General features: G+C 44.5%; 1 protein-coding gene across 1 annotated transcript; it reads left to right on the forward strand.

Annotated features, from left to right (window-relative positions):
• The first annotated feature begins 5,920 nt into the window (after positions 1–5,920).
• On the forward strand, positions 5,921–77,079 carry MRPL1 (mitochondrial ribosomal protein L1). The gene is made up of 10 exons (XM_033963408.1): positions 5,921–5,958; positions 7,613–7,894; positions 11,247–11,328; positions 21,680–21,968; positions 42,847–42,930; positions 43,165–43,236; positions 46,851–46,962; positions 64,292–64,392; positions 70,474–70,555; positions 76,569–77,079. The coding sequence occupies exons 2-10, from the start codon at positions 7,849–7,851 to the stop codon at positions 76,682–76,684; spliced, it is 984 nt and encodes a 327-aa protein (XP_033819299.1). The 5' UTR covers positions 5,921–5,958; positions 7,613–7,848; the 3' UTR covers positions 76,685–77,079.
• The last annotated feature ends 67,100 nt before the right edge of the window (positions 77,080–144,179 follow it).

The raw sequence follows: 144,179 nt of genomic DNA on the forward strand, positions 1-144,179 counted from the left end.
CTTACACCCCAGTACACTTCTCAGGAACAGACTTGGGCATGCACTATTTTGGGCCAGTCTGTCCTGAAAGGGGGGTGGATACAAAATGCGCCAATTCAAGTGCCAATCCAGACCCACACACTGATACTTCAAACGCAATCACAGCACCCTCATAGTTATTCCTCAACACCTGGCCCTCACGATTGTCAAAAGATGCCATGATTTGGCACACTCTGGAGAACCCGCTATGAAAATTGACTCTCAAGAGACATTTCTTTATCAATCACCTTGATCAGCTAGTCCGGAATATGGTCCGACAGTGTGTTGTCGGTTCTAGAATAAAATTCCCAATCAGATGACTGCCACCTCTTGGATACCAACCTATTGGAACATATCCGATGCAGGTTCTGTCTGTAGATTTTACCCACATGCCCATTTCCCGTTCCCTCAGTCACTTCCTAGTCTTCACAGACACCCTGACTAGATGGGTCAAAGCCTTCCTTACTTGCACTGAACGCGCCAGAGACGTAACCAAACACCTCCTGAATAATTCCGTGCTTTGGTCTCCCTGTTTCTATAAGCAGTGACAATGGCCCTGCTTTCATTGCCGATGTTGTCCAACAAATTGCTCAGGCCCTCCAAATTGAATAGAAATTATATGCTGCTTACTATCCTGAGAGCTCTGGTCAGGTCGAAAGAATAAACAGAACTCTTAAGACCCTTCTCACGAAATGAATTGAAGAAACTAATCTATCCTGGCCTGTCCTGCTGCCTGCTGTTCTTTTTCAGATTAGATGCACCCCATCTAAATCCCCATTTGAGCTCATGTTCGGCCGGCAACCACCCATTGTGAACCCAGATCCTGGTTCCTTTGCTACTCTGGGATCAGATATCCTCCAGAGTCAGGTCCAATCTTTAGCTAAAGCCCTTCAAGAGCTCCATAAATGGGTCCTGGAAAGGGCCCCATTACCGATAGCTACACAAATCCATGGGTATGTCCCTGGAAATACAGTATGGAAGTCAGACCCCCCTGAAACCTAGGTGGATAGGTCCTTTTACTGTCCTAATTTCTTCTCTTACAGTTGTCAAGGTGTCCGGACATGAAACTTGGTTCCACTACAACACGGATCTTCAGCTGAAGCTTTCTAAGACCTCAAAAGTTCTGAATATTTACCATTGTACTTAGCAGGTGTTCTGAATATAATTCTTTATAAGTGTTTGAGTTTAATTGACTGCCTGTGGTTCACCACTGCTTTTAGCAAGTGCCTTGAGTTTAACTGTTTGAAGTTTTCTAAGTTGTGCCTGAAAGAAAAATGAGCTTCCTATGTTAGTATATTTATATCTGATATTTGTGTTGCCCTTACTTATGCTTCTTTCTTCTGTATTTCTTTCCTATTGTACTTAACAAGTGCAGCCCCTTTTGCCTGATGTTTGTTTGCAAGAAGTTAAGTACAGAAAGTGTCAAACATTTGAGGGTATTTTCTGTTTCCAACCTACTGGTGATGAAGTTTAAAAGTGGGCGGAAATCTGCATTTATAATGTTGAGGGTCCACTTATCAATTAGACTCTTATTGTAGACCCCACTCGCCCGGTGTCTTTGTATTGTGATACATGTGTGTTATTTGATGTTTCTCAAGGTCATGGTACTACCCCTAATACAGTTTTGTGTGGCTCCCTAGATTGACAGTGTTATTATACCAAATGTGCTAAGTATATATGTCTGTATAACCTGATGCCTTTAAGAACTGCCCCTATGAGGAAACCTTCACTAATGGTGGAGCCTGTCCTTTATGAGAAAGTGTCTTGTGGGCTACCTACAATAACCCACACAAATACCCCGTCTGCCTCCCTTACTTTAGGTCCTAACTCTGGCCCCTTGTGTACTACAGGCTACTGTAATCCCATGGTTTTCACTCTCACTGACCCATATAACTGGAATGCCAATGTCCAAGTCCAGAAGGCCAGAGACCGCATGGTATTGTATATTGATGGTAAAAGGTGAGACTCAGGTACTGTTGTATATGTCCAAATTCTATCCCGCTCATGTGCTCCTGTCCATCACTCTTTGGTGTTTCCCCAGTTTTATGAAAGTAGATACTGATATCCTGTAATCACTAGAAATCTGTTTATACAGTTTGTTGAAACTATAGGTCAGACTCTTAATGTTAGCAATTGTTTTGTATGAGGAGGGACTGGTATGGGAGAACAGTGGCTATGGGAGGCAATGCAGCTGGACATGTTAAACCTGACTTCACAGACCCTCACTTTTACGTCAGGTCCACAACCTTCACGATGGGCTTTGTGAACCTCCATTGTTGCTTCCCACTATCTTCAGCGCCCTTCAGACACTGCTTAATGAAACTTCCTATGAATGATGGTCAGTTCCTGATAGTTGATATTGGCTCTGTGATCTGTTTGCCTACTCTTGGTTGCCTGCTAACTAGACTGGTACATGTGTACTTTGCATGATCCGTTCCAGCTTCTTCCTGTTACCGCTGGCCGATGGTGAACACCTGGGAGCCCCTGTATTCAACACCAGGGGTTGCCAAAAGCGGTCTACTTCCACCAATTCCCTTAAAATAGGTGAATGGGGTGATGACTGTCCTGCAAAATGGATCATTGCTGCTTATGGACCTGCCACATGGACTGAGGATGACACCTGGGGCTATCGGACCCCAATCTATATGCTGAACTGCATTATTCGTCTACAAGCTGTACTCAAACTGATAACTAATGAGACTACCTGAGCTTTGAGTACCATTGTCAGAGCGAATGCTAAAATGCGCAATGCTATCTATCAGAACTGCCTAGCTCTAGACAGAAGGTGGTGTCTGTGGTAAATTCAACCTCTCCAACTGCTGCCTTGAACTTGAGAAAAATGATTGAGGACGATGTGGATCGTATCACCAAACTGGCTCATGTTCCTGACCAGACCTGGCGTGACCTTACTGCAGACTGGATCTCTGGTACCTTCAGCTCCTGGTTGCCCTCTGGTTCAGCACTAAAGATCATCTTGCTGGTTGCCGCCCTGTCTTCTCTGCTCCTTTGCTGCCTGCCCTATGTGGTCCCCATAGCCATAAAGCTGCTCCACTGAACTATGGACTCTGCTGTCAACCGTTCCACTACTGCATTGGCCCTTGCCCTCTCCCAGTATCGTCTCTTACCCACTGGGAACCCTGACTTTCCTGACCCCTAACTTTATTTTGTCAGGCTTGGCTCCTTAGGTACGCCAGCCTGAAAGGGGGGAATGTAGGGTCATGAAATGGTTAACTGTTGTTTAAAATATTGCTCTGGTCTACATAGCTGAAGAAAGTTTACAATCTATTGACTTCATCTGCCTAAAATGTATGTCCCTACCTTACCACATTGTAAGCTGAATAGATAAGAGTTTGAGCCATGATGTGCCCTGCCCTTCTGTACATGTAGCATTTAGACCTGTAAGATTTAGATAAGCAGAGAAATGAGCTAGTTTCCTATAGGACTATAAGTTGTACCCCTGAACCTATCATAAGTGCTGGCTTAGGACCAATAATAATTGTAGAAAGTTATAGAAGTAACAAATGAAAATTGTAGTTTTTGCATATATTAGTTTGCCAAAAGGGCATAAAAGTCCGTGTATTTCCTGTTTCTGACACTCTAGTAGGCAGGCTATTAACTGCACTAGAGTCCCGGCATGCTGTGAATAAAATTTCTTGTACTTTCTTCACGCCTCTGACATTGTGTGTCCAAGTGACCTTGTTGTTCCCTTCTCAATAAAAATGATTTTCAAAAAAAAAAAAAAAAAATATGAGCTGAGCTTCTGATCCCAATAGTGGTCTATTTTGAAGCCTGTTTTCTGGTTTTGAAGCTTGTCTTTTTATAATAATTGGAGAAGCAGTGAAGAGAGGGAGGAATAGAGACACAAATAGGTGATGCTGGATAATGTGAAGGTAATAGGAACACAGAACTTAGGAATATGCTGGGCATATATGAGAGATATGGGAAAAGAAGGGCCACGCTGGAGAGAGGGTGAGAAATATAACACAGAGGGAAGATGCTCAACATAGCAGGAGTATAGGGGGGGGGGGGAGAAACACAGAAGATCGATGGTGGACATGGAAATAAGGAATGTCAAATGAATAAGGAGACCATGGCAAGACAGTTAAGAGAAAACATAAGAAAATACCAGAGGCTGGGTCAAACATAATTAGAAAAATAAAATTACCAGACAATACAAATAGAAAAATAATTTTATTTTATATTTATTGATATGAATGTTAGTTTTTGGAACTTACTTGAATGGATTTGAGAGAAACCTTACATTGGCCTTCAATCTCCAGCTTTGGGTGACTCTGGGCCAGGGATGGAGCAGGGGGAGAAGACTGGTTAGGCGCTGTGCAACATACTACTACTCAGTGGCGTACCAAGGGGGGGGGGGGGCGGGAGGGGCGGTCCGCCCCGGGTACCAAGCCCTGAGGGGGTGCTCCCGGTCCAGTTTCTCCCCCCTGCGCCGGGTGTCGCGTCTGGAAACAGCCTGCAGCAAGATCGCGATGCCAGAGATCTTTGCCTGCTTCGACTGTTTCCTCGCCACGGTCCTGCCCCTCCTCTGATGTCAGAGGAGGGGCGGGACCGCGGCGGAGGAAACAGCCGAAGCAGGCAAAGATCTCTGGCATCGCGCGATCTTGTTGCAGGCTGTTTCCCCAGGGCAGTAGCGTACCAAGGGGGGCGAGGGGGAGGTCCATCCCGGGTGCCGCCTTAGGGGGGGGTGCACAGCTGGCCCGGTCCCTATCGCGCTCCTACCCTCCCAGCGAAAGCAGCATCGGCGCCATTATCGAAAAAGGTAATGGCGCCAGGCCTTGGAGCACCAAGGCAGACCGCTTCTCCCCCCTCCCAGCCGAAACCCCGCTGACCATCCTATCTCTTCTCCCCCAAGTGAACCTTTCCGACCCTCCCAGCGAAAGCAGCAAACCTCCCTCCAGTAGCGTCGGCTTTATCCTCCCTCTGCCGCATCACTGATGACGTCATCAGTAACGCGGCAGAGGGAGGAGAAAGCCGCGAAGGAGGTTTGCTGCTCTCGCTGGGAAGGTCGGAAAGGTTCACGGGGGGGGGGGGGGAGATAGGAGGGTCAGCGGGGGTTCGGCTGGGAGGGAGGAGAAAGCCGCGAAGGAGGTTTGCTGCTCTCACTGGGAAGGTCGGAAAGGTTCACGGGGGGGGGGGGAGATAGGAGGGTCAGCGGGGGTTCGGCTGGGAGGGGGGAGAAGCGGACTGCCTCGGTGCTCCATTACCTTCTTCGGGCAGCAGCAGCGTTTACAATTCGCTGCTGTTGCCGGCTTCAGGCCTTGTTCTCTGCCTGGTCCTGCCTACTTCCAGTTTTCATGAAGACAGGACCCGACAGAGAGGAAGGCCTGAAGCGGGCAACAGCAGTGAATTGTGAATGCTGCTGCTGCCCGATGAAGTTCAGGACATCAGGACATCGGGGAAGGAGCAGGGAGAAATCGGCTGCTGGCTTGGGGGTGAGGGTAGGGAAAGAATCGTGGAAGTGGAGAAATCGGCACGATGGCTTTGTGCGGGCTGGGGGAGAGAGAAAGAAAGGAAAAAATAAAGAGGGGGGGCCAGGGGGAGAGAGAAAGAAAGGCAGAAATAAAGAGGGGTCAGGGGGAGAGAGAAAGAAAGGCAGAAAGAAAGAGGGGGACCAAGGGGAGAGAAAGAAAGGCAGAAATAAAGAGGGGGTCAAGGGGGAGAGAAAGAAAGGCAGAAAGAAAGAGGAGGGCCAGGGGGAGAGAGAAAGAAAGGCAGAAAGAAAGAGGGGGACAAAGGGGAGAGAAAGAAAGGCAGAAATAAAGAGGGGGGTCAAGGGGGAGAGAAAGAAAGGCAGAAAGAAAGAGGGGGGCCAGGAGGAGAGAGAAAGAAAGGCAGAAATAAAGAGGGGAGCCAGGGGGAGAGAGAAAGAAGAAGGACCAGAAGAAGGACCAGAGACTCATGAAATCACCAGACAAAAAAGTAGGAAAAATGATTTTATTTTCAACTTAGTGATCAAAAGGTGTCCGTTTTGAAAATTTATATCTGCTGTCTATATTTTGCACTATGGCCCCCCTTTTACTAAACCGCAATAGAGTTTTTTAGCGCAGGGAGCCTATGAGCGTCGAGAGCAGCGTGGGGCATTCAGCGCAGCTCCCTACGCTAAAAACCGCTATCGCAGTTTAGTAAAAAGGGAGGGGGAATATTTGTCTATTTTTGTATAGTTGTTACTGAGGTGACATTGCATAAAGTCATCTGCCTTGACCTCTTTGAAACCCCGCGGAATATAAATGATAATTAACATTTTCTCTGCGTAAAGCGTGCTTTGTGTTTTTAAAATTTTATTGTTGGTAGATCATTTTGACTTGGCCACAAAGGTAAGGGGGAGGGAGGGAGGGGAACTGCTGAAAGACATCTAGTAATCCTTGCAGGCTTGACTGCAGGGAATTATTTTTGTAAAATCATGTTTTGTTATGTGACTGGCATTATCTAGACTTTAATTTCTATGAATGAATAGAATGAAAATGATATAAAATTACTTGCTTGTTTTTATGTGCGTGCGCTGAAGGAAAGTGGAGAGAGAGTGGGCTGAGGATGCTGAAGGGAAATGGGGAAGAGAGTGGGGAGAAGACGCTGATTTATAAATTGACAATTGTACAGAATATTGTTTCTTTTTATACTTTAATATAAACAATTCAAGGCTTGTGTGGATGGAATCAGGTGGTTTGCGGGGATGGGGACCGAGCTTACGGGGATTAGTCCAATAAAATGGTATTTTTTTATTTCTCATTATTTGTTTTATTTTTATTTGTTAATTTATAAAGTGGTGATTGTTATGTATCAGTTTTTTCAAATTTACATCTACTGTCTTTATATTTTGCACTGTATTAGAGGACATGTGTTACTGTTTTTTGTGGTGTTGCATTGTATCCAGGGTCTGGTTTCTTGGCGGATCAGTTTAACTTTTGTCTACATATTTCTATTTTTAGTTTGTGATTATTCCATTTTGGGCGAGGGTGTATCTCTGTTCTGTGTGTTCTGAAAAAGACATAGTTTTCAGTTGGCATTGACTACAGGACCAATTGACTGTGCGGGATCTGGCTTGTTTAGTTTTACAATGTATGTGTTGGTGTTCTAGTGCTCACTGCAGTGTTTAAGATGCAGCCTTTTCCTAGGTACACTCTTGTGGTGCGATATGTAGATTGGTACTAAAAATCATATTTTTCATATAGATGGGGGGGGGGGGGGGTGTCAAAAAATGATGGGCCCCGGGTGCCACATACCCTAGGTACGCCACTGCTACTACTAGTATTTCTATAGCGCTACCAGACATACACAGCACTGTACAGAGTCACAAAGAAGAAAACAGTCCCTGCTCGAAAGAGCTTACAATCTAAACAGCCAAGACAGACAAAAAGGATGTAATGGATACAGTTAAGGGGAACGATTAATGAGCTGGCTGGGTTGGAGGGCAGAGGAGTAGGGTTAAGGATCGAAGGCTATATCAAAAAGGGGGGGAAGGGTTCAATCTGCTTTTAAACAAGGGAAGGGGCTTGGAAGACAAACTCAGGTAATACAGATAGCTACTCCGTTCTGTGCCCTCCTGCCATTAATCTGAACTTTCTTATGCTTTCAGCCATCCCCAGAGGTGGAGGAATTTGCTTCCTGACTTGGCACCACAGTGAAGAGCCAGAAGACGCAGCTCCGCCTGACAGTCTATGTTGCTTTCATTCACAGAAAGGAGATTAGCAGGGCGAAACCAGTGGTAAACAGCCGGAGCCGCCCGGCGGCGTCGCTCAGTAACAGCGGGCGGAACGCTAGTGCTGCTGGTTCCAGTTTCCCGTCGGTCTCATTTTCGCGGTGCTCCTCAGCATGGCGCTGCCGGCGGCTCGGGCCATTCCTCGCTTCCTGCGCACAGGTCAGAACCTTGCGGGGAAAGGGGTGGGATGCGGTTAATAAACAGAGACGAGGGAGCTTGGCTACGTTTTGATGTTAAGAAGATATAAGTAGAGAGAGCCTACGAGGCCAGATCCTGGTGGGCTACTGCTGCTGCTGGAAGTCTTGGTAGAAAATCAGCAAGTGAATGAATTCACTCGGTGGGGTGCTGTGCTGGAGTTTAGGGTGCCTCTTTGAACTTTCAGCCTTGTGCCCCCCTCCTTTACATGTTAGGGTCCTAGGTTCTCCCTTAGATTTTGCTAATTACGCTCAGCCTTTAAATACTTGAAAAGTGTAGCTATTGAACAGATCTTTTCCAGAGAAGAGGAAATGATAAAACTAGAGGACATGAGTTGAAATTGTGGAGTGGTAGTCTTAGGAATAATGGGCTAGATTCACTAACCTGGAGATCCCTGCCTGCAATCATCATGGGTGATTGCAGGCAGGCAGGCTGACTAATTCACTAAAGGCCTGCATGCAAATGGGGGCTATCGTTGGCATGCCCCCCCCAATGACCGCATGGATCACTGGAGAGCGATCCTTGAGCATGCGCAGACCATCTTCCTAGACCAGGGATGCCCAAGTTTGGTCCTTGAGATCTACTGGCAGGCCAGGTTTTCAGGATATCCACAATGAATATGCATGAGAGAGATTTGTCTGCACTGCCTTCTTGGTATGCAAATCTCTCTCATGCATGTTCATTGTGGATATCCTGAAAACCTGGCCTGCCAGTAGATCTCGAGGACCGGACTTGGGCAGCCCTGTCCTAGACTGTAGATGGTCTGCATATGCGCTGGCTCTTCATGCCGGGCAGAGCTTTTTTACTTTTGCGAGCCCATGGTTTTAACCTGCTTTAAACCCGCAGGTTTAAACCATAGGCTCGCATTGCGGGAAGGGCAAGAGATTCGGGACTGAACAGGGCAGGTGAGTCGGGGCAGAATGTCAGGAGAAGTAAGACGAGAGCAGGAAAGGTCATGAGCGACTGGTCCCCAGCAGTCGCTTTTTGGATTGGCCAGCTCAGTTGGTGTTCCTGGAAGAGTTTAATGAATTGCGTCCTTCCTACTTTGTATGCCATTTACCCTCATTTGCATGTGCGAAGCGGATCGGTCACGAGGTTAGTGAATCGAGTCGTGGTTGCAAACCGATCGGCTTGCTTAATGAATCTAGCCCAATGTCAGGAGTCTGCTGAGACAAAAAAAAACCCAACAATGAAGAAATTCAAAAAGATGTGGGATGAACACAGAGGATCTCTAATTGGAGAATGAATGGAATAAAAAATAAAACTTAAATGGTTGTGTGTGTTTTTGATGTGTTGTTGAGTAGTGCTTAGATGCCAACTCTGGCAGTGAAGAACTAAGGCCAATATTGGGCAGACTTGTTTAGTCTGTGTCCTGTATATTGCAGTTTGGTTTAGGATGGGCTGGGGAGGGCTTCAACAGAAACACCAGTAATTTAGAATGTGAGGACAGTGCTGGGCAGACTTTTTACAGTCTGTGTCCCGCAAATGACAAGATGGATTTGCATAGGCTGGAGTGGGCTTTGATGTAGGGTTACCAGATATGCGGATTTCCCCTGCAATGGCTTCTTTTTGAGGACTGTGTTGGAAGTCTGGGCAGATTTTCAATTTAACAACTTTTGTCCAGGGAAACTGAACATCTAGTAATCCGATAGAAGCTCAACCTAGATAGGTTGTCCTCCTTCCCACGTGTACCTATCCGGAGTCTTCCTCTCCATGCACCTATCTGGAGTCCTTTTGCCTCTCCAGCTCCCCACCCCCGCCACCGCACACCTATCGAGTGCGGTGGATCCTGTGCTTGCTCACTCGGCACTTTTGTAACTCTTCGGTCGTCGTCAGTGTCAGTGAACTAAACATACTTCCTTCGATGACCCAGAGGTTTTTTCTCTGTAGAGAAAAAGCTTCCAGGTCGCCGAAGACAGCGTGTTTAGTTCACTGACACTGGTGAAGACGAAAGGGTTATAACAGTGCCATGTGAACAAACATAGGATTCGGAGGGAAGGGAGGGTTGTGGAGAGAGGGAAGAAAAATGCTGGACTGCGTGAATGGGGAGGAAAGTAGAGAGTTGCGTGGGAACAGAAATCCCACCCATCCCCGCTTGTCCCCACAAGGATCCTGTCCGTCCCCACCCATCACCGCCAGGATCCTCTCCGTCCTCACCCATCTCCGCAAGGAATTACTTCCATCCCCGCCCGTCCCCATAAAAAGCAGCAATTACTTCTGACAGGATCATCAATTCCACAGTTTCTTTTGTGTTTGAGCTACTGTTTTCCTTGTGGAATCTCTTTGGTGGAACCCTTTTTTTGTTTTCTGTTCAGGTAATTAACTTATAAACTCCCTCTTTTACTAAGGCTGATGTGTCCATTATATTATATGGACGAACCCTGCTTCCAAAGCCTTCCATCCCCGTGGGAGTCCCGTTGGCTAGAGGGGGGTCCCCGTGGGAGTCCCGTGGGCCAGAGGGGGGTCCCCGTGGGAGTCCTGTGGGTTGAGGGGGATTCCTGCGAGACTCCCGCGATCCCCGTTCCCATGCAGACCTCTAGAGGAAAGGGAAGGAAAGATACCCTAGAGCTCTTTTATATCAGACATAGAACCCAGCCTGATTTTAGTCCTGGATCTTAAATATCTTGTGTTAAGCAACTTAAAGAATGTGCTTTTAAGATATAAGGAAAATTAGCATTTTTTTTTCTCAGTACATTATCATTTTTATGGTGGAAGATTGCCCTGGGGATACCCTGCCCAAGTGTCTCAGTTTTGGAAACCAAAAATCTGGTAACTTTATCCTAAGTGACAAACTAGTATAGAGATCTTCACTATTTTTCAAGTGAGGGCCAGTTTGTCAAAAAAGGTCAATACAATAGCCAAGATCTTCACTGGAAAAAATGCCAGGCACCCCCCATCATTTTCAAGTTGGTTCTCCCCCTCTAGATTTTAATCCTCCATTATTATTTATCTAGAGGTCTGATTTTTGTGCCAACTTTTGAATAGCTGTTCTATTTTCTTCCAGCACCACATAGCTTGCATTGAGCTTGAATTGCATGGTGCCTTGTCTCAAAGTGAATAAAGTGGAATTTGGGGCAACACATACATACTGAGAATTGTACATACAGGTATTAAACATAATAACTGATATTGAGATATGCCAGCAACAAGTCTGAGGAAAAGGTTGGGGGAGGTTCAGACTTAAAGTTATTGGAAGCCACTATTGACTCACAGGCCTGGTTTGGTATATGCCTAACAGTTATGCAACTGGAGGGAGGGGACTGGTGTAAAAGCTTTCTGAGCAGCAGCATAAACTTAAACCACTCTCTCCTGCCAGCTGGAAACTGGAGTCAGGCCATAGATTTCCCCTGGGTGGATGGAGGATCTCTGGTTATCCCCAGCAGACACTATGCTGCCAGGTAAGTCTCTTTTTCTCTGCCCCACTGCTATTGGAAGAGGGAATTCCCCCCTTCCTTTTGACCTTTAAAGGCAGTGCATGCTTTGTAATTCTCTGTGACCTAGCTTTTTCCTTTTCATTATCATTTGTTATCAGTACCTGTGCAGGTGTATAGTACTTTTGTTCAAAAATGTAAAGGTAGTGATGAGTGAAGGACAGAGCTGGTGGAAAGATATTAGCCACCATAGGCTAACCTGTAGATAATTGGGATGAGTACTAGCATTATTTTTGGGAGATCAATGCCATACCTAGTGTTATGTGCAAACCCAAACCTGCTTGAAGATGCTACCAATAAGAGTAATTGGAATTGAATTTAGGTACCTTTCAAAATCAATGCTGAAGGTGAGTTCCATTCAGGTGTAGTAGGTATTTCCATGTCCCTAGAAGGTTTATAATCTAAGTTGCTACCTAATGCAATGGAGGGTAGTGTGACTTGTGCAAGATCACTAAGAATCTTGGTGGGAGAGGCAGTCCTTGAACCAGTAAGCTACTTCTTCATTAACAGTAATGTAACAGTAATCATGTCAGACAAAACAAAGAAAACAGCTAGGAATGTGTTTAGGTATATATATAGAGATAGTTCATCATAGGAAAAAGATAACATTGTGTTTGCTTAGGTACCAGTCTTAAGTACTATGTTGTTTTGAAGATTATCCTAGGACAAGCAGGCAGCATATTCTCACATGTGGGTGATGCCATCCACGGAGTCCAGTGCAGACAGTGTTAAAAGTGAACTGTCACTTTAAGTTTTAAGAAACCTTGCGACTGCCTGTACCGCGCATGCTTGAGTGCCTTCCCACCTGGTGATGGTTCATGGTTCCTCAATTCTTTGTTTTCCACAGAGCAAAGAAGTGCTTCTTCTGGACTTTATCCAGTCTGCTTTGCCTTCAACCCATAAAGTTTTTCTACCAAGTGGCCTTTGGCCATGTTTTCTTCACTTTTTCTTTACTTTGTTATTCTTGGTAAAAAAAACCTTTTTTAAAAAAATTATATATATATATATATATATATATATATATAATTTTCTTTTCATCACTTGGGCTTTCAGCCTTTGTGTTGTTTTCTCGGTGGGCTTTTCTGTTTCTCATCATTGAGTTTAATTTTGCCACTGCAATTTTTCCATCCATGTCGAAACTGTTGACTGGTTTAAAAAATTGCTATCAGTGCCAGTGGCCTATCTCAATCACTGATCCGCATAGTTGGTGTTTGCAGTGTTTGGGCCCTGAGCATTGTGTTGACACCTGCACGTGCTGTTCCACCTACAAAAGTGCTCACTAAAGACTCGTCGCATTCAGCAAGAGAAACTCTTTGGTTCAGCCTTGGACACCGGAAAACACTCTGAGCCGGTGGTACTGACATCAGCATTGACATCAGACAAGCTTCTAGCATTGGGAAAGCCAGCTAAGAAGTCATCTTCCCAGCAAACGTCTCGGGCCTCTACAACATCGAGTCCTTCGATGTAGGCCAAATGACGCCATTGCTCTTCATCTCTGCAGGTTGTGTCTCCAGGGCATGCATCATCCTCGAGGTCACACACCCATAGACACCCTGCCGCACCGGTGGTAACGACTGTTGAGCCAAGTGTACCGGTGCAGCTCTTCAAAGAACAACTCAATGAGTTTTTCAGGAGGGAGATCAGTGACATGTTTAAATTACATGTGACACAGGTGCTAACTAGAGAGTTGCGCAGGGCTAGAAATTCCACCCGTTCCCATCTGTATCCACCAGAATTCTGCCCATTCCCACTAGAATTTTCTCCGTCCCCACGAGGAAGCCCCTCCGCCCCCCCCTAAAAATTACCTGTCCCCATAAAAAGCAGCAATTATTTCTGACAGTTTTGATTTTAGTTTTAATTGAGTTTTACAGAAAATTCAAAACAAAGACAGACATCTGCCAGAACAGGCATAAAACCAATACCCCTTCTCCCTCCCTCTCCCCAGTCGAATGCTGTTGGCATATCAACAAAATGCTATCCCAAAGAAGATTTAAAGCAGAATTTGATGAACAGAAAGAAGACGCTAAATGCAGCAATTCTCTCCCCCTCTGCTCTTTTTTTTTTTTTAAAGTTACATATTTAATGTTGGTACCTGCTAGGCTGAAGCAGTTTAATGCAGGGTAGACTGGCTCTGGAGCTCCACAGTTATACTACCCAGTCTCTCCTGTGCTCCTCTGCACAGCCGCAGTGAGTGGTGGCAGGCTTGAGCCAATGAGATTCTTGAGGGGAGGTCTCACGCCAAGGCTCACTACTGGGAGAGCTCTGCACAACCACCAGTCTGGGAGCACTTCTACAAGGAAGTACTCATGATTGACCATCAAGCACCAGCTCTGTCTCCCTGATTGGTGGATGTACAGAGCTCTTCCATGTGAGTGGCAATCAGCAACTGATGCACTGAGTGATCAAAGAAGTTTAGAGGGACCTATGGGGATTCCCCGCAGGAGTCCCGTGGACCTACGGGGGATCCCTGCGGGAGTCCCTTGGATCTAGGGGGGATCCCCATGGTAGTTCTGTGGACCTAGGGGGATTCCCGTGAGGTTCCTGTGAGACCTGCGGGATTCCCGTAATCCCCGTTCCTGTGCAGACCTCTAGTGTTAACATCTACTCCCTCGGTACCGGCCCAGCTTAAGCATAGCACCTCGAGGCCATGGGGTACCAATTCTGGATCTCCATCGAGGCGTCAGTCTAATTCTCATCGATCTGCCAGTAGACATTAATGCTCTCCATCAAGGCATCATCATTCTATATCACATCGATCCCATGTTTCTAGGGATAAGAAAACTTCCCATTGTTACTCTTCATTGTCCTCATCAGATCAGTACTGAAGACATTAAGGAGCATCGACTTGTCGTTCTCATCATTCTCTTTCCTAAAGAGAGTCAGCTGGAGTTCCTGCAGTTGATTCTGATTTCTCATGTCACCATATTGACTCTTGATTGTGAGCCCACTTTGTCTGTCTGTAAGTCATATGGCATACCTTCAGATCCATCTCCTCCTCCAAGAAGTTTTCCTCCTGAAGGACTTTCTTTTACTAAATAGATTAGACAATTGGACAGGGCTCTCCTGTCAAATTAGAGGCTGACACTGAGCCCAAGACTAGCTCCTTGATGTCTTAGACTATGACAAACCTCCTAAAGAACTTCTAAAGTTACTATTACATAATCTTCTTAAGGAGGCTGTCTTTCGAAACTGGGAGACTTCTCTTTCTGTTCCTGCATCCACAAGAAAAATTGATTCACTCTACAGAATAATTTCTTGCCCTGAATTTGACAAACTGCAATTACAACACTAATTGTTGCTTATAGAATCGACTCTTAAAAAATCCTCCAGCAGAATGTATAGACAAAAGTTACATATTTAATGTTAGTACCTGCCGGGCTGAAGCAGTTTAATGCAGGGTAGTCTGGCTCCAGAGTTGCACAGTTATGCTACCCAGTCTCTCTTGCGCTCCTCTGCATAGCCGCAGTGAGTGGTGGCAGGCTTGAGCCAACGAGATTCTTGAGGGGAGGTCTCACACCAAGGCTCACTACTGGGAGAGCTCTGCACATCCATCAATCTGGGAGCATTTCTACAAGGAAGTGCTCATGACCATCATGCTCCAGCTCTGTCTCCCTGATTGGTGGATGTGAGTGGCAATCAGCAACTTATCTTCTTTGTAGAAAAAGAGAATTATTATTTCAATTTTCCTGGATGTCTCCAGGCAGATTCAAATTAGATGTAAGGCCTTTCTTTTGCTGAGACCTACTTCAGCTGAGTGTCAGGGATCCAATTCCCTTGCACATCTTTCCATCTCTGCTTACTCAGAGTCAAGGGTCTTTTTTACACCCCAATATGCAATTGTTACACCTCACAGCTTGGTACCTCTCGGCCTAACTTCAACAAATCCTAATCTCTCTGACGCAGTACAAGCCATTATAGCTGCTTCCAGAAAACCACCTACTTCTTCCCTATCCTCAGTATTGGATTACCTTCTCCATCTTTTCAATTCTGGACTAAAAACCACTTTAGTCAGAGTTTACCTCGGTGCTATTAGTGCTTTCCACGTTCCTGTCAACAATCTCTGGCTTCTCATCCTCTTGTTTCCAGGTTTATGAAGGGACTTTTCAGTTCCAAACCTCCACTCAAGCCACCTCCAGTTGTCTGGGATCTTAATATAGTCCTAACTACTTTGATGAAACCACCATTTGAATCAATGGCTTCAACTCACCTCAAGTTTCTCACTTGGAAAGTGGTCTTCTTGATCTCTCGCACTTCTGCCCTTCGAGTGAGTAAACTCCAAGCATTGGTGTCTGACCCACCATTGACATTATTCCATCATGATAAGGTGGTTCTCTGCACCCATCCTAAATTCCTTCTGAAAGTGGTCACAGAATTTCATCTCAATCAATCCATTGTGCTACCAGTTTTCTTCCCAAAGCCTCATGTTCATCCTGGAGAAACAGCTCTTCACACGTTGGACTGTAAACGTGCCTTGGCTTACTACATACAATGAACTAAGCCACACAGGACTTCTCCACAACTGTTCATCTCCTTTGATCCTAACAGCAACCCTGTAACCAAAATAACTATTTCCAAATGGCTAGCGGCCTGTATTTCTTTCTGCTATGCTCAGGCTGGGCTGCAGCTCAAGGGTTGTATAACGGCACACAAAGTCCGAGCTATGGCAGCATCAGTAGCTTTTTTATGTTCCACTCCCATTGATGAAATTTGCAAAGCAGGTAGTTGCTCTTCAATTCACACATTTTTTCCTCGTCAAGGAGAAGAAAAAAAGCATTTATTTCCTACAACGAACGGAGACTAGGAAGCTAAACTAGAACATAGGGCGAGGTCTGCAGCGGTCAAAACGGCAGTCAGGGAGGCCAAACTTAGAGTGGAAGAGATTCTGGCAAAGAACATGAAGAAAGGGGACAAATCCTTCTTCAGGTATATTAGTGAAAGGAAAAAGAACACAGATGGGATAGTACGCCTTATAAAACCAGATGGGAACTGCGCAGAATCAGATTCTGATAAAGCAGAACTACTGAATGAATACTTCTGCTCGGTCTTCACCTGCGAGGCACCGGGGCATGGTCCGCAGTTGCAGACAAGGCCCAGCGTGGAAGATCCGTTTCAGAATTTCGAATTCACACCTGGCGACGTCTGCTACGAACTGGCAAGACTCAAGGTGAACAAAGCCATGGGACCGGACAATCTACACCCCAGGGTGCTCAGTGAGCTGCGTGATGTCCTGGCAAAACCGCTATCAGGATTCTTCAATCTCTCCCTAAGTTTGGGGAGAATCCCCATAGACCTGAAAACAGCTAACGTCGTTCCACTGCACAAAAAGGGTTGCAGGGCAGAGGCTGCAAACTACAGACCGGTGAGTCTCACATCAATAGTATGCAAACTCATGGAAACACTAATCAAATGTAAATTAGATGCAATCTTGGATGAGGAGAATCTACGGGATCCCAGTCAACACGGATTCACCAAGGGTAGGTCCTGCCAATCCAATCTCATCAGCTTCTTTGACTGGGTAACAAAACAGTTAGACTTGGGAGAATCCGTGGATGTCGTATACCTATACTTTAGCAAAGCTTTCGATAGTGTCCCGCATCGCAGGCTGTTGAGCAAGATGAAATCAATGGGGCAGGGAGAAACACTAACTACATGGGTCAATGACTGGCTGAGTGGCAGACTTCAGAGGGTGGTAGTTAACGGTACCCTCTCTAAAACATCAGAGGTGACCAGTGGAGTACCGCAGGGCTCAGTCTTGGGCCCGCTCCTTTAAACATATTCATAGGGGACCTAACTCAGGGGCTTCAAGGTAAGGTAACGTTATTCGCTGACGACGCCAAACTATACAATATAGTGAGAGACAGCAATTCACCCGATAGTATGACACAGGACCTACATTTGTTGGAGCTTTGGTCCTCGACCTGGCAGCTAGGCTTCAACGCTAAGAAATGCAAGATCATGCACCTCGGCAGTAGAAATCCGTGCAGAACTTACACCTTGAATGGCGAGACCTTAGCTAGAACTTCAACAGAACGAGACTTGGGAGTGATCATCAGCGCAGACATGAAAACTGCTGATCATGTGGAGAAGGCTTCACCTAAGGCAAGACAGTTGTTAGGTTGCATCCGCAGGAGTTTCGTCAGCCGGAAGCCTGAAATCATAATGCCATTATACAGAACCATGGTGAGGCCTCATTTGGAATACTGTGTGAAATTCTGGAGGCCACACTACTGAAAAGATGTGCTGAGAGTAGAGTCGGTGCAACGGATGGCTATCAGGATGGTCTCGGGGCTCAAGGACCTATCGTACGAGGAAAGGCTGAAAAATTTGCAGCTGTACTCACTCGAGGGAGAGAGGAGACATGATTGAGACGTTTAAGTATATTACTGGCCGTATCGAGTTGGAAGAAGAGATTCTCTTTCTCAAAGGACCCTCAGCCACAAGAGAGCATCCACTCAAACTCAGGGGTGGGAAATTTCATGGCGACACCAGGAAATATTTCTTCACCGAGAGAGTGGTTGATCCTTGGAACGAGCTCCCGATGCAGGTGATCGAGGCAAACAGCGTGCAAGAATTTAAGAACAAATGGGTTGCCCATGTGGGATCCCTTAGAGGGTTAAGCCAAGGGAACCTGTCACCAGGAGTGGGATCCCTAGGATAGTAGACTTGGGGGTGGGTCAGTAGAGTGGGCAGACCTGATGGGCTATGGCCCTTATCTGCCGTCATCTTCTATGTTTCTATTCACATCTCACTACTGTCTAGAATCCTATTTAAGACGATATGGTCATTTTATCCAAGCAGTATTACAGAATTTATTTTCTTCTTAATAGTCAACTCTTCCTTCATCCCATCAGTAAGCTAAGGAGTGATAAAAGTGTATTGCCACTTTAAATTTCACTGCACATGCATGTGTGCCTTCCCGCCCGACACTGGCTTGCAGTACCTTAGTTCCGTAAGCAAGCTAAGAAGCCAACCAGGGGAGGTGAGAGGGATGTGAGAATATGCTGCCTGCTTGTCCTAGGATAAAGCACAGTTACTTACCATAACAGGTGTTATCTGGGTACAGCAGGCAGATATTCTCACATCCCTCCCACCTCCCCTGGTTGGCTTTTTAGCTTGGTTACGGAACTAAGGTACTGCAAGCCAGCGTTGGGCGGAAAGGCATACATGCATGCACAGTGTGGGCATAAGAACATAAGAATTGCCGCTGCTGGGTCAGCCCAGTGGTCCATCGTGCCCAGCAGTCCGCTCACGAAGCGGCCTTTAGGTCAAAGACCAGTGCCTTGAGTCTAGCCTTACCTGCGTATATTCTGGTTCAGCAGGAACTTGTCTAACTTTGTCTTGAATCCCTTGAGGGTGTTTTCCCCTATAACAGCCTCCGGAAGAGCGTTCCAGTTTTCCACCACTCTCTGGGTGTAGAAGAACTTCCTTACGTTTATATGGCATCTATCCCCTTTTAACTTTAGAGAGTGCCCTCTCATTCTCTCTATGTTGGAGAGGGTGAACAACCTGCAAAGTTTCTAAAAACTTAAAGTGGCAATACACTTTTATCACTGTACTGGGTTCCGCGGATGACGTCATCCACATGTGAGAATATCTGCCTGCTTTCCCCGGATAACACCTGTTACAATAAGTAACTGCTTTATTGTGGAAATGACCCAACATGGCCAGGTTTCAGCATAAATGTCTACTTTCCACCTTCAAATAGTTTGCATTTAGCTATAATTCAAATATTCTCCCTTTGACGTTGTCTGATAGATGCGAACAGCAGCAGGGAGTAGTGCTGCCCGATTTGCCAATTCAAATTGATTTGTTTGAGAAAATTAGACTCACCAATTCAGTAACCAACACCCCGACCCCACCCCTCTTCCCCCAATGAGATCTTGCATACCTCCAAGGCCTCCTAAAGCAGCGGCGGTGGCGGTAGACAGTCAGCAGCGGCATTATTCTGAATGGGCTGCTCTGTGACCTGACCTGCCAGGGCCTTCCCTCTGCCACGTCACTGATGATGTGGCAGAGGAAATCCCTAACGGAGCAGGCCGCAAGTAGCCTGTTCAGAATGATGCTACTGCTGACCATCCACCGCTGCCGTGACTGCTGCTGCTTTAGGAGGTCTTGGAGGTATGTCAGGTCTCATGGTAGGAGAGTCGGTGGGGTGCTGCTTCACAGGGGGAGGGGAGGGGAGGAAAGATGCTGCACATGGGGGGAGAGAGGAAGAATTGTTGGGGTGGAGGAGAGGAAGAGAGAGAAGAGGTATAAATGAGTGAGAGGGAGAAATCCTGCATATGGTGAGGGGAGGGAGACATGCATGGAGAAGAGAGAGGGAGAAACGTTGGACATAGGGTAGAGGGCACAGAGAGATGGGGCAAGAGAAAGAAATGTTGCACATCATAATGGAGGGGAGGAAGGGAAAGATGCTACATGGAGGGGAATAGAGAAGTTTGACCCAGGGCACAAGACAGAGAGGGAGAGAGAGGTAGACACTGGGAAATAAACAAATTTGGATATTATTATTATTTTATTTCTTATATACCGCCAAAGCCGTAGTAGTTTGAGGCGGTTTACAATAAAGAAGGGATGGACAATCAGCGAATAGTTACAATCAGTGAATACAGTGGAAGGTAGAAAAATAATTTTATTTTCTATTTTGTATTACAATATGTCAAATTTCAAATGTGTATCCTGCCAGAACTGGTGTTAGACAGCAAGCATGAGCTAGGACCTAACAGAGAGGGGAAAAGTCTTAATTGTTTACACCACAGCAGCAGTGTGGAGCTGGAGAGGGAAAAAGGTATGTGGTGGGTGGAAAGGCTACAAAATATAGCCGTTAGGGCAGTGGTCTCAAACTTAAACCCTTTGGAGGGTCACATTTTGGATTTGTAGGTACTTGGAGGGCCTCAGAAAAAATAGTTAATTATTATTAAAGAAATGACAATTTTGCATGAGGTAAAACTCTTTATAATTTATAAATCTTTCCTTTTGGCCAAGTCTTAGTAATAATATTGTAATTTATAGCTAAAGAGATATATGATCAAGAAATTGGTTTTTTTTTACTTTTGTAATAATGATAAACATACTGAGGGCCTCAAAATAGTACCTGGTAGGCCAGATGTAGCCCCCGGGCTGCGAGTTTGAGACCACGCTTCTCCCTCGGTATTCGCGGGGAATAGGGGCAGAGCCAGACCGCGAATGGATAAAAACTGTGAATATCTTCTCGTCCGGCTCTGACCCACCTCCGCCTCTCTCCCGCCTTCCCCCCGGCATCCCGGCCTTACCTGGTGGTCTAGCAGACTTTCGGGGCAGGAGCGATCTTCCTACGCTCCTGCCCCTTGCAGATCGCCAATAGGAAATGACTGCCGTGAGTTCCCGTAGTCTCTCGAGACTACGGCGGGAGCTCACGGCAGCCATTTCCTAATGGCGATCTACATGGGGCAGGAGCGTAGGAAGATCGCTCCTGCCCCGAAAGCCTTCTAGACCACCAGGTAAGGCTGGGATGCAAGGAGGAAGGCGAGGGAGAGGCGGGAACATGATAAAATATGGGGGTTTTTCTCCCCCCAAAAAATTGTGAATTTGTGAAACCACGAGTGTAGAAACCACGAATGGGGAGGGGGAAGTGCATTGCGTTAGGGCGTTTGAAAAAAAAAAAAAAAAAATGCCCGATCAGGCAGGAAAAGCAAATCAAATTGAAAAATTGATTTAATAGGCCAAATTGAATTGAAAAAGTTTTCCCTGAATCGGGCAGCACTAGCAGAGAGTAGCATTTAAATAGGGCAGTGGAGATTTGAACACATTTTTCTCCTACTGAACAGGACCTGCTTGTGCTTTACAAATTTAATTTGTAATCCCTTTAAGTATTCGGAAGCTGCTTCTTTGTGTGGTAATAGCACTGAAAGTGGAGACTATTTGAATTATAGCAGAATATGAACCATTTGAAGTTGTTTGGAAATTGTGGGACTCCTGATGCAGGCATTTATATGCTAAAACCTAGCCATGTTGAGTCACTTTCACAATAAAGATTATTGATATATTCTGGTTGGCCACCTCTGCTCTTCTAGTGTGCAGATATAAGCTGAAACATGGCCATGACATGTTTGACTAATTTTGTGCTGCTTTGAGTTTTTTGTTAAAAAAATGTTTATGACTTTTGGTGACTTATTCCTTTGCTTTTGTTGGCTTAAAATCATTGCTTCTCTGACTTCTTTTTCTGGCATTTTTATTTCCTGCACTTGTGTCGGGAGCACTGAGCAGCCCTGTGGACAGAAGGTCTGCTGTTGGCATTGAGGGACTCCTGTTTTTTTCACTGTGCTTTGGTTTTTTAAAGGGCCACACAAAAGGCTACACAAAAGAAATCGACTGAGGGGAAGAAGCAGCGAAAGCCCTCTCAGGAAGAAAAGGAAAAGTTGACGAATGATACTAGACACTCTAAACCTTATGGGTTGAAAGCAAGGGTGCCTGTGGATGATGTGTATGTGGTCCAGTACTATCCAAAACCCATCTATGAAATTGAGACAGCTATTGAAATGCTGAAACAGTTTCAAAAGCTGGACTTCTCTGATCCTAGTCAGGCGGTGCATGTTGAATTAAGACTTGATATGACACTGGACAAGAAGGTAAGAGGTTGTATGTATGTATTTATTTATTGCTTTTGTGGGTTTGTTTTTGATTTTTTTTCCCCCAAATGATAAATTTGCCAAATAGACGTTTTATTCTTCTAATGTGCAAAAACTTTGCCAAATTCAGGACTTGGGAAAATTGGATAGCAATTAAATATTTGGCAGTTGTTTTTACTGAATAACAAAATACTGTGTTAAAAGTCAAACAAACTATGACTTGGATGTTCTGGATAGTTGAGGAAAAGCAAATAATCCCTTTTCACGTAAAGCTTTAAGATGGGTACTTTCTGAAATTGCATAGAATATAGCAAAGATACTGCAGGTGTCCTTCGAGGGCAGCAAGCATATATTGTGTTTCCTCGAAAATAAGCCCTACCCCAAAAATAAGCCCTAGCAGGATTTTCGGGGTAGGTCTTAATAAAAGCATGCGCACCCGCCAGCAGCCGAATCCCCATCCTTCCCTCCCTCCCATTGGAACCCTGCCGCGAGCCCTACCGTACTTACCTCCCTAACCAGCGTCGGGTCAGCAGCACTCTAACAGGCTTCTTCAGCCTTGTCCGCCCGTGAACTCTACCACGTTACTGATGACGTCATCAGTAATACGGCAGAGTTCATGGGTGGACAAGGCCAAAGCAGCCTGTTAGAGTGCTGCTTAGGGAGATAAGTAGGGCTCACTACCGGGTTCCGATGGGAGGGAGGGAAGGATGGGGATTCGGCTGTGCAGCGGGTGTGGGTGCTGGGGAGGGGTGGTGCTCGCTCAAGGGTTCTAAGAACATAAGCAATGCCTCTGCTGGGTCAGACCTGAGGTCCATCGTGCCCAGCAGTCCGCTCTCGCGGCGGCCCAACAGGTCCAGGACCTGTGCAGTAATCCTCTATCTATACCCCTCTATCCCCTTTTCCAGTAGGTAATTATCCAATCTTTTCTTAAACCCCATTACCGTACTCTGCCCTATTACTTCCTCTGGAAGTGCATTCCAGGTGTCCACCACACGTTGGGTAAAGAAGAACTTCCTGGCATTTGTTTTGAATCTGTCCCCTTTCAACTTTTCCGAGTGCCCTCTTGTTCTTTTATTTTTTGAAAGTTTGAAGAATCTGTCTCTCTCCACTTTCTCTATGCCCTTCATGATCTTGTAAGTTTCTATCATATCCCCTCTAAGTCTCCTCTTCTCCAGAGAAAAGAGACCAAATTTCTCCAATCTCTCAGCATATGAAAGGTTTTCCATACCTTTTATCAGACGTGTCGCTCTCCTCTGGACCCTTTCGAGTAACGCCATATCCTTCTTAAGATACGGCGACCAAAATTGGAAGCAGTACTCCAGATGCGGATGCACCATTGCCCGATACAATGGCAGAATAACTTCTTTCGTTCTGGTCACAATGCCCTTCTTGATTATACCAAGCATTCTATTCGCTCTCTTAGCGGCCGCTGCGCACTGTGCCATCGGCTTCATTGTCATGTCCACCATTACCCCCAAGTCCCTTTCCTGTGTACTCTCATTCAATAATATCCCTCCCATCGTATAGTTGTACCTCAAGTTTCTGCTTCCCATATGTAATACTTTGCATTTCTCAACGTTGAACTTCATCTGCCACCTCGTCGCCCATTCCCCTAGCTTGTTCAAGTTCCTTTGCAATTCTTCGCAGTCCTCTATAGTCCGAGCACCACTAAATAGTTCTGCTGCACAAGGGATTGGAGGGAGAGAAGGGAAGCTGGGCAAGAGTCCTGCTGCATGAGGGATGGGAGGGAGGGTCCTGCTGCACATGTGGGGTAGAGAAAGGAAAGAGGAAGAATTGAGGTGAAGGAGAGGAAGGGAGAGCTAATCATGTGCATACCCCAAAAATAAGACCTAGTGCCTTTTTTGGGCTTAAAATTAATATAAGACACTGTCTTATTTTCAGAGAAACAGGGTATTAATAGTAGGGTGGCACGTATTCAAATAATCCCCAAATGACTTTAAACCATACCTTGATATCACCTTACTATTAAAATTTGAATTAAAAGTTCATGCTACTACTATAAATTTTCTGGATCTTACAGTTATAAGGGAAGATCAACAATTACATACCTCAGTTTAGACTAAATCTACAGATAGAAATGCTTTGCTTGATTATTCTAGTATGCACTCAGCTCAATTGAAGAACAGTCTGCCTGTATCTCAGATTGTACGATATTGTAGAATCTGTGATTCTACCACTGAGTTTTGTATACAGATGAAGAAACTGAAATCCAGGTTCATAGAGGGGGGATATCCTCCTTCAGCTGTATCTAAAGCAAAAAAGAGAGCTTTATGTAATCCTCATGGGGTAAAGAGTTAAAGGTCTGGATCAATCTATGACCCACAGCATTATGAGGTTTTCTATGCTGATCACTGGTCTTAGAGATTATCAGAGAGTGTTACAAGATAGAGTTCACTCTCCTTCTCTCCAACTGGTTCATGGATTCGCAAGCGGGCTAGCCAGATAAAACAGCAAAAGTCTGGGCAATGTTACAAAGGTTGCTAGATATTCAAAACAAAAAACTGTGGAATTGATATTCTTGATGCAAAAGTTTATTAATACATAAAATTTAGCAAATAACATAAATATCCAGGCAATGTAAATCAAGTAAATATCCAGGCAATGCAAATCAAGTAAAAGACAATCTGCAAATGATGTGAACCCAACATGGTCTGTGTTTTGGCTGGAATAGCCTTCTTTGGGGTCCAAATTCAAATATCATACCGTGGATAGAAGATAAACACAGTATAAATATGGGCCAAAGTTAGCCAACTGCTCGAAGAAGTCTACCACAATGCAATGCAAAAAAACCATAGAACCAGGTGCTTCAGAGGACTCAAGCTCCAACAGACTCAGTATGCATACTTTTTCATGCCCAAGAAAGGGCTCGGAAGAGTGGAGACCCATCCTGGATCTCAAATGCGTCAATGAGATCCTGACAATTTCTCGGTTCCTTTTTTTTTTTATGATAAATTTTTTTTTGATGAGAAATTTAGGTTGGAAGTCAGAGTCCTAATTTAGTAGGGAATGATTTGGGTTCATTGGAATTCAACCCATTTCTTTGTTTTCCTTTAAAACTAAGTGAGTTAAATAATCAAATATGTTTCCCCATTTTGAGGGCTTGTAAAGGATTGTTTTTGTAATATTTGGTGTCTTGAAAATTTTGTATTGAAAATTCCTTTTTTTCTTTGGTATCTTTTGATATTGTAAATGTATTAAATTTCATAAATAAAAAATTACAGACCTGTTGATCAAGCTAGCACCTACTGTGTAGCATTACCTTTAGGTCCTTGGGACGATGGCAGCTACGATAGAGGTGGTGCCCTGGACGAAGGTGCTTATGTGTCCCCTCCAGGATGTGTTGTTGTCTCACTGGTCACCTCAAAGAGACTTCCTGCAAGTTCCACTCCCTTGGACAGTGGCAACACAAAGCAGCATGAGCTGCTTGCTCCGACACAGTCTCTAACAAAGGGATTCCTGGGTCTTCCTAATGACAGATGTCAGCTTGTTTGGCTGGGGGGCTGATAGAGAGGTCTCAAAGTATCAGATAAAACAGAGATGAAGGGAAAAAAAGGCAATTGAAATCACATGGCCTAATTTTCTCAGTTCCCGGTTAATTCAGTTGAAACAAAGTTTTTCTTAAAAGAGTTAAACTGTAAAGAAATGAAAAACGAAAACTAGTACAGGAGATTTCTCTGATTTATATGAATTTGTTTCTTTACTCTCTAGCTATGTAGATTTGAGAAAGTGATTTTTCAACCAGGTTTTCAGCATACTCACATGAGATAATTTTGTATGCACTACTTCCATTGTGTGCATGAGATAAATTTGTATACATTACTTCTGTTGTATGCAAATCTGTCTCATTGCGGGTATATTGCAAACCTGACTGGGTGTGTCAGTTAAGGGAAACTCAGTGCTGCCTGGTGGAGGATTGGTAGCAATGAAGGAGCAGCAGTATCAACAGAAGCAGCTTAGAGGCAGCAGTATGCTATAGTTCATTACTTTGATTCTAAAAACTGATTACAGTAAACTGCAAAACGGTCAAAGGCAGTGAAACAGGCTTGCTGGCAGTTTTGCATCATGGACAGGCCTGTTAAGTGACTACCTATTCAGTTACATGTACATAGCATTAGGTGATCAATCCTTGTTCTTGAATCACTTGCAGAAGGGTATTAATTACATCTTTCAGCTCCTCCTCCTCCACCAACGGATCTTCGAGGAGGAGGGGGGTACTAGTGGCTGAGGCAAGAATGGGTGCACATAAAATGCGCCTTTAACACACAAATATTTGGCCCTCCTCTCATATGATGATAAGTGTTATTTCAATTTCATGGCAGACCTGTCAGTAACACACTTACCGGCACCTCCAGACTTGTCAGTAATTTTGGGTCGTTTGAAGTCAGTGCTACATTTTGTGCTCAAAATTAACTAGGATGGACTCCTCAGGCAGTTCTACCCCATATCATACGATTTTTGTGCTGGATGGTCAGCCAAGGAGGGTCTGTGTATCATGGAGTGTGCGAGGGAGGGACGGGAGCCTTGAACTTAGCCTCCTCCGTGTCCTCTAGGGTTGAGGAACCACATGTTGGTGCTGAGTAGTAGGGAGAAAATCCCTTCCAGAGTCATCAAATAGCAAAGACATGAAATGCAAGTGCACGGACACCGCAAAGCCCAAGCGAAGCCAGTCTGAGGTCCTTCAAGGGTCCTTGGGGCCTCCTGTCCAAGGATTGATTCCAGAATTTGTAAATCTTCTGTGGAAAGCTTATTTGATGTGTCCAGGACGCACTGTACTGCCTGGGGGCGTGCTGGTATCGGACTGGGGACAGATGTCTTTTCAGGAGTTCTCTCCACTGCACAGGAGGCTGGCTTCCAGTCTGCATGCCTTTATTGTCTCAGGACTCAACTTCCTTCCTGGAGGATTTTCGGTTCCCTGTCAGGGACCAGGAGTCAAGAGGCGATTGTCATGCCGCTGTACCGGGCCATGGTGCGCCCTCACCTGGAGTACTGCATCCAGCACTGGTCGCCGTACATGAAGAAGGACACAGTACTACTCGAAATGGTCCAGAGAAGAGCGACTAAAATGGTTAAGGGGCTGGAGGAGTTGCCGTACAGTGAGAGAAACTAGGCCTCTTCTCCCTTAAAAAGAGGAGACATGGTCGAAACATTCAAAATACTGAAGGGAATAGACTTAGTGCACTCTCCAAGGTAGGGAGAACGGGAGGGCACTCTCTAAAGTTGAAAGGGGATAGATTCCGTACAAATGTAAGGAAGTTCGTAAGGAAGTTCTTCTTCAGCCAGAGAGTGGTGGAGAGCTGGAACACTCTTCCGGAGTCTGTTGTAGGGGAAAACACCCTCCAGGGTTTCAAGACTAAGCTGGACAAGTTCCTGCTAAACTGGGACATATGCAGGTGAGGCTGGACTCATTTAGAGCACTGGTCTTTGGCCTGGGGACCGCCACGTGAGCGGACTGCTGGGCAGGATGGACCAATGGCCTGACCCAGCAACGGCAATTCTTATGTTCTTATAACATTTGTGGCCTACGCTAAAGTCTAGAAAGCTTTCCAGCTCTAGTTCACCAAAAATCAGGTTGAGCGTTTCACGGTGCCAATTTCTGTGATCCTGGCATTTCTTCAAACCGAATTAGAAAAGGGCCTAGCCTGGAAGAACAGGTGGCAGGCCTCTTGTTCTTCCAGGGTCAAGAGGGAAAACAATCTCTGGCATCTCACCCTAATGTGACCCAGTCCTTGAAGGGAGTGCTCATATTGCAATCTCCCTTACGCTGGCCTTTTCCATCCGAGAATCTTAATATCATTCTGAAGGGCCTGTCCAAGCCTCCATATAAGCCTCTCCATGAGGTGTCTCTTCTGGACTTCATGGTGAAGATGGTATTCCTGGTGACAATAGTCTCCGCGAGATGGATATTGGAATTGTAGGCCCTTTCTTACAGAAAGCCCTTCCTAAGGATCTCAGAGGTTGGTATTTCTCTTTTATTTTTATTTTTTTTAATTTTTATTTCAAATTTTCATAATATACAACAAACAATGAACATCAATCATCAGTCACATCAATAGTATAAGCAACAACTACTAAAAATGCTCAAAAAAGAAATGCACATATACCATACAATTTTCACCCCAGAACCCCCCCCCACCCCAATCCCCTCTCATCTCATATATCCCCAACTCCATACCCCCAGCAAACCCCCCCAGAAACCCTCTCACCATCCATTGAGCCAACCAGGCAGAATAATCTAAGGAACCCCTACAGAGTGTCCAATAAATCTCTTATTTTGATCTAGGTCACAGATCGGTTCAGGAACTTATGACGACGAGTAGCCACCGCCATCTCCATCCTCCCAATGGACAAAAGTCTAGTGGTCCAGTCAGGATAGAGGGAGCCCCTTTATTTTTCCAGTGATTAGCTATGAGACATTTAGCAGCAGCTAGACCCCAACGAAGTAGTTTAGTCTGCCAAAGATGTTCCCTCTCATTATAGAGACCCAAAAGGCACGACTGAGGAGTCACGCCCACCGGATCTCCAAGCAAGGTGGACAAAGTACAAGCCACTGCCGTCCAAAAGGGACCAATTACCACACAGTCCCACCAAATGTGTAAAAAGGATCCCACTTGCTCACCACAGCGCCAACAGTGATCGGTCACTCCGGGAAACATTTTGTGCAACCGTTCAGGGGTATAGTACCACCTAGTAAGTACTTTGTAAGCATTCTCCTGAACCAAAGCACAAGTAGAAGCCCGGGAGACCTCCCCACAAATAACGTCCCAATTCTTAGTAGTGAAGGAAAACTCTAAATCCCGCTCCCAATGCTTCTGAAAGGAGAATTGAATAGGTGAATACTGGTACAACACGAATAGAGGCCGGGGTACCTGTCGGAGCAGCAACCAGAGATTCTCAAAAGATTCCTGCTCAATGCTTAAAGGCGTTCCCCAACCTTGAGCCTGCAGGAAATGCCTTATCTGGAAATAGACCAAATAGTCCTTTTCGGGCAAGTCAAATTTTTTCTGGAGCATGGCAAAGGGTAAGATCCCAGAGGTCCCCAACAAATCTCTAAAGACCCTCAGACCCTAGGCCCACCGATGAAAAACCCTATTATCGCTCCCAACTTGGAATTGGGATTCAAATTGTATCGGAGCCAAGGAAGATACCGGTGCTCCATTGCCCAACTGAGCTCGAGCTCGGTTCCACACCGTGGCCAAATGTTGCACAAAGGGATTAGAGATACTTTGGATCCAAGAACGATGGGATCCAGAGACCCAAAGCCTATGTTTCAACAACAGTAGTAAAGGGCCACTACTCGGACTGGCAAGGGGTCACGAGCGGGGTTCCTCAAGGGTCAGTGCTGGGACCGCTCCTGTTTAACATATTCATTGACGACCTGGAGGCGGGAACAAAATGTGAGGTCATCAAATTCGCAGATGACACCAAACTATTCAGCAAGGTTGAAACCACGGTAGATTGCGAGGATCTCCAAAGGGATCTTACGACACTGGAAGAATGGGCGAAAAAGTGGCAAATGAGCTTCAACGTGGGGAAATGCAAGGTCATGCATATAGGGAGAAGGAACCCGATGTTCACTTACAAAATGGGGGGATCAATGCTAGGGGTCAGTAAGCTGGAAAGAGACCTGGGAGTGATGGTAGACACGACATTGAAGGCGTCGGCACAGTGCGCCACAGCCTCGAGGAAAGCAAACCAAATGTTAGGTATCATTAAGAAGGGTATCTCGACCAGAACGAAGGAAGTCATCCTGCCACTGTACCGGGCTATGGTGCGCCCGCATCTGGAATACTGTGTACAGTACTGGTCACCGTACCTCAAAAAGGACATGGCAATGCTTGAGGGAGTCCAGAGAAGAGCAACTAAACTGATTAAGGGTATGGAAAACCTTACATACACTGACAGACTGAAGAAGCTGGGGCTGTTCTCCCTGGAAAAGCGGAGACTCAGAGGAGATATGATAGAGACCTTCAAGATCCTGAGGGGCATCGAAAAGGTTGACAAGGACAGATTTTTCAATTTGAAAGAAACCACAAGAACAAGGGGTCACTCGATGAAATTGAAGGGGGACAGGTTTAGAACAAACGCAAGGAAATTCTTTTTCACACAGAGGGTGGTGGACACATGGAACACCCTTCCGGAGGCCGTGATAGAAAATAGCACAGTACAGGGTTTCAAGGAAGACCTGGATAGGTTCCTGGAGGACAAAGGGATTGAGGGGTACAGATAAGAGCAGTGGAAGGTTTAGAGATAAGTGTAGAGGTAGGTATAAAATTAGTCAGGGACCGCTGCTCAGGCAATATGCCTGATGGGCTGCCGCGTGAGCGGACCGCTTGGCAGGATGGACCTCTGGTCTGCCCCGACGGAGGCGACTACTTATGTTCTTATGTTAACAGCCTGTCTCCCGAGACCTGTTCCAACAGTACCCCACTTTTATGTTCTCCCAATTCCCAATCTAGTACCAATTTCAACTGAGCTGATTGATAATACCATTCTAAATTTGGAAGGCCCCTCCCCCCCGCAACTCTAGCCGCCCACATCAAGGATTGAGATAACCTAGGAGACCTGCGTTGCCAAATAAAACTGCGCAACTCCTTCCCTATCCCCCGTAGCTCCCGGGCAGGGACCTGCACTGGTAGTGTTTGAAATAGGAACAACAGCCTTGGAAGCACATTCATTTTCACTAGCGCTATCCTGCCCCACCAGGACAACCAAAGGCCGTGCCACCTTTGCAAATCAGCTCTAATGCGACGATAAAGGGGCTGATAATTCTTCTCATAAAGTCGGGTTATATCTTTGGGGATATAAATGCCTAGATATTTAATCCCGTGAGTTGCCCATCTAAAAGGAAAACAACCCCGAATGTTCTCCACCTCAGACGGGGTGAGGGTCAAATTCAAAACTTCCGTTTTATCCAGATTGATTTTGAACCCAGAGATTCTTCCATACGATTCAAAGAGCTGTAAAAGATGTGGAATGGAGACATCAGGCCGTCCCACATAGAGTAAAATATCATCCACAAACAGCACCACCCGATGTTCCACCCCATTCAACACAATACCACACAGATCCGGATGATCCCGAATACTCATCGCCAAGGGTTCTATGGAAAGAGCAAACAATAGAGGTGAAAGCGGGCACCCTTGTCTGGTCCCTCTACAGATAGAAAAAAAATCAGTATAAGATTGATTAATACGTAGGCAAGCCCTCGGATCATTATAAAGAGCCCGAATCCATGCAATAAGTCTGGCCCAATCCCATGCGATCCAACACGTCCCAGAGAAATCCCCAGAGGACCCTGTCAAAAGCCTTGTCAGCGTCGACCGACATCAAAACCAATTTATCCGACCGGAGACCAGCTTCCCATAACAGATTAAGGGTCCTCCTAATATTATCGCTCACCTGTCTACGCTGTATGAATCCCGCCTGATCTTGGTGAATTAATGACGGCAACACCTTACCCAATCGCAAAGCAAGCACCTTAGCCAATATTTTTGCATCTAAATTCAGCAATGATATAGGGCGATACGACCCACAGGATAAGGGATCCCTCCCAGGTTTCAAAAGAATGGTCACGCCAGCCTCCCCCATTGTAGTCGGAAGGCGGGATCCCTGAGAAATCCCGTTTGCCACTCGTGCCAGTAGAGGCCCTAACTGTCTTGAGAATTGTTTATAGCAACATCCAGTGTAACCATCAAGTCCCGGCGATTTCCCGTTCTTCAACTTCCTAATCACACCCAAAATTTCCGCCAAAGTAACTGGTTCCTGTAAACAGGCTCGGTCCGATTCTGATAAACTCGATAAAGGAAGTGAGTCAAGGAAATTAGCCTGAGCCTCCAGATCCACCGGGTTCGGAGGACCATATAGATGAGAATAAAATGCCAAAAAACTCCTGTCGGATCTCCGAGTCCACCACCTTTAAGTCCCCCAGCAGAGCTCCCCGAATCCGAGTTATTGTAGCCCTGTTCTGTTTAATCTTGATATATCTAGCCAGTTGAGCACCGGTTTTATTACTATGTTCGTAAATTTGAAGTCGGAAACGTTCTCGCATCTTGTCAATATCTTCAACCTGGAGTTGGTACAGTTCATCTCTTACCCTCTGTAATTGGGCCCATACCTGTGCCTCCCGTGTCTCTTGATGAGTCCGTTCCAACAAGGACAACCTCTGACGTAATTGGAAGAATCTCTGGGTTCTTTGACGTTTATATCTAGCCCCCCATTTAATAAGTTCCCCACGAACCACTACTTTTAAGGCATCCCATAATACAGCATCGGAAACCTCCCCATTATCATTCTGATCTAAATATTCAGTTATAGTGCGTTCCACTGCTGCAATTACTGTCGGGGAGCCCAAAAGAGACTCATTAAGCCTCCAGTACTTGCGCCCTCCTTGATCCAATACACCAGTGCAAGCCACCCAGACGGGAGCATGATCTGAAATATGCATCGGCTCTATTTCAGCCCGGGAGATCCCACCCATCTGATTTCGATGAATCCACAACCCGTCCAGTCTAGTATAGGTATTTTGAGCATGAGAATAGAACGTGAACGATTTCTGGGATCCACGAAGTAAGCGCCAACAGTCTACTAAGCCTAGTGAAGACATCAATTTGCCTAACGCCTTAGCAGGACTGTTTAGTGATCTATGCCTCCTCGCCCGAGTGGTCCAATACGGGATCTGGGGGGATTAAAATCACCCCCAAGGTAGACTGCCCCTCTGACAAATGAACTCAAGGTGGATTGAAGACCCTTAAAAAAGGCAGCCTGAGCAGAGCACGGCCCATAGTTGTTAATAATGGTCAACGGATGACCCTGCAATACTCCTTGCAAGGCCAGGCAGCGCCCTTCTGTATCCCTGTACAGTATATGTGATCCATCTGAAGACCTAAGCCCTTTCGCACCAGAATGGCCAGCCCTCTCGCCCTTTTAGTGGCACCCTCTCCTTGATGTGTCCAAATCGAATCAAATTGGGGTCTTTGAAGAAGACCAGTATCACGGGGTCTCAAATGTGTCTCTTGTAGCAAACAAATATCCCATTTCATACATTTTAAATCTCGAAACACCATGCTCCTCTTACCGGGACTATTTAGCCCATTGACATTCCAGGATCCAATGAGAATCTCCGGTTCCCCATCCCCTCCACTCTGCCTAGCTAGCTCCCTCCTTCTAGCCAATCCCCTCCCACCCCCCACCCCCCTCCGATTAACCGATCCGCCCAATTTGGAATCAGCCATTATGAGAAATGTACGTCATATCAAAGAGGCTCATCTTGATTGCTGTCAAGTCTCTACAGTCACACAATCCATTCATCTCCCTCCCCCACCCTCCCAGCATATCTCAGCATTCAACCAACATGCATACTATCCCAGTACTAGAACTATAATAGGAAATATTTAAAGTTCAACCAACCCTCATACTGAAATAAAATTATGTGCAGGTTTCCATCTAAGGAAAACATCTCAGAATGAAACAGGCTAGCCAATGACTAACTCCTACCAAAAATATCATGCGGAAAGCTTGTTAAAACAGTAAACTGGAATTCTAAATGAACCGTCAGCTGTAGGTAGGAATAACAAAGAAAAGCAATACAAATGCAATGAGAGCAGTTCAATCGCCTGAAATGGATGATCGAGGACTGCCCAATTTAAAAGCAGCCAACACAGGAAATGTAAATCAAAACGATAAGACGCACCCTAAAAGATGTCTTTTTCTCCCCAATCATACAAACCACTCATCCCTCCCCCCAACCGTCCATCAGCACTCTCCATACAACAAATAGTCATGCATTCATCAAAAGTAAATAGTTAAAGTTCAACAAACCCTCATAGGGAAGTCAAATTATTAGCAGTCTGCCACCTGCCCCAGTCACCTCATAACTAACCAAGCTAGCCTAGAATTAACACCCACATGTATTATCATGTAGGAAGCTGGTTAAAACAACAAATGAGAACTCCATATAAACCAACTGTAGTAAGTAAGCATAACAGGAAAAGTCAATGCCAAGGAAAGTAGAGCAGTTCAAGTGCCTGATGTTGATGGCTGAGGAGTCTCAGATAAGGCTCCCAAGTCCCTGGTACCAGACTCATCAACCGAGCCCGGATCGCAACAGTCCACTGGCAATCGGCATCCCAAGTCCTTCAGGGCAAGCCAGGCATCCGCCAAGGAATCCACGCGGCAATGTTTCCCATTCACTGTGAGCAACAATCCAAACGGAAAGAGCCAGTGATAACGATATCCTCGGCCCGCATGAGTTGAGTCACTTCTTTAAAAGCACGACGTTTTTGGAGGGTCACAGTAGCCAGGTCCTGATATACCCCCACCGTTACTCCTTGCCAGGTAAAATTAGGATGACGCCTGGCTGCTTGAAGAATCCGTTCTTTGAGCGGAAAGTCCCCAAAGCAAGCTATGATGTCTCTGTTGCCCGTGCCCCTGGCTGGACCCAGACTCCGATGAGCTCGTTGTAAAACAATAAGACTCCTGTCCTCCCGGTCCTCTTCCAGGAGCAGGTTGGTACAAAAGTCCTTTATCACTGTTCGTGCATCTTTATACTGCTTCGTATCCGGAAAGCCCTTAAAGCGCAGATTATGGCGCCGCGATCGGTTTTCTAAATCTTCCACTTGACTCCGCAGTTCTTCTAGCTGGGACACCGCCACATGCAGCTCCGTGGAATGTTCTTGCATTGTGGATTCCACTTGAGTCACACGGCCCTCAGTCGCCGACACCCGAGTGCCCAGCTCGCTCACCTCCGAATGTATCTCAGCCAGGGCCACCCTAACATCCGAGCGTAGCCCCACCATTTCCTCCTTAAGTTCCCGAAACCACCGCTCTAGGTTCCCTTCCAGCTGCTTGTCTCCCGATTCGGCGCCGGCCATCTGAGATCCCACTTGCTTGGGCCCAAGCTGCTGCGCCATCTTGATAGGAGCCGTCGGGGATTCCAGAGCGTGCGATCTCGTTTTTACATTCACCGCTCCCAGATACTGAAATTTCATCAGCTTTTTCCTGCTCCTCATACATTCACGAATATAATGTACCAGCAAAAATACTCCCACTGAACTGTAGAGATATTTGATTAAACTGACAATGTCGAGCCCCTCCGGAGCTCGAAAATTAAGCGGCCATGCTTCTCGATGATGTCACTTCCTCCTCAAGGTTGGTATTTCTCTACGCACGGTACCTTCTTTCCTACTGAAGGTTGTGTCAGCCAGGAGGTTCGTTTACCTGCTTTTTATCCTACAGGTTCGAACAAGTAAAATGAAAATTTAAAAATGACTCAGCATACCTCCTGGCTCTGCCTGGAAAGAGAACGCAAGCACTTCTACACCCACTTCCTCCCAAGACTGATGGACTTCAGAAAGGCAGTGAAAGCCTTCCTTTTCCAATGACCCAGCCTCTGACCTGATGTGCTGCATCTATTCTAGAGAACTGTCCTCGCATCCACTCTCCCCCGATGAGACCTGCAGTCCTGAACGTGTTTCTGCCTTGCCCACCCCTATGTATAACCACTAGCTGTTATCCCTGTTCTGTTCCTTGTTGATATCTACACTTCTCCGGTCTTGTTGATACTATGTTCCTCCATGTTACCCAAGATTATGCATGTTAGCTTGCAACCCGTCCTGAGATTTCTGGGAGGATGGGATATAAATAAATAAATGAGATATTGCAGAGGCTAGATGTGCAAAGAGTTCTACTCCACTACCTTTAGGTTGTAACAATTTTTTTTTATTGACATGAAAAAATATAAGGCACGCATTAGTGAATACAGCAACAACAAACGCCAGCTCAGAGAAACAGATACATCGGCTGCATACACCAAGACAATCATACCAAAGCATGTCACAAACACCAACCCAGAAAATCTCCCACCATCTCAAGGTCCCGCCTCCCCCCAAACCTACCCCCCATCAACACCCCCCCAACCCCCCTAAGGGAGTGGAACACCGGACATAGAAAAGCACAAACCCAATTCCCCCCCCCAGGGTCTGAACTCTGATGACCCTAGGGCGACAAACCCAACTAGGCATCCCCCTCCCTCTAAGCAGAGCCCCTCCAGCCCTCTACAACCCCCCTCCCCCCCTCAAACCTCCCCCCCAAACCCCAGAGCAGAGAGACGTCGAGATCCAGAGCTGGCCAGGAGAAAGCCGCTTCAAGTCAAGGTGTTCAGGAGCAGGCCACGCCCCCTAGGAGACAAGGAGTTGACATATGGGTCCCAGATCAGCAAAAAGCTCCGCCGACGCTTAAGGGAAACCCCCACCTCCCGGGCCTCACAAAGAACCAACTCATGGAGAAGAGCCCTCAAATGCCAAAAAGACGGAGGACTCGAGGAAGTCCACTGCTGCATGATACAACGCCGGGCCAGGAGACACACCTTACGACACAGCCATCGAGCCCCCGGAAGCAAGGAACGAAAAGCTCCCGGTAAGTCCAGTACCACCTGCTCAACCGTGCCCTCTACCGACGACTCCAAAAGCGAGCTCAAATAGGAGACAACCTCAGCCCAAAAAGCCTGCGTACACCAACAAGTCCACAAAGCATGCGCAAACGTGTTCGGATCTCGACCACATTTAAAACACAGGGGAGAAGCAACACCCCCAAATTTGAATAGTTGAGCTTGGGTGATATACCCTCTATACAAAATGCGAGCATAACATTCCTGCAACACAGCTCCTTGAATTAAACGCGGCAAACCTGCCAGATTCCGGAAAACCTCCCAAGCACCAAGGTCTAAATGGAGCTCCGAGGCCCAACTATCCCGAACCCCCGGACAATGCCTAGGAGCCTCAAAAGGAAGCAAAGCCCGATATAAAGCGGACACTGAAGTCTGAAAAGGCTCCACCTGGGCATACAGATCCCTAATACGAGCCCCCAATGGGTGCTGAAGGGCAGTCCGGGAAAGCGTGAGAATATAATGTTTAACTTGACAGTAAGCGAAAGTGTCCCCCCAGCAGTGCCCCAACCGCTCCCTCAAATCCGCTAAAGTGCTCAGGTCCCCATCGATGGTCAGCAGATGTTCTACCAAATAAAATCCCAACGTTTTCCAACGACGGAAATTCGAATTGTCCGAGCCCGGTACAAAATCTGGATTGCCCATCAGGGGCAACAGCGCAGTCACCCGCGGGTCCCCCCCCCAGGCGCCGAACCAGTCCCTCCCACGCCCCACGCATGGAAGCCAAAAGAATTGAGCCCCGAACCTCCCGTGGCAAGGCCCCCCCCGGCAGGTGAAGCAAGGCAAGGAGAGAATACGGGGCGTATAGAATAGTTTCAAGCGAGGTGGGGGTATATTGAGAATCCCCAAGCAACCAATCCTTAAGATGCCGCAAAAGACATGCTAAATTATATAAACCAAAATTCGGAATACCAAGACCTCCCTGCTGCCACCCCCCCACCAAAAGATCATAACGCAACCGAGGTTTCCTCCCACGCCAACAAAACCTAGCCAAAACCCGTCTCAGGCTCCTCAAGTCCTTCTTGAGAAGACGCAGTGGGAGAATCCTGAGTACGTAAAGCCACTGGGGAAAAATGACCATGCGAATCACCGCCACACGCCCCAACAAAGAAAGGGGGAAATCTTTCCATCAATCCAACTGCTGCGACGTGCGATCCAAAAGCGCCCCGACATTCAAAGAATAAAGACGACCAAGTGAAGCTGTGAGCCGAACCCCTAGATAACAAAAGGAATCCGTCGCCCAACGCAGCGGAAAGGAAGCCCCCCAGTTAGTCCGCAGGATAGACGAAGTGGGCAAAGCCTCCGACTTCCCCAAGTTCAAACGAAGACCCGCAAAGTCCCCATACTCCTGAATCGTTTCCAATAACGCCGGCAACGAACGCTGCGGGTCCGTAAGATGAACAAAAAGATCATCTGCAAAAGCTGCCACCTTAAAGCAAATGGAACCAAAAGAAACCCCCTGCACCTCAGGAGTCGAATGAATCGCGCGTAGCAAAGGATCTAAAGTGAGAATAAACAAAAGCGGGGACAAAGGACAGCCCTGTCTCGTTCCACGGGAGATAGCAAACAACGAAGAACTGCAACCGTTCACCAGAAGGGCCGCTGTTGGAGAAGCATACAAGGCCCTCAACGCCAAAACAAAACGGCCCGCAAACCCATACTTGGCCAAGGTGGCAAATAAAAAATCCCAACGAACCCGGTCAAAAGCTTTTTCTGCATCAAAGCTGACCATAAGCGACGGCAGTTGGCGGCACGCACACAACTCCAAAGAGGCTAGAATGCGTCTCAAATTCTTCTCGACCGAACGGCCCCGCACAAACCCAACCTGAGCCTCATGAAGAAGCGCAGGAAGAACACAAGCCAACCGATTGGCCAGAACCTTAGCCAAGATCTTCACTTCGCAGTTGAGCAGAGAAATAGGGCGATAGGATTCCACCCTAGCGGGGTCACGTCCCGGCTTAGGCAGAACTATAACGTGAGCCAAGTTAAGGTAAGCCGGCATAGCCTCCGCATCCACCAGGACATTGAACATAGCCGTAAGCGGCGCGACAATTTCTTCCCGCAACAACTTATAAAATTCTGCCCGAAAACCGTCAGGGCCCGGCGCCTTCAAGGTCGGGCTCTGACGAATAACCGAATCCACCTCCTCTTCCGACAGTGGGGCATTCAGCGTTTCCAAATGGGCCGGGTCCAAACCAGGTAAATCCAAAGAATCCAAATACAGCTCCCCCGGGAGACCCTGAGTCGAAGGCTCTGCATACAGCTCAGCATAATAGTCCCGAAAAGCCTGACAAATGTCCGCATCCGCTGTAATAGGCCTGGAATCCGAAGAGGTAAGGGCTACTATTTTCTGTCTACTCTCCCTGTGAGAAATCAAACGAGCTAATAGGCGGCCACATTTGTTACCATAAGCATAAAGACGATATTTGTAATAGGCCAGGCTCTTAGCTGCCCGCTGGTGAAGTTTCTCATTCAGAGCGACCTGCACCTCCAACAAGGCCTGCCGGTTGACATCAGTGGGCTGACGTCCATACGCTCGACGAAGATTCCCCAACAACCGGGACAAACGAATAATTTCCCGATCCCGAGTCTTTTTGGCTTGCGAAACATAACTAAGAATATGCCCACGAAGAACCGCCTTAGCGGTTTCCCAAAAAAGAACAGGGTCCTCCCGGTGCTGATCATTATGATAGCAATAATCTTTCCAGCGCGCCACCAACGAATCATAGAATTTGGGATCCTGGCCGAGCCAAAGAGGATATCTCCATTGACGGGACTGCGAGGACTGCCCCGGGGGCGTCCAGTCCAGCCACACCCAAGTGTGATCTGAAATCGCGTAAGGACCAATCTCCGCTCGCTCCACCTGAGAAAAAACAGCCCGCGAAAGAAGCAAGTAGTCAATACGTGACTGCGTGGAATGCGCCCGTGACATATGAGTAAAATCTTTCTCAGTCGGGTGCAAAATCCTCCAAACATCCTCCAACTCCAACATCTGACAGAAGGAGGGGAGCCCCCTGCCGTCCTGAGCCCGGCGATTAGGGACCGCAGATGATCTATCCAGAGAGGGGTCCCAAACCGAGTTAAAATCCCCTCCCAACAACATCCACCCACCCTGATGGGGCGCAAGAATCGCCTGTAAACGCCTATAAAATCTCCGATCATACGTGTTAGGAGCATAAACACTACCCAAAAGAACCACAGACCCCGCGATCTGAGCCCTACAAAAGATATATCGGCCCTCAGAGTCAGCCCCCACAGAGTCCAGACTAGCAGCAACCCCCTTACGAACCAAGATAGCCACCCCGCATTTCCGGCTGGAGCCAGCCGCCGGCTCGCACACAGCCACCCAACCCCGCCGGAGTTTAGCATGCTCCGCCACAGTAAGGTGTGTCTCCTGTAGCAAGACAATATCAGCCTTGAGGCGTTATAAAGCTTGAAGAATTTTAGTGCGCTTCACCGGGGACGTGACCCCCCCAACATTCCAGGTCACCACTCGAACCATGGAAAAACAGAAAACAAAAACACCAAACAAAGGTGAAAAAATTCCATGGGCACTCCAGAGCACCGTCCCAGCAAGCGGGCTCCTGAGCACTGCGGTGTCCCACCAAACCAACCTCCCCCAAGCCACTCCGGATCAAAAGAGAAACCGACATCCCCCTGCACCGAATCAAAACCCCCCCACTCCAACCTCCCACCCCAACCTCCCCCCCCACCGCCCCCCAAACCCCCACCCCCCAAAAACCCCCCCAGTGCGATCCTCCAAAGAGGACCCATCACATGAAGACGCCAGCCTACCTGGACCACCCCCACTAAAAGCCCCCATGAAGCACCCTACCCCCGATACCAAGAGCAAACCCCCCCCATCCATACCCTCAAAGAGCAACAACCCAACCCCACCCGCCTCAGGGTCCCCCCCACCCATAATCTGGGAAAAGGCCACCACATGTCCAGCCCACACAAACCTTCCCCCCAAGGACCCAGCCACCCCCTCATAAACACTCAGCACTCTAACTCCCCCTTGCACTCCCCACACTCCACTACCCCCCGACCCCCCCAACCAAACTCCCAAAAACTCAGCCCCCCCGTGTCTCCCGAGCCCCCCAACAAAGTCCAATCATAGTCCAAAAATGGATCCCAACCAAGAACAAAGGCAGACAAAGGCAACCCGGGGAACAGGGCAAAAGCAGCAGCCTGCCCACCAGAGGACCGCAGAGGAAGCAGGGCACTCCCAGAGCTCCGTAAACTCCCCTCCAAGACTCCAAGCGGGGGGCAGAGGGCCCCACAGAAAATTGATGAAAAAGCGGAGGGGGGGAAAAGCCAATATCATCAAGGCTCCCCAGGTTCAAATGTCACTGCCCGCCAACAAGCAGCCGCGTCTTCCGAACAGTTGGTCAAGGGGCAGTAGATGACGGAAGGCCTCCACCGCCATCCAATTGGGCCAAGTAATCCCGGGCTGCTGCTGGGGACTCAAAGAAGCGAACCGAGCCCCCCTGGGAGACACGGAGTCGAGCAGGATACAGTAGAGCAAACCGGATCCGACGAGTGAATAAGGCTGAACAAACGGAGCTGAAGCCCCGACGCCGCTGAGCCACCTGGGGAGAATAGTCCTGAAAGCACAATACTTTACGGTTCTCATAAGTCAGCTGACGACCTCCTCTCAGCGCCTGCAGGATCGCGGACTTGTAAGCAAAGTTGAGCACTCGGATGATAACCACTCGGGGTCTGGCTTCCGCGTCCCGCCGAGTTCCAATCCTGTGGGCCCTCTCCACCCGGAAGCGACCCAGCGCAGTCGAGAGCCCCAAGGACTCTGGGATCCAGCGCTCCATGAAGGACTGCAAGTCTGACTCCACCAAAGACTCTGGGAGCCCCACAAAGCGAAGGTTATTTCTTCTGGCCCGGTTTTCCAGCTCATCCACCTTGAGCTCCAGAGCCTCCAGGCGCTGCAACTGCTGGCTCTGTGCTTGCTCCACTCCACCCACGCGGTCCTCCACCTCGCCGACCCTGCTCTGGAACTGCTCCAGGTCTCGGCCCACTCCATCCAACTTCCCCTGCAGCCGCTCCAGCTTGTCATCGAGCGGCTTGAGCCGCTTCTCCAGCACGGACTCCAAAGCCGCCGTTACCTCCGTGGTGATCTCCGCCACCCACGACGGAGAAGCGGAAGGCCCCGCTGGGCTTGTGACCGCCGCCATTTTTTCTTCAGCGAGCCGGGCGCGTTCTCTGTGCGGTCTGATTGATTTTGCCGCCATACAGCCCCGCTCGCACTCCACACCACCGGCGCCGTCTCCAAGTAGCCCCAAGCAGGGAAACAGCGGTCTGATGGGGGCGAAAAGTCAGCTAAAGTCGGGCGATTCCAGGTAGGCGGCAGGAGAGACGCGAATCACCGTCTGCTCCTGAGCATAGCGTCACGTGATCTCTACTCCACTACCTTTAAAGAACAAATGAGTCTCACCTTTCCGACCATCTTTTTGTGCTAACTAGTCAGTCTAGACTTGGCAGACCAGCTTCCAAGGCTTATATCGCCAGATGAATTTGCATGGCAATTTCATCAATCTACATTGGCTGTGGCAAACAGCTGCCTTTCTTTCAAAGCTCATTTGACTAGAAGTGTGGCACCTTCATGGGTGGAGTCACAGGCAGTTCCGCCCGAAGAGATCTGTAGAGCAGCTGCTTGGTCTACTCTCCATACCTTTACAAAGTTCTACAGAGTGGACATGACAGCTCAAGATAATTCCACTTTTGAGTTCTCAGTCTTATGGGCAAAATGATCTGTCCCTCTCTAGATGTCTAGCACTCCTTTGTACGGACTCCTGTGTACAGTATCTTAAACAGAATGACAGATTAGGTTCTTACCTGAATAATCTTGTTTCTGTTATTGTACACAGGAGTCTGTACAGCCCACCCTGTTCATTCTACAATTTGCCTTCTTTCTGCCTTGGACAACTCTATGGTCCGTAACTGGAGTTCTTCTTCCGTCAGTTGGAAGAACATGTATGATAACGTACTAAAAAAAAGTACTGAGTTATTGAGCTTTGGAGTTCCTTATATGTTAGTGCTAGTTACATACAACAAGAGGTTAGTTCTTTGATACACCTATGTTGCAAGTTCATGCTAATAATTGTTTTTTTTCATGAGTTACAGAGCAGAACAGAAATGCATGTTATTTCCGGGGAAGTTTCCCGTGCCCCTCCTCTTTTCTCTTGTTACAGTGGAGCTTTATTGCTTTGGTATAAACTGAAGAGGGAGATGTACTCCACTGGTGAAGGAAGAGGAGCTGAAAGATGTGATTGATACCCTTCTGCAAGTGGTTCATGAGCATGAATTGATCACCTAATGTACGGACTCCTGTGTATGTTAACAGAAACAAGATTATCCAGGTAAAAACCTAATCTTTCATTTTTTCTTCTTTATTGTCTTCAGAAAAAAGTGGATCCATTTGTCAGTACCATCCATCTACCCTATCCATTTATATCAGAAACAAACAAAGTCTTGGTGTTCACAGAGGTATGTGTACCTTCCTGGTCCTTTCTAAGTAATGCAAGAATCCTCTTCTGAAAGAAAAGAAAACTTCCCTTTATATACTTTCATCCTAATTTTGGTTTGTAGCTATCTCCATCCTAAGAAAATTATTGCAATAGACTTTTCTATGTAACTTTTTTTTTAAGCATTAATGGCAATATAAAGCAGATTAGAAATTTATTTGAGAGGGGTGTCATGTATTGATGTTTTGATCGACAGAATGAAACACAAGCTAAAGTTGCAGAAGACAATGGAGCTGCTTTTGTTGGAGGTGCTGAGTTGGTTAAAAAGGTATATTTTGTTATTGTCTCTCACTTTAAAAGATTTAGAAGGATTATGTTTTCTCTTCTTTTTTTGTTCATTGCTTAATACTTATGTCAGTAGCAGTAAATCAAGAATAATCAGTGCAATCCAGAATAATCTAAAGAAGAAAATCAACTGCAATTCTTTGAATTAGTCATTAATGTTTAACCCTGGATAGTACCATGAGAGTTTGCATATCATCTAAATGGGATTTCAGAGGCATACTTGCTGAACTTACAACAGCAGTGTTCTACTAAAATTGATATTTTTAATCAAACTGTTCATATGAAGGGCGATTCTGTAATTAAGTATTTGCATTTAGAACATAAGCATCGCCTCTGCTGAGTCAGACCATAGGTCCATCATGCCCAGCAGTCCGCTCCCGCGGTTTCCCCCCAGGTCAATGACCTGTAAGTGATCTATTACTCTAAAGCAGTGGTCTCAAACTTGCAGCCCGGGGGCCACATGCGGCACCCCAGGTACTATTTTGAGGCCCTCAGTATGTTTATCGTAACCACAAAAGTAAAATAAAACAGTTTCTTGATCATAAGTCTCTTTAGCTATAAATTACAATATTATTATTAAGACTTAGCCAAAAGGAAAGATTTATAAACTATAAAGAGTTTTACCTCATACAAAATTGTCATTTCTTTAATAAGACATTAACTATTTTTTCTGCGGCCCTCCATGTACCTACAAATTCAAAATGTGGCCCTGCAAAGGGTTTGAGTTTGAGACCACTGCTCTAAAACATTTGTACTGTATAGTACTCCTCTAATTGTACCCTTCAATCCCCTTTTTCTTCAGGAACTTGTCCAGTCCCATTTTGAAACCCAAAATCGTACTCTGCTCTACCACATCCTCTGGAAGCGCGTTCCAGGTGTGCACCACCCTCTGAGTGAAGAAGAACTTCCTGGCATTTGTTCTGAATCTGTCTCCCTTCAATTTTTCCAAATTTCCTCTAGTTTTTGTTGCCCCCGCCAGTCTGAAGAATCTGTCCCTCTCTACCTTCTCTATACCCTTCATGATCTTGTAAGTTTCTATCATATCCCCTCTAAGTCTCCGCTTTTCCAGGGAAAAGAGCCCCAGCTTCTCCAATCTCTCAGCATACGAAAGGTTCTCCATGCCCTTTATCATTTTTGTTGCTCTTCTCTGGACCCTCTCCAGTATCGCCCTATCCTTCTTAAGGTACGGCGACCAGTATGGAACGCAGTACTCCAGATGCAGTTGCACCATCGCCCTATACAGCGGGAGGATAACTTCCTTGCATCTGGTAGCGATACCTTTCTTGATAATGCCCAACATTCTGTTCGCCTTTTTCGAGGCCGTAGCACATTGTGCCGCCGGTTTCATTGTTCTATCCACCATAACCCCCAAGTCCCTTTCTAGGTTGCCTTCCCCCAATAATATCCCCCCCATCGTGCAATTGTACATCGGGTTTCCTTTCCCCATGTGCATGACTTTACATTTCTCTACATTGAAGCTCATCTGCCATTTATATGCCCACTCACTCAGTTTGTTCAGGTCCCTTTGAAGTTCTTTACATTCTTCAACTGTTCTAACCTTACCGGAGAGTTTTGTGTCGTCTGCAAATTTTATAATTTCGCACTTCGTCCCTGCTTCCAGGTCATTAATAAATATATTGAACAGAAGCGGTCCCAGCACTGACCCCTACGGGACACCACTCGTGACACCTTTCCAGTCTAAGCATATAATATTAACACTTACCCATGAAAGTGTCAGTAAGGCACCTAAGCACTCTTCAGTAAGGGCACAGCTAACAGATATTATGTAAATACAAGGGGAGGCATACACTAGAGCTTGACTGAAACCAAGATCTTCCATTTCCACCAAAACTGAATCTGCAACCAAATTGGCTACTCAGTATTGGTAGAAGCTGAAAACAAAACTGGCCTCGCCTCCAAAAGCCCCCATTCCTTTCCTCCACCTGTCCAAAAAGTGCTCCCCCTCCTAGGGTGTGAGTTCAAATCCTGCCCTGCTCATTGTGACCATGGGCAAGTCACTTAATCCCCCAATGCCCCAGGTACATTAGATAGTGTGAACCTACCAGGACAGATAGGGAAAAATGCTTGAATAATTTGTAATCCGCATAGAATTGTAGGATATGCGGAATATAAATAAATAAAATAAAAATAAGACCATTGATTATTTGTCGAGTGCACAAGAATTACAATAAACTGTTAAGATTAGCGGTAGTTTAAAAAAACTGTGAGGTGGAACGACACCTAAACTTTGTTTCAAGTAAAATTTTGTGTGTGTTTCATTTTTTCATAAAGGAATAAAATTAGTCTTGTGGACAAACGAAAAGTGTTAATCAATAATTTTTGGACAATCCTAATGCACATACAGCAGAATACTTACAGGAAGTATCAGCAAAAGCTATAATAAAGTGTGAACAAAAATTCAAATGTCTAGTACACAGTTTAGTCACAAACAATGCTGCAAATGTATCCAAGATGAGAAGAAATTTAGAAGACTATGAAGAGAATACCAAGCTAATAACAAATGGTTGCAGTGCTGATTTGATGCACCTCCTAGCTAAAGACTTCAGTGTCCCAGAAATAAGACTAATGTTGTTGAAATTGCTAACTACTTCCATAATAATCATTTAGCAGCAGCAGCTCTGAACAGAATGGGTGACACCAAGCGAATGCTCCCTGTAGTGGACTGTTGTGAGCAATATGTCAAGAACTGGCCTATTCTGATGATATGTGGTTGTATTAAGATTATACCAGCAAGAATGAGTCTGTAGAAAGCCATGATTTAAATCGAGTCTTTATGACAAGTGATTTAAATGTATTTGATTTATCAAATCCACCCTGGGGAGCAACGTCTTTAAAGAAGTTTAAATCTCCTGCCGCCAATGATGTATGTTTTGTTCCTATTCATAGTATCACTGATTGACTGTTGCTTTCCTTTCCAAAGAATTGTAGTTCTGTTTCCTAATGTGTATCTCGTTTTTAGACTGTACACCGCCTTGTTCTGTATTACTATTAAAAGCAGTATAGCAAATCTCCTAAATAAATAAATTAATTAAATATTTTGCTTTACCTTTTTGTAAAGTGCTTTCAATGGTTGCCAGGAGGGTGGTATATTTATAAACTTTCAGCACTCGCAATTTTGATTATTTGCGTTTTTTAACATGCTGGCTCCTCCCCCCAAATTATTTCATCCATGAGTACTGATAAAAATTGGCGCATTTTTCCCAGCACTTTTTACATGCACAGAGAAAATCACTGTTTCCCAGCTTTCACAGAGAAAATCGCTCCTTACCAGCGTGCACAGAGAAAATTGCTGAATAATTTTTTTATATGGTATTTGCGGTTTCATCTTTTTTAACAGAAAACCGCGAATAACATGAAAAAGTTATTTGCGGTTTTTTTTGTATCCGTGGTTCTGTTCATCCCTAATCACCGCAAATACAAAGGGAGAAGTGTAAAATTTTATATTTAGATGCCTATTCTGACATGAGAAAAGGGGGTAGCTTCTGAAACTAATCAATAAACATTCAAAATTAGTCCAAGAAAAATGTATTGTTTTCATTTCTTTGTTTTTATTAACCACATTTTTGTGATTTGCAGATTTTGGATGACGAGATCCAAGCAGACTTCTATGTAGCTGTTCCAGGGATTCTGCCTAAGCTGGATCCTTTGAAGAACAAATTAAGAAAGAAATTTCCAAAGAATAAAAGGGGTAGGTATGCCTTAGTTTTATCAAATGTGTACTTCTCTATGGTTTGCAAGTAGTGCTGCATGCAGTCCGTATATACTCAAATATAAGTCTATCCGAGTATAAATCGAACCCCCCTTTTTCCCCAAAAAAGGAGGAAAAATGGTTGACTTGAATATAAGTCGGGCAGCTTAATATTCAAGTGTCCTGCCCCATCAGGCTCTGCACCCAGCCCCCTTCCTTCCTACCCTCTCTTGTCAGGCTCTGCACCCAGCACACCACTATCCTCCCCTCCCCTGTCAGGCTCTGCACTCTCCCTCCCAGGTTCTGTCCTCTGTCCTCCCCCCCGCCCTATCTTCCTACCGCTGCCGATCTAGTGGAGGTGCAACAGGTCCTCTGCCGATGATTGGTGGAGGTGCAGCGGGCAGGAGCAAGCTTTCTGAACTCCTGCCCCGCTGCTAATTGGCTGCACGGATCCACTTAGTCCAAATCAGCGGCACAAGCAGCAGCGCAATTTGGCGCTGCTTCTCGGCCCTGAGTGGCTTCCTTACTGGCTCCCTTATTATGTTTTAAGTGTTTAAATGAAAGTTTGTTGGAAAGAGAGCAGGTGTGTAAGGAAATCCAAGAGGATCTGGTGAAATACTTCAAAATTAATGAGCATGGGGAGGTGGGGAAGTAGAGAAGTAGAGAGTGTGGGAGAGAATGAGGATAGGGGAAGGGGATTCTAAATTGATTCCTATAGCTAGCCATCTCAAGAAAGAGAAATTAAAGAAAGAGGAGGGATTGAGGCAAAAAATAAAATGGGTAGAAATTGAGTATAAGAGCACCCTTTCAGAGAAGGCATTGCAAATGCTTCAGAGGATAAAGAGGGAGTGCTAATACTAAAGGCATAACAAATGGGACATGCATGAGCTAGTAAATGATTTTTTTGAAGAGGGTAATAAAGTGAGTAGATTATTAACAAACTGAAGAAGATAACTGCTAGAGAATCACGAATTAAGTAGGGGATATATATCAGAAGGATGAGTAAATATAGCACTGCCTTCAGCTTTTTTTATGAAAAGTTTTATATGGTGGCAAGGAGAGTACCCAAGAGAGGGAAGAAGTAATCTGCTACTTAAGGTTGAGCTGCTCAGGCTAGACAAAAAAAGGGAGTGGTGGCTGGATAGGGAAATAACTGACAGCGATATGTAATTTTTTAAAAAAAAAATTCAAGAATATTATTACGCTAAGTGGGTGGACCTGTTCAATGGGATTTGGGAGGGGGAGGCAGGGGGCATTTTGGAATCCAATTGAAAAAGGCAGGGGTCACTATATTATCAAAGCTGGGAAAAGACCAAACTTCACCCCCCTCCCCCTTTTTACAAAGCCATGTGACAAAAGCCCCTTTAAATCCCTATGGGCTTCAGGACCGTTACCGCAGTGGCAGCCATTAGTGCTGCTTTATAAAAGGGGAGGGAGGCAGTGTAGTTCTTACAGGCCATTCTCTTTGAATATGACTATAAAAAAGGCTATTGACTTTCATCATTGGCTTAGCGCATGGGAGTCAGACCAGCTTTAAGCTTGGACAGTATTTTGGGGATAACATTAGAAATGCCCTAAATAGGAAAAGGTTCTATCAATATTGGTGGTCATAGACCCTGAGAAGGTGCTGAACCAAGTAAATTGGAAGTTTATGCTTTATATGATGATGAAAATGGAGTTTGGGGAGAAGTTTTATAGGATGAATTCCCAAAAGGTATTATAATCCAAAGGCAGAATAAGGGTAATTCTTACATTTACTCAGGAGTTCGTACATTAAAGTATTTAATCCATTCTCACAAACCGGGTTTTGGAGAAGTCTCACTAACAACTTTTAGCACCTCCCATATTGCCAGTGGAGTGGAGTTCCCCCTTCAATTTTTCCTTCTGCAAGCGAACTGTGCAGAGGTGTTCTGATCTGCTTTGCTTAGTTTTTCTTATTTTCAGTTATAAGTTTGTTTTTTCTGAGGCTTTGATATCCTGAGGCCCCTTATTTGGGGATTCTGTACCTGGGAAAGAATGCAGGTTCCACGGAGTTGGACTGCAGCTCGCATGGCAAACCTTCAGGTGGACCTGTAGAGGCAGCCTGCTGTGTGCCATTTCAGGGCTCAGGGTTCATTTCCTTGGAAGCCAGCTTCTGAATTTTTCAAAGGCTTGAACGCAGGCTGTGGGTGCCCTGCGTAAGAACCCTCGGGGTATCATGGAGCCAGCTGAGTATTTGCTTCTCCCCTCCTGCAAGTTGCATTCTTCTGAGGTTCCATGCGGTGGAGGTCGGGGTTGATGCATCTGGCAGCCCAAAGATTTCCTGGTTTGGAGTCGTGTATTTGAAGTTTCTGAGGCAGAAAGTCCTTTCCATCAATCTAGCTGGGGGGGGGGTCCAAAAATTTCATTTTTTGAAGGTTTCTGGGGTCAGAAGGTTTTGAAGGTTTCACACCTCCAAAACCCCTATTTCAAGGTTTATTTTTCTAAAATGCCTCCATGGGCTGTTTTTGGTGTGATTTTTCTGGTAGCGGCCATCTTGGATTTTAAACAATCTTTTTTTTTTTTTTTTTTTTCTGAAGCCCCTATCTGCATGAACACTCCTTGGTTTTTACAAAAATTGACAGGGATGGACTCCTCGGGGTATGTTGACACCATTTCATGTGAAGTTTGGCAGAGTATACATTGCACACAAGGGAGGAGCAAGAGCCTTGAGCTTAGCCACATCCATGTTCTCCAGCCAGAAAATGTGCCGCTGCTAGTCCAGGGAGCGTCTTCGCTTCCTGTGATTTCTCCACAGATAAAGGGAGTGTGTGGCACAACATGTAGATCTACAGCCTCAGCACCCTGAGGTTGTGGATTCAAATCACATGCTGCTTTCTTGTGATTCAAGTTTCAAGTTTTATTAGGATTTTATATACCGCCTATCAAGGTTATCTTAGCGGTTTTTACAATCAGGTACTCAACCATTTTCCCTATCTGTTCCGGTGGGCTCACAATCTATCTAACGTACCTTGTGATCTTTGGCAAGTAACTTAATCCTGTACCAATACCTCCAGAGAATCAATTTCAATTCTGTTTATGTGTCTTTACTTCAATCTGCTTAAACATCAATTTACTCAATGAGGAAAAGAGCCTCAGAACCCCGTATGCTGCTGATATTGTATTAAGCAGACATACTAGAAAGGGTAAAAACCTCACTGGCTCAAAAACCTCCTATCCCGACCTAATTATTAATAATGTGAACTTTAGTAGGTGTCTTTACATCTGCTACTCAAATTCTTACAGTACTCTCCCCAGAAATTTTTTCCAGCTGGGTGGCATGAAAAAGTAGCCGGGTAGGGCGGGATGGGGAAATTTGGTGGTGGGGAAAATTAAATGTGTACTATTTTTATTAGTTAATTATTATTATTTTCCAATGCTCAATATGACTTCCTTTTTTAAGGTTTGACACTTGTGTCAGAATATTTTTACTAAATTTAAGAAGTATCCAATTCTAGAAGTGAATAATTAGATATTCTCCCTCTTTCAAATGGTATAGAGGTTTAAAAAAGAGAAATGTGTTAATGAAGTCATTAGGTTCAATCTAGCCATTTATTTTCTGCATGAATTTAAACAACTAAAAAAAAAAGGTAAATATAGCTCATCCAGTCATACAAGAAACGGCTCTACAGCACCTCTAATAATGTTTTGATCACTAGGTTCTTTCTTGAGGTCTCACTGAGAATATGAAATAGATGAGATCCCCACTTCCAGACCTCTTCCACATAATTTATGGAGAGGTGTTACTGAGCCTTGAAGGAGACTTGTGTGATTGCACTACAGCAAAACAAAAAAGTAGCAGATAAAGATCAAAAGTGAGAGCTTGGGCAAAACAGTTTAGGTAAAGATGCAGGTAATAATTAGCAATGTATTAAAAATATTTTGGTTTTATTTGCTTATACTGTTATAAGCTGCTTGATGTTAATACAACTTTAATTTAATTCTTTATAGTGTGTGTGTGTGGGGGGGGGGGGACGGGACAACACCTGCATCAACAGTAAAGTTAGAATAGAGTCATTAAATCCAGTGGCGTACCTAGTATATAAGACAGCCAGTGCTGATCATTTTTTAACAACCCCCTCCTCTATATAAAAAAAGTTATTTTTAGTAATAATCCATGAGTCACACAACAAGGGTGAACCTTGGAAAAGGCAGCATCTTAAACACTGCAGTGAGCACTAGAATACCAACACACGCATTGTAAAACTAAACAAGCCAGATCCTGCACAGTCAATTGATCCTGTACAGTCGATGCTAAGAGAAAGCCATGTCCTTTTCATACACACAGAACACAGATACACCCTCGCCCGATATGGAATAATCACAAACTAAAAATAGAAATATGTAGACAAAAGTTAAACTGAACCAAGAAACCAGACTCTGCATACAATGCAACACCACAGAAACAGTGACACGTCCCCTAATACTGTGCAAAATATAAAAACAGCAGATGTAAATTTGAAAAAACTGCTACATAACAAATCACCACCTTACAAATTAACAAATAGAAATAAAACAAATAAATAATGAGAAATAAGAAAATACCATTTTTCAATTAGCTTTCAGAGGCCAAATCTTGCTTCAGGACAGTACAGTATACTGCTGTTATAATATCCTGTCCTGACCTGAGGAAAGGGGTTTAGTCCCTCCAAAATTGCCTTATTTCCATTTCCTATTTATAAACTGTAGTCAATACAGTAACAATACTACTTGATTCTATGTAAAGCAACAACAAAAATTTTTTTAACTTTTTGTTGTTTCTGCTTTAATCATCTTCTCTTCGCTCTCTTCTTTCTATTCAGAGTTTGCCCTCGCTCCCTTCCATGCAACATCTGTCCTCTCTCTTCCCCTTCCACCCAGCCTCTGCCCTCTCTCCCCTTTCCATCTACTGTCCACCCTCTCTCTACCCCTTGCATCCACTGTCCACCCTCTCTTCCCTTTCCATCCAGTGTCCGCCCTCTCTCTGTTCCATATGGCATCTTCCTTCTTTCTATGTCCCTTCAATAAACTATATATCCTGTGCCCTTTCTCTCTTTTGTACATTATTCATTTCAGCTTCATTTTTTGTCTCCACCCCCTCCCCTATGCTCTGGCATCTCTCTCTTCTCCTTTCCTTCCTTCCCACTCCACCCCATGGTCTGGCATCTCTATCTCCTTCCCTTCTCTCCCCCATGCCCTGGCATCTCTCTCCTCTCCTATCTCTCCCTCTCCCTCCTTCTCTGGCATCTCTTCTCCTTCCTTTCTCTCATTCCTTCCTTTCACCTAGTCTAGCATCTGTCTCCTCCCCCTCCCCCCATATGCCCTGACATCTCTTCTCCTCCCTCCATGGTCTGGTAGCTCCTTTCCTTTCCCTCCCTCCCATGGTCTTGGCATCTCTTTCCTCTCCTCTCCGTTCCCTGGTCTTCCTTCTCCTCGCTCCCCTCTCTCTCTCCAATTGGGTGCAGCAGCAGCAGCTTTTCTCTTCCCCCTCCCCCTCCCCAATTGGGTGCAGCAGCAGCACTTCTTTTCCCATCCCTTCCCCCAATTGGGTGCAGCAGGAGCATTTCTCTTCCCATCCCTCCCATCTCACACACCTGTCGGCAGAGTTGCTACAGACTAAGGCAAGTTGTAAGCTTCCCTTCATCCCACCATAAGTCAGCGACGGAGGGAAGCTTACAACTTGCTGCTCGTGCTTGCTTTAGGCCTTCCTCATTGCTGGGTCCTGCCTTCAAGGAAACAGAAAGTAGGCAGGACCCGGCAACGAGGAAGGCCCAAAGCAAGCAAGAGCAGCAAGTTGTAAGCTTCCCTCCATTGCTGACCTGTCTCCCGCCTTAGCCTATAGCGAACTCATACTCCGGGGCTCTAACGTGTGCGTGCCGGCTTCCCTTCCCTTCTCTAACCCTCCCCCTCAGGACATAACTTCCGGTTTTAGAGGGAAGAAAATGGGAAGCCGGCACAGATACTTTAAAGCCCTGGAACATGGGTTCAAGTCGTGTGCTGGTGTTTAAAAAAAAAAAGTCAGGCAGGAGTCAAACACTTTTGGCGGCGATTCATGCCAGTGAGAGGGTTTTAAAAAAAATGTTGAGCAGCCAGGGTAGCAGCAGGATTCGCGATCGAGATGACAGCCAGGCGGTCATCCTGGCTAAAAGGCCCTAGGGAGAACACTGCCTTAATAATAGCTGTCCAAATCGTTCAAAAAACTTTGTGATTGCAATTGCAAAAAACTAATCTGGATTGGGACTTTTGAATATTCTCTGTTTGTGCTGTCTCTGCCCAGTCTTGTTCTTGCCGACAAGAGCTAGCAGGCATTTTGCATTACTGCTGCGTCAGGGCAACGGACTTACTTGGAGTGTTTTCACTCGCTCTAGCAAAGCGAGTGATCTTTGCCAGAATGAGCGAGTGAGAGTCAGTAAGAAATGAAGTGACTGGTCCTCAGCAGTCGCTTCACTTCGGATCAGCAAGCCCAATCGGTCTTCCTTCTTCTATTGAGTGAATCACATCCCTGCCTACTTTGTGTGCTGTTTCCCCTCATTTGCATGCACGAAACGGAATCAGATCGGCACAGAGGTTAGTGAATCAGGTCGGAGGGAAATCGAGTCGCAAAAGGGTCGCAAACCGATCGGTACACGATCAGTTTGCTTAGTGAATCTAACCCTATGAGGTATGTTAGGAGAGAGAGATGGAGGTAATAATGTCAGGATATATTTAATGTATATTGGACCATCAAAGACACTCATACTGTGAATATGATCTCTCTGATGAAGTTAGAGGAATATTGGGGGGGGGGATTAATAGGGTCTGGCATTCCTAATGGCGATTTCCATTATGGTACACATAAGCAATTAAGAGAGTTGACAATGCAGAAGGGGGAGAGAATCTTTTTTTTTTCTTTCCTGGGGTTTAATTGGTTCTGTTCTTTTCGTAGGGAAAAAAAAGCAATGAAATAGAAGGGTTGTTATCGTCATTCTATTAAAACTGTTTATTCTTTGATGGTCAAGTTTCAAGTTTATTAAAAAGAATTTTATACCGCTTATTCAATTTTCTAGGCAGTGTACAGCAATAATAAGAGATATCTTTAAAAGAAACAAAACAAATTAGAGTTAAAATATTATACAAAACAATGTTAGGTTAGTAGACATTTACAAAAAACACATATACTAATTACACACAATTGGGAAAGAAGGACTGAACTACAATATTTGAATAAAGCACACTTAGGGGTAAAACAATAGGTAGGGAAAGGGACTGTAGTTGATTTAGTCCTAAGAAGGACAGTTTTATCCAAAAGCATCCTCAAAGCTCTATATTGCTTTGTTGAAGATTCCATTTGTAAATGATTAGGCAATGAATTCCAAAGGGAGGGTGCAGTGACGGTGACATTATTGTATCTCAATGTATTAATTAGTTTTAAAGATAGTACAACTATGAGATTTTGTGATACAGAGCGAAGAGATTTAGCGGGATAATAGGGAGTAAGGAGTCTATCAATAAACTCTGGTTGACTGTGTGAACGAGTTGTAAAGGTTAATAGTAGAATTTTATAACTAATTCTATGTTCAACAGGCAGCCAATGAGCATCGATTAAAAGGGGAGAGTCATGGTCGTATTTCTTTGCTCCATAAATGATCTTAATAGCAGTATTTTGTACTATCTGTAGGCATCTTATTTCCTTTTTGATAATGCCCTTATAGAGGGCATTACAGTAATCTATACAAGAAATTACCAAAGAATGGATTAATGTATTCAGGGATGATAAGTCTAATAGTTTGGATAGAGAACGTATCATTCTAAGATGGTGGAAACATTTCTGAACCACCATACTAATGTGATTGTGATAGGAGAATTTGCAGTCAAAAGTAACTCCCAATAGCTTTAGATTAAGTACAACTTTAATTGGGAGGGATTCAAATTTCAAAGGGGCCTGAAGAGTTATTCCCTCTTTAAAGGGAAAAATCATTAGCTTAGATTAATTGATGTTGAGTGATAACCTATTTGAATCTAACCACAGTTTGATTTTTCAAGTTTTTGGTTGATGGAAGCAACGTCCCCGATGTTATTTAGATTGATGGGGTGGATTAGTTGCACATCATCGGCGTAAGCAAAGGTGATGAAGCCAATAGATTGGCCCACCGTCAAAAGAGGGGACAAAAAGTGGTGACAGGATAGAACCTTGCGGGATTCCATGTTTAGTGGAAGAAGGTTCAGATGATGAATTGTTAAAAATGACCTTGGATGATCTTTCGGAAAAGTAAGAGGTGAACCAGTCCATGACTTGACCTGTTACACCTATTTCATGAAGACGGGATAGTAATAAACTATGATCGATGGTATCGAAAGCAGAAGAAAGATCTAGGGAAATGAGCAGAACTGATTGGTGATGGTCAAGATGGTAAACTATTTTTGTAGATAAGCCTAGCAAGGAAAGTTCAGTGGAGTGGTGGTGGCGAAAGCCAGTTTGATTAGGGTGTAGAACTTTTGTTTTCTCAATGAAATTGGATATTTGATGGAAAACAATTTTTTCAGTGAGTTTAGCTAAAAATGGTATATTAGCTATGGGACGATAAGTTAGACATGTCTTTAATGCTAGATGTATGATCCTTAACGATTGGATGAATGATTGATTGTTTCCAAGATTTGGGTAGGGAACCTGATGATAGGCTAGAGTTGACCAAATCTTTGATATATGGACCAAAAATAGAAAAGAATCGTTTTAAGAGAAAAGGAGAAATGAACTCTGAGCTGGTCTCTTTTATATTGAGTGAATTAAAACATCTTTGTATTTCTTGTAAAGTTGGGAGGGTGAAACGAGAACATTTGAAAAAAGACAAATTAGAAGTAGTAGAATCAGTGAAGTCTTTAACGCTGCTAGGGATAAGAATTTGTGAAAAAGTCTCCCTAATTCTTTGTACTTTATCTGCAAAGTAAGTAGCAAGGGCTTGTGCCGACGGTGTTTGATTGATTTTGTTTCTTTCTTTCTTCTTCGAAGTTAGAGATTTGACTATTGGTCTCTTTGTTAATGGTTTCCTTATATAAAAATAAAACTAAAAAAATAGAGTCATAATCTGTAGGTGCTCTCAACTGTGAAATACGATGACTAAGTACAGATTTTGTTTCAGGAAGAGCTTCTGGCTCTGCCCTTAGGCATATGTCCCTCTTAATCACCCCTTAAAGCACCCAGCAGCATATTGGCTTGATGGTTTGAAACCTCTTGTTGCTTCTAGGAGAAAGAAAACAATTCCGAGTAATAAGGGAAAACTACAGCTACTACGCAACATATCTGCAAAGTGATCTTTAAATTAAGAGGCTGACTGGATTTCAGTTTATTATGGTGCCAAAACTGGTTCAAAGTCTGTTTTCGGGCCCGGTTTTGGTTTCAGCCCAAAAGTTATTTTAATTTACAGCTGTTTTTTTCAGTTTCAGTCAAAAATAACTGGGGGATAATATTTAGCCCACAGCAATCAGTGTTTTCTTTAAACACTGACAGCTGCAGGCAGAATTAGCTCCAGATATTCAGTGCCTGGCTACGTCTGGACACCAGCATTGAATGTCAAGGGCTAATTTCAGTAGGGCTGGCTGCTGGAGTTTATGCAGGTCCTGACTGATATTCAGCTGAGGCCCACATAAGATTGAATATTGGCCAGGGCACGCATAACTATTAAAAATGTGCATGGAGTCCTGGGAGTCCTCTTCCCCCAGCCCATGACATTCTGGGGGGACGTTGGGGGTTCTAATTATTGCAAGCTGGGTTGAGGGAGAAGGGAAACAGGTAGGCGAGAAGGGGGTTCCCAGGGCTCAAGGCACCTTTTTAATAGTTATGTGGGTTCAGTGCCAGCCCTTTTAATCTGACCTTGTTCAGCCACTTAGCTATGATGGTCCCAGTACTGAATTTTGCAAGCACCCACATAACTTCCAGCTCCTCTCCAACACCACTTACTATACTGCCTCTGACCTGACAGATATCACTCCTCTAATGCACTCTACTCATGACTCCGCTCTCTTCCCAGATGCTCATACCCACTACTTTTGCTCAAAAATACAGGGTAGGCCATGGAAAAATAGCCTGCCTGTAATATCGGTGCCACGTTCTTGGGGGAAGGCTGTATCCCCTTGCTCTCTCTCTCTGGTGATATGGTGTTGCCCCGTGTACAGTGTTCTGGCTTTATTTTGCCTTCCTATTCAGTCCTTCTGTGCACATCACGTCAGAAAGATGGTGTTCTCACTGGAACAGCGAATAGTGATTGTGGAAGGCTATGTGCGAAGCGGATCGATTAAGGAAATGCAGGAGACCTGTCCCCCAGCACTGATGTCTAAGTCTTCATCTTAAGTTTCTAGCTGATCTCTACACAGAGCTAGTAGACATGCTAAATAAAGGGGAGTTTCCCAAAGAAAGAGGCCACATCATTATCAGACAATGATACCCAGATCCAAGAAAAGGATCTGAGTATCATTGTAGACAATATGATGAAACCTTCCGCCCAATGTACGGCAGCAGCCAAAAAAGCAAACAGGATGCTCGGAGTTATTAAAAAAGACTAAGAATGCCCCTGTATCGCTCCATGGTGCAACCTCATTTGGAGTATTGTGTTCAATTCTGGTCTCTTTATCTCAAGAAAGATATAGTGGTGCTAGAAAAGGTTCAAAGAAGAGCGATGGTAAAAGGGATGGAACACCTCTTGTATGAGGAAAAACTGGTTAGGGCTCTTCAGCTTGGAAAAGAGACATTTGAGGGGAGATATGATTGAAGTCTACAAAATCCTGAGTAGAGTAGAACGGGGACAAGTGGATCGATTTTTCATTCCATTAAAAATTACAAACACTAGGGGACACTCGATGAAGTTACATGGAAATACTTTTAAAACCAATAGGAGGAATTTTTTTTTCACTCAGAGAATAGTTAAGCCCTGGAACGCATTGCCAGAGGATGTGGTAAGAGCGGATAGCGTAGCTGGTTTTAAGAAAGGTTTGGACAAGTTCCTGGAGGAAAAGTCCATAGTCTGTTATTGAAAAAGACATGCAAGAAGCCACTGCTTGCCCTCTATTGGTAGCATGGAATATTGCTACACCTTGGGTTTTGGCCAGGTACTAGTGACCTGGATTGGCCACTGGGCTTGATGGACCATTGGTCTGACCCAGTAAGGTTATTCTTATGCTCTTATGTTCTTATCCTAAAAGATCAGAAGAAACCAACTACTCAGGTTGATAACTACAGACCTGTTGCCCTAACTCCTCTCTTTATAAAACTAATGGAAGAACTAGTTGAGTCCTAAGTAATGAACCACCTAGAACAGTTTCAGCTACTCCACGACTCCCAATCAGGCTTTAGGTCATTATTCAGCACAGAAACTGTAATCGCCTCCCTTCTGAATGACTTGTATGAAAGTAAAGGTCTAAACGTACTAGTGATACAGCTGGACCTCAGCAGCACATTTGATCTAGTGGACCACGACTTGCTGCAGCTTTGCTTAGACTCCTTTGGATTATCGGGACATGTCCTCCGATGGTTCCAACTATAAAATGTTGCAGTTACCAAGTACAGTCTGGAGAGACCCTATCTGACAAATGGGCCAGCAAATGTGGTGCTCCTCAAGGCTCCCCTCTATCGCCCTTTCTCTTCAATGTCTACTTTTCCTCCCTGAGAGCTCATCTAAAAAGCTTAAATGTTACGCACTGTAGCTATGCTGGCGACATTATTATTGTCCTCCCTGTCACCTGCCTAACATTCTGCAGAGATTGAAAGAATAGACTCAGTCTTGAGGGTGGATGTCATACTTCAAGTTAAAACTAAACAGTGAAAAAACAAAATTCTTTCTAGCCACCTCCACCAACTGCAGCTTGGTCACCCTAACTCTGAGAGGAAACACCTTTCCCATCACCCCTTCGATTAGAATCCTTGGAGTTCACCTTGATAAACAGCTATCTATGACAACCCAAGTGGACCAAGTCATATGCAAAGGCTTCATTTTTAGTATGGAAACTCTGGATTTCACGCACTGATATTGTCGCATTGTTATTTCAGCATAGAGCTAGTATGCAATATGTCCGTAAAGGTGTGCACGCATTTTCAAATTCAGGTAACCTCTCTGCCCTCAACATAGTGAGCTTCTTCATCAAATAGATCCTTTAAGCAGCCACTGCATTACCCTTGGTGCCTAATGAACTGCTGTTTCACACTGGTAATGTCCTAATAGTTTTGCCCTTTATCATCTGAATAAAAATGATCCAGAGATTGGTGGCAACTCTTAGACTAAGGGCTCCTTTTACTAAGCTCTGTTAGCATATTTTAGCGCACTCAGCATTTTATCGCGCGTGAAACCCGCGCCGCCCGGCTAGAACTAACGCCAGCTCAATGCCGGCGTTAGCGTCTAGCGCGGGCGGCAATTTAGCACGCGCTACTCCGCGCATTAGTGCCCTAACGCGGCTTAGTAAAAGGAGCCCTAAGTGTTATTAACCTTTTCCTATCCTGTGTCCCGGATGTCGGGACATTCCAAAAATGACATAGACAGTGGATAAACAGTCTGTATGGACTAATAAAGAGCCAGGAACACAAAATATTTGAATTTACAAACTTATGACTTATTTACATTATGTTTACAACAGCCGTAAATGATAACGGTGAATAATACAAAACTTTGCTAAAATAATTACGATTGGAACCAGATTAACGTAAAATTTACTACGATAGGAAAAGATTAATACAGAAGTTATTAGAGACAAAAGCCCACTTTTGATAGCTACAAGCCCAAAAACTTATACCTCAGCCAATTTGCTAATCTATAAGGCACCCCCAGCGTATGTCATTTTTGCCAATTCATGTTGAACAGTACTACTGTTGTTGGCCCTTTTGCTGTATGACCTTTACATACCCATGTTTTCGCTTCCTAAGAAAATGATGCTCATTTTATAGAATCTGCTACAGTTTCAGCTGTTTTTCCTTAACATGTTGTTCTGGTTACTTGAATCCTTTCGTCTTTACTCAGGAGTGGTTCGTTGGAAGATGACAGTTTACATAATGCCAAGGTGGTGGAAACTGCTGTGACATGCATCAGTGTTCTCCCCATAAATTTTTTCCAGCCGGGTGGCATGAAAAAGTAGCCGGGTGGGGCGGGACGGGGAAATTTGGTGGTGGGGAAAATTAAGGGCTTCTTTTACTAAGCTGCAATAGCGTTTTTAGCGCGTGCAGAATTGCCGCGCTACACGGCTAGAACTAACGCCAGCTCAATGCTGGCATTTTTGTCTAGCACGTGCAGCAATTCTGTGCGAGCTAAGCGTGTGGTAAAACCGCTAGCGCAGCTTAATAAAAGGAGCCCTAAATGTGTACTATTTGTATTAATTAATTATTATTAGTTATTTTCCAATGCTCAATATGGCAACCTTTCTTATGGTTTGACACTTGTTCCATAATTTTTTATTAAATTTAAGAAGTATCCAATTCTAGAAGTGAATAATTAGATATTTGCCCTCTTTCAAATAGTATAGAGCAGCGTCTCTCAAACTTTTTTAACTCCGGCACACTAAACGGAGCAAATGTTTTTTGTGGCACACTAAATGCAGCAAATAATTTTCATGGCTGGAAAAAATTTCTGGGGAGAAAACTGTTGCCGTTAGTTTTCAAGGTCCAATCACGTCAAAGACTGATGCTTATCTGGGCAGTTGTATAATAAAAAGAATGGATAAGATAACATGAGAAGTGAAGTTGTCATGAATCAGAGGGATACATACCCTGTAGGTCCTAAAAGCAGGCTTGTGGATTAGATATAAACTATGAAGGCAGTGGTGTACCTAGCATATGTGACACCCATCATTTTTTTACACCCCCCCATCTGTATGAAAAACATTATTTTTAGTAATAATCCACACATCACACAAGAGTGTACCTAGGAAAAGGCAGCATCTTACATACTGCAGTGAGCAGTACAACATCAATACACCCATTGTAAAACTAAACAAGCCAGACTAGTACAGATCAATCCTACACAGTCAATCCTAACTGAAAACCATGTCTTTCGAACACACAGAACACAGAAAACACCTTCGCCTAGTATGGAATATGACATCACAAACTAACCCCTCTCCCTTTTACAAAACTATAATGTGGTTTTTAGCCATGGTGGTAACAGCTCAGACTCTCATAGAATTCTGAGCAATTACCACCATGGCCGGTGCTATAAAAAACCCTCTACAGTTTTGTAAAAGGGGGGATAAAATATAAAAACGTAGACAAAGGTTAAATTGAACCACCAAGAAGCTGGACTCTGTATACAATGCAACACCACAGAAACAGCGATGCATCTCCCCTAAAGCAAAAAAATAAATATAATTTTTTCTACATTGTCTTCTCTGGTTTCTGCTCTCCTCATAGTCTTGTCACTCTCTTCCTTTCATCCACTGTCTACCCTCTCTCTGCCCCTTCTATATGGCATCTTCTCTCCTTGTATTCCCCTTCCATCTCTCCCTTCATCCCTATTATTCTGCATCCATCTTCTTCCCTTCTCTCCTCCAATGGTCTGGCATCTCTCTCCTGTTCTTTCCTTCCTTCTCCCACACGCCCATGGTCTGGCATTTCACTCTCTCCTCTCCCTTCCCCCCACTTTCATCAGCATCTGCCCCCTTTCTTTCCCTCCAACCCAATTCCATCCAGTATCCTTCCCCCTTATGTCTCTCTCTCCTTTCCCTGCACACCAATTCCATCAGCATCTGCCCCCTTTCTCTCCCTCCACCACCCTTCCATACCACCCTGACCCCCTTTTTCTCCCTCTACCACCCTTCTATGCTCCTCTCTCCCTCCAAACCAGCAAGGTCCCATGATGACTGCTTCTGTTGCCTCTGCCTCTGGAAGATGTAAGTGATGTTGGAGGGGGTGGGCCGGCAGACGCAGGGAGTTGTGGCAAGGTTCCTCAATGACTGCAGCTGCCAGTCCACCCCTTCCGACGCCACTTACGTCTTCCGGAGGCAGAGGCAGCAAATGCAGTCATAGCAGGACCTTCCTGAACTTCAGTGTGGCTGCCGACTCTGCTTTGGAATAAGTACGGCAGCCGCGTTGAGGTGCAGGTGCCATTTAGAGCAGCTCAGAAGGTTCTGGATCCAGCCGGCTGTGTACCCCCCTAAGGCTGGCACCCGGGGCGGTCTGCCACTGTATGAGGGGACAAAAAATAATAAAAAGAATGGATAACTTGACCGATTTAGACATGTCATACAATTATAACCATAAAAATATGTCGTAAAATGTAATTCTAAACTCAAAAGACTCCAGATGAAAAGCAGACTATAGAAAGGAAACCAGAAAAGACCGGGTAGATGAAAAGTGAAACCTGGGAAAGATCTAAATTATTCTTCAAATGAGCTTCTATTAAAACCAAAGAATAAAACCACAGCACTCAGGAAAGTAAAAAAGGAAGAGTAAAATGGACTTAACGAAAAGGTCTCTGCACTGATAAGATAAACTCCTACGCAGAATAAATGTGAACATGCGACAGTGGGGCTATGATATTTGATCTGTTGAAAGAGGCGCCAAAACAGTGTCGGCAGTGGATTGAATGCACACTGTTAGGGGAGGGGCATCGGGCTGTTAAAAAAGGCTGCTTTAATAAATAAATGAAAATACTGGTGAAAAACTAAATAAAAAACCAAAACCATGATAAAATGCCGAACCTGACTGCAAGTGGTAGTGAAAGTTGCATAAGGCACCCGAAGTACTGTTAGTGCCAGAGCTGCTAAGAATAAAGAACCGTGCTGTACATGAGGAGAAAAAAGAAAGAATGAGGTGATAAGATGTAAAGTGCTGGCCCCTCACTGCACCACTTGATAAAACTAAGGAGCCATGTTCTAGGGCAGGGGTTCCCACACTTTTTGGGCTTGCGAGCTACTTTTAAAATGGCCAAGTCAAAATGATCTACCAACAATAAAATTTTTAAAAAACACAAAGTACACTGTACGCATAGAAAATGTTGCACACTGTACGCATAGAAAATGTTAATTATTATTCCTATTCCAGGGTTTTTCAAAGAGGTCAAAGCAGATGACTCTATGCACTATCACCTCAGTAACAACCATACAAAAATAGACAAATACACCCCCTCCCTTTTTACTAAACCACGATAGCAGTTTTTAGTGCAGGGAGTTGCGCTGAATGCCCAGCGCTGCTCTCGACGCTCATAGGCTCCCTGCGCTAAAAACCTCTATTGCGGTTTAGTAAAAGGGGACCTTAGTGTAAAATATAGACATCAGATATAAATTCAGACACATTTTGATCACTAAATTTAAAATAAAATCATTTTTCCTACCTTGTCTGGTGATTTCATGAGTCTCTGGTTGCACTTTCTTCTTCTGACTGTGCATCCAATCTTTCTTCCCTTCTTTTAGCCTGTATGCTTCCTCTCCTCTAGACCTCATTCCCTCCCCCAACTTTTCCTTCCTCTCTCCCTGTCCTTTCTTTCTCTCTGCCTCCCTTTCTTTTTTTTTATGTTTCTCTTCTTTCCTTCTGTCTCCCTGCCTGCCCGTTTTCTTTCTTTCTCCCTGCCCTCCCCCAAGCCACTGCCACTGCCATCGGGGACCAGGATCCAAACCGCCACCAATAACAGGCCCGAAAGCCAACGCTGCCCCAGGCTCTCCCTGCTTCGGCCGACCAGCATTCCTCTCCCCGACGTCAATTCTGCCGTCGGGGAGAGGAAGGCCGTTCGGCCCAAGATCGCGATCGACCTATTGGGGGAAATGCTGCCGGGTCCTGCCTTCGTGGAAACAGAAAGTAGGCAGGACCCGGCAGCAAGAAGAGCAAATGCTTCACTAACCTGTCTCCCGCCTTAGGCCATAGCGAACGCTTGCTTCGGGGCTCTCAATATGTGCGTGCCGGCTTCCCTTCTCTTCCCTCCGAAACCGGAAGTTATGTCGGGGGGGGGGCGGGAGAGAAGGGAAGCCGGCACGCACATGTTGAGAGCCCTGAAGCAAGCGTTCGCTACGGGCTAAGGCGGGAGACAGGTTAGTGAAGCATTTGCTCTTCTTGCTGCCGGGTCCTGCCTACTTTCTGTTTCCACGAAGGCAGGACCCGGCAGCATTTCCCCCAATAGAGCCCCGGAGCATAAGATCGCTACGGGCTGAAATCTCCAAGCCAGGTTTTTTTTTATGTTCAGCAGCGGTGGCAGCAGCAGCAGATGATAGCCAGGCGCTCGTCTAAATTAGCTGGGCGGACCGCCCAGCTAAAAGGCCCTAGGGAGAACACTGTGCATGTGCGAACAAGAGAAAGTTGGCTGAGGATATTTTATTTTGCATTGATCTGTTATGCATCGTTTCAAGTGGGTCTGACCAGCTAACACCTTCCCTTTTCTTTTTCTCCCGATAGGTTCTGTGAGCCTTGACATTCCCAAAATGCTAGAATTATACAAAAAGGGTTACCAATACGAGGTAGAGAAGGAATGTTTTGTCTGCAAAACAATAGCAACGGTAAGTTCTGCAACAGGTCGTTTTATGCTTCTTTTTTAAAATTTTATATGGAGTGTAATGAATACATCACTTACACGTGTGGCTACTGTTAAATAGGCATGTAGTCTCGGCTCCACAATTTTTTAGGGGTTTTTTCTTTGGAATATAACCTCTTGAAACAAGTTATAAGGTAACATCCTACACTCTCTCCAGTTTTTCTTTGGGTATTTTTGTTTTTCTCTTGAACCTTACAATGAACTCCATACTCACTTGACAGTGACTACTGTAATTATTTTGCCAGTGATTAGGTCTAATAGGAGGGGTTTTCTTTTTCTAATTCTCACGTTCAGGGAGGTAACTAACCATTTTTTAGATTTGATGAATACCCTTCACTTTTTGCCAGAATATTCAATTCCTTTTTTTCTCCCTTAAGAAGTTAAGCAATGTGGGAAGTGATACAGCACTTGTCTGGTGAGATTGGAGCCAAGCCAATCTCTCCCCACCCTCCCCCCTGAGAAGAAATCCAGGAAACCTAATTCCAGTTGTTTGGTGAGGCTGTAGCGGGGTGAGGCAGAGCTAGTTGAATTAAAATCCTTGGAACGGTGGCTTAGCCGGAACCTAATTTTTAGAGCAGTCCCAAGATTAACATAGGATGGAAGCACTAGGCCCACAGGTCTGAGTTATACTAAACTGCATTAGTACACACTTAAAGCAGCTAAAAATGAGAAACTGTGGGACATATTCAGGCATCCTGTGGTAACTGCAAAATATGCACAAATTAATTGCACACTAAAATTTTCTTTTTGGTTTTTTTTGAGGTGATGTGACATGGGCATAGAGTAAGCACTTTTGTTCTGACTGGTTAGTGCATCTACATTATCACGCATTAGCTGGTTAGGGCAGAGACACCACATGAGGCCATACCGCCTATAAAATGGGTAGCAGTAAGTAATATTTAAAAATGGACATTTGCTAATGGCTGAGGCTTAAAGTAAAGATAGCCAAGTTTACAGCACTCAGAGCTGGAAAGGTTCAGGCCCTTATATGTATCTAACAACATTTTGTGGAAATTTGAGTTTGCCGGGTTAATATTTTGAATGGCAACCCCCGTCAGTATTAGCAAAAGTTTATTGTTATTTGCTGAAATTTGACTCTTAAATCTCATTGGGGAATTGGAAGGATTATACTAAACTTAATTATACCTTTTGGTGGAATTCAGTCTGTCATATTTATAAAATGGAGAGAGTGCTTGCTATACAGCAAGGAAATTACAATAATTTTAAAAAGATTTGGGGGCCATTGATTACATATTCTAATGACTAGACACTTTAAACACCTTTTTATTATATAGGAATATGATTAGTGTGGGATTGGGATGTATGATATATGTTTAATTGGCTGATTCCTAATAGAAGGGATGGGGAGGGAAGGTTTCTTTTTTATGCTTACTGATAATAATATATAAGAATATCAAGTGATTTGTAAGAATTCTCTGATTAATTATTGTACACTTGTTATAAGATATGAAAATGAATAAAGATATATAAAAAAAAAAAAAAAAAAGAGTTTGCTGGGTTTCTGAATTTCTTCTTAAGTCAGCGTGCCACATGTGCTGGACAAGAACTCAAACATGAAATTGCTGATCTGCTGTTAGTGATCTGTACCTTATTGCTAAAATAATCTGTAGTACATGAAGATTGGAGGGTGGCTAATGTTAGTTGATTTTTAAAAATGGTTCCGGGGTGGTCTGGGAAATTACAGATTGGTGAGCCTTTACTTCAGTGCTAGAAAAATACTTGAAACCATTATAAAAAATAAAATTGCAGAAAACGTGGACAAACATGGTTTAATGCAGCGTCCTATAAAGTTTTCAGCACCGCAGCACACTAAACCTGGCGCTGTATCCAGAAGTGTGCGGACATCGATGTGATGATGTCGTGCGCATGCATGATGTCATCATGTCGATGTCCGCGCATGCGCGGAGGCCTTCCAGCAGTGACCCTGAACTGTCACTTCACTGGTGGGGGATCCTGGAGGAGGGGAGTTGCAGGGAGAGGAGGAGAGATGCTAGCGAGGAGGAGAGTCATCAACACCAGCTGACTGTCTACAGGATGTGCCTCTTGCCACAAGAGGCACGTACTGTAAGCAGTCAGCTGGTGCCAGTGTCTCTCCTCCTTGCCAGCGTCTTGCGGCACACCTGGAATCTGCACCAGCCACAGTTAATGGGACAGAGTCAGCATGGGTTTAGCCAAGGGAGGTCTTGCCTCACCAGTTTGCTACATTTCTATGAAGGTGTGAATAAACATGCTCATAAAGTTGATCCAGATCTTCACTGCAGTTCAGATCTGCAAGAAAACTAGTCAGATGGACTCCTCAGGGCAGAATACCTCAGATTCATGCCCTGTTTGCAGCGGATGGCTATCGAAGGAGCATCCATGTTCCACATGCTGCGGAAGGGGGGAGGAGGGGGAGGCATCGACTTTATGTTAGGGCCCTCCAAGAGGCCAGGGAGGACCACAGTCTATCTGGGTCCTGTTCAAAATTGGATTGCGGACAGCGCGTGTGTGCTCACAGCGAAGCACAGACATGATTCTGTGTCTAAGCCCCACAAATCCTCCAAGAGTTCGTCAAAGGACTCCCAGAAGGCGACTATCCCTCAAGGTCAAGGGTTTCCTCCCCTGGGATACTATTGACCACTCGCTTCTCCTGTCCAGACTACATTCTGTTGGAATCCATGATGTTGCATTGGTTCTCCTCCTTCCTAAACAAAAGATCCCAGAGAGTACTATTAGGACCCTCCTTATCTGAACCAAAATCACTCTGCTACGGAGTGCCCCAGGGTGCCTTACTATTCCCACTCCTCTTCAACCTTTATGTCAGACCAGTAGTGCTACCCGATTTCCGATTCGAATCAATTCACATCAATTCCCTTTTTTAAAAAATCGGCCTTGCTGATTTGGTGCCCACGGATTGGCTGCTGTTGCTTCGGGGTGGGGTTACGCGTGGTACAGATTGTATATGAGGTATGTGAATGGGTGTTGCTCTCGCCTTCTCCCTTCCCCTTCGGTGAGAGAGCTGGTAGGTGATTGGTGGGTGGTCGTGTGGGCGGGTTAGTTCCCCTACTTCCTATAGTGGCTCGCGGCTGGTGAGGGAAACGGTGGGCAAGTGAAGGTTAGGCCCCCCCTTCTACTAAACCGCACTTGTGGTTTGTATCGCCGGGAGCCGCACTGAATTCTACGCGTTGCTCCCAACTCTCATAGAGTTTCTAAGAGCGTTGGGAGCTGCGCACAGAATTCAGCGCAGCTCCCGGCGATAAAAACCACTAGCGAGGTTTAGTAGAAGGAGGCCTAGTCTAGAAACAGTTCCACGTCCCCCCCCCCCTCATTGTCTGTCACCGCCATTATGGTGAAGAAGCCCATGAAGCAGCAGGTCTGGGGTTGGCAAGTACAGGAGCTGGGCTCCAGCCTGCCCAACCTCTACTGCTTTGAGTGTGAGCAGCACGGGGTGACGTAAATTGACATCACTGTCGGAAACTTCGTGTGCACCTCCTATCATCTAATAGGAGTCTCAGGGTGTTAATAATCATCTCGGCTAGTAATAGGGCTTATGCTGTTCCTATGTGTATTCTCTCTTTCTCTATCATAGTAATGCAACTGTCTGTTCTATGCCCTTTCTGTGAATTCTAACAGTATTGCTAACACCATAAATGTCCACGGAAAAAAACATAATTGGCCCTGTACTTAGTTATTCCTGCCCACACTTCTTACATGAATTGATTGCTTCCCTACATCAGCTTTAAAAAATGAGCAAAAAGAACAAACTTTTTTGTTTATTTTGTTTACACCACAGCGCCTGTGTGGGTAGGAGAAGGCAAATGGGATGAAAAGGCTATAAAATAAACCCACTAGATGTTTGAAAAAAACACCCAATTGGGAAGGAAAATTGATTCAAAAGGCTGAATTGAATCAAAATTTTTTTCCTGAATCGGACAGCACTACAGACCAGTACTCGACATTACAGAAAAATACCAAATCATAATCCACTCATTCGCGGATGTCATATAGCTCTACCTCCCCCTAGGTCAACACCAAGACACACAAATCAAAAAATTTCACTGCTGCTTAATGGAACTAATGAACTAGATGATGGTAAATAAACTACAGCTAAATGCATCAAAAACTGAACTTCTCTGGATACACAAAGATACCTCACATAACCCCGTCCCAAAGATATTTGCATATACCCCTGTCCATCTCTTTCCTAGGGAAATGACACCCTTACAGCCAAGGACAACGTTCACAGCCTAGGAGTTATTCTTGACTCAAATCTGTCGCACTCAGATCATGTATTCAAATTAGTGTCATCATCTTTTTACTACCTCTGCCAGCTAAAGTGCATCCATGCATACTTCTCAGAAACTAATTTCGCCCAACTGCTGTATGCATTTGTATTATCCCACTTAGATTACTGCAACACGCTACTAATGGGTTTACCTGCAAAAACCCTCTCCCATCTCCAAGGCGTGCAAAACACTGCAATATGCCTCCTGAAAAACCTAGGCATCCACAACCATGTTACCCCTGCACTAACATCCATGCACTGGCTACCTATCCAAATACGCTGTACCTTCAAAGCCCTAGTTCTAGCCTTCAAGACCTTCCACAAGATGATACCAAACTATATGACAACAAAACTACAAATTTACATCCCCAACCGATCACTGAGGTCTACCACCTGGTCACTCTCTCAGCACTGAAACAGCCCACAAACACTCCTATTTGCATTTCATACCTAGATTATGGAATAGCATCTCCCCATCCACTAGATTGCTAGACAGACTATGGAACTTCAGGAAGGCCATAAAAACCTTCCTCTTTACAAACCCAACACCTTAATGACCGGCGCCTCAGTGACTCAATACCTTCACTCCTGACTGATGGAACTCAAAGGGTGTGTGCTGGACGCTGGCCCAAATATAAACTGGAACCCTCATTTTTGGGCCAAAAATTCTGGATTATATTAGAGTATATACAGTAAGCTTTTGGATGAGGATCCTTCTTAGAATGTTTTATTTTTGATTAATAAACTTAATACTGAAAGCTGTAAAAAAGGTTTTCCTATCCAAAAAAGCACAAGCTTATTTGAACTATCAATCATTTAAAATTCCAATATTTTATATCTTGTCTAAAATTCATAAGATTTTGATTAAACCCCCAGGCCATCCTATTGCTTCAGCTTGTCTCACTATTGTAAAGATCTTGCAAATATATTGACACCTTCTTGCAACTTTTAGTACCTTTTGAGTAAGTCCCTTTTGAAAGATACAGAACATTTTTTTTTTACAATTTTTATCTACAATTTCAGATGTTCCTAAAGATTGTTTGTCGAGTACATTGGATGTTTTTCTTTATATGCAAGCATTCTGAAAGAAGAGGCGTTGTGTGTGGTTAAAGAACATCTTTAGTCAGCCCCTCGATCACACTAGTTTAATGTTGAAAAAAGCTTTTCTTCTGCTTGTAACTTAGTTGTTTAATACTGGTTCGACAAGCTTGTCATGTGGCCCGACTGAACTTAGCTAAGCACTGGAAGCAGTGCACAACACCATCCTTGACTTCCTGGATTACAAAACACTGGTATCTCTGGAATATGGAGTGTTTAGTTGCACTTCGTAAATGAATGTTTTCCAAGTGGGAGACCATTTGGTCCCCCTTCTTACTTGCACAAAGTTATTGATATCAGGGTTGTGTCTCTATACTCTCGCTTTGGTCCCTATTAACCATGATTTGCTGTATACCACTGTTAATCAGTATTGAGTAGATGTCAGGGTAGAGGGTTTAATCATAATACACTACTACAAATTTTGAAGTCAACCAAGTGAAATTGTTATGGTCTTGTTTCTCTCAGGGGTACTTTGGGCCAATCCTGCTATTGTTGTACTTATTGCCAATGCCTGTTTTTATAACTTCTTGTATTGATCCTAAGTTTCAATAAAAACTTCTTTAAATTAAAAAAAGCTGAAAAATTTGAATGACTACTTTAACTTTCAAATCTCGATGGCAGTTTGGGCTTTTAATTCAATAGTGATATCACTTTGTTTTTCAGCTGGATATGCCTAGTGAACAGATAATTGCAAATGTGGATGTGCTAATTAAGGATGTTTGCACACACAGACCACTAAGCTATGGTAAGTACAAGAGAAATACCGATACCCATTATAAAGTGTCTGACACTTAATTTAGAAAGGGGGCACTGGAACTAGAGAGTTGCGCGGGGACAGAAATCCCACCCGTCCCCATTAAAAAAGTCCCACCCGTCCCCGTGAGGAATCCCTCCATCCCTACCTGTCCCCGTGAGGAATCCCCTCCATCCCTGCCTTTCCCTATAAACTTCAGAAATAGTTATTTCATTTAATTATGCTACTGAATTAAAGGCTCTGGTAGAAACCCATTTACAAATAAGAAAAGAGACTTTATTAATTTGGAAATATTAATTGGGAAGAATACATACTTTGTAAACGGGTTTCTACCAGAGCCCCTAATGTTTATAAATTTTTATCAACACAACTAATATACTACTTTATCCTGAAGCAAAAAAAGAAATATAATTTTTTTCCTACCTTTGTTGCCTGGTTTCTGCTTTCCTCATGTTCTCATTCAATTCCTTCCATCCACTATCTCTCTTCTCTCTGCGTCTTCCATTTGCTCTGTTACTGTGCCTCTCCCTTTCTCCCCCCTTCCAAATTGGTCTGGCACCCATCTTCTTCCCTCCGCTCCCCCCATAGTCTGACATCTCTGTCTTCTTCCTTGCCAGCGTCTTCGCCCCACTCTCTCTTCCCCATTTCCCTTCAGCGTCTACTCCCCACTCTCTCTTCCCCATTTCCCTTCAGCATCTTCTCCCCACTCTCTCTTCCCCATTTCCCTTCAGCATCCTTCTCCTCCCTCTGTCTTCCCCATGTGCTTTCAGTGTCCTTCTCCCCCTCTGCCTTCCCCATGTCCTTTCAGCGTCCTTCTCCCCCCGTCTTCCCCATGTCCTTTCAGCATCCTTCTCCCCAATGTCCTTTCAGCGTCCTTCTCTACCCCTTTGTCTTCCCCATGTGCTTTCAGCGTTCTTCTCCCCCCTCTGTCTTCCCCAGTGCTTTCAGCATCCTTCTCCCCCCTCAGTTTTACCCATTTCCCTTAAACGTCTTTTCCTCTCCACTCCACCTTTCCTCCATTTCTCCCTCCCTGCCCCTTGCCTTTGTGGCGCTTCCCCGCTCGACCGACAACAGAACAGGCCCGGTCCGACAAACCTCCCTGCCCTGCATCCAGCTGCTGTAAGAAGGTAATTTAGATTTGCGGCTACAGGGCAGGGAGGTTTGTCAGACCGGGCCTGTTGTTGGTCGATCAGAGGAAAACACCACGAAGGTAAGGGGATCTGGCCGGCTCTGCACCCCCCCCCCCCAAGGCTGCCCTGGGGCGGACCACCCCACCCCTTGGTACGCCACTGCCTTGAATTTTTCCTACCTGCCCTGCCGCACCACACAGCCGACCGGAAGTCTTCCCGATGTCAGCGCTGACATCGGAGGGAGGGAGGGCTTTGCTTAAACCCTCCCTCCGACGTCAGCACTGATATTGTGGAAGACTTCCGGTCGGCTGTGTGCTGTGGCAGGGCAGGTAGGGAAAAGAAGACGAGCCTCGCGGCTCGAGTGCATCCAACCCCGCGACCCTAGGGGGCGTCCCCACTGTATCCCCACGACCCTAGGGGGCATCCCCATGGGATCCTCGTGACCCGAAGGGGGAACCCGCGGGATTCCCATCGTCCCTGTTCCCGTGCAGCTCTCTAACTGGGACTCACTTGTTTTCAGATACACCACAGAAAAATTAGAGTCAAAAATTTGAAAATTAAATAGCAGTTACTTTTTTATTACACAGTGTATTACATAAGTAGAAAATTATAACTCCCCGTTATGTGCAACCCAGAGGCTGGTGGCAACTTATTGACTAATGGAGTTAAGACATAAGCTATCAAAGACAAGAGTCTGCTTTTGATAGATAAAAGCAGATTTCACCACCCTTTTTATGAAGGCCTCATACAAGCATCTCAATTACATCATCCCTCTCTTTCTCCTCCCAAATCCTCAAAGCCTGCCCTCTCCGCATCCAATCTCTCTATCTTTTCCCTTCTGTATCTCCCCAAATCACATTAATTTCCTCAAACCAGGACACCTTGAGTCTGTGACTTTCATATTTCCTTAGACTTTCTCCTGAGTCTTTCCCCTTCATCCTTTGCCCCCTCAGTCCAGAGCTTCTTCAATTTAAAGAGACTTACTTCCTGTGTATTTATGCCACAGAGTATTTAAATATCTATCATATATCATCTCTCCTGCCTATTTTAAATATGTCCTCATATACTTTATGACAGAGATGACTGGGCTCTCCTGCTTACATCTTTTTGAAGGTGCAGACTCCAGAATTGTATTTAGTACTCTAATTGAGGTTTCACCAGAGACTTATACAAAGGCATTATCACTTCCATTCCTCTCCCTGTGCTCCCAAGAATCCTTCTGGCTTTTGCTGCTGTTGGGATTTTTTTTTACCTGTTTGGACACCTTAAGATCATCACATATGAACACCTGCAAGTCCTGCTCCTCTTTCGCACACAGAAGGTGCTGCCTCCGCACCCTGCGGTTGTGAGTTTGATTCCCAATGCAGCTCCTTGTGACTCTGGGCAAGTCACATAACACTTCATTGCCCCAGGTACAAAATAAGTACCTGTCTAAAATATGTAAACTGCTTTGATTGCAACCACATAGAAAAAGTGGTATATCAAGTCCCATCCTTTTTACCCTTTACCCTATACTGTACTGATCTCTCAGGGTTTTGTAGCCCAAATACATTAAAGCTTAGCTGCTAAATTCTGGACTATTTTTCACATTTTGCTTGATACCCTCCTCATGTTATTCACAGCATCTGGTATGTCTGCAATATTGCAGATTTTGGTATCATCTGCAGAGAGGCAAACCTTAGCAGATAGCTCTTTCACAATATGCCTACAAAAGTATTCCAAAGAACTGGACCAAGAACCTATCCTTGTGGTGCCCTTTCCTCAGAGTGAGCTCCATTCAGCACTGTCCTTTGTTGCCTTCCACTCGACCAGTTCGTAACCCAGTCTGTCATTTTGTGAGATAGACATGGGGAAGCCTCTGTTTGCCCTGGGATCAGTAGTATGGGATGTTGCTACTATTTGGGTTTCTGCCAGGTACTTGTGACCTGGATTGGCTACTGATGGAAACAGGATATGGGCTAGATGGGCCATTGGTCTGACCCAGTATGGCTATTCTTATGTTCTTATATCTTCAGGAACTGTGTCGGAGGCTTTGCTAATTTTTCAATAACATTTCTATTGTAAGTATTTGATTGTAGCCCATCCTAACTTATGGCGTGGCCTGGGTTGGACGGTGCATCGGAGATCCTCCTTCTTCTGGTCTGGGCTGGGCTGGACTGGCTTTGAGCATTTGCACATGCTCAAAGCCTTCTGGTCTCGCTCTCTCCGAGATTGAGAGCGAGACCAGAAGGCTTTGAGCATGCGCAAATGCTCAAAGCCAGCCCAGACCAGAAGAAGGAGGATCTCCGATGCACCGCCCAGCCCAGGCCGCGCCAGAAGAGGGAAGATCTTCGGGCACTGGCACTGGTGCCAAGTCGGGTAAAGGAAGTGTCATTGACTTCTCGGGGGTGGGGGGGAAAGTAGGATCGCGGTTGAGGGGGGGGCAATGCGAGTGGGGGTAGGATGCCAGTTCGCGGGGAGGGGTTTGGAACAGCATCGGATTCCTCAAGGGGGGGGAGAATGGAGCAGCGCCGGTAGCCTCAGGGGGGGGAGGAGGTGGAACCAATCAAAGCAGTTTCCCTTACTTCCTATGGGGAAACTTGCTTTGATATACGAGCAATTTGGTTTACGTGCATGCTTCTGGAACGAATTATGCTCGTAAACCAAGGTTCCACTGTATTTGTTAGCAAAAGTATACAGTATATTGAACAAGAGGCAAGAGGAGAAGGCACTCTGTTGCAATGTGTGTGCTTGTTTCTAACAAAACAAGCCCAAAACAAAAAAGAGCTGTGGATATGAAGTACTTGATGTTAAAGTTTATTTCAAAGATTCTTCTCAAGTTAAATGGTGCAGGTGTTGCAAGACATCGCTTGTTTATCAAGTTAAAATTTAATAAAAACGTTTTGTTCGTCCCGTCTTGCAAAACACTTGCACTCCAAGTTACTCGCAAACCACGGTTTTACTGTATAGGAATAAATGCACATACTTCAGCTGTGTTTAATTATACTGGCACCCAAGTTGCCACTTTTTAGATGCAATTTTCGGCTATTTTTGGTTTGTATTTTATATAGAGGTGCTTACTTGTCCTCCTAATTTTGGCAACCTGTTTCCATAATAAGACCTGTTATAAAATTGCCCTCCATGTTCATAAAAGGACAGGACCATATATACTCGAATATAAACTGAGATTTTTGGGGCCCAAAAAATTGAGATCTCGGTTTATATTCGGGTCCTCGTCTGTACGCTCCCCCACCTTTCACCCGGACTCAGTGCAGGCCTGCCTTAATCTCTGGTGGTCCAGCGGTGAGCCAGGACAGGAGTGATCCTTCCTGCGTTCTGTCTCAGCCAGCTGTTAACCACGCTGCTTCCTTCCCGCCTCCCAGACCCATTGCAGGCCTCCTGTGGGCCTGCCTTAAACCCTGGTGGTCCAGCAGTGAGCTGGGACATGAGCGATCCTTCCCGGATCCTGTCCCAGTCAACTGTTAACCACCCCACCTCCCAGACCCCTCTACAACATGCCTTTTGAACCCTGGTGGTCCAGAAGTGAGCTGGGACATGAGCAATCCTTCCCGGATCCTGTCCCAGTCAACTGTTAACCACCCCACCTCCCAGACCCCTCTACAACATGCCTTTTGAACCCTAGTGGTCCAGAAGTGAGCTGGGACATGAGCGATCCTTCCCGGATCCTGTCCCAGTCAACTGTTAACCACCCCACCTCCCAGACCCCTCTACAACATGCCTTTTGAACCCTAGTGGTCCAGAAGTGAGCTGGGACATGAGCGATCCTTCCCGGATCCTGTCCCAGTCAACTGTTAACCACCCCACCTCCCAGACCCCTCTACAACATGCCTTTTGAACCCTGGTGGTCTAGCAGTGAAGCGGGGAAGGAGCGATTTTTCTTTGCTCCTGCCTGATATGGCACTGCGATCAGAAATGGCTGCACAAATTCCCAGGACAGTCTCGTGAGACCGTGAGAACTCACGAGATTGCCCCGGGAACTTGCACAGCCATTTCTGATCGCGGCTCCACACGATGCAGGAGCAAAGAAAAACCGTTCCTGCCCCGTTTCACTGCTAGATCACCAGGGTTCAAAAGGCATGTTGTAGAGGGGTCCAGGAGGTGGGGTGGTTAGCAGTTGGAAGTTATTCATTTTTTAATTTGTAAGTTAAGTTTAGCATCTCTGTTGAGATTTAATTGTAATTTTTAAAAAAAAAAGATAGATTTGAGTTAAATTTTACAAAATCAGATTTTTTTTTTTAATTCTTTATTCATTTTAAAATTGACAAACAAGTGATTAATATTAAAACATTACATTACTAATAAAATATACAGCACTTGACATTCTTATACATATAATCCATTAAAGTAGAAATTATAACCCTTTCCTCCCCACCCAACAATTCTTCAACAGAAATCCAATCATTAAATAAAAATATTAATCATCCAATTTCTCCCCCCAATAAAATACATGTATCCATCAGAAAGGAAAATGATGTTCATTCATTACAATAATTCTCTAATGGCCCCTAGATCTTTATAAAGTTGTTATAATTACCTTTCTGTACAGCAATTGCTCTTTCCATTTTAAAAATGTGACAAAGTGAATTCCACCAAAAAGAATAATCAAGATTTGTATAATTTTTCCAATTAGCTGTAATGAGCTGAATTGCCACCCCTGTCATTATTAATAGATTAATCAGATTTTTAAAATAAGTATTTTCCCAATTTCATATACTGTAGAGTTTTTTTTTCCTCTTGGCATTCTTCCAGCAAGTAACTTGTCCCTCGACCATTAATTATTGCTATTTCTCTAAATACTCAGTCATGTATATAAATACAGTCACCAAATCATAATCTGAGTATATATTATTAACAAATGTATTTTTTTCCTCCAGGCCCTTTTATTAATCACAGCCTTATCGGGAGTCTAACAAGTGAAGCCTTGAAATTCAAGTTTGAACATTTTCTTCCCCAGCCAAAAGAAGAAATAAAGCCAGAAGTTTCTAATTAATGTATCAATGTTTATGGGCTAAGATTTTTATTATCAGTTTTTTATTATATTGTTTGGCACATCTCATTTGTTTTGTAAACTAACACAGTTGTTCAGAGCTTTTCAACAGTAGAGTACATTTAATAAAAAGTGTTTTTACACTTTTTATTGTGTATGATTTAAGCAACAGGATGGGTGCAGAGGACTTAGCTATAGGTTTCACTTGAAAAGAAGACAGAAGGTCAACTGTTGTGTTTAATGAAGAACTGCAAATTCAGAAGACGTAAACTGTAGCTTCGTGTACATTTTGTATAATGTTAGGGTGCTAATTTCATAATAGATCGTTTTGATCTGCATCACAAAATAATTCTTAAAAAGTTTAATAATCATGTCATTAAAAATTCATTGAGACCAGAGGCTGCTGGTATGTAATATATACCCACTGGTAGGAGAAAATATTAAATACTAATTTAAAATGGTGTCAGGTGAAAACCGCGGAAGACAAAGGTGCGCGCCGACAACTGAGCGTAGTAGCGTGGAGGCGCGCGCCGAATAAAATAACTGTTTTTAGGGGCTCCGACGGGGGGGAACCCCCCACTTTACTTTATACAGATCGCGCCACGTTGTGGGGGCATTGTGGGGGGTTTGGGGGGTTGTAACCCCCCACATTTTACTGAAAACTTTACTTTTTCCCTAAAAACAGGGAAAAAGTTAGGTTTACAGTATAATGAGGGGGGTTACAACCTCCCAAACCACCCACAACGCCGCTGCGATCTGTATTAAGTAAAGTGGGGGGGCTCCCCAACAAAACCCCCTGTCGGAGCCCCTAAAAACTGTCATTTTCTTCGGTGCGCACCTCCATCTTGCGCTCAGTTGTCGGCGCGCGCCTTTGTCTTCCGCGGTTTTGTCTGTGAACCATTTAAAATTCATTCCTACTTGAAGTATATGATGGGATCCTCGGCCAAAGGAGCCTAGGAAAATTCACCAACCAGAACAACTCATGCTCCTGATTGTCATTCATAGGAACATCTTCAAAGCTTGTGCATTGTCCATTACATCACTAAATTTATAGGGCTTGATAGACCATTGGTCTGACCCAGTAAGGCTATTCTTATGTTCTAAAATACACGTCTGTCTTTTATCCAAAAGTTTCGTTGCAATGTCCCACTTATAATTCATTGTTACTTCATCACTGCTATTATTCAGTGTGGAAGAACTCATTAGATAAATAACTCAGTGATATGTAGAATTATTTTATGCTCAAACTGAATTCTCTCATAAGCTAAATGAAACTTATCTGCAATGGAGCTGCTACAACCTTTTTGTTCATATAAATGCTTCTGAAACAGCTTTTTAATCTGATGTAGCCCCCCCAGGTTTCTTGGTGAACCGCATCAGAAGTCAGCACTCTGCTGCAACCTCTGCCTTCAACAGCTGCAAGAACAAAACAGTGCATAAGTAAATCAAAATCCCCATGTGATTCACCAAATCACAACACAACTTTCACTTTCAGTGGCATTGGAATCATCATTACACACTACCATATTCTAATTTATATACTGGGATGATATTCGAAAGCTAAACAAGAGCATTATCCCAGGACAAGCAGGCAGCATATTCTTGACTGATGGGTGACAGCACCGACGGAGCCCCGGTACGGACAATTTTAGAGTGATTGCACTCTAAGAACGTAGAAAGTTCTAGCAGGCCGCACCGCGCACGCGCGAGTGCCTTCCCGCCCGACAGAGGCACGCGGTCCCCAGTTTCTTAGTTTCCGCGGAGCTAAGAAGACGCACTTTCAACGGCTGTTGAAAATTTTTTCTCTAACGCCTTCCCGCTCGCGTAAACTTTTTCGGTATTTTATTCTTTACTTATTTTCTTTAAAAAAAAAAAGAGAAGAGAAGAATTTTATTTTCTTTTTTTCTCATTTTTTCGGGTTCGCCCCGGCGGGGCCTGCTGCCACCATTGAGGCCTCGGCCTTCGATTTGGCAGAAGCCGTTTTTACGTTCATGGCCCCCCAACCCGGTTTTAAGAAGTGCCAGCGGTGCGCGAGGCCCATTTCTCTCACCGACCCGCACAACTGGTGCTTACAGTGCCTTGGTCCTGACCATCAGGCGTCCACCTGCACCCGCTGTGCCACTCTGAAAAAGAGAACTCTTAAAAACCGCCAAATTCAACAGCGGTTATTGTTTGGTACCGAGATGTCGGATTCGGCGGCACCGACTCCGACTTCGGCCCCGATGCAGTCGGCACCTACTTCATCGACACCGCGCGATACCGCGCCGGCGTCGCATTCCTCAGGTAAGCCGGCTAAGAAGCCTTCCCCGCTGGAGCGCCCTCCGGTCTCAGTGGCAGCGAGTCCAATCCTGCCGACCTCGAGGCGCCCACGAAAGCGCTCCGCTCCGATTGAGGTTAGCCCTTCGACCTCGGGTTCCTCTTCGGAGTGTAGAGTGGCACCAAAGGTACCGCAGAAGAAAAAAGCGGTACCGGTGCCTTCGCTGGACGAGCAAATTGCCGCCGTCCTGCAAGTTCAGCTTAAAGAGCAATTGCAGCAGCTCCTGCCTGCTCTTCTGACACCGAGCCTTCCAGTCCCGGTCCGGTCTGAGCTACCGGTACCGGCAGTGGAGCAGCCTCTTTTATCGGCATCCACTTTGTCGGTACCGGTACAAACAGTTTCCTCAGTATCCATGCCAGTTTTAGCGCCGGAACCGAGGTCTTTACACCAGGCGGTGCAAACTTCGGCACCGGCACACCCGATAACATCTCCCGGTACCGTTTCACAGAGGTCTGGTAAGTTGACTCACAAAACTCGATACCTAGAACCCTCCACACCGGAGTCTCGGGATCGTAGTTTTCAGGTGAGGGACCCTGATCTGTGGGGTGATTCAGAGGAGCCGCTTCTCTCTGAGGGAGAGTGTTCGTCAGGGGACGAGGACCCTTCTGTATTAGATCCGTCCTCTAAGCCTGATGCATCTTCTTTTACCTCTTTTCTCAAAGAAATGTGTGACTCTCTCTCTATTCCCTTGGAGGCTGAGTCCAAAAAATCCAAGGCATTTCTCGATGCACTGGACTTTGACCAGCCTCCAAGGGAATTCTTGAAATTGCCTCTCCATGATATTTTGCGAGAGACTTTCTATAAAAATCTAGAGACACCTTTGACCATTCCAGGAGCTCCTTGCAAACTGGACTCCTTGTATAAGGTCATACCTATTCCTGGCTTTGACAAACCGCAACTCCCCCATGAGTCTTTACTAGTGGAATCTACTTTAAAGAAATCCACGGGGGCTAGTGTATACGCCTCTGTCCCTCCTGGCAGAGAAGGTAAGGCCATGGATAAGTTTGGCAAGCGGTTATACCAGAATGCGATGCTAGCTAATAGATCTGGGAACTATGCTTTTCATTTTTCGTTCTACCTAAAGCATCTCATTCAGAATTTGTCATCTTTTGAAAAATACCTCCCTGACCGTAAAAGATCTGCTTTTCGCCAAACTTCTTCATCGCTCTTACAACTCCGTAAGTTCATGGTCAGATCGATCTATGACACCTTTGAGCTGACTTCTCGGGCCACGGCTATGTCGGTGGCCATGCGTCGCCTGGCCTGGCTCAGAGTTTCAGAACTTGATGTCAATCATCAGGATCGACTGGCTAATACACCTTGCCTAGGGGATGAGCTGTTTGGAGAATCCATGGACTCCACTACACCAAAGCTCTCAGCTCATGAGACCAGGTGGGATACTCTTCTCAAAACCAAAAAGAAGACCCCACCTACCAGGCCTTTTCGCCAGCAGTCGGCCTACCAGCGTAGATTTGTGGCTCGTCCTTTACCACAGGCCCCACAACAACCCAGGCATCAGAGGCAACAACAGAGACAAGCTGCTAGACCGGCACAGCAGCAACAACAAGTGAAGCCTCCCCCTTCACAAAAATCCACTCAACCCTTTTGACTTGGTTCTCCAGGACATAGCCAGTCTCCATCCTGCTGCCCACCTTCCGCAGCCCATAGGAGGACGCCTTACTCTTTTCATAAGCCGTTGGGAAACCATCACCTCGGATCAGTGGGTCCTCAATATCATCCGCCACGGCTACTCTCTCAACTTTCAGACACTTCCTGCTCAAAGTCTGCCAAGAGAGTCTGCTTCGAACACTCCTCAGGTTTCACTCCTTCTTCAAGAGGTTCAATCCCTCCTCCTTCTGAACGCCATAGAGGAAGTTCCTCTAGATCAAAAGGGACAGGGATTCTACTCCCGTTATTTCCTAGTCCCCAAAAAAACAGATCTCAGACCCATCTTAGATCTTCGCGATCTCAACAAATACTTAGTCAAAGAGAAATTCAGAATGCTCTCTTTAGCCACTCTTTACCCTCTTCTCAATCAAGGCGACTGGCTATGTTCCCTCGATCTCAAAGAAGCATACACTCACATACCGATCAATCTGGCCTCCAGACAGTACCTACGCTTCATGATCAATCGTTGTCATTACCAATACAAGGTACTACCCTTCGGTCTTGCCTCCTCTCCAAGAGTGTTCACCAAATGTCTGATTGTGGTGGCTGCTTTTCTGCGTTCCCACCACCTTCAGGTGTTTCCTTACCTGGACGATTGGTTGATAAAGGCCAATTCATCTCAAACAGTACTTCAGGCCACCAACCAGACCATCCTATTTCTTCGCTTGCTGGGGTTCGAGATCAATCTACCCAAATCTCATCTCATCCCCACGCAGAGACTTCAATTCATTGGAGCAGTCTTGGACACAGTCCTCATGAGAGCGTTCCTGCCGTCCAACCGTCTTCAAACGCTTCAATCTCTATGTCAGCAGGTGCTTCCACAATGTTCCATCTCTGCCAAGCAAATGATGATACTCTTGGGTCACATGGCCTCCACAGTTCATGTCACACCACTTGCACCTCTTCACCTGCGCATTCCTCAATGGACCCTAGCTACCCAGTGGTCCCAAGCGATGGATCCTTGCTCACGTCACATATCTGTGACATCATCTCTTCGTCAGTCTCTACAATGGTGGTTGATATCCTCAAATCTCTCCAGAGGTCTTCTGTTCCATCTACCTCTTCATCAACTTGTCATCACCACCGACGCCTCCCCTTATGCCTGGGGGCCTCATTTGAACGAGTTCCAAACTCAAGGACTTTGGACAGCTCAGGAAATGAAGCATCACATCAATTTCCTGGAACTCAGAGCAATGTTTTATGCCCTCAAGGCCTTCCAACATCTTCTCTTTCCTCAAGTCCTCCTGCTGTGCACAGACAATCAAGTTGCGATGTATTACATCAACAAGCAGGGTGGGACAGGTTCTCGCCTCTTGTGCCAAGAAGCCCAGAAGATTTGGGCTTGGGCCACAGATCACCATCTATTCCTGAAAGCTATCTACATTCAGGGAGAACAGAATTCCTTGGCGGACAAGCTCAGCAGAATTCTCCAGCCTCACGAGTGGACACTCGATCCTTTAACTCTGCAGTCCATCTTCGCTCAGTGGGGCACTCCTCAGATAGACCTCTTTGCAGCTCCTCACAATCATCAGCTGCCCCTATTCTGCTCCAGACTCTACTCTCCTCACCGTCTGGCAGCGGATGCATTTCTCCTCGATTGGTCCAATCTGTTCCTGTACGCTTTCCCTCCTCTACCTCTCATGTTAAGAACCTTGTTCAAGCTCAAGAGGGAACGAGCCACCATGATTCTGATTGCTCCACGGTGGCCCAGGCAACATTGGTTCTCCCTTCTACTTCAACTCAGTTCCAGGGAGCCTTTTCTTCTTCCATTGTTTCCTTCGCTGCTTACGCAACATCAGGAGACCCTTCTGCATCCCAACCTTCAGTCTCTGCACCTGACAGCTTGGTTTCTCTCGGGCTGACTTCTCATGATACTCTTTTGTCTCAGCCCGTTCGTTCCATTCTGGATGCCTCCAGGAAACCGGCCACTCTGCAATGTTACCATCAGAAGTGGACACGGTTTTCGTCCTGGTGTCTTCTTCATCATCATGATCCCACTTCCCTTGCAGTGGAGACCTTGTTGGATTATCTTCTTTCTTTGTCTGATTCTGGCCTCAAGTCTACTTCAATCAGAGTCCACCTCAGTGCTATTGCTGCTTTTCATGAGCCAGTCCATGGAAAACTCCTCTCAGCTCATCCCTTGGTGTCCAGGTTCATGCAGGGTCTTTTTAATGTGAAACCACCTCTTAAAGCCCCTCCTGTTATCTGGGATCTCAATGTAGTTCTTTCCGCCTTAATGAAGCCTCCATTTGAACCTTTGGCTACCGCTTCTTTCAAGTTTCTCACTTGGAAGGTACTTTTCCTTATTGCTCTTACCTCTGCCAGGAGGGTCAGTGAGCTACATGCACTAGTTGCGGATCCACCTTTTACAGTCTTCCATCATGACAAAGTGGTTCTGCGTACACATCCAAAGTTTCTCCCTAAGGTTGTCTCTGAATTCCATCTCAACCAATCCATTGTTCTGCCTGTCTTCTTTCCGAAACCTCACTCGCATTCTGGAGAACAGGCTCTGCATACTTTGGACTGTAAGCGGGCTCTAGCTTACTATTTAGACCGTACTAAGCCCCACAGATCATCTCCCCAACTCTTTCTGTCCTTTGATCCGAATAAATTAAGACGTCCTGTTACTAAACGTACATTGTCAAATTGGCTTGCAGCGTGCATTTCATTTTGTTATGCTCAGTCCGGACTGTCACTGGAAGGTTCTGTCACGGCCCATAAAGTTAGAGCTATGGCAGCATCTGTGGCTTTCCTCCGTTCCACGCCTATTGAGGAAATCTGCAAGGCTGCTACATGGTCCTCAGTTCACACTTTTACATCTCACTATTGTCTGGATGCATTCTCCAGACGGGATGGACACTTCGGCCAATCTGTTTTGCAAAATTTTTTTTCCTAATGGCCAACCTTCCCTCCATCCCTCTTTTTGTTAGCTTGGAGGTCACCCATCAGTCAAGAATATGCTGCCTGCTTGTCCTGGGATAAAGCACAGTTACTTACTGTAACAGGTGTTATCCAGGGACAGCAGGCAGATATTCTTGCGTCCCACCCACCTCCCCGGGTTGGCTTCTTAGCTGGCTTATCCTAACTGGGGACCGCGCGCCTCTGTCGGGCGTGAAGGCACTCGCGCGTGCGTGGTGCGGCCTGCTAGAACTTTCTAAGTTCTTAGAGTGCAATCACTCTAAAATTGTCCGTACCGGGGCTCCGTCGGTGCCGTCACCCATCAGTCAAGAATATCTGCCTGCTGTCCCTGGATAACACCTGTTACGGTAAGTAACTGTGCTTTACTGAACAAGTGTGGACCACAGACTTACATGGGCTGTGTTCCAATACTGTAGGATCACTCTCCCAAAATGTGTGACCAAAAACCCCAATGTTAATGCTAAGCACATGAAAGAATATTTAATGCAGGGCTCAATGTCCAACGCTGCTAACCTTTGCCAGAGTAATCAGAGTTTTTCTATGTGAGCTGATATATCTACCACTGCTCACACTGGGTAAGCCATCTGTTCCAATCTCCACCTCATTGATTGGCAGGAATTTGCTCAATAACAAAACACTGAAGCTGTTCAAATCACTGACTTGCTATAAAAGGCAACACCAGCAGAGCTCCCAACTTTGGACATGAGATACCGGATGTATGTTCAATCTTGCAGTTAGAAGGTATTCCCTACATACAGTTTATTACAGGCACATTGTAAAACATACACCATATGATCAGTTTTACAGCTGATAAGATATTTCAGTGTTTAACATTTACCATGAACTGGGTTCATGAATTCTTCAATCTCCAATGTCAAAGCACCGCCATGAGTATCCAAGTGGTTAGATGCCTATTATGTTCTGGCAGTCAAGTCTTCACTACAAGTGATGTCCAGCCTACAGGACTCTTTTTGACAGACAAATTATAACATAAATGATGAAAACCATAAATTAAGATGTTGCATTTTGCAATAAATGTCTTCCGAGGTGTAATGGATTAATCCATATTTGATATACAAAATTCACACTAGCCACAGGCTCTATGACCCTTCGTTGTACTTGAAGTCTGAAGGTGCTGAATTAAAAACTGAAGGCACTGACTTATCCCCAGCATTGCATCCCCTTGTAAAGGCAATGCCTTGTCCTTGAAATATTATATGAAATTATAGTACATGCCAGTGTATGTGTATTACATATTTCCATTCGTGGTTCCGATACTATTCATTTAGCAATATACTTGATCCTGAAGCAGTAAAGTCTGATTAGCATATAACACTTTCAAAGAAGCATTTCTCATCACCGCTATGGGGTATCTACTTGGTAAGAGTCTGTGCATCAAGACTACCTGACCTATTCTTTATCTAATCTTTTGTAATCCGCCTTGAACCGCAAGTTAATGGCGGAATAGAAATCTCTAATGTAATGTAATGTAATACCTGAGATTGGACTTTAAAATCATTAATGGTGGTACAAGTATGACTTATCCTTAAAAACTGAAATTGGAAATGTTGGAATATTGCAAGATGTGGCAAAAGTATTGAGATGTCTTCTTAAGTAAATAACTAGAAAGGAAATAATCTATATATATAAAATCGGATGTATGTATGTATGTGCCGCGATCACGCAAAAACGGCTTGACCGATTTGAACGAAACTTGGTATGCAGATCCCTCACTAACCGGGATGATATGTTCTGGGGGTCTCGCGGCCCACCTGCACACGTGGGCGGAGCTACAAACAGATAATCGGATTTCACCCATTCATGTCAATGGAAAAAATGTAAAGAGCTGCCAACGCAAAAACGGCTTGCCCGATTTGAACGAAACTTGGTATGCCGATCCCTCACTACCTGGGGTGATATGTTCTGGGGGGTCTCACGGCCCACCTGCACATGTGGGCGGAGCTACAAACATAAAATCAGATTTCACCCATTCATGTCAATGGAAAAAATGTAAAACAGCTGCCAACGCAAAAACGGCTTGCCCGATTTGAACGAAACTTGGTATGCAGATCCCTCACTACCTGGGGTGATATGTTCTGGGGGTATCGCGGCCAACCTGCACACCTGGGCGGAGCTACAAACAGAAAATCAGATTTCACCCATTCATGTCAATGGAAAAAATGTAAAAACTGCCTCCGCAAAACTGACTTGCCCGATTTGAACGAAACTTGGTATGCAGATCTCTCACTACCTGGGGTGATATGTTCTGGGGGTCTCGCGGCCCACCAGCACACGTGGGCGGAGCTACAAACAGAAAATCAGATTTCACCCATTCAAGTCAATGGAAAAAATGTAAAAAGCTGTGGGACCGATTTGAACGAAACTTGGTATGCAGATCCCTCACTACCAGGGGTGATATGTTCTGGGGGTCTCGCAGCCAACCTGCACACATGGGCGGAGCTACAAACAAAATCAGATTTCACCCATTCAAGTCAATGGAAAAAATGTTAAAAGCTGTGGGACCGATTTGAACGAAACTTGGTATGCAGATCCCTCACTACCTGGGATGATATGTTCTGGGGGTCTCGCGGCCCACCTACACATGTGGGCGGAGCTACAAACAGAAAATCAGATTTCACCCATTCAAGTAATGGAAAAAATGTAAAAAGCTGTGGGACCGATTTGAACGAAACTTGGTATGCAGATCCCTCACTACATGGGGTGATATGTTCTGGGGGTCTCGCGGCCCACCTGCACACATGGGCGGAGCTACAAACAGAAAATCAGATTTCACCCATTCAAGTCAATGGAAAAAATGTAAAAAGCTGTGGGACCGATTTGAACGAAACTTGGTATGCAGATCCCTCACTACCTGGGGTGATATGTTCTGGGGGTCTCACGGCCCACCTGCACACGTGGGCGGAGCTACAACCTGAAAATCAGATTTCACCCATTCATGTCAATGGCAAAAATGTAAAAAGCTGCCAACGAAAAAACGGCTTGCCCGATTTGAACGAAACTTGGTATGCAGATCCCTCACTACCTGGGGTGATATGTTCTGGGGGTCTTGCTGCCCACCTGCACACGTGGGCGGAGCTACAAACTGGAAATCAAATTTCACCCATTCATGTCAATGGCAAAAATGTAAAAAGCTGCCAACGCAAAAACGTCTTGCCCGATTTGAACGAAACTTGGTATGCAGATCCCTCACTACCTGGGGTGATATGTTCTGGGGGTCTCGCGGCCCACCTGCACACGTGGGCGGAGCTACAACCTGAAAATCAGATTTCACCCATTCATGTCAATGGCAAAAATGTAAAAAGCTGCCAACGAAAACACGGCTTGCCCAATTTGAACGAAACTTGGTATGCAGATCCCTCACTACTTGGGGTGATATGTTCTGGGGGTCTCGTGTCCCTCCTGCACATGTGGGCGGAGCTACAAACATAAAATCAGATTTCACCCATTCATGTCAATGGCAAAAATGTAAAAATCTGCCAAAGCAAAAATGGATTGCCCGATTTGAACTAAACTTGGTATACAGATCCCTCACTACCTGGGGTGATATGTTCTGGGGGTCTCTCGGCCCACCTGCACACGTGGGCGGAGCTACAAACAGAAAATCTGCTTTCACCCATTCATGTCAATGGAAAAATTGTAAAAAGCTGCCAACGCAAAAACGGCTTGCCCGATTTGAATGAAACTTGCAACACATCTTCCTTTTCAGTTTAATAGCTTGCAAATTCCAGTGAGACTTGCATTCTCTATCACAATCAACAAATCACAGGGACAGACTATTACATACTGTGGAGTGGATTTAAGATCCCCCTGTTTTTCCCATGGTCAACTCTATGTTGCTTGCTCAAGGGTGGGTTCACCCAAGAATTTATATGTTCTTGCTCCTGGAGGTGAAACTAAAAATGTTGTTTATAATCAAGTTTTGTGTTAGTTGTATTGTATTCATTTTGTCAAATATTTCACATTATAATTTGAATATTGTACTTTTTATAAAGCTGTAAAAAAATAATTTCATTCACCACTATAAAGTATCTTTATTTGAATCCATTTACAGTGTTATTGCTATAATTAAATACCCGTGCAACGCCGGGGCATCAGCTAGTAGAGGATATAATATTGGGCGAGGATGAAGGGGGATGGTGAAAAAAAGGAACATGAGTTATGCTGTACGATGTTGCGACTTCTTAATGTTAGTGGTTTGCTCACTTACTCGTTTTGCAAAACAGTGCGACTCAGAGAAGCACGATGCCAGCGGCCACACCTGTTTGTGGATAGGCAGAGTAGCGGCAGGAAAAGTCACACTCCCTTTGCCCTGAAGTGCAGGGTAGCTAGGAGAAGGGGGTTGATGATTGACAAATCTGCTACTGGGGATGGGCAAAAGGGGGATAAGGAGTTGAAAAGTGGGGCTTAGAAATGGGTTAATGCAGGGGCAGAAAAATAGGGCAGTTGCGAGAAAGGGGCTGGGGGCTAAAAAATGTGAGCAGAAGGGGCTGATGTAGGGGGCAGGAAGGAAAAGAAGGGATGGGGGTTGATTCAGGGCTACAGGTGAAAGAATGGAGCCTGGGGCAGGTAGAAACATGATGGCAAATAAAGGCCAAGTGGCTCATCCAGTCTGCCCATCCACAGCATCCACTTATCTCCCTAAGATAGTGTTTCTCAACTCGGTCCTGGAGTAACCCCCCTTGCCAGTCAGGTTTTCAGAATATCCACATTGAATTTGCATAAACTTGATTAGCATACACTGCCTCTATTATATGCAAATGTCTTTCATGCATATTCATTGTGGATGTCTTGAAAACCTGACTGGGAAGGGGGTACTCCAGGACCGAGTTGAGAAACACATGCCCATTCCACATTTTCTTGAATTCAGAAGCAGTAGAGTTGTCCAGAAAAACCTAAAGTTGGAAAACCTGTGTGAATTGAAGTTTGTCCAATTAATTAGATTGTACTTGATCAGAAAATAAATAAATTTAAAACCTATCCTGGGGTTTGTTTTTTTACCTCTTTTCTCCATTATTGTTGCTTCATATTTCCCAACTAAACAAACTGAGTTCCACCAGAATTGAAATGATAGTGAAAATGAGTCTTTTCATGTTTTCAGAATAGATTGAATGGCCACAGTTGTCAATATGGCTAGTAATCTTATATTATTCTTACTTATATCTATAGAATTGTCAAATAGATTAAATATAATTCCTGCATATGTTAATGATATATTCACAGCTAACAAAATTTGAACATGACTCCATATCTATTGCCAAAAGGCATGCACCAAAATATGATATGCACAAAAACCAACAAACGACAAGAAATTATATGGTATTATTTTCCTTATGTGAGGTAAAAAATCAAAGTTTGATAAAGTATGGTTGCCCATTAAAAAATATGTTGAAAGTAATAAAGTTTAAAGGTTATGAATGAATGATGGGTGTGTATGTATGTATTGGTATGTATGGTGATGCACTCTCTGTATGTGTGGGAAAAGGATGGGATGGGTTATGTTTAGGATATATATGTATCCCTTGTTTATGTTAGGAATATCATAAGAAATGTTTTGAAATATATGTTCTGTCTAGATGTTTTGCTATGAAAAATTTTTCCAATAAAATTGTTGAACTTAAAATCTATCCTGGGGTCACTCAAAGCCACTGATTACATAAAACTCCATTTTTCTTAAAATTTGCTATTATTCTTGCTTAAAGGAGCAAATTTCTTGTTCATCTACCAATGGTGTTCCCAAAACTCAAGCATTCAATTGCTTCTTGAGATAGGATAAAGGCTGTGATGCTGCTCAACTCCTTGCGACAAGGCCTCAGAATGTGCTAGGTCTATGATGATGCCAGTGGCAAAATCAGTTATCAGTTTAACACATCATTCGGCTGTGTTAACCACCTTCCATACTGCTAAACAGTTTGACAACACAGTGAAGGTGATTAATGACAGTCGAACTGCACTGCCAGTTGCAAGGAGTTGAACAGCATTACAGGCTTTATCCTGACTATCTCAAGAAGACATTGAAAGCTTGAGTGCTTAGAATGCCATTAGTAGATCACTAAACCAAAGTATACATGTGTGGAGGGGCATAATCAAAAGAAACATCTAAGTCCCCTTTTGGCTTAAGTCCCTAGGTGCAGAAAGTAGGCAGCAGGGAAATATCCATTCTCAAAAAAAATGTCCAAAATTAGGGGATTTTCTTTTAGAATGGCCTACCTCTATGTTCAGCAGTTTAATTGCCCAGACCAGTGGCGTACCTAGGGGGGGGGGGGCGGGGGGGGGGGCGGGCCGCCCCGGGTACCAGCCCTAAGGGGGTGTTCCCGGCCTTGCCGTTCAGTCCCCCGCCACCCCCGAAGGACCGCTCGCCCCACTGACCTTTCTGCACCACCTGTGAAGCAGCCCGCAGCAGGATCGCGAAGTCAGCGTCAGCATCCCTGCTCTGCTTCCTGCGCCGCGATCCCGCCCCTCCTCTGACGTCAGAGGAGGGGCGGGACCGTGGCGCAGGAAGCAGCGCAGGGATCGCTGACGCTGACTTCGCGATCCTGCTGCGGCTGCTTCATAGGTGGTGCGGGGAGGCCAGGGGGGCGAGCGGTCCTTCGGGGTGGGTCGGGGCATCAGGCCTTCAGGGTGGGGCGGGCGGGCAGGCAAGCAGGCTTTCAAGGGGGAGGGGGTGACAGGCAGGCAGGCAGGCCTTCAAGGGGGGACAGGCCTTCGGGGGGGGGTGCAGACCTTCAAGGGGTGCAGGCCTTCAAGGGGGGCAGGCAGGCCTTCAGGGGGGTGCAGGCCTTCGGGGGGGTGTAGGCCTTTGGGGGGGTGCAGACCTTCAAGGGGGTGCAGGCCTTCAAGGGGGGGAACAGGCCTTCAAGGGGGGAAAGGCAGGCAAGCCTTCAAGGGGGGGACAGGCCTACAAGGGGGGGGACAGGCCTACAAGGGGGGGGACAGGCCTTCAAGGGGGGGACAGGCCTTCGGGGGGGTGCAGACCTTCAAGGGAGTGCAGGCCTTCGGGGGGGGGGTGCAGTCCTTCAAGGGGGTGCAGGCCTTCAAGGGGGGGAAAGGCAGGCAGGCAGGCCTTCAAGGGGGGGGACAGGCCTACAAGGGGGGAGAAGCTACAAGGGGGTGGTACAAGCCTTCAAGTGGGGGACAGGCCTTCGGGGGGGGGGTGCAGACCTTCAAGGGAGTGCAGGCCTTCGAGGGGGGTGGTGCAGGCCTTCAAGGGGGTGCAGGCCTTCAAGGGGGGACAGGCCTTCAAGGGGGGAAAGGCAGGCAGGCAGGCCTTCAAGGGGGGACAGGCCTACAAGGGGGGGGAGAAGCTACAAGGGGGTGGGACAGGCCTTCAAGTGGGGGACAGGCCTTCGGGGGGGTGCAGGCCTTCGGGGGGTGCAGACCTGCAAGGGGGGGACAGGCAGGCAGGCCTTCAAGGGGGGGACAGGCCTACAAGGGGAAGGGACAGGCCTTCAAGGGGGGTGCAGGCCTTCAAGGTGGGACAGGCAGACCTTTAAGGGGGGACAGGCCTTTGGGGGGGGACCATGATTTAGAAGTACACGGAGGGAAGGGGGTGTTCAAAGAGACATGCATATGCCAAACTTTGGGGGGGGGAAGAAATAATGGGTCTGAAAATAGAGGAGAGGTTGAGAGATGATGGACCATGGGATTTAGGGAGGGAAGGAACAGAAAGGGAGAGAAATTGGACACAAGGGATGGTGTGGAGGAGGGATAGAGATACTGGATAGGAGGGTAATTAGGAAAAGAAACGGAGAGATGGTGGACTCTGGGATGGTGGGGAAGGAGGGAGAGATGCCGGATGAAAGGGTATTTAAGAAAAGGTGGATCTGTGGAGGGAGATGAAAAAAAGGAAAGATACCAGACTTCCTGGGAAGGGAAGGGAAATGGAAAGGGAGGACAGAGTTGGCAGATGGATGGTTAGCATGCAGAAAGAAGGAGACCCTGGCAAGCAAGTTATCAGAAGAAAACCAGAGCCTTGGACCAACAAGATTTGAAATATAACCAGACAACAAAAGGTAGAAAAATTAATTTTATTTTCTGTTTTGTGATTATAACATGTCAGATTTGAAATGTGTATCCTGCCAGAGCTGGTGTTGGACTGCAAACGTGAGCTAGGATTTAACAGAAAGAGGAAAAGTCCTTTTTGTTTCTTTATTTTATTTACACCACAGCGCCAGTGTGGTTAGGAGAAGCCAAAGGGGGTGAAAAAGCTATAAAACCCACCAGGAGTTTTGAAAAAAATCACCCAACTGGGCAGGAAAATCGAATTGAAAAACCAATTCAATAGGGCTGAATCGAATCAAAATTTTTTTTTCCTGTATCTGGCAGCATTAGTTTGCGCTACTGTCTTAGACTTTAGGACCTGGGATTGGGGAGAGATGGCATCCTCAGTACTTTATAATGCAAGTGAAACGAGGATTTGGTCAGACTTTTGAAGGGTCTGCAGAAAAAAAATATTGTATAGGCCGGGGACATGAGACAGCAGGAAATGGGAACTTTTCTTCCTTCTATTTTTGTGAATGGAAAGGCTGAGGATGTCAGAGAGGTCAGTTAAAATATGTGCTTTATAAGAAAATATAATAATGTGTTTTATAAAGTTTATAGCATAGCTGGCCTACCCAGTGAGGTGTTCCTAGTGGTGATGGTGGCAGCGTGTCAATGTGTTGAGAGGAAGAGGTGGTCTGGGAAATTCTGCTGAGCAAACTCCGGGCCCATTTCCACCCCCCAGTTAGTCCACTCCACTCAACTGATTCACACACTGAGTGGGTCTTTGGGTGTTGTTTTGGGATCTCTTCCAGTGGTTTATCTCCTTCTGGTCCAAGGAAGGAAACTTTGTTATCCTTAGCATTGACCTACAGAATATGTTTGTAACAGCGCTGCTTGTGTGGCATTAGGCTATGTAGTGATCGAAAGAAAAAAACAGACCTTTGCACATTTTTGCACTATATGGTGGGTGTATGAGGAGATTCACATTTCCTGCACAGCTAAGTCCATGTGAAGTTACCTTGTGCTGTATTTGACATCTAGCAAGGTCTCTGTTTGAAAGGAAAGATCTAAACTTAAAAATGAAGTGGCCAGAAGTTATGGTAAAAGCAGATAGTGTAGCTGGTTTTAAGAAAGATTTGGACAAATTCCTGGAGGAAAAGTCCATAATCTGTTATTAAGACATGGGGGAAGTGTCTGCTTGCCCTGGATCGGTAGCATGGAATGTTGCTACTCTTTGGGTTTTGACCAGGTATTAGTGTCCTGGATTGGCTACCATGAGAATGGGCTACTGGGCATGATGGACCATTGGTCTGACCCAGTTAGGCTATTCTTATGTTATGTTCTCATCTGTAGGGGCCTTTGTTTTCACTTCTTATTTTAATGTATTTTTTTTCTGGGAACTTATCAGTGTTTTTTATAATGGGAACAAAAATGGAAGAGAATTAATGTGTGTGGAATGGGGGGTAACTAATTTCTTCAGCTAAATAATTCAATCCACTTCAAACAGACATAGGAGAACTCACGCACCATTCACACACCCTCCAACCAAAAACGTCAAAAGAAAAAAACTGTTCGACAACCTCCTAGCCATTCGAGCTGCAACACTCGACCCCCAACTCTACAACCAATTGATATCAACCACAGACTGCAAAACCTTCAAAAAGAAATAAAAACCCTTCTATTCAAAAAACACATAAAACCGAACTAACACAATCAGAACTGTCCCAAGCATCACCTGCAACTACTCCATATGTACTTCTAATGTCATGACAATTTAGACATAATTTATGTTATGTTATGTTTGGAATAATGGTTACATATATGAGGTTCAATAAAAGAAAATTTTCACTGCCTGTTTCTATTCTGACCATTTATTCCATTTCATGGTTATTGCAAAAAAAAAAAAAAAAAAATTTTTTACATGGGGGGGGGGGGGGGGTGTCAAAAAATGATGGGCCCCGGGTGCCACATACCCTAGGTACGCCACTGGCCCAGACTACCACTATGTGTATCCTTACAACACATTCCCAACCAAAAAATCGCTCAAGTCCAAAATGCCCAAACAAGACCTTTTAGGCGAAGGAGGGGCCAGTCCTTCGCCTAAAAGCAGGATTCTCTAACCGGCGCCTGTCATAAACAATGCTGGTTACAGAATCCTGAAACTGTTCCCTCCTTCCCCGTTGCGATCGTGGCACAAGAGCTAGCCAATCTCTCCTGCCACAATCATTACTGATGCGGCCCGATTCGGAACTTACCGTATTTTCACTCATATACCGCGCACCCGTGTAAAACACGCACACGGGTATACCGCGCAAGAAACACAAATTTATGTAATAAAATGTTAATATAGCGCGCACACGCGTATACCGCGCATGCTAAAACCTCTTCCCGCCTACTCCAAACCGGCATCCTCCCCCCCCACTCGCGTCACCCCCCTCCCCCTCTGATCCGAGATAATCTGATCTGGCATTCCTCCTGCGAACCGGCATCCTCCCTCCCCCCCCCCCGCTCATGTCACCCCCCTCCCCCGCGATCCTACATCCTCCCCAGCACCGCAAATACAACTCTTACCCGATTGGGCACCGGCACCAGCACCAATGCATGGCATGTGCCAGTGCCAGTGCCCGAAGATCCTCCCTCGTTGGTATGGGCTGGGCTGGGCTGGGCCGGGCGGTGCGAGAGAGATCCTCCTTCTTCCTCTGCCGGGCTGGACTAGGCTTTGAGCATTTGCGCATGCTCAAAGCCTTTTGGTCTCGCTCTCTCCAAGATAATCTCGGAGAGAGCGAGACCAGAAGGCTTTGAGCATGCGCAAATGCTCAAAGCCTAGTCCAGCCTGGCAGAGGAAGAAGGAGGATCTCTCTCGCACCGCCCGGCCCAGCCCAGCCCAAACCAACGAGGGAGGATCTTCGGGCACTGGCACTGGCACATGCTGTGCATTGGTGCTGATGCCTGTGCCGGTGCCCAATCGGGTAAGAGTTGTATTTGCGGTGCTGGGGGGGGGGATGTAGGATCGCGGGGGAGGGGAGGTGACGCGAGAGGGGGGGAGGATGCCGGTTCGCAGGGGGAATGCTGGATCAGAATGTAAAAAAAAAATTGTAAAACGCGCTCACACGTATAATGCGCATGGTTATGCACGGTTTGTAAAATTGTGTATAACGCGCGCGTTATATGCGTGAAAATACGGTATACCTGTTTTGACTTGGTCTAAGTCAAAATGTATAAGTTTTGTCTGTCAAACTTTTTTGATTATGGCTGCCAGACGACTAAGGGTTCCTTTTACTAAGGTGCGTTAGGGCCTTAATGCGCAGAATAGCGCACGCTAAATTGCTACACGCGCTAGACTTTAACGCCAGCATTAAATGCATTAAAATGCAAGACAGCATTGAGCTGGCGTTATTCTAGAAGCGTACTGCGTGGTTTAGCATGCGGTAATTTCATGCGTGCACTAAAAACGCTAGCGCACCTTAGTAAAAGGAGCCCTAAGTCTAGATTGGCCCACCTCCCGCCCTATCCAGTCCTCCAAAAACGCCCCTTTTCATTCCTGGCGTACAGAGGCAATGAAAAGACCTAAGCTGGTTTTAGATACGTCTAAAACTAGTTTTGATTATCGGTACTTGGACGATCTGTCTTTTTGATCATTCAAGTACCATCTTAGGCCACGTTTTGGACTTTTTTTTATGAGCTCCTTAGCTATTAGCAAAATATGTTAAATTTCTGTTCTTTTCCACAATAAAGTGCAGATATTGAAGGTTCATTTTAAAAAAATACTGCTAGATATTTTGCATAAAATGTTGTTAAATCAATGTATAATTGCTGAGTGTGAAAACATAAAAGTTATAGCTATAATACCAAGACATTTGCTCCATTAAGCAAAAATAATAAATTTTAAGAAAAATGGAGCTTTATATAATCTTTGGCTTTGAGTGACCCCAGGATGGGCTTTAAAAAGATATATATATTTTCTAATGAAGCACAATCAAATTCATGGAAAAAACTACAATTCACACAGTTTTTCCAACTTTGGTTTGTTGTGGACAGCCCTACAGACACAGTGTTTGTCTCCATTACCTCTACTGGGAGACTATTTCATGCATCTACCACCTTTTCTGTAAAAAATGTATTTCCTTAGATTAATCCTGAGCCTATCACTTCTTTTTTATTATTATTTGCATTTATAATACCTGCTCAGCTGATGAGCAGAGTTCCGCTGAAGAATACTCAAGAGACCATGAAACAGCTGGCAGATGTTAAAATGCACCAGCCTTCCAAATGTGTGGATTGTTGCAGAAAAAGGGGAGAGCTTCTCAGACAAAGGAAAACAGCAATGCAGACAGCTCTACTTCAGAAGAAGATAGAGGAAACGATTTTTGTCAAAGACTCAATCACACTCATTGGAGAGACACATCAAACTCTTCCCAAGCTTTCAGAGAATCCAAAGATCATTTGGCAAAGGCTGTTTGAATCTGGAACTGGTGAACCTGTCATTAAAATGCAAGACAGTGTGCGTGATTTAAAAAGGCTACCATTGCTGTATGTTTTAGTGCATAGAGTTGCCCTGTGAAAATTCAGTGGTTAGAAAGGAGATGGATGCTTTGTACATTCAAAGCAAATGTAGTAAGTGTACACAGAGATTTCAAAGCTCCCCCCCCCTATCTAAAAGTAAATGTGTGTTCTTTAAGTCTCACACTCTGGGGATTGTAATATAAAAAATGGCGTTATCCAGGTGAACATGAGACATGACTCGTATGTGCTATGGACAGCCTTGGCAGTTTATTCTCAGGAGCCCTGTAGTGGTTAAGGTGGGATGGTATCAATGGAGACTTCTGTCATTTGGGTTCTTTTTTTTTTTTTTTTTTTTTTTGAAGTTTAAGATTTTATTGAACAAAATGAAAACAGTACACAGGCAGCATGCCAACAGCAAGAATACATCGCCCATATGAAACAACAGAACCCCCCCACCCCCCCCACCGAGTGATACAATATAGGCCTAAAACAAAGGAAGATAAAAAAGAAAATAAGAAAAATGTCAAAGTAAACCTCGCCAGGAGCTATAACGAGACCACTGACGATGAAACATTCCACAGGAATCATTATTTAAAGCAGTCAATTTGGACATCAAGTAAATTTGGTCAATCTTATGTAACAGTTCAGTACGAGAAGGCAAGGAGTCACGCTTCCAATATGTAGCCACTAAAATTCTGGCTGCCGTAGCAACCAGGGCGGTTCTTTTTTTTTTTTTTTTTTTAACATTTTTATTAATATTTGTTACATCAATAACAAAAATCAAGGAAAGCAAAAAGAAAACAGTTCAAAGCAGTGGCGTGCCTAGCATATGTGACACCCAGGGCCCATCATTTTTTGACACCTTCCCCCCCATAGAAACATAGAAATAGAGGGCAGATAAGGGCCACAGCCCATCTAGTCTGCCCACCCCAATGACCCTCCCCTACCTTTCTCTGTGAATAGATCCCACGTGTCTATCCTATTTGGCCTTAAAATCAGGCACGCTGCTGGCCTCAATAACCTGAAGTAGAAGACTATTCCAGCGATCAACCACCCTTTCAGTGAAAAAGAATTTTCTGGTGTCCCCGTGCAGTTTCCCGCCCCTGATTTTCCATGGATGCCCCCTTGTTGCCGCGGGACCCTTGAAAAAGAAGATATCTTCCACCTCGATGCGGCCCGTGAGATACCACATCACCCCCGCCTATGTAGACTCTCACTGGCTTCCGATAAAAGCAAGAACTCAATTCAAGTTCTATTGTCTACTATTTAAAGTAACCCATGTTACCCCTGTTACCTAAACAACTGCCTATACTGCTACCACTCACCCAGATCAAGGAGAACTCAGAACCTATTCACCTTCCCCCCTCATAATGGTACCCGACGTAAGAAACTTTACAACAGCCTTCTAGCGACACAGGCAGCGAAAACTGACCCCACCAACACCAAACTGATGATCAAAACAACAGACATCAAAGTGTTTCAAAAAGAAATCAAAACATTTCTATTCAAAAAACACGTCCCTACTAACTAATCTCCTCCCCTTTCGCACATGCTCTCCCCCCCGTGAATAACACATTAGTCAACTCCTAGAACCACACCTTCAAAAAATATTCTGATTCCTAAATAAGCATCTACCTTCAGTATCCAACAAACTTCTTCCTTCATTGTTAGGTAACTTTTCTTCTGTAACTCGTATATACTGATATTCTCCACTGTATCCTGTTATCACTTGATTCTTTGCTATGTAATTCTTTCGGAAAAATCCAGATATCTTATAATTTGTAATCCTCTACCATACCATGTAAAGTACATGAATCACTGTTATGTAATTCTCTCGGTAATCATTGTTATGTAATTCTCTCGGTAATGTTCAGATCTCTTCTAATTTGTAATCCGCTTAGAACCGCAAGGCACAGGCGGAATAGAAATCACTAATGTAATGTAATGTAATACGTGAATGTCTCGATCATGTCACCCCTCTCTATGCGTTCCTCGAGTGAGTACAGCTGCAACTTATCCAGCCGTTCCTCGTACGGGAGATCCTTGAGTCCCAAGACCATCCGGGTGGCCATTCTCTGGACCGACTCCATTCTCAGCACATCCTTACGGTAATGCGGCCTCCAGAATTGCACATAGTATTCCAGGTGGGCCTCACCATGGATCTATACAATGACATAATGACTTCAGGCTTACGGCTGAAGAAACTCCTGCGTATGCAACCTATGATTTGCCTTGCTTTGGATGAAGCTTGCTCCACTTGATTGGCAGTCTTCATGTTCTCACTGACGATAACCCCTAAGTCTCGTTCTGCTTCAGTTCTTATTAGGATCTCGCCATTAAGGGTGTAAGTCTTGCATGGATTTTGGCTGCCCAGGTGCATGACTTTGCATTTTTTGGCATTGAAGCTGAGTTGCCAGGACCTAGACCAGCGCTCCAGTAGGAGCAGGTCATGCATCATGTTGTCGGACATTGAATTTATGTCTGTTGTGCTTTTGCCCACTACATTGCTTAGTTTAGCGTCATCGGCGAATAATGTTATTTTACCTCGCAGCCCTTCTGCCAAGTCTCTTATAAAGATGTTGAATAGGATCAGGCCCAGGACCGAGCCCTGCGGCACTCCACTGATTACCTCCGTCATTTCGGAGGAGGTACCGTTCACCACTACCCTCTGAAGCCTACCTCCAAGCCAGTTCCCAACCCATTTCGTCAATGTGTCGCCCAATCCTATAGAACTCATCTTGCTCAGCAACCTGCGGTGTGGTACGTTATCGAATGCTTTACTGAAGTCCAGGTATACGATGTCCAGGGACTCCCCAACATCAAAGCTTCCTCGTCACCCAGTCAAAGAAGCTGATCAGGTTGGATTGGCAGGATCACCCCTTAGTAAATCCATGCTGATGGAGATCCCGTAGATTCTCCTCGTTCAGGATCGTATCCAATTGGCGTTTGATTAGAGTTTCCATTAGTTTGCACACTATTGATGTGAGACTCACCGGTCTGTAATTTGCTGTCTCCATTTTGGAGCCTTTCTTGTGGAGTAGAATGACATTAGCCGTCTTCCAGTCCAACGGGACGTTACCCGTACTAAGGGAGAGATTGAAAAGTGCGGATAGCGGTTCCACCAAGACATCACACAACTCCCTGAGCACCCTGGGGTGTAGGTTGTCAGGCCCCATTGCCTTGTTAACCTTAAGCTTTGACAGCTCGCAGTAGACACCGCTGGGTGTAAACTCGAAATTACTAAACGGGTCATCTGCGTCAACCCTTGTCTGTAGCTGAGGGCCGAGTCCTAGCACCTCACGGGTGAAGACTGAGCAGAAGTATTCATTTAACAGTTGGGCTTTTTCCGAGTCCGCTTCTACATAGTCTTCGTCTGGTTTCCTAAGACGTACTATACTGCCTGAGTTCTTATTTCTGTCACTGATATACCTGAAGAAGGATTTATCTCCTTTCTGGATGTTCTTCGCTAGAGACTCCTCCATGCGGAGTTTGGCCTCCCTAACTGCTGTTTTGACGGCTTTTGACATGGCCAGATAGACTTCCCTAGAGTCCTGTTTCCCTGATTGTTTGTAAGAGATGAATGCTTTTTTCTTCTCCTTGATGAGGTCCGAAATCTCCGCAGAGAACCACTGTGGCTTATTGTTCCTTCGCCGTTTACTTACTGATTTAACATAGCAGTTTGTTGCTTCTTGTATGGTGGCTTTCAAAGTCGACCACATTTCTTCCACATTATCGGTTTCTGCTTGGCTTTGTAGCGCCTGGTGAACGAAGTCTCCCATTTCTTTGAAGTTTGTGTCCTTGAATTTGAGGACCTTGGTCAGTGTGGTAGATTTAGTGAAACCTTTCCTGAGATTGAACCATACCATGTTGTGGTCACTGGAGGCCAACGTGTCACCCACCGAGACCTCTGTGACACTTTCTCCATTGGTAAGTATCAGGTCCAGTATTGCCTGATCCCTTGTTGGTTCCAACACCAGTTGCCTGAGTCTTGCTCCCTTCATAGAGTTTAATAGCCTCCTGCTGCTGCCGGAAGCAGAGGAAAGCATGTCCCAATCCACATCAGGCATGTTGAAGTCACCTAACAATACTGTGTTCCCATGCAAGGTGATATTCTCTATATCTCCGATTAATTCCATATCTAGGTCATCCTGTTGTCTTGGAGGTCTGTATATTTCGCCAAGATACAGGCATTTGTCCTTCCCTCTGGCCAAATTTACCCAAAGGGATTCCCCAGTGAAGTGGACATCTGTGATTCTGGTGACCTTAATGTCATCTTTAGTATATAATGCTACACCTCCTCCCATTTTGCCCTCCCTGTCCCGGCAAAGCAAGTTGTAACCCGGTATGACCATGTCCCTCCCGTGGGAGTCCGTGAGCCAGGTCTCAGATATCGCCACCACATCCAGGTCGGCATTCCTCATTTCTGTTTCTAATTCCAGGATCTTGTTTCCCAGAATGTGGGCGTTTACGTACATAGCCCTCCATGTTGTATGTTTGTTACGTCTCAGTGGGGATGTTCCCGCTTGAGCTACTTGGACACCTTTAGCATTATTCGCATGTTTTGTACTTTCCCTAGACCCAGAGTTAAAACGTGCACCTATCCTGGACTCCCCAGACCCAGAACTACAGTGTGTTCCTATCCCAGACTCGGAAATGTGTGTACCCTGTGGGGGTATTCCCGCTTGGGCTACTTGAACTCCTTTAGTACAATTTGCAATGTGTGTTCTCTCGCTGGACCCAGAATTACAATGTGTACTCCCTCTAGACCCAGAATTACAATGTGTACTCCCCCTAGACCCAGAATTACAATGTGGACTCCCCTTAGACCCAGAATTACAATGTATACTCCCCTTAGACCCAGAATTACAATGTGACCCAGAATTATAATGTGAGCCAACCCCAGACTCGAAAGTGTGTATACTCTCCCCTGACCCAGATCGGTGTTTACTTACCTTAGTCTCAAAAAAGTATTGACAGCTTAGCTTGCCAGGTAGGTTGTTTGTGCCCGTACCCTCCCCCAACTTACCTAGTTTAAAGCCCTGTGTAGTAGGCGGGCTAGACGGTGTCCAAGGATGTTCTTCCCTCTTCTGGTCAGGTATAACCCGTCTGGTCCTTGTAGTCCTTGCAATGCCTTTCCATGGTGCAAAAACCCAAAGTTCATCTCCTTGCACCATCCCTGCAGCCAGTCGTTTGCCCTCTGGATGCGATCCTCCCTGGCACTGCCCTTGCCCGTTACTGGGAGGATCGAGGAGAAGACCACCTGAGCATCCATCCTCCTCAGCTTCTCACCCAGGGCTCTGAAGTCTTCAGGTATACTCTCCGGGGTGCTCCTGGCGGTGTCGTTGGTTCCGACGTGGATGAGAATCATGGGGAAGTGGTGACGGGGCTTGATGAGTCTTTCCAGGCAAGCGGTTACTTCCCGGATCCTGGCCCCTGGCAAACAGCAGACCTCTCTTGATTGCAGGTTTGATCTACAAATTGGACCCTCGGTGCCCCTCAGCAGTGAATCCCCGATGACGACCACTCTGCACTTCTTAGGGGTGGGCCGATCAGTTGACTCTGGAACTGGAACCGTCTGCTGAACAACTTCCTGTTCCTTATTGTCAGGACCTTCCTGTAGCAGCTGGTATCTGTTCCTCAGGGTGATTTGTGGTGTCGATGTAGAGCCGCCCTGTATATGAGAGAAAGAGACAGAATAAGGTCTTCTGCATTTTCCTGTGGAGGAAGTCACCAGCTGCCAGGAATCAGCGTCCCCAGCCACTTCCTGTATTCCGACGGTTGGTCTCAAGTTTGCAGGTTTGGATGCTTTGGGTGTCTCTAGGATAGTCTTGTCAGGTTCCTGTTCGGCGATCTGAGACAGCTCCTGGATGACTCCGTCGATGAAGGTCCCTGTACAAAAACATGATTTTTAGTAACAAGCCACACGTCACACATGAGTACCTAGGAAAAGGCAGCATCTTACATATGCAGTGAGCAGTACAATATCAATACACCCATTGTAAAACTAAACAAGCCAGACTAGTACAGATCAATCCTACACCGTCAGTCCTAACAGAAAATCATGTCTTTCAAACACAGAACACACCTTCGCCTAGTATGGAATATGTAATCACAAACTAACCCCTCCCTCTTTTACAAAACTGTAGTGTGGATTTTAGCCACGGTGATAACAGCTCTGACGCTCATAGAATTCTGAGCATCAGAGCTGCTCCACCACGGCTGGCGCTAAAAAAACGCTCCACAGTTTTGTAAAAGGGGGGATAAAATAGAAATACATAGACAAAGGTTAAATTGAACCAGTAAGAAGCTGGACTCTGCATACAGTGCACCACAGAAACAGTGACACATGTCTCCCAAAGCAATAAATAAATAGAAAATTTTTTTCTACCTTTCTCTTCTGTGGTTTCTGCTTTCCTCATCTTCTTGTAACTCTCTTCCTTCCATCCACTGTCTGCCGTCTCTCTTCCCCTATATGGCATGTTCTCTCCTGCTATGCCCCTTCCAGAAACTGTATGCTTCCCCCTTCTATCTCTCCTTTCACCCCCATTGGTCTGGCATCTCTCTCCTTCCCTCTCCCACACCTCTCCTCTACAATCCCTTTCCCTTTTTTCCCTCATTTTCCTTTTCAATTTATTTTCTGCATCTGTCTAGATTACGTTCTTACTACCCTCTCATCAATGTCCTTTTTTACTGTCTATCTAAAGCTTGCCACCTCTTTCCCTCACCCCTCCAGTGTTTCCCTAACTCAGTTCTTTTCTCCCCATCATGTGCCTTCCTTTTATTTATCCCCTCCTTCCATCATGTACCCTCTTTCTCCAACCCGTCCATCTAGTATAGGGGTCTCAAAGTCCCTCCTTGAGGGCCGCAATCCAGTCGGGTTTTCAGGATTTCCCCAATGAATATGCATGAGATCTATGTTCATGCACTGCTTTCAATGCATATTCATTGGGGAAATCCTGAAAACCCGACTGGATTGCGGCCTTCAAGGAGGGACTTTGAGATCCCTGATCTAGTACCTTCTCCTCTCTCTGTCCACTTCCATCCAGCGTCTTCTCCCCTCCTATTTCCTTCCTGCATTTGCTCCCTTATCTCTCCCATCTGCACTTCCATCCAGCATAGGCTCCCCACTACCATCCAATGTCTGCCCTTTCTCTTGCCATCCACCCCTCTTCAATCAGCATCTGCCCCCTTTCTTTCCCTCCAATATCCTTCCCCCTTATGTCTCTCCCCTTTCTCTGTACATCAATTCCATCAGCATCACCCTTCCATACCACCCTGCCCCCTTTCTTTCCCTCCACCACTCTTCCATTCCAGCAGTCCTACTCCTTTCTCTTCCTTCATGCAGCAAGGTCCCACAATGACTCTAGCTGCCGGCTGCCAGTCCACTCCACTCCGACGTACTTGCTCTGGAGCAGACTCAGCAGCCAGGTGCTGGAAGGTCCCGTGATGACTCGTCTGCTGGCTCTGCTCCGGAAGAAGTAAGTTACATCAGAGGGGGTGGACCAGGCAGACGCAGGGAGTTGTTGCAAAGTCCTGCAAAGACTGTGTCTGCTGGGTCCACCCCCTCTGATGTAATTTACTTCTTCCTGCACCCCAGCACGGCTGCAGACTATGCTGCAAAAAAAGTAAGTCAGAGGTAATGTGACCATTTATTTTTTTCATCAAAAGGGGACATCTATTAATTGACTGTATCCTTTCATTTCTTTCTTTCTGCACTCAGTCCCAACAATTGTCTCTTTCTATTCCCTCCCTCCTTCCTTCCCATGTCCTTAGTGCCCCCAGTGCCTCCTTCCTGTGTCAGTGCCCCCAGTGCCTCTGTCCTGTGTCCATAGTGCCCCCAGTGCCTCCTTCCTGTGTCCATAGTGCCCCCAGTGCCTCCTTCCTGTGTCCTTAGTGCCCCCAATGCCTCTGTCCTGTGTCCATGGTGCCCCCAGTGCCTCCTTCCTGTGTCCATGGTGCCCCCAGTGCCTCCTTCCTGTGTCCATAGTACCCCCAGTGCCTCCTTCCTGTGTCCATAATGCCCCATTGCCCCCTTCCCGTGTCCTTAGTGCCCCCAGTGCCTCCTTCTTATGTCCCCCCACTACCTTCCAGATTTTGTCCACCCCCAAAGCCAGCCTGCCTACTGCCTACCTATCTCCCTCCCTCCTTGCCGCGCCAATGCCAGCCAGCTTGCCTGCCTACATCCTTCTCTCCCTGCCGCAGAAAAAAAAAGCACCTCTCTCCTTCCTTTCCCCAGGTCCACGCTGCTGCAATCTTACCTCTCCACTGCTGCTGCTAATCGCCGACAAGAAGTCTTCTTTCCGACGTCAATTCTGACATCGGAAAGGATATTCCGGGCCAGCCAATCACTGCCTGGCTGGCTCGAAATGTCCTCTCCGACGTCAGAATTGATGTCGGAAAGAAGACTTCTTGTCGGCGATTAGCAGCAGCAGCGGGGAGGTAAGACTGCAGCGGCGCAGACCAGGGGAAAGGAAGGACAGGAGGACCCGGACCTAGCCGGCTATGCATCCCCCCAAGCCATGCACCCCCCCCAAGCCGTGCACCCGGGGCAGATTTCCCCCCCCCTTGGTACGCCACTGATTCAAAGAAACAACTTAAAATTCAAATTAAGACTTATGCTAAGTCGGGGGAGCACATGATGCCGCGTACCTGAGCGGACGTGCCTCCGTACAGCTCTGGGCCATGCCAAACTAAATCTTCTTTTAACACGCCGCAATCGCAGCGAACCCCGACGCCCTGCGGACCGACATTTCCCTGCTGGTGTGCGGAGTGTACGGAGCGTTTTCGGGGAGTGTTTGGAGCCCGGTATGTCTGCAAGGGCGCAGCGAGACACACGCGGGAAGGTGAGGCCGACGGATTCTAAAATGGCGGACAGCCACGAGGTCCCTATGTTCACAATTCAAGAAGCAGCCATACAAGAGCTCACTAAATCCTTGACTCTTGTTATGGAGGACAAGCTTGCAAAAATCCAAACCTTTATGGAGGACTTCAGGGAGACATTGGAGACACAGGCGGGCAGACTACAGAGGGTGGAGGACCGGGTGGCTCAGCAAGAGGACAGGGCAGCAAACTTTGAGGAGCACCTGAGGGTCCTGGAGACTGCAAAAACTACCTGCCTGGACAGACTGGAGGATCACGAAAATCGAAATCGCAGAAACAACCTGCGATTCATAGGGCTGCCCTCCGCTGTTCGGGATGTTGACCTACGGACCTGCCTGGAATCGTGGCTGCCGGGAGTGTTGGGCCTCAGCGAGACGGGGGAGAAGGTCCTGATTGAACGCGCCCATCGGGTGGGCCCCCAGCGTGAGGGAGAGCATCGCCCGCTTTGCCATGAAGGAACGTGTATTAGCTTGTTTCCGGCGGGGGGCTGGCTTCGCCTACGAGGGTCAGAAAATCCTGGTCTTCCAGGACTTCTCCCCCCAGGTGTCCTCGCGACGTCGGGCCATGGCGCCCCATTGCAACACTCTCTATCAAAGAAAAATAAGGGTCTCCTTGCTTTATCCAGCCAGAGCCCGAGTCTCTTACAACAATAAGATCCACTATTTTGAATCCCCGAGAGACCTGGAGCGATTCATACAGGACCTACCTGCGCCTCCGCGAGCAGAGCCAGAGATGGCTTAAAAGATCACCAAAGTGTTCCTTGATCATAGCGTGTGATGCTGCTGCTCTATAACCAGCACATGCTCCTGTCCTCATCTACACTGACAACCTTACTACTCCGCGACACAGCCGGCGCTGGCGTGGTGTCCCCGATTCCTGCCGGCGACCACGCGTCCTCAACCGGGACCTGCCTGCCCCTCTTCAGGAACGATTGTCACTCTGATTTATCCCCAAATCTGGCAAGCCTACCCGGGATTCCTGGAGACTTCACGCAGCGCTGGGAGCGCGGAGGGATTGCTATGCCCAACACCTCATCTACTGCGGCACGCTCCCGCACTACGAACTTGGCCTGCTGTAGGAGCGCCGGTGAACCCGGTGCTTACCGGCTCCTACGACTCATCTATGATACACTACAGCTACCCTCTGAAGGAGTGGCGCGGCCTCTCAGGGGGACGGATATTCCAGAGCATTTGTCCCGTTTACTTGGGAGGACGTGCCTGCCACGCCGAGCTGATATGTATGCAAGGGGGCGACGAGACGAGGCGCTGGCACCTCTCTCTCTGTCTAACCACCCTCTGTTATGCGGAGTACCTGCCGCTGCAGCATACAATCCCGCTCCTGTAAATATTTGTGTACAGCGCTTCGGCGCTGCAGTGTTGAGTAGTATTCGGGGGTTAAGGGGGACTGCTTGAACTCTAGCAGTCTCCCAAAGGTGAGACTGCTTTTCGGAGCCACATTGTGTCTTACCAGGGCACGCAGCATGTTCACTAAGTTTTCTAAGTGTTGTTGTTCTTATTCTCTGTGGGCATGGCCCGGAGCTGCTTCATGTTTTCTATTTTCTGTATTTTTGGTATTAGCATGGCCTTCCATGCTGGGGTTCGTGGGAGGGAAGAGACGAGAAGGGGGGGAAGGGTGGGTTTGAATGGGGGGAGTGCATGTGGGTATGAATCGGGTTTGTATGTGGGGTATGTCTGTAGGTTGTCTGGCTAGCTGCATGGGTTTCACTAAGCTGAGTCACTATTATGGCCTGAGCAAGTTAAATCGGTATTTCATGAGTGAGTGGAGGCATTGGCTGGGACGGCCTCCACCACTCGTTTTATGGTTATCTACTGTTTACTATATGCATTTTTGTCTGTTCAATGGTACAATTGCATGTTAAATCACTGAACGTAGATGGCATTCATTCACCCATTAAGCGTACAAAAATCTTAGCGTATCTTAAACGAGAGCACACTGACATAGCATTCCTACAGGAGACCCATCTGAGCGCGGGGGAACATGGGAAACTGCGTAGGGGCTGGGTGGGTCAGGTACACTCGGCCTCATTTACTACTCGAAAATGCGGAGTGGCTATACTCATCCATAAGAATATACCCTTTCACATGCACAGCCAAATTGATGACCCCAAGGGGAGGTTTCTAATTCTGGTAGGTGAACTGTGGGGCAAAATCTTATGCAATATTTACGCCCCTAACTCTTACTCTCATGCTTTCTTCACCTCAGTGGTGGGTCATTTGGCACCCCTCATGCCTCAACCGATTATCATGGGAGGCGATTTTAATTTTGTGGCAAACCCCCAGTGGGATCGTAGGCCGGCTGGACCGATACCAAGGGGCCACTTCGCTAGGGGAACAAACTTTCTTATTAAAGAACTGGGATTGTTGGACACTTGGCGCACGCTACACCCCACGGAACTTGATTTCTCTTTCTACTCTCACCCTCACACATCTCACTCGCGCATTGACTACTTTCTAATATCCGCTTCTCTTTTTCCGAACCTATCGGCCTCGAATCTCTTACCACCTCTTGTATCTGATCATGCGCTACTCAGCCTTGATTTACATTTCGGGTCTCAGGCCGAGGGACGTATCTGGCGGATGTCCCCATTCCTTTACAAGGATGCGGAGTTTCGAAAATTCTTTCAAAAACGGTGGGAGGAGTTCCATAACACTAACTCACCAACAGATGTGAACCCCGTTGTCTACTGGGAGGCGGCTAAAGCGGTCATGCGAGGTCACATACTGGCCTACACGGCGTCCCTGAATAAAAAGCGGGACGGGGAACTCTTGGCTCTGTCGAGGGACCTCGCCAGCCTACGCTCTCTTCATATCTCTCGTCTGGACGATGTCTCTAAACAGGCCATGAGTGACGTCAAGCAAAAAATTAATCTCCTGTTAGATCAAAGGGCTACCCGTAATATCTACTGTTACAAATACAAACTTCACCGCTGGGGGGATAAAACTGGGAGATTACTAGCTAACTTGGTGCGCCCGCACAAAACCCGCCATATCATTACTTCTATTAAAGATAAACAAGGCGTTACACATGTTACTCACTCGGCCGTCACAGAACAATTTGTACAATTCTACACAGACTTATACACTGCGCAACCTTATGACCAAACTGCTAGTGATTGTTTCTTCCAGGGCCTCTCCCTACCTACTTTGACGGACACTCAATGCCATGCCCTTAATGGTCCTATTCTAGGAGATGAACTGCAGACTGCTATTAAAAAGCTCAAGCTGGCCAAAACTCCGGGCCCAGATGGCACTAGCCTCTCTACAACAATACTTTATGGGACTACGGAGTGTCACTCCTTCCGGAAACTCACATAATAGGGCACACGTTATTGTTCTACCTAAGCCCGGGCGCCCACTTGACGCCTTGGGGTCCTACCGCCCCATCTCCCTTCTTAACCAGGATGTAAAACTTTTGGCTAGCATCTTAGCGGTGCGTCTCAATAAATTCTTACCCGCGCTCATCCATGAAGACCAAGTTGGTTTTGTGCCTGGTAGGCACGCCTCCATGAATCTCTTACGGGTTCTCGCAGTGCTACAACACCCGCGCGCCACCTCCGACAGGGCCCTTATCACTAGCTTGGATGTAGAAAAAGCATTCGGTATGGTCTCCTGGCCCCATCTCTTTGGGACGCTTGGTAGATTCGGGATCAGGGGGGACTTCATCGCCTGGTTGTCAGCTCTGTACCATCGCCCCACGTCCCAACTCCTGGTGAACGGAGGACTCTCTCGCCCGTTTCCTCTGGGACGAGGCACTCGTCAGGGTTGCCCACTCTCGCCCCTCCTCTTCCTTCTTTTGCTTGAACCCCTGGCGGCCCGTATTCACCAAGATGCAAAGTTGGAGGGTCTAAAGGTGGGCTCCAATGAATTTCGCATCAGTATGTTCGCGGATGACATGCTCTTATATGTCAACAATGCAGACCGGACAATGCCCGCCCTGATGTCCCTCATTCGGGCGTATGGAGTCTTTTCTGGTCTAAAAATTAATTTTGAGAAAACGGAGGCCCTCCTGTTAGGGGGCTCACAGATGGAGCCATGGGGTAGGAATCTTGGAGTAGGTATTGCCCCGGGAAAGCTGAAGTACTTAGGTATTATGCTTTATAGAGATCCGCGCAAGTTGTACGAGGCTAACATATTTGCTATTATCGGACGGATCAAAACTTTATGTCTTAAATGGCAATCGCTGCCTCTTTCACTATTGGGGCGTGTGGCCTTGGTCAAAATGGTGATGTTCCCGAAGTTACTCTACCCTCTACAAACTATACCCGTTTGGGTTACCCGCGCAGATGAGCGAGCCTATCAATCCATTATTAGCTCCTTTGTGTGGAGGGGGAGGAAAGCACGTATCAATTCCACTAAACTGACCCAGAGTCGAGATCGAGGAGGCCTGGGCTTGCCATCCCTCCGTATATATAACGTGGCCGTGCTCCTTCGCTGGATTCACGAGCAATTGGTTTCTTCGCGCCGCTACTCCCCTGAATCCCTACTAGAGGATTGTTGCTTGCCCTGGTCTTTTTCCTCCTTCCTTCATGGAGCGGGGAGGGGGGGTGCGTGGCCACGCTCCACTATTTTCCCTTTCCTCCTCCCATTCAGATGGGCGTGGCGCTGGTGGCGAAATCTTCAGCATAGATCGCCTACTGTATCACCATTTCTCTCTCTCCTCCGGAATCCTAACTTTGCGTCCGGAGTGGGGGGGCTGGCGGGACTAAGGGATCGAACCGCCCGTAACACGACTGTGGGGGATGTCTTGGCCTTAGGTGGGGGGTATTCCCTTCCTTTGCACAAATGCGGATGGCATGGCACTTACCCCCAGCACACATGTACACTTATTTGCAAATTCATCACTATTTTCACTCCTGGGCACGTGCGCATGGGGATACCTGGAGAAGTGGCCCCTTGGACTTGGTTTTTCTTGCCACCCCTACTGCCTCTAACAAGATTTCCACATGGTACAAGGAGGGGAGAGACCATTTCGGAGAGGGATGCCTACGTATATTGGGGGGTGAATGGTCCACAGAGCTTGGCATGCAGGTGACTGATGACGACCTTACACCTCTATTTCAAACTCTATACTTACATGTGAAGGCCGCGGGCCTGCAGGAAACACAATACAAAATATTGCATAGGTCCTACATCACCAGGGCTAGAGGCTATCATATGGGCTTGTGGGGTACTGACACATGCACTAAATGTACATCCCACAAGGGTGACTATGTTCATTCATTCTTCACTTGCCCTAAACTGCGCTTCTGGAGTCAGGTACAGCTTCACTTGGCGGCTGTCTTGCAACGTGCCGTACCCTGGAATCCACCCGCCCTATTACTGGGAGATATCACGGATTTCAACCAACAAGGCCTGGAGTTTCCAGCCCACAAATACATCCTCCACGCGCTCCTTGTGGCAAGCAACTCATCTTAAAGTTCTGGGCAGCCGCAGAGGTTCCGACCTATTGCATGTGGACAGCGAGGATGCAACTTCAAGCACGGTTTGAATTGGACACCTATGCGTCCCGTCCCCAGCCCCACTGGAAACATTACTGTTCCCTCTGGAGGGAATCCCTGGCTCGGATTGCATAGCCAGTCAGTGGAAAGGGCTCCTACAATGTATGAGTTTGTGTACGTCCCCCATGACCCTGTATATCTTGACTCTGCCTATCATGACTCTGCATATAATGACTCAGTATTTTCATGTTTACATCATGTATCCCTCTCTTGGGTAGGATGAAGCAGGTCTACAACTGAATAATTGTATAGTTGTATATTTCAATCTTGCATTCTCGGGTATTATTTATTTCTTGCCCAGACGACGCAAGTTCACCAGAACGCACTAAGACGTATAAGAGTATGTACGTTGGGCTGTTTGAGGTGTGTGTGATTTGACTGGGGTATATATGATGTACGATTGTGGTGGATCGTTTGGGGATCCTTGTTGCTGATGTTGTAGTTTCTCTAATTAGAAATTTTGAGCGAGGAATGCTGGACGGTTCATTGTTTTCCCTTACAGCTAACTGTTTGATTTTAGCTGGGATGTTGGGCATTATTTTCATACTACATACTACACCACTTGAGCGTTCTTATGTTTCTGTTCACGCTTCTGACCTGCTTATAATATATTTGTTTGGGTAGGCACATTGCCCTGATGATCTGTGGCTCAGCTCCCCAGGTACATTGGTACATTGATATGTTTTCTCATATTTCTGTATTGCCTTCTCGTTGTACCATTAATGTAAATGGATGTCCATGCGTTTCTTGTCTTAATAAACATGATATTTAAAAAAAAAAAAAAAGACTTATGCCAAGTCCACATTAACAAGGGCCGCTCAGTACAACCTAAAATACAATATAAAGAAAACAATTACACTCGTCCTTGACAGGCAAAATTACCTAATCCATTATGTCCTTAACTTTCTTCAACAATTACATTAGTTTTTGAAACTTTCAGTGTAACCTTATCAATCTCCAATTGTAACGGATCTACAAAAACAAATTTATCAGCTTTATAGCTTACAAGACATTTGCAAGGGAATTTTAAGAAAAAGTAGCTCCCACAGCTATAACTTTAGGTTTAAGCTGTAGAAACTGTTTCCTCCTAAGTTGTGTCTGCCTGGAAACATCGGGGAAAATCATTAGTTGTTGTCCACAAAACAATGCTTCTTTATTCAAAAAAATACAATTTCAGTATAAGTTGTTTTTCAATTTCTGTTTTAAATATCACCAACAAGGTTGCTCATTTGGTAATCAAATCCTTAGAAGATTCTAGAAACTGGGAAACATTTAAACTATCTGGAGACACAATCTTATCCAGTTCTCCTTCTTCAGTTTCCTTGGTACTCCTGGGGATGTAATATAAATTATCAGGTGTGAATGATTCCACCTAAGTATATTGTAAAACTTCTCTCTTATACATCTTCAGGAGTTCCAAAGGTGCCAAGAAATGTGATATAGGAACATTTAATATTCTAAGATTTTTTACTCTTGCCAAATTCTCCATCTTTTCCATTTGATTATGTAAAGATAAATTATCTTTACTATTAGAAATAGAAGTTTTTTGATCGATATGTAAGTGAAGATAGTTGAGTTTGTTGTTCATTTACTTTAAGTGTTATATCAGATGAGAATTGGCAAAGATTAATAATCTACAGTCCTCTGTAATGAGGACTCAATCCTATTCACAACCAGCCAGACATTGTTAAGAGAAATTACCTTGTCCTTAGGTATAGAGTCTTGACTTGACTCTAATACCATATGGACCGGAGTTAAAGTTTTCTTTCCCTGGGAAGATATATTTGTTGTTTGTCCGTACTCATAAGAACATAAGCATGGCCTCTGCCGAGTCAGACCATGGGTCCATCATGCCCAGCAGTCCGCTCACGCGGCGTCCTTCCCAGGTCCATGACCTGTAAGTGATCTTATACCTAAAACATTATGTAATGTAATGTAATTTATTTCTTATATACCGCTACATCCGTTAGGTTCTAAGCGGTTTACAGAAAATATACATTAAGATTAGAAATAAGAAAGGTACTTGGAAAATTCCCTTACTGTCCCGAAGGCTCACAATCTAACTAAAGTACTTGGAGGGTAATAGTGAAGTGAAAAGTAGAGTTAGAGGAAAAATAAAAATAAAATAAACATTTTAAAAAGACAGCATTGATCTATCTAAATACTTTGGAAGGTAGAAGAGAGGAGAGAAAGGAATAGAAGCAGAATGGGTCAGCGTCAGTGATGAAGTGGAGCAAGTAAGTTTAGGAGGAGCGATTGACGTATCCAGAAAGGCTTCTTCTGGTTGACAGTCCCAGGATGCCTATGTCTCCTCCCCTGCGATGTTCTCCCATCCATGCATTCCCTCCCAGACACACTGCCCGTGTCCCAGCCGCTTCAAGGAGGCTGCCCCAGATGAGGTCCACGGTGAATGCAGGATTCTCTCCTCTGCTGGAAACATCGGGGAAAATCATTAGTTGTTGTCCACAAAACAATGCTTCTTTATTCAAAAAAATACAATTTCAGTATAAGTTGTTTTTCAATTTCTGTTTTAAATATCACCAACAAGGTTATTAATTATATTCCTTAATCTTTTAATATCCTGTATGGTAACCCTCTAACTATACCCTTCAATGCCCTTTTCCTTCAGGAAATCATCTAATCCCATTTTGAAGCCCAAAATCGTACTCTACCCTACCACCTCCTCTGGTAGCGCATTCCAGGTGTCCACCACCCTCTGAGTGAAGAAGAACTTCCTAGCATTTGTTTTGAATTTGTCTCCTTTCAATTTTTGCGAATGCCCTCTTGTTCTTGTTGCCCCTGCTAGTCTGAAGAATCTGTCCCTCTCTACCTTCTCCATACCCTTCATGATCTTATAAGTTTCTATCATGTCCCCTCTAAGTCTCCGCTTTTCCAGGGAAAAGAGCCCCAGCTTCTCTAGCCTTTTAGCATATGAAAGATTTTCCATGCCTTTTATCATCCTTGTTGCTCTTCTCTGGACCCTCTCGAGTATCGCCATATCCTTCTTAAGGTACGGCGACCAGTATTGGACTCACATTTGGTATAATTATTGATTCTGGAGATGAGGCTGTCTCCTCTTCTGGAGCAGATACAGAGCTCCTCATAGAATTCATTACTGGTTGAAGAGGCGGGGACGGTTCACCTGAGGAGAGAGATGCAGTGTGAGGAGATGGAACCATCCTGTTTCCCAACGTTAGTGATGTTAAAGACTGGAAATGGTGATCCAATTGCCCTAGTAAAGGCAAAGATGAGCCTATCTTTGCCTTTCTTTTCCCCATTCCGATAGGGAATACTCTCCTGCCCTCTGCTCCTCTAGGACTCCGAAGGAGCTCAAAAGGGGCGTATCCTGCCCCTTCGGTCACATGACCGCGGGCCACGTTCCACGGCTCCCCTCATTCTTTTATGGAGCCTCCAAGGACCCCTCTCAGCGTCGGGCGCTGGGGCTGCTGCAGTGCCTGACTCAGGTTTCTGTAAGGTGCTGCTGGTGGCACTGGCGGCAGGGTTCTTTTTTGTTTTGTGGTAAAAGTACCTAACTTGTAAATTATCTTTTGTTCCAGAATGGACTTCCTAGGATAAATCTACACCTAGGACTCCTTTTACTAAGGTGCGCTAGCGTTTTTAGTGCACGCAGCAGTTTAGCGCTACGTGGCTAGAACTAACGCCAGCTCAATACTGGCATTAGCATCTAGTGCATGCGGCATTGTAATGCGCGCTATTCCGTGTGTTAAAGCCCTAACGCAGCTTAGTAAAAGGAGCCCTTAGTTTTTGGCACTATTTGGAGTCTATTGTACAAGGGAAATAAGCATCTACTTTCTTTAATTATGTTATTTATTTTAAAATTTCTTTTTTTATTCTTTATTCATTTTTATAACTTACATCAAGTGCATAAAAAAGTAACCACATTTAACTTAAATACATCACTTGAAATTCTACATTTCTTCACATTAAATAAAATTTGTCCCTTTCCCTCCCATCCCTTCAATATCTCATACCATATAATAAAGTCCCCCTCCCCCACCCCATTTTTTCATTTGTACAAATCAGAGAAAATAATACCTATTCATTGCAATAATTAAAAAAAATTCTAACCCACTTAGACCTAAGCAGTTTACAAAAATAGAAACATAATCATCATATAACCAACAAACAAATCTGAAACATTTTCAGTCAAGATCCTAGCTCAATCAAGAGAATGTCTCTGCAAACAATGCTAGCATAATCAGGAATATATACACGTGTATTTAGGCATGAACACTTCCATCAGCTATAGGCAGCTCTTTCAAAATTACCCCTTAATGTGAATAGGAAGACTGAAAAAGGCTGTCTGGTCTTTAACTGCCATCATGTTCTGGGAAGAGGAGACTGTGTTTCACCATACTCAAGCTATGTCATATAATCAATATTTTAAAGACAAAAAAACCCGATGAAAACAAGAGCACATATTTGAAAAACAGTTCATTTATAAGCTTATCATTATGCATCTTTACACCAGTGTCTGTGCCCCGAAGAGATTCTGGGTGTGTCATGAGAGATTCCAGAATTTTCCTTTTTTTTTTTTTAATCCCTTCATAAGTATATACTAAAATAGATGACATGTATGTCACGTACACAAGAGTTTGTCAATATTAGGAGCATCTGGGTGCATAAGAATACAACTGCACAGACAAGCATCATTCTTTGAAAACTAATAGCAAGTAATTTTATTTTTATTTTTTATGCAGCAGCTATCCTAACTTGAGTAACAAAACATTCGAGACCTTGTTACTATTTGGATCTTCTTATCTTTGTGAACTTGGATTTTCAGCTCCGTCAGAAATAAAAAAAAAAAAAGAGAAAACAACTGCAAATTGTGGATGATGAAATGCTTATGTTATGTTTGCTATGTCAACTATCGAGCCATGTTTTGAGTTAATTTGCACTCAAAAGCAAGAACATCCATTACATTGATTAGCAATTATATTCTATCTACTTTAGTTTCATTGTTGTTACAATTTATTTATTCAATTTTCTATACCGTTCTCCCAAGGGAGCTCAGAACATAGCTTAAATAACTTTAAATAAATACTCTCAAATGTAATTTTTTGTTGGTTTTGCAATTTTATAATTTCAATTATAATGTGCTGCAAAAAACATTTGCTTCGTTTAGTGTGCCAGAGCTAAAAAAGTTAGAGAGACGCTGCTTTACACCTTTAACCTGTTGGAATTACAGTACAGTATTTGTATTAGAATGATAGGCTTTGCCACTAGGGGGAGCACAATGACTTATCTTCTAACAAGCTTCTGTATCGGATAAACATAAGCCCTCAGGACTGAAGGTAGTTCATTCCCAAAAGACAGGATCTTTAAATTGTAACTTTTTTTCCTTCAAGATGGTTTGAAAGATTAAAGGGGCTTCGCTATACCAAAGCCTGTGAAAAGAAGAGATTCCCAGCGGGTAGAGAAAAGGGTCAGCTGGGTCATTTTGCCCTGGATCAAGGGCAGACTGACAGTAGTGTGCTTTACGCTCCGGGCAATAAGGATCATGGGCTCCTAACCACCTAGACTGGGACTAGGGGAGAGTGAGCCCCCCTACTACTGTGGAACCTATTTTCCAATTGGTCAGTCACTGCCTGCCCCTGTCTGAACCCTCACAGAGTTGTAACAATGTATTTACACCTAACCAGCCAGGCCTGAGCTGGCAAGCACAGCAGCTCAGTTTATGATTCACTGAAGACCTGGACCCATACATATAGAGTTACCAGATGTCCAGGAAAACCTGGATATGTCCTCTTTTTAAAGGACTCTCCGGGTACCCTATTTCAAAACCCCTGTTTATCCAGATTTTGAAAGATCCCGAGCTCAGGGTCACGTCTGGAGGGCCTCTGAACTTGAGTGGGTGTTAAAGTGATGACATCACATGCATTTGTGCATGCACGTGATATCTTTGCATCGATGTCCGCACATGCATGGAGGCTTTCCAGGTGCGGCCCAGAGCTTGGAGACATGAGGTTTTTGGGGGGTGGGGCAGAATGGAGCTGGGCTGGGGTGGAATGAGGCAGGGCCACATATTCTCTTTTTTAAAAAGAGGAAATCTGGTAACCTTACATTAGGGTTACTAGACATCCGGATTTCCCCAGACATGTCCTACTTTTCAAGGACATGTCCGGGAGTCCAGATGGCTTTTCAAAACCTGGGTTTGTCCAGGTTTTGAAAAGCTTCCCATGAAAATCATGTCAGGAAGGTGATGTCATTGTGTCACATCCGCACAAGTGTAGATGCCATCTGGGGGTGGGGCTTGGGGCAGAACAGGGCGGGCCTGGGGGCATGGCCATGGGTCCGTATTTTCCTTCGGAAAAATCTGGTAACCCTACCCTACATGCATGGAAAGGAGAGGGTGCAATAATGGTACAACAATGTCTCAGCAAAGGTCTAATATGGAATACTTTGCACAGTAACAGAGCTCAGCAGATGATAGTATGTTGCTGAATACTAGTGACCTTTGGGCAGAGATGTGACAGCCTGCATAAAAACACTGGCTGGGTTATTCAGGAGCTGGGAAGATGATAGGTCTTGCACAGGTCATAGTATTTGTAGCTTCTCTGCAGCTCTGTCTCTGGGATTAGGAGGGGTGTTCTTGCTGTGACTGAGAAGGAATACACCACTTAGAACCTCTTGGCAGCTTTTCTCACAGCCAACCAGAAATAAGGAACTATGAAGGGATACTGAAAGTTCTCAGCCCAATCAAGAAGTGAAGCCATGAAACTTACAAGTTATTCCCCATATTTGTTCCTAAGTTCTACACACTTGTCACATTGTGTCTGAAGTTTCTGTAACCCTTCCCATAAATACTTTGATGTTTGGTCATTGAAATACTGCTCCGCGGCTGCAATCACCTCTGAATCATTCGAAAATTGTGGCCTTTTCAAATTCTTTTAAAGGTTTGAAAACAGAAAATTGTCAGATGGAGCAAGATCCATCTGGTGGATGGTCTATGCACTGAAACCCCAACTGCATCAAAACATCCATTTTTTTGCCAGCTTTGTGAGCAGGTGAATTGTCTTGCAAAAAGATAACTCGTTTCCACAGCTTCCCTCTCCTTTTTTCTTTCAATCCATTAACTGTTTGGCCCCTTGGAAGATAGTCACTACAACAATTTCCTGATCCCAAAACCTTTCCTGCTGACTTTTAGGTCTTGAATTTCCTTAGTCTTGGAGAACCTGAGTGCCACCATTGCATGGACTATTGTTTTGTCTCAGGATCATAGTGGTGTAACCATGTTTCATCAACAGGAGTCAGTGGAGTTAGTCAGATGAGTCGTCAGAGTTGGAAGAGTTGGAGGTGTCAGAGTTGGCAGAGGTGGATGAGTCAGAGGAGTCAGACTTAGAAGAGTAGGAGAGGAGTCAGAGATGGAGGAGTTGAAGTTGGATAAGAGGAGTCATAGTTGTTAGAGACAGAGTCATCTGAGTTGTCAGAGTTGGAGGAACTGGAATCGGAGGTGTCGGAGTCAGAGGAGTAGGAGGAATCAAAGTCAGAGGAGTCAGAGGAGTTGGAGGAGTCAGTCGGAGGAGGCATTGGAGTCAGAATCAGAGGAGGTGGAGTTGGTGGAGTTGATGGAGTCGGAGTCAGTGTTGGAATTGGAGGAGTCAAAAATGGAGGCGGAGTCAGAGGAATCGGAGTTATCAGAGTCAGAGTCATCGGAGTTGAAGGAGTCAGAGTTGATGGAATCAGAGGAGTCAGAGTTTGAGTAGCCTGAGTCGTTGGAGTTAGAGAAGTTGGAGGAATCAGTTGTAAAAGTCATAGGAGTCAGAGTTTAAAAAGTTGGAATCATCTCAGTCCTCAGAGTCAGAGAAGTCATAGGAGTTGATGGAATCAGAGTTGGAGGCATTGGAGACGTCGAAGTCAGAGTCGTCGGTGTTGGATGAGTCAGAGGAGTCTGAGTTGGAGGTTTCAGAGGAGTCAGAGTTGAAGGATTCAGAGGAGTTAGAGTCTCTGACTCATCCAATTCCTCTGACTCTGACTTCATCTCCTCGGAGGAGTTGGAGGGTTTGAAGTTGGAGAAGTTGGTGTCACAGTCAGAGGACTCAAAGATGGAGGCAGAGGATTTGGAGTGGGATTCATCGGAGTCTTCGGAGAAGTCAGTCAGTGGAGTCAGAGTAGGAAGAATCAAAGGAGTTGGAGGAGTCAGAGTTGGTGGAGTCAGAATTGGTGGAGTTGGAGGAGTCAGAGTCCTCCGACTCCGACTCCTCCAACTTCGTCTCTTCTGAGTCAGAGGAGTAGGAGTCAGAGTTGGAGGAGTGGGAGTTATCGGAGTTGATGGTGTCATCGGAGTTGGAGTCAGAGGAGTTGAAGACAGAAGCAGAGTCAGAGTTATCGGAGTTGTCAGAGTCGGAGGAGTCAGAGTCGGACGAGTCACGGGTCCAAGCATCCATGGCTAAGAATTAATGGGGTGGGTCACAGGTATAGAGTAAGGTATAGATTTAGGTGGTGGGGTATGGAGTTGGGGGTGGGGGTAGGTGGAAGCTGTGGGAGTGAAGGGTGGGGGTGAAGGTCAGAGTTGGTATGGTAGTTGAGGGGGGTGGCAGGGGTCAGTAGGGTAGTGGGGTCTAGGGTCAGAGGTCAAAGGTTAGTGGGTAAGGGGCAAGGGCAGGGGTTGAAGGTTGACAAGGGTTAGGGGTCATGTTAAGGGTCAAACCTTTCCTAGCCAATTGTGAGCAAATCTCATTATATTTATATTTAGCCTTCATCAGGGCATTCAAGGTATCATGATCCCATTTTAAAACCATTTGTGATTCTAAAGCAGTAATAATTTGTTCTAACTTAGAAAACTGTAATCTCAGTAATTTCCTAACATGCGCCGAATATGAAATGATCTGCCCTTGCATAGTTGCCTTAAACGCATCCTATAAAGTTTCCAAAGAGATTTCCTCCAAGGTGTTGAGTTGAAAATACTCATTCATTTTTATCTGAATTTCCTCAAGAAAATTTGAATCTGCAAGCAGTGTATTATTGAATCTCCAGATAGGTCTATTAGAATCTTCTTCAGCAAATTAATATTCTATCCAAATACCAGCATGATCCGACAGAATATCGGATCTATGCTAGCTTTTGTGACCTGTTGAATTAAATGATCTGAAACAAGAAAATAATCAATTCTTGAAAATGATTTGTGAACTTGGGAACAAAATGAAAATTCACGAGCATTAAAATGTAAAATCCGCCCTATATCCTTTAATCCACATGTAAGTGCAAGATTATCCAGACCTAATGATTTTAATTGCCTACTCGGTTGTTTATCCATTATTGGATCCATGACAGCATTGAAGTCTCCAGCTACAATTAAATTAGTCGTAGCCAGTGACAAAATTGTTTGTTGGAGTTTTTTTTTACAGAAATCTGGCTGATTAGTATTAGGTGCATAAATATTAAGAACCATCAGAGTATCTTTTCCTGAAGTCATATTATATAGAGCCATATACCCATGGGATCAGCCCAAAAGTTATCAAATGTAGCAGAAATCTTCCAAACAACTAGGATTGCCACACCTATTGCTGATGCAAAACAAAACAACAACAATGCTTTATCCACACCCCCCCCATCCAATTTAGCCACTTTGGCAGCTGACAGATGAGTTTATTTTTCCTTTTTATGGGATGATTAAGTCCATTGACATTTAAGGAATATAATTTTAAAGCCATTTTATTTGATTACAAAATCTTAAAGAATAAACCAATAATTTCCTATTGACCAAATTTAAACATAAACTTTCCACACACATCCAGGACCCTAAACAATAAATCTCTGCTTCCCACCCCCAGCCCAACCATGTAAATCACATGAAAACCTGTATGCAAACATTTAGGGCTCCTTTTATCAAGCCGCGCTAGCGAGGTTAATGCGCGTGACTTTTCATCACACGCTAACCCCGGCGCTGGCCAAAAACTACCGCCTGCTCAAGAGGAGGCGGTAGCGGCTAGCGCAGCCGGTGGTTTAACACGCGCTATTACGCGCGTTAAACCGCTAGCAAGGCTTGATAAAAGGAGCCCTTAGACATGGAGATCACCATCCCCCCCTCAAGCACCTTAATGTATCCCAAATTAACATTCTATGTTCTTCAAATGATTAATAAGATCAAGTATAAAAACACAATAGCTTACAAATACCATTCAATGTTAATTTATCTTAAGAAATTAATAAACAAAATACATTACCATTTAAGATTAACAGTTTCTTTTAAAGAACAAGACAACTCATACTTTCTAGGACATGAACATTTGCATGAAGATAATATTAAATAAATAAATAATTCATTATAAACTTTACTCTACTAAGAATATCAAAATTCATGAGATTCTATTAACTAATATCAGCCATGTTCCCAGAAATTATCCAATAACAAAATTAATAGTCATAAATCATAATAATAAACACCCATAAAGAATCTACTGTTAGACACCATCAAATGGAAATTATAAGGAATAAATGACACCATTATTAAGGCTCTTTTCATCTTAACCATAATTAAACTTATAAGTACACACTAAATTTAATAAAATGAAAATTCAGAATCCATAGAACAAATAAAATAGACAATACTAGAATTGAAGTTAATTAATATAGTTCTTTCTAATAAATTAAACCCAAATCCCACTATATGCATATCAATATAAATACCCAAAATGTAAACAAATTCATAGAGAACAAGAATCCCCCAATGGATTAACAAGACCATTTAATAAACATATAATTTACTATTATGGACAGTTAATTAATTCTAAAACCATATTCAAACTTTTTTTTAACAATAAACCAATAAAAAGCCTGAATTTTTGAGTTTTATAGTGTTCTTTTCTATATTTTTCTGCATTCTTCTGTACTTCATAAAAGCCATTGTTTTATTCCTTCAGTCACTTGGTGAACCATATGGTTTCCTTTTTCTCTTACTTTTGTTTACTTTCCTTTTGATAAGTTATAGTAAACCAATTTGCTATACATACTAGGAAAGGCAGTAATGTCAAGTACAATAAACCATCAGCATGTGATATTCTGCCTGACCTTTCTAATATGACTACTGCTGTATATCACCAATAGAATGAGTTGCCTTTCACCTTCTGAAATTTATTATCAGTGTGACAGCCTTTCTGCAACTCTGCCTATCAATATGTGGTAGGGGTTGCTTGCCTTTTCTGCTGTATTCGTCCTCATATCAGCATGTGATCTGCCTGCATCTTTCACTAAATCTTTATCTCAGAAAAGCCCATACCAGTGTGCTTTTACTTGCTAGACTCTGCCTCTCTTTCCTGCAGTAATTTAGGGCTCCTTTTACAAAGGTGCACTAGCGGTTTTGTTGGATCAATTCTGGTCTCAAATTTTAACAGACCTTGCCTCAGAACACCTGAGTCTGCCAACCATTTCTTTTACTGTTCACTGCAGATATGTTAATACCCATTCATGAATCTATAGTTTCATTTTCTTAGATTCTGCAAAGCATGTGTTTCTTAGTCACATTCTCTATAAGTTGTAAGTTATTGATTCCATAGCTTTGTGTCTTGACTCTGTAGCGTACGTATCTCTGTTTCTGAAAACTTTGTGTATGTATCTTTGTAACCTGTTCTGGGCTCCTGGGGAGGATGGGCTATAAAAATGAATGAATAAATAAAGGGTTAGAATTAGGCTCAAGGGTCAGGAGTCTGGGGTCAAGAGGCTGTGGTCTCAGCCCCTACAAACTGCTTGGGCCTAATCACTTCAGATGGCCTTGGCCCCTATCCCTGTGTCCCCAGCCACTTTGTATGGCCTCATCCCGCCCCCTCAGGGCCCCAGTCACTTTTGATGGTCTCAGCCCCTAACCCCCAGGGCCCAGCAACTTCAGATGGCCTTGGCTCCTAACCCCCTGGAGCCCCAGCCACTTTAGAAGTCCTAGGCCCTATCCCTCCTCTGGGGCCGAAACCAAGTTGGATGGTCATGGTTCCTACAGTGCTGCCCGATTCAGGAAAAAAAAATTTGATTTGATTCAGCCCATTTAATCGATTTTTCGATTCAATTCGATTTTCCTGCCCAATTGGGTGGTTTTTTCAAACATCCTGGTGGGTTTATTTAATAGCTTCTTCACCCCCTTTGCCTTCTCCTAACCACATTGGTGCTGTGGTATAAACAAAATAAACAAACAAAAAAGACTTTTCCTCTCTCTATTAAATCCTAGCTCGCATTTGAGGTCTAACACCAGCAGGATACATGTTTCAAATCTGACATATTGTAATCACAAAACAGAAAATAAAATTAGTTTTTCTACCTTTTGTTGTCTGGTCATTATTCAAATCTTATTGGTCCCAGCCTCTTTGTTTTCTTCTAATAACTTGCTCCTCCTTTCTTCTTTCTCTGTGGTAACCATCTATCTTCCATCTCTGTCTTCCCCTTCCGTTTCCCTTCCCTCCCCCGGAGGTCTGGCATCTTTCCTATTTCTTGTCTCCATCCACAGGTCCACCTTTTCTCAACTATCCTTTCATCCAGCATCTCTCCCTCCTTCCCCACCACCCCAGGGTCCACAATCTCTCCCTTTCTTTGCACAACTACCCTCCTATCCAGTATCTCTATCCACACCATTCCTTGTGTCCAACTTCTCTCCCTTTCTGTTCCTTCCCTCCCTAAATCCCATTGCCCACCATCTCTCTCCCTCTCCTCTGTTTTTAGACCCATTATTTCTTCCCCCCCAAAGTCTGGCATAAGCATGTCTCTTTGAACCCCCCCCTTTCCTCCCCTCCCTCCGTGTACTCCTGAAGGCCTGCACCCTCCCTGAAGGCCTGCCCCCCATGAAGGCCTGTCTGTCCCCCCTGAAGGCCTGTGCCACCATCCCTGAAGGCCTGTCCCCCCCTTGAAGGCCTGCACCCCCGCCCAGGCTACCCCACCATGCCCAACCCCGCCCACCTTTACTCATTTTCTTATTTACTTCTTTTCCCCTTCTTGCTTCTCTACTTCTCCTCTTCACTGTTCTCTTTCTTTCCCTTTCTCTAATCAGACATTTTTCTCTGCTCACTCCATCCCTCCATCCCTCTCTCCAAATACTCTTTATCATCTTTCCAACCCTTTTTCTCTTCCTGTCTCCTGTCTCCTTTCTCATTCCCATCCTTCAGTCAGTACTTTTTCATTCCTTCATAGCCTATTTCTATTGGCTCTTCACTCCTTGCCTCCTCCCCCTCAGCTCTCCTCTCAGGCTGATTGAGTCTGCCTACACTTGATTTCTTTTTTTTTTTTTTTTTATCATGCAGCAGTCTGATAGCAACAGAAGAAATGCTGTGCAGCTGTGGGTCCAGTCTCATGGCAAGAGCTGCAGGATATACACAGAATCCTTCCTTTCTCCTCCCAAAGCCTGCCTGCCTTCCCCCAAACCGACCCGCCACCGATTCCGCCTCCCGCCACTCACCCCGTGCCCACTGCCACTACTCAGAGGAGTTAAAGGAGTTGGAGGAGTCAGAATTGGAGGAGTTGGTGTTGGAGGGATCAAAGTATCAGGAGTCAGAGTCGGAGAAGAATTCAGAGGAGTTGAAGGAGTCAGAGGAGTCAGAGTCAGAGAAGTCAGAGTTGGAGGAGTCAGAGGATTCAGAGTCACAGAAGCAGGAGGAGTTGTTGTCAGAGTCATTGGAGCCTGAGTGAGAGTTGGAGGAGTCAGAGTCAGAGGGGTAGGAGATGAAGTCCGAGAAGTCAGAGTCGGAGGAGTTTGAGGAGTCAGAAAAGTCAGAGTCGGAGGAGGAGGAGGATTTAGAATCAGAGGAATTGAAGATATCAGAGTTCGATTCGCAGGAGTCAGAGTCAGAGGAGTTAAAGTCGTAGGAGTCAGAGGAGTCGGAGTTGTCAGAGTTTGAATCTTTGGAGTCATTGGAATCAGAGTCAGAGGATTTAGAGTCAGAAAAGGAGTTGGAGTCATTGGAGTCAGAGTTGGAAGATTCAGAGACAGAGTCGGACTCATTAGAGTCAGAGTTGTCGGAGTCAGAAGATTCAAAGTCATAGGAGTCATAAGAGTTGGAGTCGGAGGAATTAATCAGAGGAGTCGGAGTCATTGGAGTCTTCAGAGTCACAGAAGTCTGAGTCAGAGTTGGTGGATTTAGAGTCAGAGGAGTCGGATTTGATGGAGTTGGAAGAGTCAGAGTTGCAGAAGTTGGAGGATTTGAATTAGAGAAGTCAGAGTTGTCAAAGTCAGAGTCTTGGAGTCGTTGGAGTTGGAGTCAGAGTCGGAGTCATCAGAGTCAGAGGAATCATTTGGAGGAGTCAGAATTGGAGTTGTCGGATTCAGAGAAGTCAAAGGAGTCGAAGTCAGAGAATTAGGAGTCAGATGAGTCAGAGTTAAAGAAGTCAGAATTGGAGGAGAGTAACACATGATTGAATTTGTGGACCCCATGATCAATTTAATGGAAGTATTTTGGATTAATTGAAGTCCTGCCCCGATCACCTCAATGAACCACATGGAACTAAGGTAGGCTTGGGAGAACCTGTTTTAATTGGGGAAGGAAGGGAGTCTGAGATTATCTCGGGCAATGATTGTTGAAGGGAGGAGATGCACATTCTGTGTATGTGAGTCCCATCCGATATTCAGCCAGAACCGACATAAGAGCCAGTGGCCTGACTGAGTCTAATCAGACTCCATTATTCAATGCTGGTGCCTGAACACAGTTTGGCATTGAATATCAGAGCCTAAAAGTGCCCATAGCGGTCAGTATTTTTTTTTTTTTAAACATACCACCACCAGCTGAATATTAGAATATTAGACTGTATAGAATATTAGTATTTATTCACTTGGAACGTTCCCAAATCAATCATTAATACTCTCTCAAAATGGATTCCAAGAAGTAGGATGTTTCACCTTACAACTCAACATTAATCAAATGTTATTTGAATTCTAGTGTCACACTAGGGATAGCAACAGAAACAGAAATTCTCTCCTGTTCTTGTGAGCAATAGGAAGTACCTGTTCTCATGTTTAAACTTGCAATGGTGCTGGTTGCAGTACCTTTTTTTTGCATTTAAACTTGTGCTGGCAGCAGTGTAGGGAGAAGAGCACAGTGGCAAGAGAAAGCAACACATTCGCACTGCTTTAAGGGGGAGCTAGTGAAGCAGGCTTTTTACGGCCTTGAGGATTGGCTGGCTCGCACCTTAAGCTGGCCCTGAAGGAGGCCACGAGTAAAAAATAAGGTTAAAAATAGTTGTGGTGAGAGGGTGGAAAGGCAGAAAGAAGAATAAAAAGAGGGAGAGAAGGGGATTGAAAGGGAGCAAGGACAAAGGGATGGATGGTCAAGAGAGCAAAGGGGAGGGATAGAGGGGGAGGAAGTGATGGGGCCCCCACCCCATTCCCTACACCTCCCCTCTCTCTCTCCTACACACACTATTCCATCCCCATCCCTCATAGAAACACCCGCATGACAAACACACACACACATACCCATTATAAGACAGATTTTAGCATGTCTCTTCCCGTCAGTTCCAGGCTTGAATAAATTTGCAAATTGATGAAGGGAAGCACAGTGTTGTATCATACTTTAAGTGCACACTTTTCAATGTGTTTAAATTTTAAATGGCACATCTATAATTGTTGATTTTCCCAGTAAGAATTAGTAAATGTGCTAACATAATTTGATTTCAGCATAATGAGCGGGTGAGTAATTGTAGTGCATTAGCGATCTGTCATTGAAACTGTTGCACCGAACAGAAATGACTATCATTAACTGGGAGAATTCAGCATTTAATGTTGTAGCCTAATTAGGTTGGATCCTATCAATTCATCATAGCACTGAGCTGGATTCAGGCTTCCTTCTTCTTAGGCAAATTGCAGATTTTTGTTCAGAGTCTGACACTGGACTGTTGATGTTGTCAAAGTCATGAACATATCATGATAACGTCAGTTCAATTTATTTATTTATTTATTTCCTCCCAGAAGAGCTCAGAGCGGATGACAAATTTTCATACATTTATTTATTTAAAGAACTTATCTGCTTATATCCTAAGCGGCTTACAAGCAAACATACACAGTAGAGGTCAAATTGTACCATACATTACAAACATCAATCAGCTTTGTTTACATTGTTCAACAAAAAATTATAGTCATTGTCAAACATTTTATTAAATGTCAGAGGGACAGCTAAAAGCTAAGATGAAAAAATAAGCCTTAAGTAATTTTCAAAATAGCAGTATATTGTTACGAAAATGTATTGCTCCGGATAGACCATTCCAAAGCAATTGAAAACCAAGACTTAACAAGATAATAAAGCATAACAGGGTATACATATTCAATAAAATCTTTTAAATGCGTTTTTATGCCAGCTAGACTGATGTAAGTGATCGCACCTTAATCTAAGTATATTTTGGACCAAATTCTGTATATGGCTTAGGTAAATTAGTTCCTAAAGGGCTATACTATGTGCTTTTCTGTGTTTTCAGGCTCTAGCTGACAAACATTACAAAATATTTGTGTTCTCAAAGGCAATATGAAGTAATATATAAGCTTTGACTAGATTCTTTTCAGTTTATTGCTTCCCGCCCTCCGTTTTATTTTCTTTATTCCTTTTTCTGGGACAAGAGATATAAAGGGATTACAAAAAAGCTGGGAAGGAGGGGTTGGGAATTATCTGAGGTTATAGACGTTGTGTTACTTTTTTCCAAAAGCCAGCGTGCATTGATATTATACCGACATGGTTTTTGTTCCATGTATTGTTCCTTTCTTATATGTTGTGAAGCTGTGTTGATAAAGTACCTCTTTGAAAATAAAAATAAAATAAAAAAGCAAATATGTGAGAGATATTCAAGAGCTAGCATTCTTTTCTCCACAGGAGAGCATCATCATGCCTAGTTTGTACAAATTGTCTCTATTTGGTTATTACTGGTACTTGGTCATTATTTTAATTTTTTTTAAAGACAAACATTTTCACAGAAATCAACGTGTCCAGAAATCACAAAAATTTAAAGGTAAGAAATAGGACTAGATACCAAATCTTCTCGTAGAGTAGTAATTGATTAAATGCAAAAGCCTCAGTCCCACCACTCCACCGCTGTTGTCATTTTGAACCGCGGGAAGAAATTACATGGTGGCTTTCATCATTGGCTCTTGTGCATTAACCAGTAGTCCAATACTAGTGTCTAGTTTTTTTGCATTTAAATTAACGTTTTCAATTTTTCTTCAATTATTTTATCATATATAATGTGCACTTATCTCTGCATCGGCCAACATCTGGGAGCCTGACCTGACATGTTTTGCGCCGTTGCACTTTATCAAGGGTTTCCCGAGGTGGCTGCTGTCATCCAACTCCAAGTGTAAGCTTTTGAAGGAGAAATCACAAAAGACATAAAAATACGCTACACGTCCTGTACCAAGGCCATTACATATAGAGAAAGAGCCACCAGAAAAAAAATACCAAGGCAAAGCTAAAACAACAAAATCTGGGGAAGAATCATGATGGTACCAGATTAGGATGTGTGTGAAATACCTTTTCCACCGGTGTCACCTGTTCATGCCAATGCCTTCTTGTCAGTGCTGTGTGTGAGAGTAGAGGAGTGCACTCTCCAGAAGAGTTCAAGGGGTCATTTCTACTGCAATTTACATCATGGCAGGAAGAAACCCCCAGATACTCAGCCTGTCAGAATGGAAATGATCTGGGGAGATACAGACAAGAGACTGTTCAGCTGGAGTTCTCACTGCAAGCAAAAAAGTAATTGTGGGGAATGTTTGGAAGTATTGGTGAGAACTGAAACTACAAAAGAAGGAGAAGATTCACTGCAAAAAAAAGCATGCATAAAACAGCAGGGTCGATGAAGAACAAGAGCACGGGAAGTGTCCACAGGGATTCTTTATTAAAAATGCTTTGAGTACTTGACTCTTGACACGATTTGTGTTTCAGCTTAAACTCCTGCCTAGACCTCAGAGACAGGCTATTTAACATAGGAACATGATGGTAGATAAAGGCCAAATGGCCCATCCAGTCTGCCCATTCAAATCCACTATACTCTGGAGGAGAGGAGGGACAGAGGAGATATGATACAGACGCTTAAATACTTGAAAGGCATTAATATAGAACCAAATCTTTTCCAGAGAAGAAAAAATGGTAAAACTAGAAGGCATAATTTGAGGTTACAGGGAGGAAGACTTAGGAGCAATGTTAGGAAATTCTTCTTCACTGAGAGGGTGATAGATGCCTGGAATGCCCTCCTGAGGGAAGTGGTGGAGAGGAAAACAGTGATGGAATTCAAAAAAGCATGGGATAAAAATAGAAGATCTCTAATTAGAAAATGAAGGATGTAAAGTAAAGAACTAAGACCTGCAGGGTCTGTGTTCCATATATGGTGATTCTGTATAGGGTGGGCTGGGGTAGGCATCAGTGCGAACTCCATTAGATGTCCTGAAAACAATGGGATGGTTGGATAGGCTGGAGTGAACTTGGATGGCAACTTCAGCATTTGGAACCTAGGACAATACCAGACTTTACAGTCTATGGCCTAGAAATTTCAAATAAGAGACAAGTTATACGTGACAATCGGAGGGAAACAAGATTCTATGTATGTCATTTGGAAACTGCATAGTTGTATACAGTATATAAATTTTTAAATTAATAAGTTAATCTAATCATGTAATTAAAAAAAAAAATTTAAACTTTTATTAAGCCAATCAAAAACAATACAATAACAGAAAAAGCAGAACAAAATAACCCGACACAGCAGGGGGCGTAGTACACCAAATCCTGACATACCCGTGGTCTTTGGTACATACTAGTAAAATCACAACAAATCTACATCCCCTACCAATCCCTCTCTCCAAACTCTCCCCTCCCTCCCCCTGGAAAAGGATGTGTGCAATGAGCTCAACCAGAAAGCAACCAAAGAAGTCCATTCAGGAAGGTAAGTGTCCAGAATCAGTCTGTGCATGATGCCAGTGTTCCAATGAGGACCACATCTTACAATAGTTCTGCAACTGGTTCCGCCGAAGAGCAGTCAATTTAAACATTTGCTGTATATAGGTCACCTTGGCTAACATGTATTTTTTAATGAGTATAACTTATGGGCAGACTGGATGGACTATTCAGGTCTTTATCTGCCTTCATTTACTATGTTCTCCTCTCCATAAGAGATCCCACGTGCCTGTCCCACACTTTCTTGAATTCAGACACTGTCTTTGCCTCCACCAGCTCTACCAAGAGACTATTCCATGCCCTCTCATCTTATGCCCTCTCACCCTAGAATTTCCTTTCAATTGAAAGAGACTGGCTTCATGCCTATTTATGCCACATAGGTAAACATCTCTCACAAAAAAATACTACAGAGTAACAATGAATCCAAAAATCCAAGCAAAAATAATATAACCATTTATTATATTATACCGTACTTTATACCGTACATTATACCGTACTTGTTATGGCAGCAATCACTACAAATTTTAAGTTCCACATTCTATTCTCATTGGCAAAAAAAAAACTCCATACGAAAATGGTGTGTTAAAGACAACTTAGCAGCTATAAATCCCTGATGCAGCCGTAACTGGGCGAAACAAGGCTCTTGTCGGAGTACAGAGACATGGCTTGTAGACTGTGTCGTGAGAGAATTGGCTGACACTGAGAGTTTGTAACAACGTGCCGCACAAGAAGTCAGTGGAGAGCAGCAGTCTCGGTATCGGACCAAGCCATCTGATTAAGCAAAGTGGGGAAAAAAATTTTTTTTCCTATTACAGTGGTGGGTTTTGTGCCCGGTTGATAATTACATTTTTGATATGGAGTTTTTTGCCAATGAGAATAGAACGTGCGGCTTAAAATCTGTAGTCATGATTCTACATAAGATAGGCGCCTATCTTATGGTGCCTAATGGTGCCCAACTCCAAAGTAGAAGTGTTGAGGGGCGGAGAAGGACTTAGGCGTCATTAGGCACGATCCTCTCAAGCACTTAAGTGCCTATAATGTAGGCTTTCAAAACCCTGGCCTACATTATAGGCACCTAATAGTAGGGTTACCAAATTTTATGCTAGTAAAATCTGGACCCATGGCCCTGCCCCCAGGCCCACCCAGCTCTACCCAGCCCCACCCCGTTCTGCCCACATCACGCCCCATTCTGCCCCAGCCTCACCCCCCAAGCCCCGCTCTCTTCAAGTACTCGGAGCCACATCTGGAAGGCATCTATGCATGCGCAGGTGTTACGTAATGACATCACACATATATGTGCATGCACGTGACATCACCACGTTGCATCTGTGCATGCGCAGATGCCCTCCCAACGACATCCTGAGCTGGAAGCTTTTCAAAACATGGACAAAGTGCCGGGTTTTGAAAAGCCGTCCAGACATGTCTAGGTAAAGCCAGACGTCTGGTAACCCTACCTATAGGGGCGCCTAAATTTTAGTTAAGCATGATTCTGTAATGGGCAATTAAGTGTGGTTGACATGAAGGCGCCTATCTTTTTAGGCACCCAATTACAGACTCGGACCCTTTGTGTTTGGTGACTCTCTGCTAAATGCAGCAATTATCTAGTGGAGATAAAATTTAGTGGAGCTCAATATGTCATTTTAACTGAAGCACTGTGCAGTTTCAGTCCAATAAGATGCCCTTAAGTCAGACTACTACAGTGGTCTCAAACTCAAACCCTTTGCAGGGCCACATTTTGGATTTGTAGTTACTTGGAGGGCCGCAGAAAAAATAGTTAATGTCTTATTAAAGAAATGACAATTTTGCATGAGGTAAAACTCTTCATAGTTTATAAATCTTTCCTTTTGGTCAAGTCTCCAATAATAATATTGTCATTTATAGCTAAAGAGACATATGATCAAGAAACTGTTTTATTTTACTTTTGTGATTATGATAAACATACCGAGGGCCTCATAATAGTACCTGGCAGGCCGCAAGTTTGAGACCACTGGACTACTACTACTATTTATTATTTCTATAGCGCTGAAAGGCGTACGCAGTGCTGTACATTTTAACATACAATAGATAGTCCCTGCTCAGAAGAGCTTACAATCTAATTTAGACAGGACATTTAAGGTTTGGGGAGATAATGGTAGGGTATAGGTAGGTATATGAAATATGGCTAAGCTTCACACTGTAAATGTCAAAGGACTAAACATTCTCTTGCAAAGGCAGATGCTGTTCAGAAAACTGTCAGGCTGTGGATCAATACGGCAGTCACCCAGGAAACACATCTCTGAAGGTTAGAGTACGGAGAAACAAAATTCCAAAAACACGTTTTGCGTTTTTTACTTTGGTCCTTAATAATACAAAATAAAGCAGGTGTCACTGTTCTGATAACTAAAAATAGAAATGTGATCCTGGATTCAATTAGAAGGTTCCCAGGGGAGAGGGGAAGAGACATCTTATAATATATTAATAAATACAACCAGAACAACTAAAGTCAATACATGTGTACTAATAAGAGTCAGCATTCCTTCTTTGCGGAGATGTTATTCTGCTTCCCTTTGAAAAAAAAGGATCATTTAATGAAGGGGTGACAATAGCATTGCACCGAACATTGTTCTTAGGTATGATTTATTTATGTATTTATTGATTTGTTCAAACTTGATTTATCTGCCCTTCTCCACAGAGGCTCAGGGCAGAATACAACAATAGCATAATTTATACAATTAAATACAAACACTATAATATCATAACAAAGTAGAAACAAAGCAAAATATAACAATAAGGTGCTCTACTGGGATTAGGGACTGAATATTGGACAGTAAACAGAGGGTAAGGTTAAATGGAGGAGGGAGAATGGTGGAGTGCTGCAAGGATCTGTACTGGGAGGGACCAGTGCTATTTAACATATTTATAAATGATCTGGAAAGTGGAATGACAAATGAGGTGATTACATTTGCAGATGACACAAAAACTATTCAAAGTTATTAAAGCGCATGCATACTGTGAAAAATTGCAGGAGGACATTAGGAAATTGGAAGACCAGGCTTCCAAATGACAGAGGAAATTTAATGTGGACAAATGCAAAGTGATGCACATTGGGAAGAAGAACCCAAATCATAGTTATCAGATGCTAGGGTCCAACTTCGAGGTCAGCACCCAAAAAACAGATCTAGGTGTCAAAGACAATACCCTGAAACCATTCACCTAATGTGTGGCAATGGCCAAAACAAGCAAACAGTGTGCTAGGAATTATTAAGAAAGGGATGGTAAAGGGATATTATAATGTCTTTGTATCACTCCATGGTGTGTCCTCACCTTGAGTATTGCATTTAATTCTGGTCGCAATATCTCAAAAAAGATATATTGGAATTAGAAAAGGTTCAAAGAAGAGCAACCAAGAAGATAAAGTCAATGGGCCTCTTCTCTGTGTTTCAATAAATGGTTATTATTTATTTATTATTTTCAATACTTATATGATAAATCATACAACAATAAAGCACAATAACACCAAGCCAATGAGAATGGACCTCTTCTCGTATGAGGAAAGGCTAACGAGGCTAGGGCTCTTCAGTTTGCAAAAGAGATGGCTGAGGGGAGATATGACTGAGTTGTACAAAATCCCGAGTGGTGTAGAAGAGGTACGAGTGAATGATTTTTTTTACTCTATCAAGAATTACAAAGACTTGGGGAAACTCAATTAAGTTACATGGAAATACTTTTCAAACCAATAGGAGGAAATGTTTTTTCACTCAAAGAATAATTAAGTTATGGAACTCGTTGCCAGAGGATGCGGTAACAGCAGTTAATGTACCTAGGTTTAAAAAAGATTTGGGCATGTTCCAGGAGGAAAGGTTTTTAGTCTACTATTGAGAGAGATATGGGAGAAGACACTGCTTGCCCTGGAATAAGTGGCATGGAATGTTGCTGCTTTTGGGTTTCTGCCAGGTACTTGTGACCTGGATTGGCTACTGTTGGAAACAGGATATTCAGGAGTAATCTAAGGAAATACTTTTTTACAGAAAGGATGGTAGATGTGTGGTACAGTCTCCCGGAAGAGGTGGTAGAGACAGAGACAGTATCTGAATTCAAGAAAGTATGGGATAGGCATGTGGGATCTCTCAGAGAGAGGAAGAGATAATGGTTACTGCAGATGGGCAGACTAGATGGGCCATATGGCCTTTATCTGCCATCACATTTCTCTGTTTCTATTTGTAGGTCACAGATCACAAATGTCTGCCTGGCACTGACCTCATGTTCCAAATTACTGGAGTTTCTGCTGAAGCCCTCTCCAGCCCATCCTAAATCAAATTGCCATGTATGGGAAACAGACCATACAAATCTGCCCAATACTGGCCTTAATTTTTCACAATACACACCACCAGTGGAAACGCTGTGATCCCAATTGTCTTGTTCCATGTTATTGAACGAATGTTTCTTACAGAGGAAATCGACCTCAGTGAAAGAGACAAACTACAACACTAACAATTCAGTGGTATTACTGACCCAAATCCGATTTCAATCATAGGTCAAAAAACCTCCGTTAAACTTAAATATGGTGTTAACTGCACAATAAAAAACAAATTGCTCGTGCCGGGAAACTTTGTCCCGAGTTGAGCACGTCAATAAAAATTGTTACTGCTCTAAATAGAGTAATGCAAACTGCCATCTAATTGGGACATAAGATAACTGCTGTTTTGCCTTTTGTTAGACTGTCTATAATCCTAAGGTGAGGTGTTCTTCTTTTTGCCTGTCAAATAACATAACATAGAATCCAAAAATGTCAAAAAAAGGAGGTCCAAAAAACCAAAAATTAACACAACACCCTCAAGACACAGGTCTACATATGGATTATGTGGAAGTGTGTTAAGCTTGAATTGACTTTCAGCTTGTTCTTCACGGAGCAGTTTTTTCCTGCTTTCTAACCCCAGGACTACATTTAATCAGATAAGTGACTTTTATTGAAAAGAATTGAAAAACACTATAAATTATATTGAGTGAGGGAGACTCTGTATTGAAAAAAGAAAGAAAAAAAAAAAGATAAAATAGAATTTTTAAGCATGTGTTTTTTTGAAAATGATGTACACACCATTTCTTCTGTATTTTTGGAGTTTTTGACCAAGGATGTGTCTGCTGGTCTCAAACTCTGTTTGAAACCAGCTTGTCTATGTGGGTAGCCTATAGAGCCCCTATTGGACACTGAGGTCTTTTCTCCTTTTTGAATATAATGTGATAAATAACATAACATTTTAGCCTTCCTCCTTTTACTCATATACCTAAAAAAAAAAAATTGTCTCTCCTCTTTACATTTCTAGCCATTTATTCTTTTGCTTGCTCTTTCACCAGATATATTGGTATATAACTCTTGGCATCTTTCATTATTGCTGACAGTATTCAACTTACCAGTCAAGATGTCTTCCCCCTACCCCCCTCCACCAAGCTGCACATGTCTTCCCCCTACCCCCCTCACTCGCAGCCCATGATTGATTTGTTGATTCTTTGAACAAAAGGCAGTATGTCAAGTATATAAATAAATTAAACTAAACTTCTAAAAGGATGGATATTCAGCAGAAAAAGCAATTAACCTTCACAGATTCTCAAAATACCTAGATACAATTCAACTTTCTTGGTTCCAAGCTGGCCATAGAGAAATAAATTACATTATTACAGGTTACCCACAGTTACATAAGCATTAAAATTAAATAAGATCCAAGTAGTAAATGGGTTAACAAGGCAGTTTTATAGGATTTTTAGATCTTTTGGAAGTAAAACCTGGATGTCTCAATCCATCCTCCTTTTTCTGGAGCCATATGGTTACCCTACCCTAAAAGCACGTTCTATTTTATGGCACCATTTCTTTGGAACAGTCTTCCTTTGGATATTAGATCTGAAGAATCATTCAAAAAAATGTCTGAGTTTGGGAAGGGGTAAAACGCGGACCTCATGGACCTGACGGATCTAAACCTCCATGGCCTTAAAAATCTGAGGTCCATGTCCGTGCCACTTGTAGTTTCTGTCTCAGACAGACCTCGATGAGATTTTAGCACTGACGGATCCGTGTCAGCATAGGGAGGGAAAAGTATTAGGATCGGTCAGTGCTAAAATCTCATCGAGGTCTGTCAGAGCCAGAGACTAGTGCTGGAGTTTGGAGACTTCTTTTCCATAACGCACGTCCGAAACCTATGTCCCCGCTCTCTTGGCTTCTGCTCTGCCGCTCCAGCACTAGTCTCTGGCTCTGACAGACCTCGATGAGATTTTAGCGCTGACGGATCCTAATACTTTTCCCTCCCTATGCTGAGACGGATCCGTCAGCGTTAAAATCTGATCAAGGTCTGTCAGAGACAGAAACTACAAGTGGCATGGACACGGACCTCAGATTTTTAAGGCCGTGCGGGTTTAGATCCACGAGGTCCGTGAGGTCCGTGTTTTACCCCTTCCCTCTGAGTTTTGCTTGAGACTCATTTTTACAATCTTTGGTTCAGCTGATTCCGATTTGGGTTGCCTGCGAGGGTTAGTGAGTTTGAAAGGTCACTTGTGCAGTCACAAAACCAGAGACGTGAAGAAAGTACAGAAAAATATCTTTATTCAGCACAGCATATGCGGGACTCCCGGGTGACTAATAAGCTGCCTCAGAAGTGCTGAAAACAGGAAATACAGTGACATTTATACAACTTATTTGCTACATTTGTTATATTTTCTTAACAAACATTGGTCCTAAGCCTGCATTTGCTATTGGTTCCAGGGTTAACCTTATAGTCCTAAAGGGAGCAACTCTACTCTTCTAAGCCTTGCAGTTTTTTCATTGTTACATGTCCAGGAGGGCAAAGTACATATATGGTTATCTCAGCATAAATAGGAAGAGGCTAAAGCACTCAGTGCAAGCAGACTAATATGAGAGACAGGTCAGGTCTGTATTTGAACACAAGACAGCAGCATCCTTGGGGAAGGGAAAGCTTAGTCCAGGACTCAGGAAAACCCGTCCAAGACTCCTTCAATCTAAAGTAGCAGATTTGATTATGAATGAGTGTGCCTTGTATGAATGATTTCTTTCCTATTGGTATATGATGTTCCTTTTGTTAATGATTTTTAATTGTATGTAAATCACTTTGATTTTTTTACATTTAATAAAGCAATTTATCAAATTGTAATAAACATATTAAGTCAAGCATCCTGACCAAACTGATTCACCCATCCTCAATGGAATCTAATCCATACCCACCCATACCCACTCCGATCCATTCCATTATGTGCTCGCTGCCCTATGTTTCCTCACAACTTCAACAGTTCCTGTGGTTTTTGGATGGTATTCACTATCTAATCAATGAGTGTTCCAAGCCTCAATCTGGTATTCCAGCTGCCTCGTTGGGCATTTCAAGCCTCGTTCTTGTGCTCCAAATGCCTTTCTCCATATGTTCCAAGCCTCATTCTGGTGCTCCCATTGCCGTTCTCAATGTATTCCAAGTCTCATTCTGGAGTCACCAGAAATTTTGACTACACAAGAATCTCATGGCAACTTATTTATTGTTATTTTTATTTATTTATTCATTCAAGTTTCAATTTTATTTAATTCTTGATGTACTGGGTGATTTACATTCAGTCAAGTAGGCTGGACAGTAGGAGGGAAAAGAGAGAAATAGAAATGCAAGAAAGGAACAGGAACTATAATAAACGATAGGACAGGAGAGAGGAGAAAGGAGAGAAGTGCCAAGATTTATTAACTGCCTTTATGAAGAGATTTACCCAAGGTGGTGTACAGCAGATACAGTTTAACATAAAACTTACAATTTTGTTAACAGCATAACAATAGTAAAATGACCAAATATAAATACAATAAATGAAAAAGACTTGAAATCAGCAATTGAAACTTAATGTGACTACAGTAGACTCTCCGTTAACCAGAAATCAAACAAGCAGAAAAAAAATAAAAAAAAATCAAAGAATTCTCCCCTATGCTTCCCTCCGTGATCTCCGCTCATCGGGCAAGTTCCTCTTGTCTGAATCCTTTTCTTCCACTGCCGACTCAAGACTCCGTCCCTTTTTTTCTTGTGGTGCTGTATGCCTGGAACAGGTTCCCTGAATCAATACGTCATGCTCCGTCCCTGGTAGTGTTCAAATCCAAGCTAAAGGCCTACTTTTTTTAAACTGTTATCAACTCTTAACTCCCCCTCATTGCTGTCAGATACCTATAACCACTATAACCTCCCCAGCCCTGAAATGTCCTGTCTAAATTAGATTGTAAGCTCTTCTGAGCAGGGATTGTCTATTGTATATTAAAATGTACAGTGCTGTGTACGCCTTTCAGCGCTATAGAAATAATAAATAGTAGTAGTATTAATATTTTAAATAAAAATAAAATCAATTTCTGGTGAAAATTTAAGTATAAACTTGGCACACCACATGTCCAGTAGTTTGTCTGGAACAGTTTCTGGTATGGTATAGTATGGGGTATACTATTAGTCAGGCTTATTTTTAATGATAACTCTCAAGCAACCAGAAACTACATTTATCCAGCATCTATCAATCCCCATGGGTGCCGGTTGAGAGTCTATTGTACCTTGAAACAGTATGAAAAATACACACTTTAATAGCACCGAAATTCAAATAACAGAAATATAATACAATATCAGCATAATACTAATGAAACACCCAATAAGCACACATAAGAACATTCAAATAGCACAGAAATGATGCTAATGCTTTTCCAGAGTACAGCTTACCATATAGCTGAGGGGCCAAGTGAGCAGATTCTACCAAAGCTGCTATAAATTAGGCGGAGGTAGCTGCCTTATTGCAGCCTAACTTAATTGGGTTTAAGTGGTGTGATACTTGGTCACACCATTAAAATCTAATTAAACCCTCATTACAAAAAATAAATAGCCACTGCTATGTGGTCTCCGGGACCGGCGCCTAAGTCCCTGGCAGCTAATGGCGCACAGTGATGCCACAGCCCAGAAGTGGGCATGTTTAGGGGCAGTGCCGGACTTCAGAACCACTATGCGCCACTGGACACAATTCCAGAAGGACCCTGGGTGCTGGAAACGTAGGCCTGAAAACCCTGGCCTACATTTCCAGTGCCTCGGGTCCTTGGGCGCTGCGATTCTGGAAGCAGCGCATGTCGGTGATTGACAAGCAGCAGGTACGGTGATTGACAAGCAGCAGGTACCCATGGCAGGTATAACATAAACATGACATGACATAACATCATACTTCTTGACCGCGTAACCATAAGTTCTACACGGTTTACAAAAGATTATAAACTAAAAACAATTTAATGATGGCAGGAAAATTATTTGACCCAGTTTATGAAAAAAGATGAGTTTTCAATTGGGTTCTAAAGTGTTTATAGGAACAAGCTCTAAGCAATAATAATCGAAATTCTCTATCGTGGGAAACCGCTTGGAATGCTAGAGTATGGTCAAGGAATTTCTTGCTTTTACAACCTTGTGCTGACAGAAAAGTAAACGGAACATGAGATCTTCTACTATATTTATACGATGCTAATGAAAATCTATTAGCCATGTAAAACGGAGCGGTATTATACATAACCTTATAGCAGAAACAACCCAGCTTAAATAGAACATGAGCCTCCATTGGAAGCCAATGCAACTCATAATAAAATGGAGTTACATGGTCATAGATCAGTGGCTCCAAATTTTGAAAGGAAAAGGAGTAATCCAGTTAACACCCAACGATACCTGAGTAAATTCTTTTGGATGTCACCTTTGAAATATGCAATTCGTTTGACAAAAAATAGAAATATAGAATTTGAAGCAAATTGTGAGAAAGTATTAGGTGGAAAAAAACCTTAACAGATCAAATATAACATATTTTTGTAAGGCAAAACAGTCAGTGGTAAAATGAATATTTTACCTGTAATTATTTCCACCCCCAAATTTTCCCCAAAAAAACCAAAAGAAAAGTTTGAATTGTTTTCAGAGAAAAATTCAATTTGCAGTGTGTATGGATGAGAAAACCCCCAAATGTAGGTTGCTTTGTCTTATCATGCTAGGAAAAAGATGGTGATATTGCTGTATGAAATTTGAAGTGCTTCTCTCTAATGCCTGTCAAATTAAACATGATTGCTTTCCTGTTAGCCCTGGACCTCCCCCTCATTCTGCCTGCTTTTAGAGGAAAGGGGTAGAGAGCCTGTCTTTTCCCTCTGGTACTTGTTCTTCCCTCAGCAACTGCATCAGAATAATGTTGCTGTGTGATTAAAAATGAAGTAAAATATTATAAGCCAGAAAGTACTTAAGCCCTTCCTTAAATCACTCTTGACATTAGAATAATCCATCTTCACAATGGATTACTGTAGGTGGCTGGCCAGTCACCTACAGTAAAAAAGCAAAAGCGATGGAATGTGGTAGCCAAGAAAGGAAGACGGTCAGAGTAGTGCAGTTTGTAGCTATAGTCAATTTGTGAACATTATAACCCCAAAAACTTCAGAAATGTTTCTAAGTCCCAAAATCGAGTGAATGAATTTGCCTCAAGATACAGAACTAAAACCTTAGGAAGGAAACTACATAAAGTCATCACAACCCCAGGCTCCTGTGATTGTGGGACTGAGTTGCATAATTTAGAACTCTGCCACTCAATCAATAAACCTGAAACTTTTCTGATCCGAAGAAGAAGGGGTTAACCTTTGAAAGCTCATAAAATGCATTGTTAGTCCAATAAAAAAACACACCTAATAAGTAGGGTTTGTGACAAAATTGCCAATGATCGGGATGGTGTGGAGCTAAAGTAGAAGGGGGGGGAACTTTTTTCTTGATACAGCCTTTGGGCGAAACATGTCGGAATGACAGGTCCCTTCCCGATAATTACTGACAAAGGGAAAACTCAGAAAAAGAAAAAAAGATAAGTTGAAAGATTAATTATTTATTTACTGAAATATTGAAGCACTAATGCACTAAAACACTTTATTTAAAACGCAACGGTCTGATGAGGAGGCTAGTGCCACATAGTATGTGACAACTTTTATGCAAATTGAAGGTAGATGGGGGGAGGGGAGAGAAGGATGAAAGGATTCAAAGGGGGGCAGAGAAAGAGAGAGAGAGAGAAAAGGGTGAAACAGGGAAGGGGAGCGGCAGAGAGAGAGAAGGGTGAAAGGATTTGAAAGGGGGCGGAGAGAGAGAGAGAGAAGGGTGAAATGATTTGAAAGGGGGTGGAGAGAGAGAGAGAGAGAAGGGTGAAAGGATTTGAAACCGGGAAGGGGAGCGGCAGAGAGAGAGAAGGGTGAAAGGATTTGAAAGGGGGCGGAGAGAGAAGGGTGAAAGGATTTGAAACCGGGAAGGGGAATGGCAGAGAGAGAGAAGGGTGAAAGGATTTGAAACTGGGAAGGGGAGCGGCAGAGAGAGCCAACCAGCAGGTAGGCTGGCTGGCAGAAAGATGTCGCCCCATTAAGAGTGCCGCCTGAGGCTGCTACCTCAGTTGGCCTCATTATAGGGTCACCCCTGGCCTAACAGATGAACTGCAGGTTGGGAGGGGGCCTGGGCCCAAATTGGGGTTCAGATGATAGTGCAGTGCCCAACATGTTTCAGCATCATAGGCAAAGTATATAATCTTTAGAACATAAAACCACACTTGGTACACAATGTTCAAAAGGTGGCCTACAATGAGTTCCCAGAGCTTAATGTGCTTTAAAAGTCACTGGAAATCATTCTTGCAACTTGGATATAATTCAGAAACTTGTATGAAATATATATTATTTAAAAGCACTATTTTAAAAACATGTGTGATCCATAACAGTATAATTAACAGTCTCACAATTCTTCTATTAAGGCTTGTGACTATTTAAATTAAAAAGTAATAGCTCTGATTTCACAACCATTCCATATCTCATACCCTTGTAAAGCTAAAAATGTTTAGCAAAGTAGCTGCTTCTTTTAAATCTGCTATCCGCTTCTATATCTAATGTGGAATCTTTGCTCTTTACCCCGAGTGCCACCCGCTGGGCCGAGTGACTGAAATAGCGAAGTGAAAGCATGAAATCCATGACTTCAGTCCTGCTATCTCGGGTGAGAGCAGCTGCTGCTTCATTAGCTCATTGGGAACCACGGCAGAATAGTCACAGTGACAGTGGCGATCCTAAAGAGTAAGGCTGGTCTGAATGTTAAAGATGCCCATATGAGAGACTGAAAGTGAGGCAAAAGGAGAGGTGAGACAGAGGACAGCGGTAATGAAATCACTAAGAAACAGCGCATTAAAAATACTGTGAGCCAAAACAATTTGAAGTCCTTAAATGCAACTTTAATTTAGACTTTGTAAGCCTATCAAACAATTACATGGCCTATCTGAAGCGTCTTCTATTTCTTTTCATGTACCCTTTCAATTCATTCCACTGAGCATGAATTTGTTCCCTTGAAAGTTCATCCATATATTGCCAGTGTAATACATTAAAGGCCTGATTCATTAAAGGCTTTTCGACAGAAACAAAATGGGTGATAAAAAAAATCCTTAGCATTCAGCACCTAAGAGAGACAAGGAGAATTTTTATGAAGCACAGAAGAGAAATTTGATAAGAAACGATATTTAGCTCCTAGTATACAGATTCAGGAACAGTGTTAGGAAATATATTTTCAGGAAAATTTTGGTGATGCTTGGAATGTCATCCCTGAGGAAGTTGTGGAAGTAAACTGACAACTGAATTAAACAACAACAACAACCAAAAAAAAGAAACATTGACTAAACATCAAGAGTCTGTAACACAGTGAAAGTGTACCCCACAGGGCAAGAGGGTGGCCAGCACTTTTCTCTCTAAGCTACATTGGGAGTCCTCCAAATGCATTGCAGCCAGTGGGAGGCAGTGCTTCAATTAGTAGGACCAAACAAGTTCCCTGGAGTCCTGCAAAGCTTGCCTGCCCCTCACTACTGAAAAAGTGATAATGAAACAGCACTACCTACTGGCAGGATTGTAGGTGTAGGGCTCCCGTTCAGTTTAGATGGGTCTGTAGGAACAACCTGCATATAGCAGCAATTTCAACCCTAATAGCACTGGTAAGACTCGTCTGGCTTCAAGAACAAACTGGAGTAATCTGTAGGTTCTGTTACTATTAATCATTTCTATAATGTTACTAGATCAGGGGTTGGCAACCTGCAGCTCTTCTTATATGTGACTGCAGCCCTCCAGGCCCTGACCCTTTAATGTCCCTCCCAACCCCATGATTTCCCCCCCCCCACCCCGCTCCCAGGCCTACTGAGGTACCTGATGATCCAGTGGCAGTCTTTGTGGCAGGAGCGTGACTCTCTCGCTCATGCCTCTTCATAGCTGCCTTCTAAAATAGCTGCCGCAACCTCTCGCAACATCAGAGCTGTTACCGCCATGGCCAGCGCTAAAATCCATGCTACGGTTTTGTAAAAGGTGAGGTTAGGTATTTGAGAAAGTCCCTGTAATGATATTATAATGGCAACATGATCTGAAATTGTTATTTTTTTTATGGTTGAGGATGACAAATAGTTAATCACAGAATTATGTGTCAAAAAAATAATCCATCCTGGTATAAGTTGAATGAGGTGCAGAATAGAAGGTATATTCTTTATCTAAGAGGTGTGATAATCTCCAAGTATCTAAGTTCAGTTGAGATATTGGGCTCCTTTTATGAAGGTGCACTAGCGTTTTTAGTGCATGCACCGGATTAGCGTGCGCTATAGCGCGTGCTAGCTGAAAAACTACTGCCTGCTCAAAAGGAGGCGGTAGCGGCTAGCGCGTGCGGTATTTTAGTGCATGCTATTCCGCGGGTTAAGGCCCTAATGCGCCTTTGTAAAAGGAGCCCATAATATCCTGAATAGTACTTATATATTCAATATTCTATACTGTTCTCCCCAGGGAGCTCAGAATGGTTTACATGAATTTATTCAGGCACTCAAACATTTTTCCCTGTCTGTCCCAGTGGGCTCACAATCTATCTAATATACCTGGGGCAAGGGGGGAATTAAGTGACTTGCCCAGGTTCACAGGGAGTAGTGTGGATTTGAACCCACAACCTCAGGGTGGTGAGGCTTTAGCTTTAACCACTGTGCCGTTCTAGAAATCAAAATGTAGTTAAAGTGAGCCAAGCACAGGACAATCAAGCCATTGTGACATCACTGATGAGGTTGGCTCTTAGGCATTGATGGAATGAGACATTATGATGTTACAATACTAGCTCTGGTTATCAGAGTCTGAAGCTTTTCACACTATTTACTTATTCAATTTTCTATGCTGTTCTCTCAAGGGAGTTCAGAATGGTTTACATTAATTTATTCAGGCACTCAAACATTTTTCCATGTCTATCCTGACGGGTTCACAATCTATCTAATGTACCTGGGGCAATGGGGGGATTAATTGACTTGCCCAGGGACACAAGGAGTAGTTTGGTTTTGTTAAAGCTACAATCTCAGGGTGATGAGGCTGTAGCTGAGGCTGTAGCTTTAACTACTACACCAAACTCTCCCCACCACGCTTTAAGTTTTCTATAAGATACTTTAGAGCAGAGGTCTCAAAGTCCCTTCTTGAGGGTCGTAATCTATAGAAACATAGAAACTTAGAAATAGACGGCAGATAAGGGCCCACGGCCCATCTAGTCTGCCCACCCTAATGTCCCTTCCCTACCTTTGCCCTGTGAATAGATCCCATGTGCCGATCCCATTTGGCCTTAAAATCAGGCACGCTGCTGGCCTCAATCACCTGTAGTGGAAGACTATTCCAGCGATCAACCACTCTTTCAGTGAAAAAGAATTTCCTGGTGTCACCTCGTAGTTTCCCGCCCCTGATTTTCGACGGATGCCCTCTTGTTGTCGTGAGACCCTTGAAAAAATAGATATCTTCTTCCGCCTCGATGCGGCCCGTAAGATACTTGAACGTCTCGATCATGT

The sequence above is a fragment of the Geotrypetes seraphini genome, chromosome 1 (genome assembly GCF_902459505.1).
Source record: "Geotrypetes seraphini chromosome 1, aGeoSer1.1, whole genome shotgun sequence".
Taxonomy (NCBI): Eukaryota; Metazoa; Chordata; class Amphibia; order Gymnophiona; family Dermophiidae; genus Geotrypetes; species Geotrypetes seraphini.

Bases quoted from the DNA above. Each gene is read 5' to 3' on its own strand.
- MRPL1 (XM_033963408.1), top strand. From the start codon at position 7,849: ATGGCGCTGCCGGCGGCTCGGGCCATTCCTCGCTTCCTGCGCACAG. The intron at 21,969-42,846 runs GTAAGAGGTTGT...TATTGTCTTCAG, and splicing joins ATATGACACTGGACAAGAAG to AAAAAAGTGGATCCATTTGT. The intron at 70,556-76,568 runs GTAAGTACAAGA...TTTTTCCTCCAG, and splicing joins ACACAGACCACTAAGCTATG to GCCCTTTTATTAATCACAGC.